Raw genomic sequence first — 144179 nt, forward strand, 5'->3', positions numbered from 1 at the left:
AGTCGCATCATTAACCACAAAGATATTTTCATTTTGATAGAGCCAGGAGCTGCAGCTCTAAATCTAGTTGGAGAGTGACACAGAATCTAATTTAAAACCAACCTCAGGCAATGGGTTGCAGATGTGCTTCCTCCCAGCCACTCCTTCAGAGCAACTTCCTGTTCTGAGAATAAATTACTTTATGCCAACAAGACAGATAGAAGAAAGCGGTTTCATTTCCCATATTGGAATTATGACTTAAAACTCATGCATGTAGGTCAGGCCTTTAACAGAAAGGGGGAAGTTCCAATGGGTAGCTAGTTATGGGATTAGGTGATGAGTTTAATTTTAGAAACATTGGATTTCAGTAGTGAGTTCAGCTAGTTTAGGGGCAAATGTAAGTTGTCTGGCTTTGAGCATGCTGAGATCAAGGTTCAGGGGTACTTCCATGAGGAGGTGTCCTATAGGCAGGACTGACATACAGGAGAGAGGTAAGGGCTGGAGTTACAGATTTGGGAGTTATCTGTGTGTTGCAGCTATGAAAGGTGATGGGGAAGCATGTGAAATGACAAGATCAGAGGGCTGATGATTGAACCTCAGATTTGGAGGATGGAAGGAGGAAGTAAAACCGGTGAAAGAAAGATAAGCATATGGGGTAAAAAAATTGTGACAATATTATCTCTTGGATACCAACAGATAGAATATTGAGAAGCAAGGCATGGCTATTTCTATTGCTAAAGAGAGATCAGGAGCATGAGGCATGCAAAAGCCATGTGATTTGGTGACAGGAGTTGTTTAAGAGGATAGTCTCAGTGGAGCAGTGTGAGCTGAAACTCAGATTGCTTTTGATTAAGGAGTGTTGCAATGGTATGGAAAGTGGGAAGGTGAGGACAGATGACTTCTAAAACTCCAGGTAGGAAACCAAGGAGAAAAAGAGTTCGTGGATTAAAGTCGTGCTGCCATAGTGCTAGTGAAGCAAAGCTTTAGGGCTATTTACTGCTCTGGCCCTGAGAGGCCTTGGATTTTGTGATACTTGGGTATTTATCAGCTTTTTAAAAATGTGCAATTTGCTATGATTTTTCATTCTAAAGAAATGCTCACTTTTGTAGCTTATTTTATATTTGTAATTTTGTTTTCTTCTTTCACCCACATTGTATAAGCTTCAAGTTGCCCAAACCTGGATTATCCTTTGCAAATTTGTATAACAGAATAATCAATAAGTAACTCTCTTCTCTCCCATCTTCTCAGACAAGTTTTGGTAGAAATGAGCTCTAATCCTTCCAGAAACATACTGTCATATTGGTCTTGACTAAGCAGATAGAGCAGTTAAATTTCCCTGTATATTAAAAGGGTAAAACAAAAACAAAAATAAGAACCTACTTAATTTTGGCTCTTTTCAGTTTAAGCCCTCTCTTCTTTCTTTTAACCTTCCATTAGCACAAGTTGGTTGATCAGATTGGGTATTACTACTCTGGAAAGTACCTTAATGGATGGAATTAGATGACTTTTGTCCTCTCGAGGTTCTATATTTCTTTTAGAGAACAGGACTTTGAAGGGCAATGAGGGCAGGACTGGAAGATTCAGCGAATATCTGTGTTTGTGGCGGAGTGTAGGGATGGCAGGTAGAGAATGGAGATAGGAATGGGATGAGTAGTTCTGAGGGAAAATGAGGAGCCAACATGGGAGCTTTTGACCATGTGAGTGGTATGGGGTGGGGATGCTTTCTGGGGTTGGCCAAGTAAACAGGTCCAGACCAACAGGACAAGAAAAGAGGTGAAACTGTACCTGGGAGGATACATAAGAGAAAGAAAGGTGTGCAAAGGTCAGGGTAATGTCAGGGATATATGTGGCTGCCCCAAATATACCTCTAGGGCACTCTGCTCACGAGAAGAGCGTGTCTGATCACTGACTCATTGTGTGGTCTGCTCTTCCTGTGCTTCAGTTTCTCCTGCTCTAAAATGAGATGCACCACCAAGAGCTATGGAGGAAAAGCTTAGAAAAATAGATTTAAAATACTGGCAGTAGATAATTTCTTCTAAAAAATTACAGAAGGTGAATAAAATTTGTGCTCATTTGTCAGTAAAATGCATTCCAAATTGAGATTTTCTCTTCTAGACAGCTGCCACTAAAAGAGAGATTTTTCCCCAAGAAAGCCCTCAGCCTCAGTTTCCCTAGTTTGTTATTGAAATGCAGAAGTTGGATTTGGCCCAAATCTTTTGCAACAAGGAAAGAAATGGTAAAAAAAAAAAATGTATAGCGCTCTCATTAAAAACAAACAGGCTACCATGTGCCTGCATTATAATGGGTGGTAAGACTACAAAGATGGAAAAGGTCGATTTACCCTAAAACAGTATGATAGAGGAAAAACAATACAGGCAGTTACAATTGTAAAAGACAGAGGCTCTAATCTAAAGAGATGTGCTGGGTCCCTGAGAGATCAGATAAAGGAGCCATGAATTCATGGGATAGGTGTCAGCGCAAGGTTCACAAAGGAGCTAACATCTGAGTTGGCTCCTGGAAGATGGGCAGTGGTAGAAGAGTTGGTGCTTGGGTAGCAACCATCTACCAAGGATGGGAGTTCATGGGAGAGAACCTCTCCACTTTGGCACTAAACCTCAAGGCAGACTATGAGAATAACAATTCCTTGAAGGCTGACACCATGCTTAGCTCATCTTCCAAAGTCACAGGGACTTTTCAAAGACCCTTGTCCCATTTGGAGCCCTAACAAACATTTGTGTTTAACTCACTCCCTGACTTAACAGGATTCAGTAGCTGTCCACTGATTATGAATTAAATCCAACCCCCTTTCTCTGGACTCTAAGGCCCTGCATGACCTGCAACCTGTCTTGAGCCTCTCTTCCCATCTCCCTTGATGCTCTCGCTTGCCATGTGACTAGCTATTTCTCAGTTCCTAGGTTTCTATGTAAATACCCGCTCCTCAAAAAGGCCTTGCTTTATCAGCTTACACAAATGGGCACCTTATACTCCACTCTATTTTCTCTATTACAGATCCTATTACTAAAATATTTCTTAAGTAAATGAAATGTTGAATGAATAAATAAATGAAGAATAATAATAAAAGCTAACATTCATTGAGTGGTTAGTCTATGTTTGGTAGTATGCTGATTTCTTACCTTATCACATTTAGTCTTTATAAGAAACTTACGAGATAAATGCTATTATTATTCCTATTTCACAAAAGAGGAAACTGAAACTGAAGAGAGGATGAGCTGACCCAGGAAACACAGCTAATGATGCAATATTCAGAGTCTGCGGTGGATTGATTTATGTCTCCTGATTTGGAAATGTTCTTCTTGGTCTGTATTTTGGTGAATGTAGACCTGATGTCAATAGGATCGGTTCTGATGTTTGCCCAATTAAGGCATGTGTGCCAGCAGAATCAGGTTGGGCTTTAAAATGGATTACTGGAGTCTGATGCAGAATGAAATATATATAGAGAGAGTGAGACAAATGGAGCAGCCAGAAGCATAATCAACAGAACCCAGAAGAGAAAGGATGCCATCATTTTGTACTGTCATGTGACAGAAAAGCCAGTAACCAAGGGTGGCAGGCGGCCCTACAACCTGACAGTCTTCAGGGAGAAAGTGCAGTCTTGCTGATGCCTTGACTTTGGATTTCCAACCTGAAAACCGTGAGCCAATAAATTCCTATTTTTAAAGCCAAATCATTGTGCGGTATGTTGCAGCAGCTAGGAAACTAAAACAGAGTCTAGACTCTGAAAGATATGTATCTAAATAATTTTAAATGCTGCCTCTTCAGTGTGTATAATGTCACAAAGTGTTAGCAAATGATCATCATGTATTTTCAGATCAACTTTGAATTCTGTGAACTTTTAAATGACCAGGAACATCAATCCAGAATCTTCTACAATCCTTATTAGTATTCATGACTTCAAATGATGTTCCTTGTTCCTTAGCAGCAGAAGAAATAAACTTAATTCTCTCCTTTCTACTCCCCAAATTTCCACTTCGCCCATCATTTTATGTGATACTAATGGGCTTGTATTCAATGGAGAGTTCCAAGACATTTCTCCTGAAACATTTCTGTGCATAGATTTCCCGGGATCTTGTTAAAATGCAGTTTCTGATTCAGTAGGTTTGGGCTGGGGGCCTGTGATTCTGCATTCATAAAAAAATCCCAGGTGAGGGTGATGATGCTGGCTGGGGGACCCCACTTTGAGTAACAAATATGCACCAAAAGGTTGACTGTAATGTAGAATATCAGTGTTTTTCCTCCTCTCCTGGACAATGGAAATAAAGCCTAATGATTGGCCATTAGATTTGACTTTGATAGATACTGAGGATGAGGATGCAAAGTCACACTAGAATTCAATCTCTGGAATATCAGGGTCATTGGCTGCCTTGTTCATCAATATATAGCCCTAGGTCTTGGCACATAAATTAGAGATCAGTAATTATTGTTAGGAGGAAGGAAAAGAGTGTGCCCTTGTTTAGAAGAGAATACAAACATTCTTCCCATTACTTCCTAGTGGAAATATTATCCTATACTTTCCTAGCGAAAAACCAGAATGGGATCTTGTTACTGTCACAAAGGGAGTGACAGGTAAGGCCTGTGGAGAAGTGTAAGAGGGAAAATGAACTTCTTGTTTAACTAATGGTCAAGTCCCTTTTGGGTTTGCCTTTTCTGGTTTAGAGCCACATATAGTAAGTTTCTTTTTTTTCCTATTTCTTTGAAATTAGTTGGATTTCTAAGCACATTTATTTATTTATCCAACACTGATAATGTTAAAACATACCTTTGAGGACTTGCGATACATTAGTGAAAACAGATTAAGACCATGCCCTCATGGAGGTTTTATTCCAACTGGTGGAGACCTATATAGTGAATAAAATATATAAGTATATTATATGTTATAAGGCGATAAAGGCTAAGAAAAAGAAAGAACAAGGTAAGGGGAGTATTAGGTTGGAGAGGTGGTAGTAATAACCTCTACTATTAGAATGGCCAGAGTTGGGCTCATGGAGAAGGTAACATTTGGGTAAAGACTATGAGCATGGGTAAAGGAGTAAACCAGGCAAATATTTGGGAGTGTTGCCAGGCAGAGGTAACAACTGATGCAAAAGTCCTAAGGCAGGAGAGTACCAGAAATGTTCCAGGGACAGCAAGGCAGGCAGTCAGTGTGAATGGAATGGAGTGAGGGATGAGAAGTATCACTGGAAATGAGGTCACAGAGAAGTAAGAGGTAGGTGAAGGGTCAACAGGTAGATCCTTGTAGGGCACTGAAAGGATTTCAGACTTTATTCTGAGTGAAATAGAGAGCCTTTACAGGATTTTGATCATAGAAATGACATGATGTGATTTATGTTTTCAGAGGTTTTCTCTGGCTTCTGTGTTGTGAATAGACTGTGGGTGGGCAAAGGCAAAAGCAGGGAAACCTGTAAAGAGCTATGGTAATAATCCAAGTGAGAGATAATGGTGACCAGGAGCAGGTGGTATGAGGAGAAATGGTGAGAAGTAGTCAGATCCAGAATATGTTTTGAAGGTAGAGATGACAGGATTTTCTAGGGGGTGAGATGTGGGTTGTGAGAGAAAAAGGAGGGGTTTACTATGCTTTCAAGACTTTTGACCTGAGCCACTGGAGGAATGGAGTAGTAATAAACTAAAGGGAAGACATTTGAAAGGCAAATTAGGAGTTTGGTTTTGGAGAGAAGATGCAGAGTTCAGTTTGGGACAAGTTAAGTTTGAGAAGTCTGTTGGATTTCCAAGTGGCAATAGGAAGTAGGCAATTGTAGATGTAATAGTTTAAAATTCAGGAGAGAGGTCTGGGTGGACATAAAACTCTGGGAGTCATGGCAAAGAGGTTGTATTTAAAGACATAAGACTGGATGAGTGAGTGTCAGTAGAGAAGATAGAGGACCAAGAATTGAACTCTGGGCTCCTCCAGCATTAATAGTTTGTGGAAAAGTGGAGGAACCAATAAAGGACACAGAAAAGGAGTGACCCCCAAGGTTGGAGGAAAACAAAGATAGTGAGGTGGTCCTAGAAACCAAAGTGAAGATAAAGTAGCAGCATAAGAAGTTTTAGAAATCACTCCCTCTACTAGAAAAATGAAAGAGCTGAAAAAAGAGACTGACATTAATTATGTAGTATCCCTGGATCCAGAAAGACATTTAGATCAACTACAGAAATGTCAGAAGAAGCAAGGGACTGCCGAGAATTCAGCCTTTGTAGGTGAAAGCACTGTCATGGTCAGGTTCATGCCTCAACTTGGCCAGGTAGTAGTGTCTGTTTGTCTGATCGGGCAAGTGCTGGCCTGTCTGTTGCTATGAGGACATTTCATAGAATTAAATCATGATCATGTCAGCTGCATCCACAGCTGATTCCATTTGTAATCAGACAAAGGGGGAGTGTCTTCTGCAATGAGTGATGCTTAATCTAATCATTGGAAGGCTTTTAAGGAGGATTCAGTAGAGATAGTTTCTCTTCCTGCTTCAGCCCGCAAGCCTGTGGAGTTTATCCAGAAAGCAGACCCTTCATCAGAGCTGTCAGCTTCTCGGCCTGCCCTATGGATTTTGGACTTTTCCATTCCTACGGTTGTCCAGCCAGCCTCTCCTGAGAGTTTGTTGAGGAACTTCGTCAGAGTTGCCAGTTTGCAGCCTGCCCTACAGACCTTGACTCCGCATTCCCATGGTTACGTAAGACACTTTTATAAATTTCATTTCTATGGATGTTTCCTGTTGATTCTGTTTCTCTAGAGAACCCTAGCTAATACAAGCTCTAAACAGTGACTAGCCCCTATTGCTCAGCTCTGCAGCAGTGGCTGAGAAAATGGCTGGAGCTGTGGTAGCACAGCTGGGATTCTGGGAGTAGCCAGCTGGGGCTAGGGCTGGCAGAAGGAACCTCCTTCTCTATAAATTGGGGTTAAGGCTCAAGGTCAGTCTAGGTGAGAAAGCTGACTTCCGTTTCTGCAGTCTGGGCAGCAGCAATTTCATCCTCCCATCAGCATTCACCTGGACATAAAAAGCTACTTTCCCCCCCCCCCCATCCTTCTATATATAGATATTTCCTTTCTGACAGCTCCCTGAAGTCATGGCATAGACTCAGGCCTTGGTTTCAGCCCTCTCCATAGAGGCTTCTGGCCTCACACAAGCATACATTAGGCCTTAAAGACCCAGTGCTCTTTTTCATTGGCTGGGTGTCTTCTCTCTCTTTCTTGTGTTGTTTAGTCTGGTGGATTCTGGTTGGCCCAGCACAGACACTAGCCTTGGTTTCTCTCAGAAGCAGAGTCTTTTGTCTTCCACCGGCATCCATAGGGACAAAAAAAGCCATTTCACTTTTTTCTGTTTTTCTTTTGGTTGGTTTTTTTTTTTTTTTTTCTTCTCTGTCTTATATTTTTGGGCTTAAAAGATCCCAGAAGGATGAGTAGGGACACTGGCCTAGGTTTCAGCCTTGAAAGCAGTAGCTTCTGGCTTCCCACTGGCTCATAACAAGAGCTCAGAAAGGTGCGCTTCATTGGTTTTTTTTTCTTGTTTATATATATTTTTCTCTTTTTTTTGCCTATTATTTAAATTTAATTTTTATTTTTATTCCATTAGTAGAGACAGTCTTATTTCTAGCTCCTGTTACTTTCTTTTTTTTTTTTTTTAACTTTTTCAATTGCATAATATACCATATACAGAGCAAAGAAATAAAAAAGCAATAGTTTTCAAAGTGCTCTTCAACAAATAGTTATAGGACAGATTCCAGAGTTCATCATGGGCTACCAATCACCCTCTCAGATTTTTCCTTCTAGCTGCTCCACAATATAAGGGGCTAAAAGGAATGAATATTTTCTTATCATCACAATTGACCCTTTTTTCCTCTCTTGTGAAAAATAACATATACAAAAAAGCAATAAATTTCAAAGCACAGTACAACGATTAGTTGAAGAATGGATTTCAGAGTTTGGCACGGGTTACAATTCCACAATTTTATGTTATGACTTCTAGCTGCTCTAAGATACTGGAGAGTGAAAGAAATACCAATTTAATGATTCAGCAATCATATTTGTTTGTTAAACCCTACCTTCTCTGTATAACTCCACCATCCCCTTTGATCTTTCTCCCACTCTCTAGGGGTATTTTGGACTATGCCTATTCTAACTTTTTCATGTTGGAAGGGTCTGTCAATAATATGGGGTAGGGATATGGAACTAACTGATATTCTAGAAAGGCTGGGTCCTCTAGGTTACAAGACTTACCTGGTCCAGGGACACATCTAGAGGTTGTAGGTTTCTGGAAAGTTACCCCTAGTGCATGGAACATTTGCCCTAGGTGTTCTTTAGGATTGGCTGGAATGGTTTTGGTTGGGGTTTGGCAAGTTATGATAGGTAGCAAGGTCTAACTGAAGCTTACGAAAGAGTGACCTCTAGAGTAGTCTCTCGACTCTATTTGAACTCTCTCAGCCACTGATACTTTATTAGTTACACTTCTTTTCCCCCTTTTGGTCAAGATGGAATTGTTGATCCATGATGTCAGGGCTTGACTTATCCCTGGGAGTCATCTCCCATGCCACCAGGGATACTTTCACCCCTGGATGTCATGTCCTATGTAGGGGGGAGGGCAATGATTTCACTTGCAGAGTTGGGCTTAGAGAGAGTGAGGCCACATCTGAACAACAAAAGAGGTCCTCCAGAAGTAACTCTTAGGCATACCTATAGGTAGGCTAAGCTCTCCACTACCTACATATGCTTCACAAGCATAAGCCTCAAGATCAAGAGTTTGGCTTATTGATTTGGGTGTCCCTACTGTTTGACACAGTGTCCGGGGATTTCCTGAGGTAAAGTTTAGTAGTTCCATATTTTTTCTCCCATCCTTCAATGGACTTTACCAACACTTTTTGATCATCTGCTTAATATATTCTAGGATATATCCAGGCATTACATTAAGCTATACAGGATTAAAGGCCCTCATTCTTATTCTGGGATCCCTGTGTTTCAGTTGTTCAAATGAGCTTTCCAGACAGGTTGAGTTAGATTATGTGCTACAGAAAATTTAGGTTCCAGCCAAAATAAACTTTTCTTCCTTTGGTCTCAAAGAGTAGGTGTAGTTCTAAAATATAGACAATATCTTCCCTACCCTTGTGTTTTGAATTACCTTATTTTGGACCTGATAGGCTTCATTCTTATCTCTAAATACCAGGTTATATATATATATAACAGCTTCTCAAAATTCAGAAATTAAAAGTACCACTCTAGACTAAATGTGTCTACTATAAGAGATTACAGACTAGACCCCTGTTCTCTTATAAGCATTTTCTAAAGGAGACCATACAATGATTTTTCTTTCATTTTTGGCTTATTTTGCTTCACCAAATGTCCCACAAGTTCATTCACATCGTTTCATGTGTCAGGACTTCATTCCTTTTTGTAGCAGCACAATATATGATCACATATATATACACCATCATTTGCCAATCTGCTTTTCAGTCAGTGCATCCTTCAGCCACCCGCATTCATTAGGCACATGTATAATGCCAAAAGTTCATAGTCCATCAATACTCTCAATTTTAGGTAATTTCATTGTTCCAAAAAGAAAAATAACCAATAAACACACTCTCATCAAATAGGAAATCCAAACCTCCCCTTAACTCTTGTCCCTCCCATTATTTATCCCTGCCGTTTCTGTGGTAGTAATGATGTTTTTCTGTTAAACATAGCTCATAGCATGTAATAGCAGTTTTCCCCCTGTACTGTGGGCTTAAACACTCTTTGTACACAAATCATACTTTTGAAGTAGTTCTTGCAAGAACTTATTTATACTTCTAGGGTTAATTAGTGGGACACATAGATCTTACAACCTCTTTCAATCTTGTTCACCTTCAGTATGGTAATATTATTTATATACCCAAATGATTTAAATTTTCTAGACTGAGAAGCAGAAATAAAAAAGAGTGGAAACAAATGGACAGAACCTGAGGAACCCGATGGGCACATTCAAACGTATCAATATATACATCATAGGAATTTCAGAAGGAGAAAAGAGAGTTAAAGGGCCCCCAAAAATACTTGAAGAAATAATTACAGAAAACATCCCAAATACGATGAAAGGTATGAATTTACAAAGCCAAGCCAAGCAGGATGACCCAAAGAGATCAACACCAAGATACACTGTGATCAAACTGTCCAAGTGCTGAATTTGATGAGGTTATTTTAATTAAGGCATGGCCAAGGATGTGTCTTAATCCTATTATTAGAGTCCTTTATAAGAGAATGAAATACAGACAGAGAGAAAGACTTATAGAAGTAAGAAGCTGAAATCAATGAAACCTGGAAGAGAAGGGAGAGACCACCAAATGCTGCCATATGCCTTGCCATGTGGTAGAGGAACCAAGGATCACTGGCAGCCAGTCTTCAGGAAGAAAGGTTTGCCTTGATGATACCTTGATTTGAACATTTTCCTGGCCTCAAAACCATGAGTGAATAAATTCCCATTGTTTAAGGCAACTCATTTTATGGTATTTGCTTTGAACAGACTAGGAAACTAAAATATAAACACTGGCCTAACTGTTATGTGAGGATATTTTGTGGATTTAAATCATTAGTAAGTTGATTGCTTCTGTGGCTGCTTACATCCACAATCAACTGAGGAATTTGCCTTCAATGATGATAGAGGTCTCATTCAATCAGTTGATGGCCTTAAAAGAAGAGATGATTTCAGCAGTCATAAGGAAGAATTTCCAACTCTATTTTAGTGAATTCTGGGGAATTCCTTGAAAACCTTCATTGGATTCCCAACTTGGGTCTGCCTTCTGGAATTCGGGCATGCCCATCCCCATAGTCATGTTAGCTAATTTCTATAATCAAATCAGTTTCCCTGGAGAACCCTGACTAATACAGCATTTAAAGAATAAAATATCTAGGAATAAATTGAACTAAGATTACAAAAAACTCATATACTGTAAATTACAAAACACTGCTGAGAAAAATTAAAGAAGACTTAAATAAGTGGCAAGACATTCCATGTTCATGAATTGGAAAAGTTAGTATAGTTAATATGTCCATACTACCAAAGGCAATATACAAACTTAATGCAATCCCTTTTAAAATTTAAGCAGAATTTTTAAAAAAGAAATGGAAAAGCTGATCCTCAAATTTATATCAAACCACAATGGGCCCCAATATAGCCAAAACAGTCTTGAGGAAGAAAAGCGTTGGAGGACTCACACTTCCCAACTTCAAATTGTGTTACAAAGAAACAGTAAACAAACAGCATGGTACTAGCATGTGGAGCTCAGTGGAGCAGAGTTGAAATTCCAGAAATAGACCCACAAATCTATGACCAATTGATTTAAAAAATATATATTATTGAGAAATATTCACACACAGCCCATCCACTGTATACAATTGGTGGTTCAACATTATCATCACATAGTTGTGTATTCATCACCATGATCATTTTTAGAACATTTGCATCACTCCAGAAAAATAAATAAAAAGAAAAAATGCATACATTCCATACCCCTTGCCCCTCTCTCTTGACCACTAGTATTTCAATCTACCTATTTTTTTCAACTGTTTATCCCCCCATTATTTATCTTTTAACCAATTGATTTTTTTTGTATGCCATGTGATGGGGATCACATTTCATTCTTTTCCCATGTGACTATTCCATTATTGCAGCACCATTTTTTTTAAAATTTGGTAAGTGCACAGGCTGGAATTTGAACCCAGGTCTCCCACATGGTAGGTGAGGATTAACCAATTGATTTTTTGATAAGTGTGCTAAGTACATGCAATTGGAAAAGGATGGTCCTTTCAACAAATGGTACTGGGAAAACTGGATATCCATTTGCAAAAGAATGAGGTTAGACCCAACACACCAGTTTGAATTTGTGGTGGATTCCAGAAAAGCCATGTCCTTTAATCCCTATTCAGTATTGCTGGCTGGGAGCATTTTGATTGTTCCCATGGAGATGTGATCCTCCCAATTGTAGGTGGTAACTTTTGATCAGATAGCTTCCATGGAGTTGTGACCCCTCCCATTAATCTTTTAAAAGAGGAAACATTTTGGAGAGAGTTCCTTTTTTGTAGAGCCATGAGAAAGCCAGCAGACACTGCCATGTTTGCCATGTGTCCTTTCAGCTGAGAGAGAAATGTTGAACGTAATCAGCCTTCTCGAACCAAGGTATCTTTCTCTGGATGCCTTAGATCAGGCATTTCCATAGACTTGCTTTAATTGGGACATTTTCTTGGCCTTAGACCTGTAAACTAGCAACTTATTAAATTCCCTGTTTTAGAAGTCATTCTGTTTCTGGTATATTGCATTCCAGTAGTTAGTAAACTAGAACACCCTACCTCACAACATATCCAAAAATCTACTTAAAATGGATTAAGGACCTAAATAGAACTAAAACTACAAAATGCTCAGAAGATAATATCAGTGCAAATCTTCATGACTTGGGATTTGGCAATAGATTCTTAGATATGACACCAAAAGCATGAGTAACAAAAGAAAAAAGTAGATAAATTTGATTTCATCAAAATTAAAAACTTTTATGCATTGAAGGAAATGATCAAGGAAGTGAAAATAAGAACTACAGAATGGGATAAAATTGTTCCAAACCATATATCAAATAAAGGTTTAATATCCAGAATATATAAAGAACTTCTACAACTCAACAACAAAAAGACAACCCAATTAAACAAAAAAATGGGCAAAGGATTTGAACAGACATTTCTCAAAAAAAGTTATACAAATGGCTGACAAACACATGAAAAGATGCTTAACCTCATTAGCCATTAGGGAAATGCATATCAAAATGACAATGAGGTACCACTTCACACCCACAGTGATGGCTATTATTAAAAGAATAGAAAAGTTTTGGAGAGATACTGAGAAATTGGAACTCTAGCACATTTTTGGAGGGACTGTAAAATGGTGTAGCCACTGTGGAAAAGAGTTTGGTGGATCCTTAAAAAATTGTTTATAGCAAAGTCCAAATTAAAACAAAACAAAACTGTAATAACAGAAAATTTTCTTAGAGGTGAAGTCTACCCTGTTTTCCTAAAAAAAAAAAAAAAAAAAGAAAGAAATCCAGATGAAGAAAGTGTACCGAGTAATAGGGAATTGTTAACTACATCAAATGCTGCTGATAGATCAAGTAACCTGAGAGCTGACAATTGCTGGGAATTGATCACTGGAGTTAGGAAAGGGGAGGTCATTGGTGACTGTGTTAAGAGCAGGTTTGGTAGAGTAATGAGGAAAAATGTCTGATTGGGATGAGTTTAAGAAAGAGTAGGAGAAAAAAGTGGAGATAACATGCAAAGAACTTCCTCTTGAGGACTTTCGTGGTGAAATATTATCAAAGGACCTAGAGCTGGTCATGTGAGAAACTTTGAAGAAGAAGTGTAGAAAGAAATCAATGCAATTGGGCAAGATGAAGAGGAAAAGGAGTAAGAACATTAATGAAATTCATTTATCAGCAAAAAATAAAAAGTGTCTGTTTTGGTTTACTAAAGCTGCCAGAATGCAAAATATAAGAATTGGGTTGGCTTTTACAAAGGGGATTTATTAGCTTATAAATTTACAGTTCTAAGGCTATGAAAATGTCCAAATTAAGGCATCAAGAAGAAGATACCTTCTCTCAGGAAAGGCTGCTGACATCTGGGGTTCCTCTGTCACATGAGAAATCACATGGTGATGTTTGCTAGTCCTTTCTCTCCAAAATGTCTCTAGGCCTCTGTGGGTCCTTGGTTGTTTCTCCAGGGGCATTTCTGTCTTAGCTTATCTTCTCTTTAAACTCTCTTCAAAATGTCTCTCTGGGTGTTTACTTTCTAAGCTCTTTCTCTCTCTGAGCTCTCTAAAAGGACCCCAGTAAAGGATTAAGAGCTACCTTGAATTTGGATGGGTCACATCTCCATGGAAACAACCTAATCAAAAAGTCCCACCCACAACAGATCTACCTCCACAAGAATAGATTAACAGAACATAGTCTTTTCTGGGGTACATAACAGATCAAACCAGCACATCCTACCCTCTTGACCCTAAAAAGACATGTTCATTCCATTTGCAAAATACATTCATTCCATTACAGTATCACAGAAACTTAAATCCTTTCAATAACAACAAATTAGTACAAAGTCTTATAAAAATCAGTTACAGGTGTGATTTACCCTAAGGCAAGATTCTCCTTTGGTTGTGGACCTGTGAAACTTAGAATATGATTTCTACTTCCAATATATGAAGGAGGGACAGTCATAGAATAAAATTTCCCCTCTCCATAAGGAGAAATTGGAAGGAAAACAGAGGTCAAATGTTCCCATACAGTTCCAGAACCCTGCAGGACAAACTCCATTAGATTTCGAAGTCTGAAAGTCATCTACAAAAAAACATTTTATCTTTGGGGCTTGAAAGAGCAGCAATCCCTACCTCTACAAGGGTTTATGCAGCAGCCCTGTTCTCTCTGAACACTGTGGTGAAGGTTACAATATTGGGGAGCATTGGAGAGACCACCATGTTCTCCATTCCATCTTCTTCAAGCATCTGGGTGGCATCCAGATTCTCTGCCATCTCTGGGGCATAGGGTCATCCCTCTCTGAACAGTGAGATCATGGCTCTTCCCAATCCCTGGGGAATGTGCTTCACCCTCTCTGAGACCTGGGGAAGCAAACTCTTCCTGAACAATGAGGTGGAAGACCCACCCTCTGCAAACTCCATGGAAAACTCACCTTTTACATATGCATGAATGGGCGCACTTTTCTGACCTGAGGTGTCTTAGCTCCCAATTTTGTCTTCCATGGTTTTGCATTTGAAGTAATTTTTCCTTCAATCTGTCTCTTTGCAATCCCTTTTACTCCAGACTGGCAGTGGTTCCATTTATCTTGCAAAAAATTTGTTGCATGCAGTACACAAGGGGGCCCAACCATTAGACAATAGGACTTTACACAAATCCTTTCTGAATAACTCCATTTCCAATCCTGGCTTGTCCTGACATGGCTGACTGATTAAATCCTCACATGGAGCTCTGTTGTTTGGAGACTCACTTTTCAGAAACTCATAATTTTCTGTGCCATCAATTTCTGGCTTCTTTGTACCCAAGAGTGCAGTTCTCAGTTTATCCCTTTCCTCTTACATTTACTATAAGCTGCAAAGAGAAGTCAGACTGCATTTTCCACATTCAATTTGGAAATCTTTTCAGCTAAGTATCTCAGCTCATTGCTTTCAAATCCTTCCTTCTATCCAGCATCAGTACTCAATTTTGCCAAATGCTCTTCCACTTTAAAACAAGGTCACCTTCCTTCCTTCCAGTTTGCAATGGTATTTTTTAAAGTTATCTTTTATTGTGAAAAATAACATATATACAAAAAAAGCAATAAACTTTAAAGTACACCACAACAATTAGTTATACAACAGATTTCAGAGTTTGATATGGGTTATAGTTCTACAATTTTTCTTCTAGTCGCTCCATGACCCTGGAGACTAAAGGAAATATCCATATAATTATTCAGCAGTCATACTAAATTGTTAAATCCTATCTTCTCTGTTATAAATCCACCTTCTTCTTCTATCTTTCTCCCAATCTTTAGGGGTATTTGGGCTATGCCCATTCAAACTTTTTCACATTAGAAAAGGCTGTCAATAATATGGGATGGGGGTGGAACTAGTTGATGTTCTGGAGAGGCTGGCCCCTCTAGGTTTCAGGACTTATCTGACCTAGGAATCCATCTGGAGGTTGTACATTTATGGAAAATAATCATAGTGCATGGAACCTTTGTGAAATCTCAGGTAGAGCCCTAGATGGTCTTTAGGATTGGCAAGAATGGTTTTGGTTGAGTTGACAAACCATGGTGTGTTGGTTTGAAAGGATTTATGTGGAGGCAGCTGTTTCTTTTAGTCCTTATTCAGTACAATAGGTTGGAAGTTTGATTGGATTATTTCCACAGAGATGTAGGTATTAGTCTTGATTGGATGGAGATGTGACTCCACCCATTTCAGATGGGTCTTGATTAGTGTACTGGAATCTTTTAAAAGAGGAAGCATTTTGGAGAAAGTTTCAGAATGATGAGAGAGCCATGAGAAACTTGAGAGCTTATGCAGCCAGAGTACTTTGAAGATGAAGAAGGAAAATGCCCTGGGGGAGCTTCATGAAACAAGAAGGCTGTAGAGAAAGCTAGCAGATGTTGCCATGTTTGCCATGTGCCTTTCCAGTTGTGAGAAAAACCCTGAAAATCATTGGCCTTCTTGAACCAAGGTATCTTTCCCTGATGCCTTAGAGTGGACATTTTTATAGCCTTGCTTTAATTTGGACATTTGCATGGGCTTAGAACTGTAAGCTAGCAACTTAATAAATTCCCCTTTTAAAAAGCCATTCCATTTCTTGTATATTGCGCTCTGGCAGCTAGCAAACTAGAACACATGGTAAATAGCAGTATCTAGCTGAATCTTGCTTAAAAGTAAAATCCAGAATAGCCTCTGAAGTCTATTTGAACTCTCTTAGCCACTGAAATGTTATTTTATTGCAATTCTTTTCCTCCTTTTGGTCAGAAAGGCATTTCCAATCCCACAGTGCCAGGGCCAGGCTCATCCTTGGGAGTCATATCTCATATTTCCAGGAGAACTTTCACCCCTGGAAGACCTATCCCATGTAGGGCAGAGGGTAATGATTTTACTTGCAGAGTTGGGTTTAGAGAGAGAGGCCACATCAGATTTGCCTTAAAAAAAACTCTCATTATTCAGGATAATGGCATATTGGCCTTCCACAGATCTATTTGGAATTGATGGTCAACTACAGATTGGTTGCTCTTTGTAATGGTGTATATGGTGGTTTGGTACTGTATATACCCCAGAAAATCATGTTCTTAAAATTAATCCATTCCTATGGATGTAAACCCATTGTAAGCAGGACATTTTGATGAGGCTACTTTAGTTAAAGTGTGACCCACCTCATTTAGGATGGGTCTTAATCTTATTACTGGAGTCCTTTATAAATGGAATGAATATATAGAGAAAGAGAAAACCATGGAAGCAAGAAGTTGGAATCAAGAAATCCAGGAGAAAAGGGAAAGACCAGCAGACACTACCATGTGCCTTGCCACTTGGAAGAGGAGCCAAAGAAAGCACAGCCTTGATGATGCCTTGATTTGGACATTTTTCAGGGGCTCAAAACAGTAAGCTAATAAATTCCCATTGTTTAGATCAACTCATGAAGTGGTACTTGTTTTGGAACAGCTTAGGAAATGAAGACCAAGTATATGAATGGAAAAGGAGTTACTTCACTCAACAACCTAGGTAGAAAGTTAGATTTATGATGGTGGTAGAGGAGTTTTAAGATTAAGTTCTGTTTGAGAGTGTGACCTTGGATAAATCACCTTACTTTTATGTTTCATTTGTAAAATTACATGAGAGGAGTTGACAATCTCTAAAAATCCTTCCTAGCAGTAACATTTGCTTCTAAATATTACTGAGGATCCATATTAGGAATACTAGGCACTGTACCACATGCTGTACCTTTGTGGTCCTCAAGGAGTTTATGGTGAAGTTGGGAAAACAGGATTGATATGTATAAAAGTTTAAATGACCATAAAAGAATTAGAAATAAAGCAAGTCACAAGTTTTCTAAGTGTCAAATAAAAGTGCTAGATCAACCCTAATATGACATATCAAAGGGGGAACCATTGTGGGATAAGGTGGTCATAGCCATTTCCTGGAAGCTGTAGATCAAGAGTTAGAACCATATCCCTTGAAAGATGGATGGGGGTTGACCTGGCAGAGATGTGAGCAAATGCAAGAAATGGTAATGTTTTTGGTGTGTGTAAAGACCAATAAATTGGTCTGCCACTATAGCTGAGCAGATATTTGAGAAATAGAGAAAATTTAAAAACAGGTTGCCAACAGATGGGGGCTACAGATCTTCTCAAGATCTTATCTTGGTCAATAGTTGTTATTTTCCTTCTCAATTCTTTCCTTTAATTTTGAGTAACTAAGAAGAAACAAAACCAAGAAAATTTTCATTTTCTTGTTCCTTCTAAGCCAGTCATTCTCACCTCCCTGCTGTGGGTGGTACTTGTGGAGAGGACACACCCAGAGATGGGCAGAGAGGGGAAAGAGTGCAATGCACTACTTGTATAGACAAGGTCAGAGTGATAAACAGTCGGCTGTTAGCCTGGACTTTGAGGTGCTTTTTGATTCTGGGCTGTGCCTTTCCAACTGTTGAATGTGCAAAGGGAAGGGAAATTTTGTAGGCCAGTCATATGTATAGATGCCCTTATTAATTAAGATATCCACTAATGTATGTGCATATGTATATATAAAATACAAATAATTTCTTTCAATTTCTGTAACATTTATACTTTGTATAAGAAGAAGGAATGCAAGAGGAGCTTGCCAGCTTATCCAGCTCACAGGTACTCAGGCAAGTCAAAAGTGAAATGATTATTGCCTGAGAGTTTGAAGGAACAATCATGTGTCTGTGGATGCTGGAGGAAATGCATAGTGGGTATGTGATGTCCAGAATAAAAAAATACATCTTTGAGGACATTTAGTTATCATTTCACCACTATTAACTGGACCCTTCCAAGTGTACTTTCAGGTATCTTCCCAGAAACCCACCTCTGTTTATCTCAAGATAGGAAGAGCCAGTTGGAAAAACCAATCCTCTTGTTTGTGACCCTTCCTTCTCTGAGATTCCCTGACCTCTCATTCTCCATAGCCAAATGTCCCTTTTCTTCCAGAACATAAGAAGAGAAAATTGCTTTCATGTGAGCTCCCTCTTGTGAAAAGGCATTTATTTCCTAGCTCTGTGCTGTGGTCTTGCTGATAAGAGGTTTTAGTTGAGGTTTCAAGCAGTTTTGCAATAACGAACAAATGTAAGTAGGTGAGCCCAGACCAGAGTTACTTCTGGGAAATAGGCATTTGGTGGGGGTGGGGGGTGGGATAAAATATAATTAATTTCAACATGTTCTTGTGACATTATCATAATAACAAGAGACTATATGAAAAGAGAAAAACAGTGAGGATTATTGGAGAAATCAACCAAATAGATAGACTGATCTCTATTTCCTAATGCTATGATTATACTCTTTCAGCAGAAAGAGAAGTTTTTGGTTGTTGTTTTCTAGTTTGATAGATTTCTCCTTCCATCTAGCCAGTTACTCACTGTATGCCCCTCATATAATCCAAAAGAAAAGAAAGAGAAAAAAAAAAGGAAATCCCACCAACACATTAAAAACTCAGTTGGATTTGAAATAATGTGTGCCATAAATAAAGGATGCTGCCTTCAGATGACCTGATTGGAAGAACTGTGTAATGCTTTAATATGGTTGATGGCTGTTTTAAATATTTTCTTTCTCAAGGAAAGTATGATTTACATAATTTTCTTTATATCTTGTGCATAGTGATTAATAGTTATATAACTGTGAATATGAATGAAATAGGTTTTCCTTAGCTGAGTGTATAGACATATTATTTAATTGTGCCAATGAACACTCTTGAGACCAAACATGAATATCCACATTATTTTCTGTGGTTGTTTTGTGTTCCTCTGGGCAGATCTGAACATGGGGCCTGAGAGGTCATTAGCCAAAATGGCCTGTAAGGCCCCTTTGAGGTAGAATAAGCAGTGATTGTCCAGATGGAATGACTTTCATGGAGGAAGGCAACCTGTACTGAATATGGAAAAGCTCAGGCCATAGGATAGAACTCTCTTTTAGGTTCAATTATATTTTTTGGCCTAGGTGAAAATCATCTTTGGTCATTTCAACAGAGCAGAGTCACTGTTTTATGGCTATTTTAATGATGTTAAGAAAAGAGTAAAGTACAATCAACTATGGGCTTCCACCCCCAAATGATGGATCAGAGTAGCTGCCCCACTTGGCAAACCATAGAAATCAGATTTGTGCTTTGGTCTTGGGGGTTCAGATGTGTCTGTAACTTATTCTAAGTACCCATATTCATATTGTAAGTAAGGTCCCCCAGATTTCTGAGATTGCATAAAACTTTCATCAACATTTTTCTGCAGAAGAGGGTGAAATCTGTTGTCTCATGGCACCTCAAAATGAACATTCCTCAAACTGAGCTCATGGTATGCCTTCCTTTCCCTACTACCTGCCCCACCTTCCCTGTTCCTAACCCCAGTAAATGGCGTTTCCATTCTCTGCATCGCTCAGACTAGCAATCTAGGGGTTATTTGTGATTACTGCTCCTCTATTCTTATATCAAACCCATTGTCAAGTCTACCTCTACATGCTTTCTATCCATTTGGATTCTCTCTCATCCTAGTCTTCTTTTGCCTGTTTTACTAAAATAGGCTCCAGATGGCTCTACCAGCTCTACTGTTGACTTCCCAGAATCTATTTGTCTAGCTGCTGTTGGAATATTTTTTTTTAAATTGCACACCTGATCATGTCACTCAATTCTTTGTTTAAAGGTCTACCATGGCTTTTCATTGATCTTAGAGTTTAGCCCCAAATTCTTTGTTTTTTAAAATATTTTTACCTACAAATTTTTACACACGTATAGTCCATATATGTTATACAATCAATGGCTCACAATATCACCACATAGTTGTGTATTCCTCAGCATGATCATTTTCAGAACATTTGAATCACTCCAGAAGAAGGAATAAAAAGAAAGAAGGAGAAACTCATATACCCCATACCCCTTGTCCCTTCCTCTCAATGACCATTAGCATTTCAATCTACCCAATTTATTTTATCCCTTATCACCCCTATTACTTATTTATTTTTATCCATTTTTTTTTTTTTTTTTGCTCATCTGTTCATATCCTGGATTAAAGGAGCATCAGACACAAGGTCATAAGGTTTTCACAACACATGGTCACATTGTAAAAGCAATATCATTATACAGTTGTCTTCAAGAATCAAGACTACTGGAACACAGCTCAACAGTTTCAGGTACTTTCCTCCAGTCACTCCAATACAACATAAACTGAAAAGGGATATATATATTTCATGCATGGAAATAGCCTCCAAGATAACCTCTCGACTCTGTTTGAAATATTTCAACCACTGAAACTTTATTTTGTCTCATTTCTCTCTTCCCCCTTTTGGTCAAGAAGCCTTTCTCAATCCCATGATGCTGGGTCCCAGCTCAACCTAGGAGTTATGTCCTATGTTGCCAGGGAGATTTACACCCATGGGAGTCATGTCATAGTGAGTTCACCTGCCCAGCTGGCTTAGAGAGAGAGGCCACATCTGAGCAACAAAAGAGGTTCTCTGGGGGTGACTCAGGCATAATTATAAGTAAGCTTAGCCTGTCCTTTTCGAGGAATAAGTTTCATAGGGGTGAACCCCAAGATCGAGGGCTCAGTATATTGATTTGGTTGTCCCCACTGCTTGCGAGAATATCAGGAATTCTCCAAATGGGGAAGCTGAATATTTCCTCCTTTTCCCCTAGTACCCCAAGGGGACTTTGCAAATACTTCTTTATTCTCTGTCCAAATTACTTGGGATATATCGGTAGCTCCAAATTCTTAACTGAGACTACAAGGCCCTACATTATCTGGCCTCTGTCTGCCTGTGTACTTCACTTCCTACCCCTCTCCCTGTGTTTGCTTTGTTCTAGCCACACTGGTTCAATTGCCCCCTCCAGCCTCAGCTGAAGCCTCCTACTCTCTGCTCCAGAAATACCTGACGGTTGTTAGGTTCTCAAATATGATGACCTTCTCCTGCCTACAGGCCTTTGTATGTGCTGTTCCATCTGGAAACAACCCCCCTACCCCTGTCAACACACCCATACATACACTCTTTGCATATACAACTCCCATCACTCTTCAGGCTTCAGCTGAAATATCACTTTCTTCAAAAGATGTTCTCAGATCCTCAGACCCTATTATACCCCCTAGTTACATGTTCCCATGAACCTCAGGATTTCTCCTTCATGGAGTTTGCACACTAGAAATTTCTTAATTATTTATAGTTATATGTTTAATGTGTGTCTTCCTCACTCGTCTGTAAGATCCCTGAGGGAAAGTGTCCCAGGGCCACTTAAGAGGCATTCAAAGAACATCTGGTTATGAATGCTAACTTACGAGATCAGAATGCTTTTGCCAACAAGTAATGGAACTCCCAGGCTTACATGTGCCTTTAATATTAGGTTTTTATTCCCTCACATATTAGCAAGTTCAAAGGGAGGACAGAAGGTTGGAGTTGATTCAGCAGCCTGATGAGTTCATTCAGGATGCAGATCGTAGCATTGCTCCACTCTGCTCTCTACAGTGCTGGCTGTTCCTGGGTCATCCCCCCTGTTATGGCCATCACATGCTTCCAGAGTCTTCTCACTGTCCAACCAGGGTGAGAAGGCAAGTAGGTGACCATGGGCAGGATACCGTACAGGAAGCCCAGGCTTAGGGTCTCTGCAACGAAAAAGGCCCCGAGGATCTGCCACAGAGCTTGCCACCTCCTATGACTGCTGATTCTATTCAGATTTCAAAGACTCACAAGATTCCATGAAACCTAGCAGTTGTATAGTACTTTTATTTAAGGTCTTGAAACTTAGTGTTGACCATCATTTTCTTGGGTCAAAAAAGGGCTTTTTTGTCCTCCTTAGGAAAGAAACAAAAGATCGTGAAAGGAAATGAGAGTGAGAGCAGAAGGACCCCTTTCTCACTTTCCAAGCATTCAAATACAAACACTTCTGAGTAATCCCTCTTTTCTAGGAGAGCTAGAAATTTGCTTACTTTTCATTTTCTGAAACAGGTATAAAAGTTTGCTAAATGTTTGCCTGCTCTAGAGACTTTTAAAATATCTTATTTTCATTTGGAAATAACATGGACATGCTTAGATTCTGACAGGTGGAACTTAACATTTATTCTCTCCTTAGATAATAGGCTTGAGTTTAAATGTACTCAATTTAAGTATTGTGATTTAATTAAGAAGAGCAGGGATTCTCTTTTTTCTACCTTCTAAAGCGCGTAGGAACCAATAGAGTCATAGTCTGTACTTTGACAAGCCATTTAGATTCATAAATATACACACACATATACACATATACAGATAAAGAAAAGAGGAAAGGAGAGAGGGAGGGTGGCAGGATCCATAGATTTCTACAATAAATCAATCCTGAGTTGAGCTTAGTGCTAAGAGATTGGCACGCACTTGGCTTGGGTTGAATTGAGGTTGAATGAAGAATCTTGGACAAGGACAGACTGTAGCAAATGAAGACCCTTGACTGGTGGCTTCTGAGAAAAAGGGATATCTGGACAGAGATTGGGAATGGAGTTCCAATGTATCTGTAGTAAAGTTCATTCTCTCTGACAGGTCTTTTCAGAAGTTTCCTTCTTATATATTGATTAGACTGCAGTGTTGTTTTTTCTTACTTTTATTTTGTTTTCCTTAAAACAATTTAGCACTTTACAGAGACTGGGGAAATTTGTTTCTTCTCCATTGGGGAAATCTGTTTCATCTCAAGTACAGTTTTTCTCTCCAAGTCGGGGGTGGAGGTCACCTAGGGCTACAGGGTGTTCCCTGCTCTACTGATTACTGATTCAGAATGCACCTGCTTCAGTTGACACGTTGAAAACAAACTAAACAACTAGAGCTTTTTCTTTTGATCTCTGCCATTATGTGGTATTTCCCCACCTCACACTTGCTGAGCATTGATTTCCGCTGCAGATATAATATGTCTGAATGTGTCACTGTTTCCTTCTACTTGTTAACTTTTACTTTTTGTTTAATCAGGTAACCCCATGGGGGCGGAATCTTATTCATTGTTCTGTGCAGTGCATAATCAGGAAACTTGAGGAGGTTTGCAGAGTCTTGGAGCATAGAATAGTTGTGTCACTTGGGGTACCTCAGCTACAGACCTGATGGGTATTTTCCATGCTGGCTTTGCAGACTGAGCTGGCTCTTTCTCATGAGGTTGGAGGATGAGGTGTGGGGGAGAAGAGATGAGAAAATTGCTTTTTTTCCTTTTCTGCTAACCTAGGTATTTGTCTTGACGATATGAAGAATACCTGAAAGGGTGATCTGGCTTTGAAATCTGTCCCTAACCTGCTCCCCATATCAAACTCATTGATTCTAGGCTGATCCAGTTGATAGGACTGGCTGGTTAGATGAAGTCTTTCTCTCTCATTACTCTTTGAATGCATTCCCTGAAGCTTCAATCTAAGCAGTGTAGCTGCATTTTCTTACAGACAAGCTCCATTCTGCTGTAAAGAGTCCTTGAGTTGTTCAGAAACATTCCACTGCATGAATATGCTAAACATTGCTCGTTCCTTCTCTTGTCAATGACAGATGGGTGGTTCCAACTGTTTAGAAACTGGTTGTTATGGAAATTCTTGTACAAGTATTTTTGTGGATATATGTATTCATTTCTCTTGGGTGAATACCTAGAAGTGGGATTGCTGAGTCAAAGGGCAGATGTATATTTAGCCTCCTAAAAAACAACAAAAACATTCTCCAAAGTGATTGTCTATGTCTGTTTTATTCACAAAAAAATACCTAATTTCTGTTTCAGGCTCTGGCACAGAAAATTTTATCATCTCTTTGTCGAATGAATTAATGCTCTTTTTAGTGTTCTGACTTTCTGTGAGGCACCTGTCAATTATTGAAGGTTAGAATTTTTATTGAGAAATAATAACTGTAAGGTAAACCCCAAATCATTGTTATGATAAAGACTTTGACAAGGACGATATGCAGCGTCAATTTTGAAATTAGGCCTCAGTCTCAGCATTCTGGTTTGTTTTGCTTCACTTTTTTTTTTTACCTGATTGATATTTAAATATCAATATGTATGTTAAATATCAATAAATATCAACAAAATATATATGTTTTAACCTGATTGGGATTTAAGCAGAAAACCATTTGTGTTCATTGGTATACAATTCGTTGAGCCCTTGTGTGGATTGTGGTTACATGTTTTCTTCCCAAAAAGGCAAAGTGCTTTGTAAGGAGTAGTTCCATCATTTAGTGCCCAATGGGAAATTGGTAGATAAAACATGCCTATGGTCTGCCTGAAGGCTAAGGGCAGGGCTGACGTTATATCAACCAGCTCTCCTAATTCTTTATCAGGAACTCACCATGAAAACTCATTATTTCCTCTCAATAGCAGTGAGTCAGGCCAAAGTCAAAATTTGGTGGGTGAAGACAATGGCGTGCCTTCTTGAGGGTGAAGTCTCAGCCTTGGATGATCTCTGGGCGGTTCCATAGGACAAGTGAATCTGGATTGAGGGGAGGGGACTGGAGAAAGGATTGGAGAGGGAGAAATGATATAGTTGGTTGCAATTACATTGATTAAAAAAATAATATGCTGGTTTTATGAGTAACTCCTTAAAAGGCAAAGTCCTTCTGCAGTTCACGATATTTGCATAACTGCTCATTAATGCTCAGGAGAACTGAATCACCGGAATATCATGGGGGTGCAATTTATATTAAGCCTGGTGGAATCTTCCTGTGGTGGGTATAGCCTGCTTGGCCCCCCGAAACATAACAACTTGTAACATCTGGGCACAGAAACCCCTTGTTTCTAGCAGGCGGTTAGGGTTGTGGTGCTCATGAAGCCGAATGATTCAGAAAGCTGCTAAAAGTTAAATGAGGGAAGTAAGGCTCCTACTAAAGACCTTTCTTTTGCCTGGGCAGGGGAGACCATGGGCAATATTTAGGTGGAGGACCTAAAATATTCTGCATAGTCATTAAGAATGATTTATTTGTTCATAATTATCACCTTCTTACATCAAAAAAGGTTTTATGTCAACTTATGATTTTTAAAACAGTATAGCCTAGGGCAGCTAAAATAATTAAAGGGAAGGGAGATAATTTTACACCAAACCTGGGATGATAACGTCAGTATAATCAGATACTACATTTAGCTCTGATCCAAACAGCCACCACCACCACCATAACAATAACCAACCAACCAAACAAATAAATAGTTTGTAAAGGAAACCATAAAATCCCTTTACAATTGGAATAGCTTTTCTTGGCATTGAATTCCAAAGAGAAATTAAGTTAGCGAATTTTCTTGCAGATGATAATGGATAAAGAAAGGGTAATATTTGCAGAGATTTTCAATGAGTAGATGCCACTCACATTCACAATGACTCAAAAGTCATAATATTAGGCTGTGCTTACCAAAGGAATTCACTTGGGGCTAAGCTATGATGTTTTGCTTATAGATGATCTAATTTGACACAGTAATAGTTTTGGAAATGCAAATAGTGGCTTGAGTTAACTTTTTTTGTGAACTTCTTTTCAAAATAATAATTGACATGCATAAAACAAAGTACATCAGATTACAAAGAAAATAAAATATATTGAAATACAGCTTTCAACATATTTGAAAAGTTGGATATTAATATATGTGCTACATTATTAACACATTACATAACAAGATCTGGCAGCTGCTCTAAAAGCTACCAGAGTTTCAAATAATGATATGTGTAAATGCTATTTTAACATATAGGCAATAACTATAATATGATGGGAAAATATCTGGGATTTTTATTAGCAGTCATAAGCACTGCTAATATTTCTGAGGTTTATTTCTTACATTTATGAAAGAGGAAAATGGTAAATATAAATTAAAATTTAGTGAGAATAAAATGTATTTTTTTTTCCTATCCAAATTCATGGACCCTTGTATTCTATCTGTGAGCTCCTTGGAACCTATGAACACTAAGTAAACAATGAATTCGGGGGATGAAAATGGTGCAAATATTGCATTTTCACCTGTTTTTATCAGGAACTTAATAAGCGTTCATCCAAGATTGATTGAATGACTTAGACATTCTTTGTGAATGAAGGGACTTCCATCAGTTTTAGATAATATATATGAATAACCAACAAAGTTGACATATTATGAAAATATTTTCCATATTTTATTTTGTTTTCTTGATGTTTATTTATTGAACAACTTTTTAACAACAACAACTGTGTTTCTGTTCATCTTTACCTTATACGTGGTAAAAAGATAAAAATGTAGTTTTTGATGTTTGAATAAGTGAATCAATTAATGAACTTATTCTTGATATTTTCATTTTCTAGCTTCAGCTGTTGGTCTTACCCTCCAGAGCCATTTCTAAACACCACAAAGGACATTACCCCTCTCTCTCTCGGCATTAGCTGTGGTGGTTCCATTTAGAGCTTTATCTTTCATCTTTCTCCACTCATGCCTCGGCATGGTTTCATATTCTCACACCCTCTTCCTTTCCTCCCTGATATCTGCTCTCATGTGGTTGGAAAAAATGCAGAGACTCATCTTGTTTTGCCGCCCTCTGGGGAGACCTATTCTAAAGCACAAAGAGAAAACTAAACATTGAAAAATAGTTGAAATTATTTTGAACAGTCAAGAAGAAAATGTAGCAAAACCCACATTAAAAGCCCAGCTGTTGGGGTATACCTTTCAATCTCCATTACCTACAGAGGCCAAGTAAAGGAAGGGGTGATGGAGATGGAGCTAAGTTTGCAGAAAAATAGAAAAGGTCAGGGTGAGAGTGAAAAAAAAAAGTAGCTTGAATGACAAATTTGAGGGAAACAATATTTTCATCACAGGGACTAAGGAGTTTAGCTCCTAATAGGTGTACACAATCTCTTGTTGTACACACTCTTTGAGACTGCATTTTGGGACATCTTTTTGGTGGATCTCACTGGAAAATATTTTGATGAACTTTTTCCTCCCTTGATTTTTTTTTTTTTTTTTTTTTTTTGTGATGAATAAATCCTGCAGTTCCACCTTAGAAAAAGGTGATATGTAGTCTTGGTTAAACAAAAGTGGGTAATAAACTATTTGAACATCACCCTGTAGGGGACATTTGGGAATCTTTCCTAGGTGAAATCTGTGAGTGGTGAGCAGAACTGTTCCAACATGGCCTTCTGCAGGTGTTTCAAGATGATGGCTGTGGTTTTTTTAGTGATCAATTTCTCACCCTCTTGGCATTTATGCTACAAGCACTGTGTTTATAAGGTCACATTGTTACAAAATTTGCTTTGACTCTGCTTTGCCTAGCAATGTCAATAACTAGAGAAATTTTCCTGTGATATCAACAGAGCTCCAGGAATGATTGTTCTAGGCATGGGAAACAATGGAAAATCCTCAGAGTAGACACAGGATCAATGTCTGGGCTAGGAATCATCGTAATATCTTTCCTCTGGAACCAAATAGAACAATCTTATTTGCTCCCATGAGCTCACATCATTCATCTAGTAACATCTTAATCCTTTAGTTTTATGATCAAGTGAGTTTATTTAAAGGAGGGTCCATGGAAAGCACAATAATGAAAGGACTGAGCAACAGGTCTTAGCTAAAGCCAGAGGGAAAAAAGCATTTCCTTCTTTGGGATATTGCACTGTGGAGACAGTGATTTGTGGTGAATAGCTGAGATTTTGGGGCCAGACAACCTTGTTTCAGATTTCAGATTTCAGATTTCATTTTCCTCCTTCATCTCCAAAGGTTGCTGGCTGGTGGACTCTGCTTCTCATAGCTATGTTGTTCTGCTCTGTCTCTGAATTTCCTTCATTCTCCAAAATGTTTCCTCTTTTATAGGACTCCAGAAACTTATCAAGACCTACCCAAATGGGAGGAGACATGTTGTCACCTAATCCAGTTTAACAACCACTTTTGATTGGGTTACATCTCCAGGGAGATGATCTAATTACAGATCCAAACATATAGTATTAAATAGGGATTATTCTGCCTTTATGAAATGAGATTTTGATTAAAACATGGCTTTTCTAGGGGACATACATCCTTTCAAACCAGCACATCTGTCCATACCATAGATAAAAGGAGCATCAGACATAAGGTTTTCACGATCACATAGCCACATTGTAAAAGCTATATAATTATACAATCATCTTCAAGAAACACAGCTCTACAGTTTCAGGTACTTCCCTCTAGCCACTCTAATACACAATAAACTAAAAAGGGGATATCTGTATAATGCATAAGAATAACCTCCAGGATAACCTCTCAACTTTGAAATCTTTCAGCCACTGACACTTTTTTTGTTTCATTTCTCTCTTCCCCACCTTTGATTGAAAAGGTTTTCTCAATCTCTTATGCTGAGTCTCAGCTTATCTCAGGATTTCTGTCCCAGGCTGCCAAGGAGGTTTACATCCCTCGGAGTCATGTCCAAATAGACGGGGGAGGGCAGTACTGTGTTGGCTTAGAGAGAGAGAGGCCACAACTGAGCAACAAAAAGAGGTTCTGAAGAGGTGACTCTTAGGCCTAATTTTAAGGAGGGTTAGCCTATCCTTTGCAGGGATAAGTTTCAAAGGGGCAAAACCCAAGGTTTTTTACACCATGAGTGTGCAGCCTATTGATTTGTTTGGTCCCACCGCTTGCGAGAGTATCAGAAATTCTCCAAATGAGGAAGTGGAAATTTCCCTCCTTTCTCCCCATTCATTAAAGGGTACTTTGCAAATACTTCTTTATACACTGTTCAAATCACCCTGGGATTTATTGGGGCATCACACTAACCTGGACAAACCAACTCAATCTCATGCCCTATTCAAGGTTCCATATATTTATGGTATTCAATTAACCTGACCATACAAGTCAAATTAGGAAATGCACTAGTCAAAATAAAAATTTTGCACCAAATAAACATTTCCTCCTTTAGTCTCACACAGAAGTTGAAGTTTTAAAATATGAATGACCATCTATTTTCAACATCCTGCAATGTTAACATTCCTTTGTTCTTCCTCATGAAAAATCATTTTTTAATTTAGTCACTATCATTGTATACTCTAGGTCTTCCTAAATTATACCATCTAAGTCTTTATTGTCTATCTTTCTTTCTGGTTTCATATATGTCCCCAGCCCTTCTCCCTGTATAATTTTCACATTCAGCTTCATTCAGCGTACTTACATTATTGTGCTACAATCAGGTAGTATTGTGCTATTTATTTCTGAATTTTAACAATCAGTCCTGTTGCACAATCTGTATCTCTTCAGCACCAATTACCCAGTCTGTACCCTATTTCTATCTCCTGATAACCTGTGCTTTTAACCAAAATTCTCCAAGTTCACTCAGTAATGTTAGTTCACATCAGTGAGAGCGTACAGTATTTGTCCTTTTGTTTCTGGCTAATTCACTCAGCATAATGTCTTCAAGAGCCATCCATGCTGCTATATGCTTCATGACTTTATTTTGTCTTACAGCTGCATAATATTCCATCCTATTTATATACCATAGCTTGTTTAGCCACTCATCTGTTGATAGACATTTGGGCTGTTTCCATCTCTTGGAAATTGTAAATGACGCTGATATAAATGTAGGTGTGCAAATGTTCATTTGTGTCCTTACCCTCATGTCCTCTGAATAGATACCTAGCAATGGGATTGCTGGATCATATGGCTATTCTATACTTAGCTTTCTGAGGAACCACCAAACTGCTTTCCACAGTAGTTGTACCATTTTACATTCCCACTAACAGTGGACAAGTGTGCTTCTTTCTCCACATCCTCTCCTGCACTTGTCATTTTCTGTTTTATTGATAATGGCCATTCTGGTGCATGTGAGGTGATATTGCATTGTGATTTTGATTTGTATTTCCCTAATAGCCAGTGGAGTTGAGCATCTTTTCATGTGGCTTTTAGCCATCTGTATTTCCTCATCTGAGAAGTGTCTGTTCATGTTTTTGCCCATTTTTTAATTGGGCTGTTTTTATTTTTCTGGATACAAAACCCTTATCTGATATGTGTTTTCCAAATATTGTCCCCCATTGGGTAGGCTGCCTGTTTACTTTCTTGACAATGTTCTTTGATGCACAAAAGTGTTTAATTCTGAGGAGTTCCTATTTATCTATTTCTTTCTTTAATACTGTGCTTTGGTTGTAAGACCTAGGAAATTGCCTCCTATTACAAGTTTTATAATATATTTTCCTACATTTTCTTCTAAAAATTTTATGGTCTTAGCTGTAATGTTTATTTTGTGTTAATTTTTGTATAAGGTGTGAGATATAGATCCTTTTTCATTCTTCTGCACGTGGATATCTAGTTCTCCAAGCACCATTTACTGAAGAAACTGCTCTGTATCAGGTGAGCTGGCTTGACTGCCTTATCAAAAGATCAACTGTCCATAGATGAGAGGGTCTATATCTGGACACTCTATTCTGGTCCATTGTTTAGAATATCTATCTTTATGCCAGTACTATGCTGTTTTGACCACTGTAGCTTCATAATATGCATTAAAGTCAGGTAGTGTGAGACTTCTGATTTCATTTTTCTTTCTCAAGATGTTTTTAGTTATTTGGGGTACCCTACCCTTCCAAATAAATTTCTGCAAAGTAAGTTGTTAGTATTTTAATTGGTATTACATTGAATCTATAAATAAATTTGAGTAGAATTGACATCTTAACTATATTTAGTCTTCCGATCCATGGACACAGTATGCCCTTCCATTTATTTAGGTCTGCTGTGATTTCTTTTAGCAATTTCTTTAGTTTTCTGAGTATAGGTCTCTTGTGTCCTTAGTTGAATTTATTCCTAAATATTTTATTCTTTTGGTTACAATTGTAAATGGAAGTTTTTTCTTGATTTTCTTCTCAGAGTGCTCATTACAGTGTATAGAAACACTACTGATTTTTGAATGCTGATCTTGTACCCTGTCACTTTCCTGTATTCATTTATTAGCTCTAGTAGCTTTGCTGTGAATTCTCCAGGGTTTTCAACATATAGTATCATACCATCTGCAAACAGATGATCTGCAAACTTGTTTCTTTCCAATTTTGATGCCTTGTATTTCTTTTTCTTGTCTAATTGCTCTGGTTAGAACATCCAACACAATGTGGAATAACATTGGTGACAGTGGACATCCTTGTCTTGTTCCTGATTTTAGGGGAAAAACTCAGCATTTCACCATTGAGGATGATATTAGCTGTGGATTTTTCATATATTCCCTTTATCATGTTGAAGAAGTTCCCTTCTATGTTTATCCTTTGAAGTGTTTGTATCAAGAAAGGATGTTGAATTTTGTCAAAGGCCTTTTCTACATCAATTGAGATGATATGTGTTTTTTCCTGCTTTGATTTGTTGATATGGTGTATTACATTAATTGATTTTCTTATGTTGAACCATCCTTGCATACTTGGAATAAATCACATTTTTTCATGGTGTATAATTCTTTTAATGTGTTGCTGGCTTCAATTTGCAAGAATTTTGTTGAGGTTTTATATTCACTCAAGAGATTGGTCTCTAATTTTCTTTTCTAGTAGTATCTTTGTCTGGCTTTGGTATGAGGGTGATGTTGGCTTCATAGAATGAGTAAGGTAGCTTTCCCTCCTCTTCAATTTTTCTGAAGAGTTTGAGTAGGATCGTACTAGTTCTTTCTTGAATGCTTGGTAGATTCACATGTGAAGTCATCTGGTCCTGGACTTTTCTTTTTTGGAAGCTTCTTGATGAGTGATTCAATCTTTTACTTGTGATTGGCTTATTGAGGTCATCTATTTATTCTCCAGTCAATGTTGGTTGTTTATGCCTTTCTAGGAAGTTGTCCCTTTCATCTATGTTGTCTAGTTTATTAGCATAAAGTTGCTCATAGTATTTCCTCTCATTACCTCCTTTTTACTGTGGTGCCAGTGGTTATATCTCCTCTTCTATTTCTGATTTTATTTGCATCCTCTCTCTTTTTCTTTTTGTCAACCTTGCTAAGGGTCCATCAATTTTACTGATTTTCTCAAAGAACCAACTTCTGGTTTTGTCGATTTTCTTGATTGTTTTCATGTTCTCAATTTCATTAATTTCTGCTCTAATCTTTGTTATTTCTTTCATTTTGCTTGTTTTGGGGCCATTTTGTTGTTCTTTCTCTAGTTCTTCCAAGTGAACAATTAATTCCTCATTTTTGCTCTTCTTTTTTGATATAGGCATTTAAGACAATAAATTTCTCTCCTAGCACTGCCTTTGCTGTATCCCATAAATTTTGATATGCTGTGTTTTCATTTTCATTTGCCTCAAGATATTTACTGATTTCTCTTGTAATTTCTTCCTTGACCCACTGGTTGTTTAAGAATGTGTTGTTTAGCTTTCATATATTTGTGAATTTTCTGGCCCTCTTCCTGTTATTGATTTCCAGCTTCATTCCTTTATGATCTGAGAAAGTGTTTTATATGATTTCAATCTTTGTAAATTTATTGAGACTTGTTTTGTGACCCAGCATATGGTCTATACTTGAAATGATCATGACCTCTTGAGAAAAAGGTGCATCCTGCTGTTGTGAGGTGTAATGTTCTATAAATGTCTGTTAAGTCTAGTTCATTTATTGTATTATTCAAATTATCTGTTTCTTTATGTAATACCTCTGTCTAGATGTTCTACCCATTGATGAGAGCAGGGAATTGAAGTCTCTGACTATTATGGCAGAGGTGTCTATTTCTCTTTTCAGTGTTTTCAAGGTTTGCCTCATGTATTTTGGAGCACTATGGCTTGGTATATTAATATTTATGATTGTTATGTCTTCTTGTTGAATTGTTCCTTTTATTAATACATAGTGTCTTTGTCTCTTTTATTTGTTTTACATTTGAAGTCTAATTTGTCAGATATTAGTATAGCTACTCCTTCTCTTTTCTGATTGTTGTTTGCATGAAATATCTTTTCCCAACCTTTCACCTTCAACCTCTGTTTTGTACTTGGGTCTAAAATGAATTACCTATAGACAGCATATAGATGGCATCTTGTTTTTTAATCCATTTTGCCAGTCTATATCTTTTGATTGAGGAGTTTAATCCATTAACATTTAGTGTTATTACAGTAAAGGCAGTACTTTCTTCTACCATTTTGTCTTTTGGATTTTATACATCACATCTATTTTTTTCCCTTACCTTTACTGATAGATAGTCTTCATTTCTACACTCTTCTCCACATCTCTCTCCTGTCTTTTCCTATCTGCCTCTGGTGCTTCCTTTAGTACTTTTGCAGAGCCAGTCTCTGGGTCAAAAATCCTCTCAGTGATTGTCTGAAAATATTTTAATTTCCCCCTCATTTTTAAAGCGCAATTTTACTGAACATAGAATTCTTGGTTGGCAGTTTTTCTCTTTTAGAATTGTGAATTCTAAGATTTTACACTGCCTTCTCACCTCCATGATTTCTGCTGAGAAATCCACACATAGTCTTATATATGTGAACCCTCATATGTGATGGATTGCTTTTCTCTTGCTGCTTTCAAGATTCTTTCTTTCTCTTAAAAATCTTACAGTCTGATTAGCAAGTGTCTTAGAGAATGTCTATTTGGATTTATTCTGTTTGGGGCATGCTGTACTTCTTGGATCTATAATTTTACGTCTTTCATAAGAGATGGGAATTTTTTGGTGATAATTTCCTCCATTAGTCTTTCTTCTCCTTTTTCCTTCTCTTCTCCTTCTGGAACACCCACAACATGCATATTCATGTACTTCATGTTGTCATTCAATTCCCTGAGACCCTGCTCATATTTTTCCACTCTTTTCCCTATATTTACTTTCGTGTGTCAGATTTCAGATGTCCAGTCTTCCAGTGCACTAATCCTTTCTTCTATTTCTTCAAACCTATCATTGTAGGTTTCCATTGTTTGTTTGTTTGTTTTTTCATTTATTCTACTGTGTCTTTCATTCCCATGAGGTCTGTGATTTGTTTTTTCAGACTTTTGATTTCTTCTTTTTGTTCACCCATTGCCTTCTTTATATCCTACCTCAAGTTGTTGATTTGATTTTTGATGAGATTTTCCATGTCTGTTCATACATCTGAATTAGTCATTTAAATTCCTGTATCTCATTTGAAATGTTGGTTTGTTCCTTTGACTGGTCCATATCTTTGATTTTTCAAGTATGACTTATTATTTTTTGCTCATGTCTAGACATTTGATTTCCTTAATTAGTTTATTCTGGAGATTGTTTTCATTCTTTTACCTAGGATTTTCTTGCTGGATGGCTTTGTTCTCTATCTGTTCTTTGACATTCTGTTCATCTTACTCTTGACCTCTAGCATAGGTTTTGCTTAATGGATCAGACTTTTTCAATTCTTGCCTTGCCTACATGGAAACTTTTTTTTTAGGAGGTCTACTTAGATGTTATAGACCCCAGTCAGATTTTCCCAGACTGAACTGGCCTCCTCTCAGGAGGAATGAGTCACCTCTATCAGCTTTCCTGAGGATGATACCTCCTTGAGGTTATCAGACTTTCCTATGAAGCCTCTGGACTCTGTGTTTTTCCTATACTGTTCAGTATATGGTGCTTGTCTGCTGCAGTTTCCCACCAGCATAAAGTGATGCGGTGCCTTTAACTTCAGCAGACTCTCCCTGCTGGGGGTATGGTTGAGGCAGAGGAGAGGCTGTAGGCTGGATTTAATTTCTTCAGTTTTCCAGTCCCTGGGGCCTGAATTCCTTGACAGAGGGATTCTATCTGAGCTGGGTTCCACCCCTCTCCTGGGGAAGGCACAGCCTCCAGAGAATTAAATCCTTTCACCTGGCCAGCCACTTTGTCTTTCAGACAAGCTTAATTCCACCCTTGCCTGGAGCAGTTGGAGCCTGAGAAGCCTTGCAGTTGTAGCTAATGAGCTGTTAAGTAGTAGAAACAAAGGAAAAAAAATCCTTTTCAGAGCAGGACCCCCGTATCCTCAGGCTCTGTGTGCCCAATCCCCCCCTTTATTAGGATCTAACCCTTTTCAAGATTTTGTGCTATCTGATGCAAAAAGCCTCCCCCCACCCCATCAACCCTGTCCCCTCTCTGCTGGAGCAAAAACTCCTAGTACCATTAGCTCTTATTTAAGGATTATCTGATCTGGGTGCCTATTTTCAGTAGTCAGAATTTGTTAATTAATTCTGCCATTGGAGTTTGTTTGAGCTATGCCCTTGCTGATAGTAAAGTCTGTTTCCTTTCCCCTCAGGGAACCAGGCTGCCATACCTACAGGGGAGGGGTGCTGGCCTCCACACCCTGGGGGACTTACAGTTCTATGTGGGGTCTCAGCTGGTCCAGCTTGTCCAGACTGGTGTATGCTGTGTGTCTGGTCACTGATGTGGCCCCAGTAGTTGTTAGTACTGTTCCTATCCTATTTGTAAGCTTCTCTGGAGGACGAAATAAATTCCACACCTAACTAAGCCACCATCTTGCTCCACCCTGTGGGTATGGCCTTTTGATTAGATGGAATTTAATTAGATGGAGAGGTCACCATTTCAAGGTGGGTCTTGATTATTTTACTGGAGTCCTTTAAAAGGGGAGACATTTTGTAGAAAATACAGTTGCTTCAGAACCGAAAGAGATGCAGACATTTGGAGATGCTTGGAGTGCCTGTAGAGAGAACAGATGCCTAGACAAAGACATTTGGAGATGAAGAGCCCTGCAGTTGTCTCCAGAGTTGTGTCCCAGAGGAGCTAAACAAAGGCCCGCAGATGCTTAGAGAGGAACCCACTGGCACCAGAATCTGGAATCAATGGACCCAGAAACAAAGACCAGCAGATGCCAGCCACATGCCTTCCCATATGGCAGAACAGAGCCTTTCTTGAGACAAGGTAGCCTTCTCTGGATGCCTTATTTGGACATTTTTATGGCCTCAGAACTGTAAACTAGTAACCTAATAAATTCTCTCTCTCTTTTTTAAAGTATTCCATTTCTGATATATTGCATTCAGCAGCATCCAGCAAACCAAAATAGTTGGCTTGTGGATCACTGAAGGTCTGAGGTAAACCTAACTTCACTTGTAGTTTGATCCAGATGCTTGTAATGTCCTTAATCCTCTAGCTCCACTTCTCTGCATTTCTCTTGAACGTGCCTTTCTTCTGCTGTGCCTTCAGGCTGCCTCCCATAAGGACAGCACAATAGCTTTAGTATTTATAGAACTTACATCTTATACCATAGTTTCTTAAATTGGGCAGAGCTTCCCTTCTGGTAGCTCCTATGGAAGAGATAAGAAACTTATTTCCAATAAATATTCAGTGAATGTCTCCTTATGTCTCAAAGGCCTGAACACAACTCTGAACAATCACTGGGTCAAAGGAGTAGGATATTATTATTGACTTAAGACTACTAGGGGGAAGTACAGCGTCAAACCCCACATCAACCACCTTGCTGAGGGTTTAGGCATGCCAGCTCCCCAAAGGAAAACATATATCTTGCTCCAGGTAAAAAGAGGAAAATGATGCAAGGAGGCAACCAACAACAGTACCCCACACTGTGGTTATAAAGGGCTTAGCAGAGCATCTGACACTAGGAAGGATGAAATAAATATAAGCAATGATTATTGTGTTGGTGTCAAAGAGATTTCGCTTTGAATCCTACTTTGGCTAATGCTATGATTGTGAGAAACTTGAATTCTCTGAGGCTCAGCCTCCTGTAATGTAAAAGGGGGTGACCATGGTAAATAATATCGAATTATCAAGCCTTACTTAAACAGAGGTGATAGAATTAGAATGAGACACAAGTTGCAATTTATGCAGTAACTTTTATTTAGAGATCTATGTGATGATTTTGTCTGTACTCATTTTAAATGTCTTATCACTTGTCTGATGACTACATGTTTCACCTCCTCAGGAATATGGAGACATTTAGTTCAGGAATTGGAAATTAAAATTGGGAGAATACGTGTGGATGCATCATAATGTGAAATCAGAGGGCACATTCTCTCCTTCCCTATCATGTTGATGCTTATTTCATATAGGGCTGTGGTTATGAGGAATAAATAAATATGCAACCAATGTTATAGTGATGTACAGTGCTAGCTCTCCTTTTCTTCTATATTTCTTTCCATTTTCTTCTACCTCTGCATAAACTTCTGGCTCGCTGGTACTACCTAGTGGCAACTATAAGTCCTATTTAATCTTAATAGGTTCATCAGTCTTTACAGGAAGTGCTTTATCCCTGAAGCTGAACACAGTTCTGCACATTGAGATCCTGCCTTATCCCAACACTGGAGTATGAGGAATGGGGCTCAATGTTGCCAGAGCTCAGAAGATACCTGACCTGATAGTGCTTGGATTTTGGTGCTACTAGAAAGCTTAATGAGCAGAGCCAGGTTCCTGGGACTAGGATTTTGTAATAAATTAGTAATTCCTACCATAACAAGCTAATATGTGCTGACCAGTTTAATAGCCTGAAAACCATAGGTTGGCGAGTCCAGGGATGAGGGGCAGAAAAGGCTTTTTTTTCAGTAAGAAGTTTATAGACTAGTGGAGGAAATACTAAATGCCAACTGTAGTTTCCTCAGAAAGAGAAAGTGACACCCTTTTCAAATTATTATTTTTTTTCAGAAAAAAGAGGGAAATCATTAGATAAACCTTTTGGAAAAATTCTACAGAAAATTGAAAATGTGGAGAAGTATCTTGTTATTTTTCATGTTTGGCATGTAACTGTGCACCTTCTAAGCTGCTCTGAATAGTAACTATTCAAAAGAGTTGCTGTATTTGTTTTACCAAAAGAAGCAATGTGTCCTCTTCCTTATCATGGTCAGTAATGATAAATTCAGGATTTCCTTGATATGTCCCCCCACATAGCATAGATCTTTATATAATGTGAAAAAAAACCCAGAATAATAGAATTTCAAACCTGAAACAGACCTTAGAAACTATGTACTCAAACCAGTTCATTTCATTTTGAAAAGAATGTTCAAACCTGATGATAAGCTTCCTTTTAATATTGAGCAGCTCAATGACATAACCATATCCATTTCATTTTTCCCTAATTTATCTATTTTTAATTTACCTACGTTAAAACTCACTCTTGTTCCAATAAAGTTCTGTGAGTTTTGACAAATGCATGGAGCCATTAATTAACACCACAATCAAGGTACGGAACAGTTACATCCCCTCAAATTCCCTTGTGCTGATCATTTATAGCCAACACCTTCACCCGCCATCATTCCTTAACAACCACTGATATGTTCTCTTTTTCTATAGTTTTTCCTTTTCCAGAATGTCGTGGAGATGGAGTCATAGCTCTGTAGCCTTTTGAATCTGGCTTCTCTTTCCTCTTTAAAACAGTTTTATTCACATTCTACAATCCAACTTATGTAAAAAAATCATTGGTTCCCTGTATAATCACACAGCCGTGCCTTCACCATCACAATCTATATGAGGGCATTTCAATTTCTTCTGCAGAGAATCCCATTCCTATCCCCTACATCCTCCCTTTATTGACATTTAGTGTTGGCATAATGCCTTTGTTACATTCAATGGAAGCATATTACAATGTTACTCTTAACTATTCACCCCAGTATGCATAGATTGCATTTTTCCCCATATGCCATCCCATTTTCAACACCTTGCAATAATAACACTCTTTTGTTCTCCTTATACAAAAACATTCTTATGTTTGTACATTTAATCACCATCATTGTCCACTCTAAGCATCGCTAAGTTATATCATCCCAGTCTTTGTCCTCTGACTTTCCTTCTGGTGTCATAATGCCTGCAGCCCTCATCCCTCAACTATACTCACACTTAGCTTCATTCACTGTGCTTACAATATTGTGCTACCATTCAATAGTACTGTGCTATCCATGTCTGGATCTTTACAATCAGTCCTATTGAAAATTCTATACTCCTTCAGCATCAAATGCCCAATCTTTACCCTCTTTCTATCACCTGATAACTTGTGTTCTTAACTTTGACCCTCAGAGTTTACTCATTAATGTTAGTTCGTATTAGTGGGACCATACAGTATTTGTCCTTTTGTTTCTGGCTAATTTCACTCAGCATAATGTTCTCAATATTCATCCATGTTTTTACACGCTTCATGACTTTATTCTTAAACTGTGTAATAGTCCATCATATGTTTATACCACAGCTTGTTGAGCTACTCATCCACTGATGGACATTTGGGCTGTTTCCATCTCCTGGTAATTGTGAATAATGCCACAATAAACATCAGTGTGCAAATGTCTGTTTGTGCCCTTGCCTTCAGTTCCTCCAAATATATTCTAGTAATGGGATTACTGGATTATGTGGTTATTCTATCTTTAGCTTCGTGAGGAACCACCAAACTGCCTTCCAGAGTAGTTGTACCATTTTGCATTCCCATCAACAGTGAATAGTATGTTTCTTTCTCCACATCCTTTCCAGCATTTGATTTTTTTTAATAATGGCCATTCTAGTACGTGTGAAATGATATCTCTTTATTTGCATTTCCTTCGTGAAGTTGAGCATCTTTTCAAATGTTTTTGAGACATTTGCATATCCTTTTATGAGAAATATCTGTCCATGTGTTCTGCCCATTTTTAAATTGGGTTGTTTGTCTTTTTTTTTTTTTTTCTGAGTTGTAAGATCATTTTATATAGTTTGGATAGTAAACCATTAACTGATATGTGGTTTCCAAATGTTATCTCCCATTGCAAAAGCTGCCCTTTTACTTTCCTGAAAAAATCCCTTTGATGCCCTAAAGTGTTTAATTCTGAGGAGATCATATTTATCTATTTCTTCTTTCTTTGCTTGTGTTTTGGGTATAAGGTCTAGGAAACCACTGTCTATCACAAGATCCTTAAGATATTTCTGGACATTTTCTTCTAAATGTTTTATGGTCTTAGCTCTAATGTTTAGGTCTTTGATCAATTTGAGCTAATTTTTGTATAAAGTGTGAGAAGGATTTTCTCATCAGTTCGGATTTGGATACCTAGTTCCCCAAGCACCATTTGTTGAGGCTGCTCTGTCCTAGCTGAGTCCACTTAATTGCCTTGGCCATAGATGTGAAGGTCTACTTCCGAACACTCAGTTTGATTCCACTGATAAGTACACCTATCTTTATACCAGGACCATGTTATTTTGACCACTGTAGCTTTGTAACATGCTTTAAAGTCAGGTAGCCTGAGACCTCCCACTTCAGTTTTCTTTCTCAAGGTATTTTTGGCTTTTCAGGGCACCCTGCCTTTACCAATAAATTTGATTATTGTTTTTTCTATTTCTACAAAGTAAGTTGCTAGGATTTTACTTGGTATTGTACTGAGTCTGTACACCAATTTGGGTAGAATTGACATCTTAACTATATTTGGTATTCTAATCCATGAGATATGTCCTTCCATTTATTTAGGTCTTCCTTGATTTCTTTTAGCAAAGATTTGTAGTTTTCTGTACAGAGGTCTTTTATGTCCTTGGTTAAACTTATTCCTAAATATTTGATTCTTTTGGTTGCTATTATAAGTGGAAGTTGTTTTTTTTTTTTCTTGATTTCCTTCTCAGATTGCTCATTGCTGGTGTATAGAAACACTGATTTTTGTGTGTTGATCTTGTATCTAGCTGCTTTGCTGTACTCATTTATTAGCACTAGTAACTTTGTTGTAGATTTTTTCAGGATTTTCTGCATATAGGATCATGTCAACTGGCAACAGTGAAAGTTTTACTTCTTCCTTTCCAATTTGGGATGCCTTTAATTTCATTTTCTTGTCTAATTGCTCTAGCTAGAACTTTGAACACAATGTTGAATGACAGTGGTGACAATGTGCATCCTTGTGTTGTTCCTGATCTTAGAGGGAAAGCTTTTTTCCCCATTGACGATGATGTCAGCTGTAGTGTTTTTCATATATTCCATTTATCATACTGAGGAAGTTCCCTTCTATTCCTATCTTTTGAAATGTTCATATAAAGAAAGGATGCTGAGTTTTGTCAAATATCTCTCCTGCACCAATCAAGATGATCATGTGGTTTTCTGCTTTAATTTATTGATGTGGTGTATTACATTAATTGATTTTCTTGTGTTGAACCACTCTTGCATACCTGGGATAAAACCCACTTGGCCATGGTGTATGATTCTTTTAATGTGCTGCTGGATTTGATTTGCAAGTATTTTGTTGAGGATTTTTGTATCTATATTCATTAAAGAGATTAGGGTTGATATTAGGGTAATGTTGGCTTCATAGAATAAGTTATGTAGCTTTCCCTCCTCTTCGATTTTCTTGAAGAGTTTGAGCAGGATTGGTACTAACTCTTCCTTAAATGTTTGATAGAACTCACATGTGAAGCCATCAGGTCCTCGACTTTTCTTTATTGGAAGTTTTTTGATGACTGATTCAATCTTTTGTGGTTGGTTTGTTGAGGTCTTCTATTTCTTCTCGAGTCAATGTTGGTTGTTCATGTTTTTCTAAGAAGTTGTTGATTTCATCTAAGTTGTCTACTTTGTTGGCATATAGTTTTCATAGTATCCTCTCGTTATCTCCTTTATTTCTTCAGGGTCAGTAATTATGTCCTCCCTCCCCTTTTTTATTTTATTTATTTGCTTCCTCTCTTTTTTTTTTCTTTGTCAGTCTGGCTAAGTATCCATTTATTTTACTTTCTCAAAGAACCAACTTCTTGTTTTGTTGATTCTCTCTATTGTTTTCATGTTCTCAATTTCATTTATTTCTTCTCTAACTTTAGTTAATTCTTTCCTTCTGTTTGTTTTGCTTTCCCTTTTTCTCCAGTTCCTTTAGGTAAGCAGTTAATTCCCAGATTTTTCCTCTTTCTTATTTTTTTTTTTTTTTTTTTTTTTTAGAGAGAGGGAGGAAGGGAAGGAAAGACAGAGAAGGAAGGAAGGGAGGAAGAAAGGGAAACATCTTTAAACATTTTCTTGTTTTATTATATTTTGTTTGTTTGTTTTTTACATGGGCTGGGGCCGGGAATCGAACCGGGGTCCTCCGGCACGGCAGGCAAGCACTCTTGCCCGCTGAGCCACCGCGGCCCGCCTCTTTCTTATTTTTACATGTAGCTGTTTAGGGCAATAAGTTTCCCTCTTAGCACTGCCTTTGCAGCATCCCATAAGGATTGATATGTTATGTTTTCATTTTCATCTCCTTGAAATATTTACTGATGTCTCTTGTAATTTTTTCCTTGACCCACTGGTTGTTTGAGTGTGTTGTTTAGCCTCGATGAATTTGTGAATTTTCTAGGCTTCTGCCTGTTACTGATTTCCAACTTCATTCCATTATGATTTGAGAAAGTGCTTTGCATAATTTTGATCTTCTTAAATTTATTGAGCCCTGCTTTGAACTTGAACATGTGGTTTATCCTGGAGAATGATCCACGAGCACTTGAGAAAAATGTGTATCCTGCTGTTGTAGGGTCCAATGTTCTGTTCATGTTTGTTAAGTCTAGTTCATTTGTTGTATTATTCAAGATCTCTGTTTCATTATTGATCCTCTGTCTAGATGTACTCTCCATTTGTGAGAGTTGTGTATTGATGTCTGCAGCTACTATTATACAAGTGTCTATTTCTCCCTTCATCGTTGTCAGTGTTTGCCTCATGTATTTTGGAACACTCTGACTTGGTGCATAGATATTTATGATTGTTATGTCTTCATGGTAAATTTTCCCTTTTATGAATATTTAGTGTTCTTCTTCATCTCTTTTAATTGTTTTACACTTGAAGTCTAACTGGTCTGATATTAGTATAGCTACCCCACTCATTTCTGGTTGTTGTTGCATGGAATATCTTTTTTCACTCTTTCACTTTCAACCTGTTTTTGTCCTTGAGTCTTAAGTGAATCTCTTGGAGACAGCATATAGATGGAGCTTGTCTTTTTAATTCATTCTTTCCATGTATGTCTTTGACTGGGAGTTTAAACCATTAATACTAATGTTATTACCATAAAGCCTGAACTTTCTTCAACTATGTTTTCTTTTGGATTTTATCTGTTGTATTTTTTATTTTTTTCTGTTTTAATCCTATTAGTTACACTTCCTGCTAATCTTCATGTCTACACTCTTAACCAAACCTCTCTCCCCTATCTTTTATCTATCTATAGTGCTCCCTTTAGTAATTCTTGTAGAGCTGGTCTCTTAGTCACAAACTTTCTTAGTGTTTATCTGTAAACATTTTAAACTTGCCCTCATTTTTTGTTTGATTTTTTCTTTCTTCTCCCCCATTTTTGAAGGGCAGTTTTGCCAGCTATAGAATTCTTGGTTGGTAGTTTTTCTCTTTCAGTATCAACTATATCATCCCACTGCCTTCTTGCCTCCATGGTTTCTGCTGAGAGATTCACACTTAGTTTTATTAAGTTTTGCTTTTATGTAATGGATCACTTTTCTCTTGCTGCTTTCAGGATTCTGATTAGTGCATGTCTTGGTGTAGGTCTATTTGGATCTATTCTGTTTGGGATTCACTGCACTTCTTGGACCTTTAGTTTTATGTCTTTCATAAGAGTTAGGAAATTTTCAGTGATTACATCCATTATTCTTTCTGCTCCGTTCCCCTTCTCTTTTCCTTCTGGGACACCCACAACATGTATGCTTCAGGTTGTCATTCAGTTCCCTGAGACCCTGCTCAAATTTTTCCATTCTTTTCCCTATCTGTTCTTTTGTGTGTAGGATTTCAGGTGCCCTGTCTTCTAGCTCACTGATGGTTTCTTCTGCCTCTTCACATCTGCTGCTGTACTCTCCATTTCGTTTTTCACTACTTCAGTTGAACCTTTTTTTCCTATTCTGTCATTTGTTTTTTTCAAGCCTTTGAGTTCTGTGCGGACACGCTGTGTCTTCTCTATATCCTTCATCTCTTTTTCCATAGTTTCCTTCAACTCATTGAATTGATTTATAAGATTTGTATAAACATAACGAGTTATTTCAATTCCTGCAGCTCAGTTGAGGTGTTTGTTTGTTCCTTTGATTGGGCCATATCTTCGTTCTTCCTGGTGTGAATCATGATTTTTCTGGTGTCAAGGCATCTGATTTTCTTGCTTAGTCTATTCTAGTGGTCATTTTAATTCTTCTGCCTAGGGTCTTCCTGCTGTTTGGATCTGTTCTCTGTCTGTTCATCTCGTCACCAGCCAATTGTCAGATTTGCTCTGCTCCCCAGTCTCCCCCAAAAACAGGCACCTGCAGTGGCCTGCCTCAGAGATGGGAGTAGGCACTGGACACCACAGCAGTGTCTCTGTAGGTCAAACTGGTCACCCAGTGGTGGTCTTGTTTGCACCATCCCGCAAGACCTGTGCTTGTTTTAGGGCACTGCTTTAACAATTGGCTCTTCCTTGTTTCTCAGCCAAAACAGGGGTGGGTCCCTTGCCGGAGAGTGTATCCATTGCAGTCACCTGAAAGAATTTTTTGGAGATTCTCTGAAAAAGCCCTTCATTTTCCTTGAACTTTCTGTTCTACCCAGCAGATGGCGATGTTTGATAACTTAAGCATCCTCAGTTTGCTTCTCTCCAGGTCTGGCTGAAATTGCAAGTATCCTGTTTCCTCTCATTGCTGGCCAAAATCTGGCTCAATATGTCTGTGTCCCCCACTTTATATGTGGCAGGTACACCTCCAGCTGTTCCAGTCTTGCCTCCCCCCAGGCCGGAACTGGGTCTCCTGCTGCCATTTCTCACAGGGGGTGGGGGAAGGACTTTGGACCCAGGGTGGAAACAGTTTCAGTCCACATATTCTCATACTCTGTCTTTCATTGACCTGAAAGGCTCTCTCCTGTCCTCTAGGTCTCCAAAACAGGAGGGTCTGCCCCACTGCTGTGAGAGAATTTATATTCTGTGCCCCCCTTGGGAGGGGTCCCTGCTGCTGTTTCTCTCCCCTTCTGCACTGTGAGACCGAGTGAGGGGGAGGGGACAGGACCGGTCAGTCAAGGGTAGAAATTTCTTACTTGATATTCTTCAACTTGGGATTTGTAGGGCTTCTCTCCAGTTCATATCCTTTTCCAGATTTCTGAACAACTCAGAGTTTTTCTTTTTTCTTTTTGGTGAATCTCCTGGGAGAGATTTTCAGCAGTTGTTTACTTGGCCATGTTGAGTCTGGCTTCTTTCACTTAGTATAATGCATTCTAGATACATCTATGTTGTTGCATGTATGAATAGTTTGTCCTTTTTGTTGTTGAGTGTTATTCCGTTGTATAGTTGTATCATTCTATTTATCCATTCGCTAGCTGAAGAATGTTTGGGTTGTTTCCAATTTTTATTGATTATGATTGAAACATTTGCATACAGGTTTTTGGATGAACCTACGTTTTTATTTTTCTTGGATAAAGATGTAGGAGTAAGATTGCTGAGTCATATTATGTGTGTGTTTAACTTCATGAGAAACCATCAAATTGTTTCCCAAAGTGACTATACTATTTTTTGTTTGTTTGTTTTCCCACCAGCAATGTATGAAAGTTCCAGCACTTGGTATTTCCAGTTTTTAAAATTTTAGGATTCCAATAAATGTGTAGTCATATTTCATTTCCTTAATGACATTATGTGGAGCATTTCTTCATGTATTTATTTGCTGTCTGTATATCTTCTTTAGACTTTCAGGTTTGTACTTTTCCTTGTTGGAAGGGTTTTAACTACAAATTTAAAGAATTTTAAGACTACTTAGTTTATCTATTTTTTAAGTGAGGTTTGGTAGTTTGCGTCTTTCAAGGATTCATACTGTTTCATGTAAGTTGCAGAATGCATGACCATGACACAATTTGTGCACTCCCTTATTATCCTTTTCATGTTTATAGTATCTGCAGTGAGGTTCCCTCTTTCATTCCCAATATTGGAAATTTGTGTCTTCTCTTTTTTTTTTCTTGGTCAGACTGGCTAGAGGTTGATTAATATTTTTGTTCTTTTAATAAAATTGGCTATATTAATTTTATCTATATTTGTCTGTATTCAATTTGATTTGATTGACTTATCCTGTCTTTATCTCCTTCCTCTTGTTTGCTTTGCAATTAATTTGCTCTTATTTTTCTAGTTTCTTAAGGTAGAAGCATATGTTATGAACATGAGACTTTTCTTCTTCTTGCTCTTTTGCTTTTTTTTTTTTTTTTTTTTGCATGGGCAGGCACCAGGATATGAACCGGGCCTCCGGCATGGCAGGCGAGAACTCTGCCTACTGAGCCACCGTGGCCCGCCCGACTTTTCTTCTTTTTGTAATAACTTTTCCTCCAAGCACTTCTTTAATTGCACCTCTCCCCCCAATTTTGGGTATGTTGTGTTTTCTTATTAATGCAGTTAAAATAGTTTCTGAATTAACTTCTTCTTGTACCAGTGGGTTATTTGGAAGGGTACTGTTTAATTTCCAGGTGTTTGGGGATTTTCAGATATACTTGTTATGGTAGTTAGATTCAGTTGTCAACTTGGCCAGGTGAAGGCACCTGTGGACTTCTGTTAGTTCTGTTGCTGTGGACTTGAGCCAATGGTACGTGAATCTCATCTGTTGCTGATTTACATCTGCAGTCAGCTAGGAGGTGGGCCTGCTGCAATGAATGATGTTTGACTTAATTGGCTGGTGCTTAAATGAGAGACCATAACGTAGCACAGCCTAAGCAGCTCGGCATACCTCATCTCAGCACTTGCAGCTCAGCCCAGGCCTTTGGAGATGCAGAAAGAAATCACCCCAGGGAAAGTTGTTGGAACCCAGAGGCCTGGAGAGAAGGCCAGCGGAGATCACCCTGTGCCTTCCCACGTAAGAAAGAATTTCAGTTGAAGGTTAGCTGCCTTTGCTCTGAAGAACTAACAAAATAAATCCCCTTTTATTAAAAGCCAGTCCATCTCTGGTGTGTTGCATTTCAGCAGCTAGCAAACTAGAACACTTGTTATCCTTAATTGATCGCTAATCTAATTCCATACGATCAAAGAACATATTTTGCGTGCTTTTTTATTGTTTTAAATTAGTTATGGTTTGTTTTATGGCCCAGAACAGGTATATGCAACTTTTTTCTATAAAGGACCAGATAATAAATATTTTTTAATTTGAGGATCATATGGTCTCTGTTGCAAATATTCAAGTTGTTGTGTCAGAAAAGCATCCATAGACAAAATAATAAATGAGGATAGTTGTGTTTCAAAAAAACTATAGAAAGAGGTGGTGGACCAGATTTATCCTCAGGTCAGAGTCTGCCAATCCCTGGTCTAGAATATGGTTTACCTTGATAAATGTTACATGTGCACTTGAAAAGAATGCGTATCCTCTTATTGTTGGGTGGAATTTTTAAGAAAATGTCAATTAGGCCAAGTTGATTGTTAGTATTGCTTAGGTTTCCTCAATTCTTGTTGATTTTATATTTGTCCTATGGGTTAATGAGAGGTGTTTCAATGTCTTCATGTATAATGTGGATTCGCTCATTTCTTCTTTCTTTCTACCAGTTTTTGCATCATGTACTTTGAAGCTCTGTTATTCGCTTCATACATATTTGGATTGTGATGTCTTCTTAGTGTACTGACCCTTTACACTAATATAATATCTCTCTTTAGCTCCTGTAATATTCATTGTTTGGAAGTCTACTCTTTACTGATAGTCAAAGTGAGCTGTTTTTTCCTTCAGTTAATGCTTTCATAGTATATCATTATTCAGTCTTTTACTTTTTTCTTTACTTTGAATCTATATTATTATATTTAAAGTGGGTTTCGTGTACAGCATATCCTTTTGTTTTTCCAATTGGACAATCTTATCTTTCAACTAATATGTTTAGATCATTTATATTCAGTTAAAACTACTGATATGGTTAGATTACCATTTAATAAAATGGTAAAACATCTTAAAAATCCATTTTGTAATTCCCCCTCTGCTTTTATCCTTCTATTAACTCCTGTATTAGTTAGGGTTCTCTAGAGAAACAGAATCAACAGGGAACACTTGCAAATATAAAATTTATGAAAGTGTCTCACGTGACCGTAGGAACGCAGAGTCCAAAATCCACAGGGCAGGCTGCGAAGCCGACGACTCCAATGGATGGCCTGGATGAACTCCACAGGAGAGGCTCACCCGCCGAAGCAGGAATGGAACCTGTCTCCTCTGAGTCCTCCTTAAAAGGCTTCCCATGATTGGATTTAGCATCACTAATTGCAGAAGACACTCCCCTTTGGCTGATTACAAATGGAATCAGCTGTGGATGTAGCTGATGTGATCATGACCTAATCCTATGAAATGTCCTCATTGCAACAGACAGGGCAGTGCTTGCCCAATCAGATGAACAGGTACCACAACTTGGCCAAGTTGACACCTGTCTCTAACCATGACAACTCCCTTCTGCTTCATTTTATATTATTTGAATATTTTTTACATTGCATTTGAATTTCTATATTGGTTTTATGTATTTGTTTTTTATAGTGGTTGTTATAAGAACTATATTATATTTACCTAACCTTGCACAGACTATTTGGATTTAATATTTTACCACTTCAAGTAAAAGTAGAAGTCTTATAACCATGTAGTTCCCTTTATACCTCTCCCCTTATGTTACAGTTGTCATACATATTACATTTGCATGCATTGGAAATGTCATCAGACAATGCTATAATTTTTATTTCTAACAGGCAATCATAGTTGAAAGGAGAAATATACACTATTATATTTACCATGATATTTGTCATTTCTGTTGCTTCTTCTTAATTCCTGAAGTTCCAAGTTTCTGTCTTGTATCATTTCCAAGATCAGCTTTGATGACAATGATTCTCTTAGCGTCCCGTTATCTTAAAATGCCTTTGTTTCACCATAATTTTTGCTGGATATGGAATTATGGTTTGACATTTTATTTCAGCACTTTAAAGATATTTTGCCCACTGTCTTTTGGCCTCTGGGTTTCTGATGAGAAATCTGCAGTCATTTGAATTATATTGTTGTGTATGCAGTGCATTTTTCTTTTGCTGCCTTCAAGATTCTTTCTTTATCTTTGATTTTTCTTTTTGATGTATTACTATGGTTGGGTTCAGTTATCAACATGGCCAGTGATGGTGTTCAGTTGTCTGGGCAGGCAAGTCCTGGCCTAGGCATTATGGGGAGGATATTTCATCACTGGTTGATAAACCAGAAGTCTGGTTGATTAAATCAAGTCGGTTGATTTGCACCTGTGGCTAATTACATCTACCATCAACTAAGAGTGTGTCTTCCACAAAGGAGAGAATCCAGTTGAATTTGATCCCATCAGTTGAAGATTTTTAAGGGAGGAGAGAGAATTTTCACTGCTTCTTCAGCCAGCCAGCCTTTTCTGTGGAGATCGTCAAGGCTCTTCATTGGAGTTGTCAGCCTCATGGTCTGCTTTATGGATTTTGACTCTTGGGTCCCTATAGTTGCATGAGACATTTTTCTAAATCTCATGTTTGAAGATCTCTCCGTTGGTTCTGTTTCTCTAGAGAACCCTGACTAATACATATACCTAGGTAAGGTTTTCTTTGAGTTTATCTTCTTTTGAGTTTGTTGAGCCTCTTGAATATAAATTTATTTCACTGAGTTTAGTACGTTTTCAGCCATTATATCTTCAAATAGTCTTCTTTAACAATTTCCTTTTTGTCTTCTGAGATTCCAATGATTCAAATGTTAAAGCTTTTGATATTTTCCTATAATCTCCTGAGGCTATTTTTTCCATTATTTTCCCTTTCTAATTTTTCAAAAAAAGAATATCTATTTGTCTGTACTCAAGTTTGTTGACTCTTGTTATGTCCCTTGAGTCCATCCAGTGAAATTTGTATTTCTGATATATTTTTACTTCTAAGATTTCCATTTGGCCTTTTTTTTTTTTTTTTTTTTTTTGTAGTTTCCATTTACCTGCGGAAAGTTTCTATTCCATTTTTTTTCAAGAGTATTTAGCTTTACTTCTACTAGCATGGTTATAATAGCTGCTTTAAAGGTTTTGACAATTCTAATAGCTGGGTCAACTCAGGGTTGGCATCTGTCAGTTGTCATTTCCTTTAATAATGGTCACATTTTAAAAATTAATTTATTTATTAATTTAAAAAATTAAGAACAAACAAAAACATTAACATATCATTCCATTCTACATATATAATCAGTAATTCTCAATATCATCACATAGTTGTATATTTATCATTTCTTAGAACATTTGCATCAAATCAGAAAAAGGAATAAAAAGACAACAGAAAAAGAAATGATAACAGAGAAAAAAAAAGATTATATATACCATACCCCTTACCCCTTGCTTTTATTTATCACTAGCATTTCAAACTAAATTTATTTTAACGTTTGTTCTCCCTATTATTTATTTTTATACCATATGTTCTACTTGTCTGTTGACATGGTAGATAAAAGGAGCATCAGACACAAGGTTTTCATAATCACAGAGTCTCATTGTGAAAGCTATATCATTATTCAGTCATCATCAAGAAACATGGCTACTGGGACACAGCTCTACATTTTCAGGCAGTTCCCTCCAGCCTCTCCACTACATCTTGAATAACAAGGTGATATCTACTTAATGCATAAGAATAACCTCCAGGATAACTTCTCAACTCTGTTTGGAATCTCTTAGCCATTGACACTTTGTGTCATTTCGCTCTTCCCCCTTTTGGTTGAGAAGCTTTTCTCAGTCCCTTGATGCTGGGTCTCAGCTCATTCTAGGGTTTTTCTCAATCCGTTGATGCTGAGTCTCAGCTCATTCTGGGATTTCTGTCCCACGTTGCCAGGAAGATCCACACCCCTGGGTGTCATGGCCCACATAGACAGGGGGAGGGTGGTGAATCTGCTTGTTGCGTTGGCTGGAGAGAGAGGCCATATCTGAGCAACAAAAGAGGCTCTCTCTTGGGGGTGACTCTTAGGCCTAAATTTTAAGTAGGCTTGACCTATCCTTTGTGGGGTTAAGTTTCATATGAACAAACCCCAAGACTGGGGGCTCAGCCTATAGCTTTGGTTGTCCACACTGCTTGTGAGAATATCAAGAATTCAATTTGGGGTAGTTGAATTTCTCCCCATTCTCACCATTCCCTGAAGGGGACTTTGCAAATACTTTTAATTGGCCACATTTTACTGGTTCTTTGTTTGTCAGGTGATTTAGTATTTTATCCAGACATTTTGAATATTATATTGAGGCGGGGGGCTTTAGATCTTGTTTGAAATGTTCTGGGGAATTTTTTTTTTTGGTCTTGTTTTTGCAGATAAGTTATCTTATTAGGTTCAGACTACACGTATCAGGTATAATTCTAAAGTCTTTACTATGCTTCTTTGGATCTGTCTTGTGCATATGCTGCTCAGGCATGAACCAGGGCTAGTGCTGGTTCATACACATACTTAAGGGTTGCTCTGCTCCCACTTTCCTCTCCAGTATTTCCACCAAACTCTCTGGCCCACGGGGACTTCCCTTCCTCATCATTTGGCTAGGAATAGAGTGTTTGTCTCAAAGTTTTAGTAACCCTATTGCCTATAATTCCATGTGACTGGGGCTGCCCTCAGTGAAAAGTTGTGAGAGAAAAGAGACAGAGAGAAAATAATAATGGTAATTCCCTCCACCCTCTTCATACCACAGGCTTTCCTTTTTGCAGTTCCTCTGACGAGAAATAATAGGTTTTCTCTCAGGGTTTTAGGTGCTGGAATCTCTGATGCCACCACAACACTACAGATCATGACTTGGCTGTCCTCTCTGCAGAACTGGAAGAGAAAAAAGCAAATAATAAAAAAAAAAGCCCCAGTGGAAATTCTCCTCCTTTCCAACTCATTCAGAGGGAGCTCATTTCTCCATTCTCTGGCCGGAAAGACAATGTTACTTGCAGAGCTTTGACGCTTTGTGCCTGCTACCCACTTCTAGGCTGGAGCTACCATTGAGTCAGACGGGGGAAACAACAGTAAAGCAGCAAAGAAAATCACCCTTGGATGGATTTTTCTTCAAGTTAGGCACTACTTCTAATCTGCTCGCTATTAACGTTTTAGAGTTCTTAGGAAGTTGATTTTTGTGTTCTGTCCAGAGTTTTTAGGTGTAATTAGGAACAGATATACTGAAAGATATTAGTGAGCTCATTTCATCCTGGCTGACACTGAAAGTCCTCTAAATCTATTCACTTCACATTTATTCCTAATTGGTCAGAGAATCTGTCACCTAGAAGTTATAAAAAAAATCTTGATGAATGAATAAACAAAGGAAGTAAAGAGAAAATGAGAAAGAGAGGGGAGAAGGGAAGGACAGAAAAATGAAAGGAAAGAAAGGAAATGAATGTATGAATAGATTTGAAATGTTAGTATTTCCTATTGATAGCTGGCAATGTCCTTAGGTGCAATTCCATATTATGGTCACTAGGTGGCAGTAATAGCCAACGCCCATTTAACTGATGTTCTGCAACATTCTATCTACTATAGGCAAGAAACTTGGTTAGGATCTGGGGGCTGCAAAGACAAATAAGGAGTAATTTCTGGCTTTCAGGAGTTCACACGTTGATGAGGACCAAAAGACTAACCATGATACAAATCAGATTATGACAATTCTACACAGGATGAATACACTAATGATGTGTGAGGAGGGAGGGATTAATTCTGACTATGGGAATTGACCAAGTAGGGTTGGAGCTGGACCTTTAAGGATGGGTACAGACTGGACATATAAAGATGGGGAGCAGAGAGGAGGAGGCATTTGAAACAGAAGGCACAAAGCGGAAAGAATATTTAGAGTACAGTGAATAACTGAGGTGTGGCTGCAGTGCAGGATAAAGGAAAAAAATAATGGGAAACAATGGTGAGATGCTAAGTTGGCATCAAATTATGGGAGTTCTTGAATAGGGTGAAGGGCCATGAAGCCCTACGGTCATACCCCCATGTGTGGGCTGAGTGGCAGCAGATGGACAGTTTTGCTATGGTGCACTGCCCTTGTGTTGGGGCAGCCTGCCCCAGAGTCCTGCAAATCAAAGGCTTCTAGAGTCCCAGAGGGAAGCTAAATAAACGCTGTAGGAGAGCTCAGCTTGTTACCATGTGGAGGTGTGGGGCCAGCATTACTAGATCCCCCAACTTTACAGGAGAGATTGCAAGTAAAAATGTACGTGAAATTGGGCAGGCCGTGGTGGCTCAGTGGCAGAGTTCTAGCCTGCCATGCCCGAGACCCAGGTTCGATTCCCAGTGCCTGCCCATGCAAAAAAAAAAAGGTACGTGAAATTACCTAAGTTTTAATTGTGGGCAACTGAGTCACCGTTTAGGAAGCACTGTGTGAGCTAATTAAAACACATTTCTGGGCTGGAGTCCTTTGGAGATGACTTTGTAATCTATATTCAGAGAACAGTCTATCAGTTCCTTTCCCGATCTCTGCCAGTGACAGAGATTCATGTCTTAGTGTCTTTTGAGGAAGTTCATCCTTTCCTATCTCCCCTTCCAAGTGTATAACTGTTTCCCTCAGAGTGTCTCACACTTTCAGTCCTGAGTCAGCCCTCGACATTCCCTCTCCCCTAAGGAGGAGCCAATGGAGTTGGTCACTCAGTGGAGTTGGCTGGGCTGCAAGCCCTCCCTTCCTGGTATCCTTACTTCTGAAATCCAGCACAGTGAGTGTTTTGATGACCCTGATGGTTTATTTTGTATATAGAAAGCGTCATCAGAGCTTACTTTAGTTTTCAAAATTAATAATTTTTTTTCAAAAATCTGCTTCTTTGAGCTTTTATGTTATATTTAAAAATTATTATTCTACTTACGTACCTAACATTACTTGTTTTTCAATAGTTAGAATTGGGGAGAATTCAGATTGCATTTCTCCTGCTGATTTCTTATTACAACAAACTGGATCACAGAAAGAGGGTGACTGATGTTCCATGCTCCTTGGTCTGCTAGAAGTTGGGAATCCAGTCCAAGGGCAGTGGGGTGCTTAGAAATGGAGGATGGAGCAGGCTCAGGACAGGGTTAGGATGCTTCTCTTCCTCTCTTTCTCACTTCTCCAGTAATCAGTGAGTCAGGTGGCATAGTAAGAGTTAGAAAAGCACAACGGCTAAAAGCATGGATTCTGAGGTCGACTCTTTGAAGCTCAACTTTAACTTTTCGCTTAACTGATGAGATGATATTGGCCACATTGCTTGGCCCCTCTGTGCCTCATTTTCCTTATCTGAAAAATGGAGCAATTGATATATTGTCTAATAGAATTATTGTGAGGATTAAATGCAATGTTTGGCCCAATATAAGAAGAAAGTAAAAAGACGGACATTTGTTTCTTGTTTCTTTAATATGAATGCTGGAAAAGCATTTATTTTTTATGACCAACTGTAGTCAAAATTGTGAAGCAGCAGCAGGAAGTCCTCAGGAATTCCAGTTTCACTCATCCCTTAGGGCTGATCCTACGTCCTCCAGAGGCACAGAGCCTTTCTATTATCATTTCCCCTTCTGTGTCAGTGTGGACTCTTGTCCAATAACTGGGTTCTCAGCCAGCAGTCTTTCTCTAACTAGTACTAGGGCTTAGGGAGGCAGAAGAGGGAGGAGGAAGGTGAGGGCTTCTCCTGGCAGTTCTAATGGCTAAGCCTCTTCTGGGAGCCTTGGATGCCTATGGGGTGTTTATGGGTTGACACCTGTAGGGGTACATGCCTTGTGACTGCCTGAGGGTGTGTAGAATTTCAGTCAGTGGAAACTTGAGTGTCTTGACTGGGTATGAATTTTCAGCAGGTGGCAGTAGAGCACCGTGAGGAGAAATAACAAGGCTTCACATATCCTACTTAGTGCCCGGAGTAGTCCAAAGACAGGCAAGGGTAGGTGGCTTGTTCGGAACAATTATTTATTTCTGAAAGCAGCTCATTACGATTGTGAAGTCCAGTTCCAATGATAATTCCAAAATAACGTCTCCATATAAAAACTAGGAAAATTAGAAGAAACCAGTCAGCTAGATGAGAAGAGATTCTGTGTAGGTGAATATCCTCACAAAACTGGGGATGGTGAACCAATCTCACGGGCTGGAGAAAACAGCAGGGGGGCGCCGTGGACAAGACTCATTTTGTTGGTTACCTGGAAGTTCAACCATGGGTAGGAAATGTAGAGTTGGCTCTGTGTGTTGGCAGAGGAGGTCATTTGCCTTTATGTTTTAACTGGAGAAGTTAAAAAGGTATTCTTTTCTAGTTTATCCCAGTCTAGCTACTAAGGTTTATCTGTGTTCAACTTTTATCTCTGAAAGGTCACTATTACAATGGAAATACGTGATTCCCCTTCAGCATTTTGAGGATAAAATGTTAAACTTGTTAACCAAGATTAAGTCTCCTGATTATGCTACTTGAAGGAGTGCAAGATCCCAAGGAGGTGATGGGGCACAGGAAAGTTTTAAGCTGAAGGTAGGAGGGAGGATAAGAGTCTATACTGCAGGATCCAGATTTAAATTTGCAGCCCTGACTGATACAGTGTGGCCAGAGCTGGCTCTACACTCACTGCTAAACCTTGGTATTATGTTTCATGAACATAAAGAATTTCATGGAGCACCATGTGACACGGCCACTCTGTGACCATGATAGAGCAAGATAAAAACAAGTCCACTTCCTAATCATGTCTGAACACAGACTAAAAGAAGAGTGTTGTTCAAAAATGACCAAACATGTTCCTATCATGGCTAATGTGAGTGATTGCTGCTTCTTCACGAATTACAGCTTTAGCCTTGCTTTATTCCTAACACCTTCTAGGTAAGAATCTATAAGATACTAAATCATAGAAGCATCCCTGCTTCTTGACAGCATCCAATCCAGATCAAAGCTCTACTTCCTTCTTCTCCAAAATCATCAACAACAAGATTTAGCACCTAGGAAGAGGATACAAATTGGGAGAAAGAAATGACAAAAGAAAGGGAATAACAATGAAGAACAAACCTCAATACTTCACAACTGTGCCTTGGAAGGCCTCTTGTTTCAATATGTTCAGCAACCAGCAACCAAGAACCGTGCCTGTACTTGCCATTGACATTTGTCTTTTGCTTTGGGTTCCTGCTTTTCAGAGGAGCCTATGGTCCTCCTGAAAGCTGTCCTTTGGGATGGAGGATGAGTTTGTTTGGCCCGCTACCTTGTCTCCTTCCTAAGCAGATCCTTTCTTCTGATGTGGTTTTGTGGTTATAAAGCAGGCAGTGTTCATATGGACATGATGTACTTTCAGTTTCATAAAGTGAGTCATGTCGACTTTCCTCTTGGGAGTAAGAGTGACCCTTGTTCAAAAGGACTATATGACTAGAAAGAAGAAATACCGGAGGCCGCTAGTGCCAGAGTGTTTATCAGTATAGACAGTCACTAGTTTCTGAGAGTGGAAAACTAGGAAGAGACATTTGTTTTTGAATCCTAGCCAGAGTTTGCCAATGTTTGATGACTTTTTTTTTTCTCACTCATTATTTGGAGGGGTGGTGATTGCTAATGGGTTCAAGGTATACAGATGGACACAAATAAGTTTGCATTTGGTCAGCTGGTACATGATGAGATTTCCAAGAGAATTCTTTGTTACTACTTTGTCTTTAGTTCTCCTGTCTGTCACTGAGCCATTGATATTGGACCTCTTATCTAAGCCTCTAAGAAATCACCCAAGGCAGTTTGAAAATTAACTTTGAATTTACAGAGAATCAGCTAACAGACAAAAGAAGGGGTTTCCTATAGCCTAACTCTCCTATGTGGTCTGATTTGGTTGATACTTTATGAAAATATGTAAACCCAGGATAGAAGATACATAGCAATCTTGTTACCAATTCTGTGCCCTTGACAAACATTGTCAAGAATCATGGCGTTTTTTTTCAGGTTGAACCAGGATGTAGCCTTAAGGTGTTTCTCATTACTGTGCTCCAGGTAGCACAGTGGGCATATGAGATGGAACCTATTTTCCATGTCTGCTCTAGAATCTCACTTTTTTTTTGTATGTTGTATGGTGGGGGTCACATTTCATTCTTTATCCATGTGCCCATCCCATTGCAGCACCATTCATTGAATTTTTTTTTTTTTTCGGAAGTGCATGGGTCAGGAATCAAACCCAGGTCTCCCACATGGCAGGTGAAAATTCTACCAGAGAACTATCCTTCTACCCCCTAGAATCTCAATTTAACATTGTTCTTGGGTATTCAAGTCATGGGATGGCCACCTTAAGAGGCTGCTTTTCTTTTTTCAACCATTAAATTCTTCTGGGTCCATGGAAGAGCAAATAGAATTGTTCTTGAATTCTACACCACTGATCCATCAATCACTATCTATTACCCTGCTAAGTCATTTAGGGGATAGTAGGAGAATGATGATAAAAGGCACATTACATAGCGAGAAATTCATGATGGTTTATATTTTATAAGTACAAGAAAATTGCTGTCACTTCATGGAGCTTGATTTTCAAGGCAATTCCACTTTTAATACTTTTTAGGTACTGGGTCTGTGATTTTGGCAGTTGCTATAAGATAGATGATAGCGTCTATTGGGGTAGAATAGATTCAATATTATTAAATTTACAACCTTTTAGAAAATTGAGCAGATGATAGTGATCTTTTGCTTTTTTTTCTGTAACACATACTAAAATCATAGTACACAAATATGGGTTAAATATTGTATCAGATGAGATTTTTGGTTGTAATGATCAGATATGAACTCTAGAGCGTATACAAAGAAAGAGGATTTATTGGAAGGATCTGGAGTAAGCAGCAGAGAGCTGGGTTAATAAAGGGACAAGCAATACTGTAATTTATTTTAAAATCCTTTTTATCACAGGGCAGTCAGCCTCTTATACCAGGCTTGTACAGAAGCTATGCATTGGTCTGACATCTTTTCAGACCAGAAGTTCTTAATCTTTTGTGATATGAACTCAGTGACAATTTGGTCAAGCCTATGAGCCTTTTCTCAGAATAATGCTTTTATATGTATATATAAAACATATAGCATCATAAAGGAACTGATTATATTGAAATACAGATATCACATATCAAAAAATCCCCAATATGTGATAGTGATTTGTTCTTCTTTACTAAAGTTTTAAATAATAATATTTATTGGTAGTTCTAAAATGAATGTAATTTCATTGGTGTTGAGCATAAATGGATCTTGGGTACTGTTGCCCAAGGGTAAGTGTTAATTCAGTAGCTTATGGTATTTGTAAAAACTGTAAAGATGAAAAATATCTGTGATTTCTATTGGTGGCAAGATCACAGGTATTGTTAATACTATTTAAGTTATCTCATTGCATACATTCATAATGGAAGGAAATGCTAAATTATAATGAACAATTACTGGAAATAAATATGTACATATTTTTCATTCAGCTTCCTGTATTCTCTTGAATTCTGTTTATAAACTCCAGATTAAGAATCCTATTTTAGACTGTGAACTCCTGGAAGTGGGAATTATTACCTTATTCAAATTTGTGCATATGTTATCTCCATTCATGCAAGTTCCATATTATTTCTCTAGGTAATTGGACACTTTGACTTTTAATAAGTGACACATTCTTTTTTTTCCCCAGAACTCATGGAAATATCGAATAAATGGGGAAAGAATTCCCAAACATTAAGCATGCAGACCACCATTCAATATTGATAATTCTTGGGTTACTTTTGTATGAAAAAAACCACTTGCCTCCTTCTGCAATCACTATACTGTCCCAGTTACACAAGTGAAACTTGTAGAGTAATCACTCCTGTGGGACCTGGGTGCTCTCCTGAATTGCATGGACAATGATCTACCTAATATTTGCCTCTAAAAGAGCACCCATTCAATAGTAGCCATAGAGCTTAACCCTCTCTGAAGAAAGGAAATTAACCCCTTTTTAGGCAATCACATTATTTTCTCACATCTCTGTCATTTTTTTCTTGCTTTCATTAAAGAGTTTCTGTCCTCCATTGGTCCATCTTCAGGCATTCTGCCTTCCAGATACCTAATGTATTCTTGCTTTGAAATCCTGTGAAATTTGAATTGATAAACTTGTACTTAGGAAGTGTTCAATAAAGTCTATCATTACTGTATCATTGAAGGATTTTAAAATAAATTACAGTATTGCTTGTCCCTTTATTAACCCAGCTCTCTGCTGCTTACTTGGATTCTTATATATGTGTCTGGTCTGTGATACTGTTTTTTTTTCTTTAAACAATAGCTCTTCACCATTTATTGGTACCTATAAAATATGTAGTCCTGAGTAAATCCTTTTGAGATGTAAGGGTTTCAGGTGGGCTTTCAGAGGCAGAAATGGGAGACAGGAAATCTTTCATTTAAAATAATTGACTTGTGTTAAAGTTATTATTGGCTGATGGAGGAAAAGGAATATGCCCATGGAATTTACTTTGTAAAATGTCTGCATGTGTGAATATACATGGACATCTGAATGTTTTTAATGATGATAACTGACAATCATTCTACCTAAATACATAGGTGCTTATTAGCTGTGTAATTAAGAACTGGAACAACATATATTCACAAAATGAATAAGTAATGTAGTAAAAGATTTGAAAAGTCCTTCAAACATGTTTATTCTTGATCGTAAAATACTTAAAAGGGGGAATGGTTTAGATGTAGTTGGGATTATGCTTGGAGTGGAAGGGAGGTGGTTGATTGAAAATAAAGGCATATATATATATATTTTTACCCCAGTATCTCCAAATTGGGGCTAGGATTTGCTATTATCTTAATAGCATCTCCATCTATGATACTTTTATTCCAAGCCTTATTTCACAATTTAGTGAACCCATATAATAGGAAAAAAGATAACAGCTGGAAATTACTTATCAGACTGAGCATTTCTTTACTGCTTATCTCATTCCTGCCATCTTCTTCCCATTATGATATATGGAAAGTAAAGAAATACAATGTCAAATGTCCAAATATGTCATAGGGAGAAACTCCTTAAAATATCTGGTTAATAAAAACAGTAACAGAAACAATACAAAAACAAAAGACTTCATGATGACTTAAGCTTTGAAAAGCTATTGGATATTCATACACACTTTTTGTCTCATTGATCAAAACATCTCCCCGAAAGAATGGCTAACTTGCTTCTAACTCATAAAATTAAGACAGAAAATTCATTGTGTCCCACAACCCTCCATTTAGTCAATAAAAATTTCTTTCTTTCTTTTTTTTTTTATTGTCTGTGGGGCAAGAACTATTGCTACAGAACCTTTAGGGAATTAAACTGTTGAGATTTGAAGCACATACCCATTTGGAATTATAAAAATCCAGAGGTATATCGGGAATTATTATCTGTCCTGAAGAGATAAGGAAACTGAGGCACCCAAAACTTAAATGACTTGGCTAAAGGCACACAGATATGTACTGTCAACAACAGACCTAGAATCTCAATTTCTGAACTTATATCCAATTGTCTTTCAAAAGGACAGGCACAAGTCCACGGTCACAGTAAAGTACTTTTTGAAGATCACGCCTTCATGGTCCCCAGTTCAAGACAGTTTTACAGTTCTGCTAAAACTAGCTGCTTGTTCACTATGTAGTCATTTTTCCCTGGAAAGAGTACCGGCCAGCGGTACTCACTTGGACAGCTAAGCCTAAAATTGCTCTCCTCAGTCTTCCTGGAGCACTTGGCATAGAGGACTTTTTCCTGAATTGGAATTAACTCTATTTTCAGACTAACCGCCTCTTCCTTCAAGGCATTTCTACATATTTTCAGTAAGAACTTACTGACCAGATGTTATAGATAAGGCCTTGTATTTCTGGTGGCTTGGAAAACTGGGATGTGCATCTTAGACCATTCTTAAAGGCTTTTATTCTAGCAGACAGCCTGGTCTTTCTGAGGAGGAAGACAGAGGATCCCCAGACATGGTGACCAGAGGCATTTCTAAGGCATGCATTCTTTCTGAGATATGGCCTTACAGGAAGAAAACTTGACTTACTGTTTGTTCTATTTCATGTGAAAAGTGTATTTTGGCTTATTCTAATGATTCTCAGTCCAGCACAAGATGAGCTGAGTCACTTTCCTCTAGAAATAATTGTTTGAATATAAAATAAAGGATTTCCTTTTTCTTCCTTTTTTTTCCCTTTCCCCCTTCCTTTCTCACTCTTCTTCTGTCTCATTGTTTTGTTTTTCTGTATGCTTTTGGGACAATACTTATTGAGTGTAGGCTCAATCAAGGACAGAGCTATCACACAAATAAAACATGGCTTGTGCCTCAAGAAGACCGAGTTTACATTGTTGTAAACGACAGTATAATGAGTGTGCCTCGATGTAACAGAGATATCCATAAAATTCACTGGTGGCACAAAGTTTCAGTGCCTCACTGTTGTTAGTAACGAGAGGAAGCTTCATACTGTAGGTAAAACCTAAATAACATCTGGGAGAATGAGTATAAATCTACACGGAGATCACTCATATTTGCAAATTAAAAATTTTCAATATGCTCAGAAATCACATATACTAAACTCGTTTTCCGATTACCTTAATTAGACTTGGAGAGAAAGAAAACTTCGGTTGAGAACTAGAAAACCGTCGAGAAACCTGACCCCAACTCTAAAATGTTGCTTCTGAAAACACTGGCCTGAAACTCCAAGGTGCCAATGGTTCCACCAGCTCACTGCCTGCTTCTAGTGACCTGAGAGTTCTGGTGGGAAGGCTGCAAAACTCGTGTCTGGCACAGTCTCTCCACAAAATATCTCTTTCCTAGCTCTCAGGGGCCCCCAACAACTCAAAACTGAAAAACTTAGTTAAACCACAGCAGTGCCTGCACAGCCCCCCTACCTCTCCAGTCATACTTGTTAATTACCCCGACTCCCACTCAGAGCTCCCATCCCACTCCTGCCCTTTTTTGCTGGGTAATGCCAGGAAAGTCACCTCTGACAAGGACCAGCCTGTATGGGAGGCTCAAAACCCTATGGCTCTTTCAGAATCTTTAATAGAATGTCAAAACGTCTCTGTGGGGTTGTCCCCCATAAATATTATGCCAATGTGCCATGCACCCTCCCCCACTCCTCACATATCTATGACAGCTTTCTTCTGAAGTTCACTTGTAAAGGCTTTTGAATAAGTGTACAACTAAACAGAATGATTAATAAGCTAATCTTTTTTTTTGAGATATCTGACTTTTGGGGGAAAGAGCCAAATGACAAAGTACATCTTCCAGGGGTCAGTCCAGATTCAGTTCAATCTCCTAAATCTTCTATTTCTACATTTCTGTTCCAAGCATGTGATTGTGGATGATCAGACTGATGACCTGAAAAAAATTGTTTGCTAATAGCTTTGTTCTTCTGAAAGCCAGATATATTAGAGCTACCCAAATTGAAACCAACAGGCAGAAACTAGGAACAACAAAACAACTTAGAAATTCTTTTCTCTCTCTCTGTGTTTTGCTCAATTGACTTCCTATTATAAAACATCATGCATTCTCATATGTTTTCTTTATTTAAAAAGTAAGTTTAAGAAGAACTCTTTACAGATTCAAAATGAAAATTTGTTCGATAGACAAAAATTTACAGGAATCATATTTAGTTCATTGCTTAATAGTCACTTGATAGCTGTTATTTCTTTGTGCCTGATTACTTCACACCTGCATATTTAGAAATGAACACAAAGAAAAGAGACAAAAAATAAATGTTCTGTCTCAGTTACAAATTCTGTGTGCATCAAACCAGAGGCGTTAAACAGGGTTGGACATCTAAATCATTTGTGGAACTTTATAAAAATTACACACACCCCTGTCCATTTTTATTCACTGGATCTGGGGTGATGTCTGGATATATTTATTTTGAAGATGATTTCTAAGTGACTTGAATGCTTTTCCCTATTGAGAACTACCGGTGTAGATGGTTCTTAGTCCTTACAGTCTCTATTTTGCCTTGTTCCAGTCCCACTGGCTGCTTAATACTCATTGAATAACTTTTGTTTCCTTGTTCTTGATTACTTCACCCCTCCTTACCTCAATTACGAACATAGAGAATTCAGATGCCTGCAGTTCTTAGGTATCCAGTAGAAGCCAGTCAGCTACCTAAAAATAGCATTGAGTTTTCTAGAAGGAAGAAGAGACCTGAGATAGGCGAAAAGAGAAAAGCCTTGGGTAAGAGGGGGTAGACTGGGGACCTCATGAGCAGGCAGGAGCTGTGTTATGGGTATTTCTATAAGGCTGAGAAAGGCCAGTTGCTTTCCAGCTACCCCATGTTCTCAGGGACAAATCAGAGCGTAGAGTCCTTGATATTTTGCTCAGCAGGCCTCTTGGTTATGGAGGATGGTCCTACTGGGATCTGCTAGAACGGGTTAGAACTAATGAAGGGATTGATGATTCCCAATTCAAACGGTCTCACAAAGCTGTATCTCCTGTTGGAATGTTGAGTTAGAATGTCTTCATCCTTACTACTCACTATATACAGCTGAGAGCATCACTGTGCATCAGGGCATAGATGTCTGTTATTAGAAACTGCAAAGAAGTGAGAAGGATGACCCAGAGTTGGTGAGAAGGAGAGGTCTTGGATCCAAATATTTCACTCCTATACCAGTTCTCTTTTCAACTTCTATCTTCAACTTCTAACTTGAATGTGCTATAGACCATATATTTGAAATCTGGTATCATCTCAGTTTTTTTGCTTTCCAGCCTTGAAGGAATTTCCCCAATGTCCCATACCACTCTGGGTTTACTCCTCAAGTTGGCTGAGGCTTTCCAGGAGTTCTTTGGCTTCCTCTTCTCTCTTCCTTGTTTTTATAAACATGGTGACTCAATGAACATCCCTAGCCTTTTATGAAACCACATGAAGTCATAACAAGAAAATGATAAGACTTCAGCATGGGCATGAAAGCTACTTTCTTCCTGTGTTTCTTGAGGTAGGGAGCCGTGGAGATGGTCCCAAATTTTCTGCATTTCTAATTGGAGGTATCTGCTGACTATTCATTTTTTTTCATTTTTCTCTTAGTTTTGGCACTGCAAAGATAAGCAGTTCCTGAATCTTCATAAGAGATTGATGGATAAGGAGGAAAGGAGATGAGTGCTTTCAGGAGAGAGTTTCTCTTTTCACCAAGAAAATGAATTGTCTCCAGAGAGGAACACCCTTTTATTCTCCTAATTCTGAAGCAGGATGTGAGTTCTTTCTTTAAAAAATTTGAACTGTTGAATTTAAATCTCTGCCAAATAAAGGTTGAAAGAAGTTGATTTGGGTAGATTTACTGTATATGGAAAAGAAGATATAATCATTGAGAGCTATGCTTTTCAAATGATAACTCTAAGAACAGTTTCAAAGGTAAAATACAGCCTCAAAGGAATATTAAAAAATGTTAAAACTTAGCAAAATTTTCCATCAAATATATATGTTTATAGGTTTGATTTTCACATGATTAGTTGTTGAGCTTAGTAGGCTGATATATTTTGGAAATATCTTTTTTTAATGTGAATTGGGTTACACAAATAAGCAGTTTTCTTGATCTCCCAGGACTGCCCAGTTACAATGTTATGAAAGAGGAAGACAGGAAAATTTCATTTTAGTAAGAAAAGTTAAGTTCTTTTAAGAGTGAGAACTTCAAAAGAATTGTCACAGGAACTGGGAGGGCTACCATCTGAAATATCAAATTGTTTTGAGATCACGTTTGGTCCCTTTGAAGAAGTAGCTCGGTAATGGTTGAATGTATAAATCCTCGCACAGTCCCGTGCTCATGACTTTTCATCCTGAAACATCTACCCTGCACTCTATGTCCTCAGACCATTCTTTTAATATCCTTTTCTTTTCGCATAAAGATCTCCACTGTTTACCTCTTTGTCTGAACCCCTCATCTTTGATGCTTGATATACAGTCCTGAATCAGGAGTTTGGCCTTTCTCATCAGACAGGAAGCCTCAGCTGTCAGCTCCATCGCTTATGAGGTGGGTGACTTTGGAAAAGTTTTTTATGTCTCACGGACTATTTCCTTCTGTGCCCACCTCACAGGTTTGTTGAGAATATTGAATAAAATGCATAAAGAATTTGGCACTGTCCCTACCACTTGTGCTTGGTAAGCACAATGTTGTTTTTTTTCCCCCATCCTCTTTTCATTTCCTATATGTTCTCCCTACCTTTAAAATCATGGACTTTCTCCTGACCTCCACATTTCCTTGTTTGAGGCTGAACCTTTCTCCAAATAGCTTTGCAAGCAGAAACTCCCTTCCTTCTTTCCATTGTCTTCCTCTAAGTGTCCTGTAGCCAGCCCCTTTGTGGTCTGTTCTGGTTTCATGGGGTAGCCCCTACACAGACACAATTAATCAAGGTTATTTCTTTGACCTTCAGTGTTCCTTTATCCTTTGCTATTTCTAACTTGTTCCTACCCTTTTTGGAGTCACCAAATTCAGTTGTATTCATAAGGACTTAGTGATCAACTGCTATATTCCTAGGAGTGTGGCATACTTGAGGGGTTCAGAGTAAGTACAAGGCATGACTCTTCCCATCAAATTGATCAGCTACCTGGGCAGTAGTACATAAAGCAGACCCCAACATTGGACAACATGTGTCTAAAAGCTAGGTGTGGTCAGAATGGGATTGACTGGGATGTCATTAAAAGAGAGACCACTGCACAAGTTTGGCTTCAGGCTCTGACCAAGAGAGCACCCTCTGGCTAATGGAATTCAGAGAAATGAACACAGGTTCATGGTGAGGGGCAATAAAGAGAGGGAAGGATTCAGTGTGTGACTAAGGGACAGGAGGCTGGTGATTGTTGGAAGATTACTAAAAGAGGCTGTTCTAGGATCAGACCTGATCATGAGGTGTAAGCTCCCAGAAAAGGAAAATCTCCTCTTTTCCTTCTGTCCGCTTTCTTCCTGCCAACTTACTGTCCACTTCGTGGCCATGGATATTATACATCTTACAAGAATTGTGATTTACAGGACTTTTAACTGTATAATTATTACATTTTGTTAGGTTTTGCCATTATTGTTAAACTTTCTTTTTATAATTTGTTGCAAAAAAGATTTAAGAATGCTAACAAAGCTTACAAAGCTGAGAAAAAGTAAATGTAGAAAAATGAGACGATGGGAAAATGAGAGTGGGAGCATTAGGCAGAGCCAGGAAGAAAGTTAGAACTCAAAATTCATGCTATAGAATTTATTACACTTGTTGGAAACAAGCGTGGACTAGGAACCAATGAGAAGAATGAGCCCGACTGTTAATAAATTCCTAGAATTGATAAAGTTGCAGTCAAACTATGGCCTAGAAAAAACAACCAATTCTGACACTAAAGCCTTGGAAGTTTTCTCCCCAGGGTCTTCCTAAAGAGGTCATTGTTTGAAAAACTTCATATAGAACCTCCATAAAGAGGATGTTTTTTAAATTCAGAATTTAAAAATCAAACATTGTCTTTATAAAAAAAGTCATTGCAAACAGTAAGGAGGAGAGGGTTTACTAATAAGAAATCATCACACCCTATTTCCTTAACACATCAAAATTACACAGTTTCTTTTCTACTGGAATGTTCCCGAGAGCCCGCCAAGATTTCTTTGTGGGTGGCAGGGGAGGAAGGGCTTGCCATATTCAAATTGGGAAGATGAGACATCCTGATGTTCAACCACAAATATCATCCCCATTCCTCTTCCACCTTCTGATTGGTCTTGCAGGCCACAGCAAGATTCTTCTTGCTTAAGTTTACTTTGATCATGTCAGTATTTTCTTTTACAAAAAAAAATGAAATCTTAAACTTCTTATTTTGACATTCATGATCTTCACGAACCTGTTCTCAATTTGCCTTTCCCAACCCATTCACCCTAGGCAGTCTCCTCTAACACACCTGCACAACACATCACCACCTAGGCATGTTGTGTACTTTCTATGTCCACATCTTGGCTATTCTATCTTCTCTATCTTGAATATTACAATTCCCATCCTTTGAGATCTTACTCGTTTCTCAGTGTTCATCTCAAATATCCATTCATCTCCAAAGCCTTTTACTGTCTCAACCAACATATCTTTCTTTCTCTTCTGAATTCCTGTAACAGTTTCTTTGTACTACATTTTGTCATTATATTGCAGAAAGGTCTTCTCTCTCCTATTTGAGGGCAAGATCCTGGAGGGCACAAGCCATGCCTGTAAAGTTATGTATAAAGTTCTTAGCACAACACCTTCCAAAATTCTAAAAGGGGCACCATTCATTTGTCCATTCATACATTACTATTAGTCACATCTTGTATTAACTGTAGGAAACACAATAGAGAACAAAACAGACATGACCTCTGCCCCATGGAGCTTATATTCCATTAGGTTTATGGATAAATGAATAATCAAGTAATTACAGGTTGTTATTAGTGCTTCAACAGAGAGTAGCATTTGACTTATTTCAGATGGTGTGCTCAGAGAGGGCCTACTGAGAATTCACTGAAGCTGAGACACATTAAGTAAGAAGACGCTAACCCTGGGAAGAGGAAGAAACAGGCTCTAAGTTCCAGGGGAAGAGATGCGTTTAATACTCCAGGTTAATGTATTTAGAGTGTGGAGAGCAGCAAGAGACGAAGCCACAGAAGGAGGTGAGGGTCAGGAAAAGGGTTTGGGTTTTATTGGGAAGTCCCCAAAGAATTTTGAGCAGGGAAATGTCATGATATAATTTAAAAAATCTCTCTGACTGTTGTGTGGAGGATGGAATTATAGAGGTCCAGTGTGATAGCATGGAGGCAAGTTAGGAGGCCATTGTTTCATCCAAGTTGGAAATGGTGGGTCATACATGAGGGTGTAATGGTGGAGAAAGAGAGACGTGGATGTGGCTCTATTTCGGAAGTAGAACAGGAAGAGGATAGGCTGTGGGGGAAAGAGAGAAGTCAAGAATTGCCTCAGATTTTCCTCCATTAACAATGTTTTATCTTTGTTGTTGTTGTTGTTGTTTAGAACAAAAACTGGGGAGTGCAACGGTGGCTCAGTGGTAGAATTCTCACCTGCCATGCTAGAGACCCCGGTTCAATTCCTGGAGCCTGCCCTTGTAAAAAGACAAAAACAAAAAACAAACAACCACAACAATTCCTACCATCCATGGGTGAAGCGTAAATCCATTTCACTTAGAAAAATCAGCCACCCTGATGGGTCTTTTTGGTGGGTGGTCTGGATGAGAGGAGGGGGTGGAAACAAAAAGAGGTCAATAATTCTCAGAATTAAATGGCAAACTGAACGCACATGGGTAGCCTGAGAGACGGGCCCAGGAAATGAAATGTGGGGAGACATATATGAAAAGGGCATTTAACAGCAGGTTTGAGGAAATCCTTAATGATTGGAACATTTCCTGTGGTGTAGGTGGCCAAGATTTGAGGACAGCAATGACTAACCTTTCTCTAAGTTTCTCTCTTCACTTTGCCATACTTCTTCTCTATGATTTTTAAACTTTCATTAAAACTCTGTTACAAACAACAGCTTTAAGCTAGTGGCACTTTAGGGAATAAACAGATGAAGGTTGGTATTCAGTGAGAAACAAGGGAGTGTTGGAAGAGAAGGGCAGGGGCACAGATTGAGAGCCACAGGAGGAAGCTAGCTAGGCATGGAGAATCAGGCTGCAGAATGGACTGACAAGGGGAGAAAACAGTCGCTCCCCTTCCATGTTTTATGGGTGACCTCCTTAGTTTGGAGCTTGGATACTTGAACCATTTTATTTGGGTGGTTAAAAAGAGTTTGCTCTAGAAGGCTGGAGTATATACTATCGTCCAAGCAGCAGAATCTGATTGTGTGTGTTTGTGTGTGTGTGTGTGTGTGTGATCATTTAAGAGCCTTCTCATGCATTTCTGGCATATCTCAGCTCTAGATAACTATAGCTGAAAATATTTCCTGAACTTTCTTTATTAAGTTTCTAATGACAGAAACAAAATCTTATGAGAAATTTCTTGGTGTGAGTCATAGTTCTTTCATCATTTAAAACACATCAGCATTCCTGGCAAGGTATGGCAATACCAGTTGGGCAGGGAATCTCCAAAATTTCATGGTCTTAGATATCCTGTAAATAAGAGTTGGAAAAGTTGTTGAAGGTCCTTTAAATTTAGATTTTTCAATGATAGCAAATTCTACATTTGATAATTCTGTATTAAAAGGTCACTAGAAACCAAGAGTTTAGAAAATCACATTGAAACTAAAAAAACAAAGTTTAATCAATTTCCATTAAACTAAAATCCCTCCTTGTATATGTATTTTTTCCTTTGGGGAGGTTATAGGGTAGTGAGAGGTTGTGAGGAACAAGGTGGTTACTGTTTTTGTGAAACTCTTTGGTTTTGACTTTGACCTTTATCTTATAGTAGAAGGTAGGGTGTTCTGTATTAAATAGAAGAAATCTGTGGTGAGAGAGTAGAGAAAATGTAATTGGGGAAGCTGAGATATGTTCTAATAGAAACCCCTCTTTGGCTGGGGAGAATCACTTAGCAGCAATGTGCAAGCTCTAAGCAAGGCAAGAGAGTGAATTCTAAAGATCAACTCAAGGTCCTTTTAAAGATTTTAGAAATGTTTGGACTGGCCAGCCTTAATCAATAACACTCTTTATCTTAGCTACATAGATACTTGTAGCTAAGTAACTATGTAACTCCTCTTGCTTCCCATCCCACCAGTTAAGAAAACACTGGTATCCCCCTTTAGAACAGGCAGGCAGAATTCCTCAAGTCTACCTACAGCCATATCTTCTCAAACATGCCTATTTAAGAAGGTAGGAGGAATAAAAGAAAAGACACGAGAGTTTTTAAGATTAAACTGACTTTCTCTATTCCTTACACTTATCATATGCATACATTATAAAAGTGGGGTTCTCATTTTGGTTCTGCTGCTGACCTTGGGAAATTTCTGAAGAACCTAGGTGTTTTTTGTTGTCATAAAGTACCTACTGGCATGTGAGGGCTAAATTACTTTGAAATTTTTCTGTACCATTAACTTAACGTATCATTGTTGCTTTCAACCGTTATAGTTTATTGTTCTGTGTTATGTACCTGCATGTTGATATGGTGTGAATTAATTTGGCTCATTTTTTGGTTTTAATGAAGATTCTTATTTTGTGTTATGGATTTGTTACCCTCTAGGAAAAGTTACCTCAAAAGCACAGTTGCCTTGGAACAGCAAATTCTTCATGAAAGCAATGATTCTGGCAACTTGTCTGAAGGGAAAGCCAAATAATCAAGTGAAAATCGGTTTCATTTTTTTTTCATTTTCTTCAAGCTCAATTTGTCTCCATCACACAAGAATCCACAGTATGGCTTCATAAGGTGCTGTCCCTAATCCCAGCTGGGGAATTCCTTGGTTCTTTCCAGCAATTATGGTTTACCAAGAACTTTTCTTACTCTGTGCTATAATCTCAAGTATCTGTAACATCGTGATTGCTCAAGAAGTTGCCTGATCACTGGCTTGTCTTCCTACCAAATTTAGGCAAGAAAACAACACTGATGCAATGAAGGCTCCTTGAGGACAAAGCTAGTGTCTTCTAAAATCTTTTCATCCCCAGAGCTTAGCACTGTGCTGGTACAGTGTAAAGAAAGACTATCTAGGATGTCTGGGAATTTAATTTGCATGCCTGTCTCAAGAAATCTACTTTATTAGGGCAACCAGGAATGCCATTTCCATTAGGATTTCCTGGGCTAACTGGAGAGAGACATCCAGGAATGAACATTTCCAAATAAAGAGATTAGATAAAGGGAACCACAACTTTCTGGAAGTAGGGATAGAGATGTCCTGATGGATGGCCAGTGAGTGTCATGGAAATAGAGCATTGTGGCAGCTGGGACACTTGTCCACAATCAGGAGGCTCACCATTGTGCTGAACCCAAGATGACGTGTTTCTCTAATGCCTTATGGTCTTTCGGAATGGATCCCTGTTCTTTTTTGGTAAAGAATACTGTGAATGAAAATTCCAGGTCTCCGTTGAGTATGTACTCAGAGCTGTCTTCAGTCTGGGGGCAGAGAATTGATAATGGCAGGAGTAGGGAAGTGGAAGTCATAATGGTGTGTCCCGCAGCTGCTAGAAACTGTCCTCTTTGCCCTGGTGGAAGCAGGGGCACACTGCTGAGTTGGTTGTGCTAGTGGTGAGCAGAGCAACAATTTAAAAGAAAGATGGAGCCCGTATCAAGAAAGATCAGTATCCATTCAGTGGACACCAGGGAAAAGATGAGACACAGGGGCAAGGGCCTTGAAGCCCAGGTGAACAAAATTCAGGAACCAAGGTGTTCAAAGACATTGCAATTGCTATCCAGCATAAGCCAGGGAATCCGCAGTTACAACGAGATGATCACAATAATCATAAAACTTGGGTCAAATAGTTGATTTGATGAACAGGTGGAGACAGCAGACAGCTTTCTTAGCAAGTCCCTGGTTCCACCCTTTAAATCTGGGCAAGGAATGTGATAGTTCCTGAGAGAAAAGCATGCTCTTGAACATAGATGCCATTTTCCTATGAGGGAAACACATTTGAGTGAGTGTGTTCTCTTTATGAAAAGTCTCTTCAGATTAGATCAGGTGCACAGTTGGGGTTTGTGTGGGGGCAACCCACAGGTGAAAAGCACCTCACTTGGGTTTGTGTCTGAGTGGGATGAACAAATGGGGGAGGTTTCTAGTAGCCCAATGGGCTTATAAACATCAGTTTCAGTCCTGTGTGAATGGTTGGCTGACTGCCCACCTGCTGTTCTCTCACAAAGCTCCAGATTCAACCTTGGAAAGGATTCTCACAAGTAGTTCCTGTTTATGTAAGAAGTTTGATCAAACACCCACATGTGCCTGGTGCTTTAATTATGCACTGGAAGGGCATCCTCTCTCACACACCCCCACCCGTGACTCAGTACGCAAAGCAGAAATGTGGAATTTCTAAAATGGAATCATCCCATATGAAACAGTCCATCTCTCAATGGGTGCTGATTGGCCAACTGACCTAAGGCTTGCCTTGCTGCGGTGTCAAAGGTCATTGACTTAAAAATAAAGATAAAATAATAAAAATGAATTACTTACTTTTCCATGTTAGATTCTTTCAATTCTGAAACTCTCTTTCCTTTCCTCTATGAATCGCATAGTAAGATTTTTTTCCCATTAACCAGCATGAATTGCTCAACAAATTTGTAATTCATATGTGAGACATCTTTTAATCATTTGCTTGAACTTCTGCATGTTTTAACAGCAGGAAGAGTGGAATTTCCTTCCTTCTTTTTTTTTTTTTTTTTTGATGAAGCTCTCTCAATTAAGTGGGGCTCAGCCCTTTTCCAATGTTGCAGAACGAGATGGCTGGTCACTCCCCTGCTCACCACCACTCAGAGTTGCTGCTGAAGATCAACCTGTATATCTCACTGTCAGTGCTCATCCACTGTACAAGTCATGCCCTGGGTAGTCCAGATGCCTCCGATTTCTGCAGTGGTTCTTTGTTTACACTTGGTCCCTATGGATATGGCTCTAGCAGAAAGCTTTTTTGGTTCACATGCACAGACACATCCTGGGGCAAGCTGACCAGTACTGAAACGACTGGTTGAGGTCCAATTACTATTATTTACCTCAAAGACCAGAACCACATTCTCCATTCTTCTCTGGTAACCATTACAACCCAAGTGACAAGGTAGTCTTTTCAAACCTCTCAAAATTCAGTATGTCCTTTATACCCTTCTCCAATAACAAGTGTGCCTTATTGTGGAGAATAAAATGTAACTGTTCATGCAACACATAGAAAAACTTCATTTTCCAGCCCTCTTTGCATCTATGGTGGGATCTATAAGAAGATTGGCACAGAGAATGTAACACACTGTCATACCTTTTCTAGGTCTTGTCATCAAACAAACCTTTCCTGGGGGATCTTCCATGCACTCTGTCCTCTGACAGCATGACTGAAAATTGGACTGCAAGGTGGCCAAGCCACAAGCTGGGCCCTAAGCCACAACTTAGAGGAGAACCAGCCAGCAGAGTGGCCAACCACCAGCATGAGTATATGAGAAATGCATTTTTATTGTGGAAGCAACTGAGATTTAGGGGTCTGTTTGTTACTGTAGCAGAGCATACCCTTCTCCAGCTAATATAGTCACTTAACTAAAAGAGATTCCTCATGGCAACTTGCCTTCCCTGGATGATGTCATTCAATTTACCTTTGTACAACCAAGAGGAACCTTTTACATGTAACCAACTTTGAATAAAAAGGTTTGCTTCAGGTGGACTTGCTTACTGACTCTTAGATGTAAAAGAGAGTGGTACATCTAGTATTGCCCTGTTATCAGTCAGCTGGGCTAAGTTATGCCTTGACAACTAATGAGCCCCAAGTCCCAGTGGCTTACTCTTGCTCATGTTACATGCCTGCTATGGTTAGCAGGGCTCTGTTCCATGTCCTCTTCACTGGGCCCCAGAATGATGGCACAGTCTCTATCCAGGGCTTTGTTGGGGTCATGGAGAAACAGAGTGAACCACGTGCTGGCTCTCAAATCTTGCATTAAGTGAAGGACATCACATCCTGTATTTAAGGTGCCAATGCAAGTAACATGGCTAAGCCTGTTGTCATAGAAGGGGATTTATATAATTTTTCTTCAGGAAAGGACACCACAGAAAAGAATACTGGAATATTTGAGGGAATAATAATGCAATCTATCACTGCCCTCAAGGGACACTCATTAATTTCTGCTTGATAGACCCCCTGTTATTTAAAAGGTATAGGATAGGGTAGGGTGGAGACTTACTTAATTTAAATTCCTTGATTATGTATTCATCTCTAGCAATGAGTACAGGAAATTAGAAGAAAACATGTTAATGGAAAGACAAGAGTGGTAACTAAGCTGAAAATCCGTGCTCCTCAAATAGCCCTGGGCAAAAGGCTACTCAGCCACCCTCTGCTCCCATTTCTACTCAGTTTCTCTTTTTGTTAGCTTTGTAACATAGTGACTTTCTTGGGCTGCAGTCATCTTCTATTGCTGCCAAAGCAAATTGCCACAAATCTATGAGATGAAAACAGCACCCCTCTGTTGGTCAGGGTTTGGGGTGCAGTAGAGCTCAGGTGGCTCAAGGTATCAGCAAAGCTGCATCCCTTTCTGGAGTCTCTGAGGATGAACTTGCTTGTAGGCTCATTCAGATCGTTGGCTAGATTCAGTTCCATCTGGTTATAGGACTGAGGTACCTGTTTCTTTGCTGACTGTCAGTCAGGGGTTCTTCTTAGTTTTTAGAGACCAATCCCATTCCCTGGCTCATGGCCCCTTTCTCCCATCTTCAAAGTGGGCTGAGTCCTTATCATTCTTTGAATCTCTCTGACCTTCCCTTCTACCTCATCTCTCCTCTGCTTGCCTTTCCTGTTGCATCTCTCTGATTGTCTCATCTGCTTTTGCTTCCACTTTTAAAGGCTCTTGTGATTACATTGGACCCACCCAAGTGATCCAGGAAAATCAACCTAGTTTAAGGTTAGTTGACTGGGAACCTCAATTTCATCTGCCATATCCCTTCACAGCAGTACCTAGCATTTGACTGAATAACCAGGAGATGGGAAACTTGGGGGTGGGAGTGGGGGTGGCGGTACATCTTTAGCGTCCTACCTACCATATAGGTTAAATTGCATCTATGCACCAGATAACTTCTTATCTGGGCACAATGATTTCTCTGACCAAATCTTGAAGTTGGGGACAGAATTTTATTTTCTACTATTTCCCCTAAACTTAACACAATACACTGTGCCCAGCAAATACTCTATGAGTGCTTACTGCTTTTGCTGCCATCGTTGCTGTTATGGCTGGATCTGCTGTTGAGCGAAATAAGCTCAAGTCTACTTAAGCTTCAAAGAAATTCTGGGGGCCAGTGATATGTCAGCTTTAGGAAAGGCTTTTGAAATAGGCCATTTCACCTCGCTCATAGAAACATCAGGCTCAAGAGGGCTCACAACTTTTTCCCATCCATCAGCCTCATTTCATCCTGCATTTTCACCAGCTTTGCTGAAAAGAGGGTTGAAGATGTTTGCATATTAAATATTAGAAAACCTGAAAGTATGATAAGTTCTGAAATTAATAACAAAAATTTAGGTGGATTCTAGTGAGGAGTCTCTTTTCCTACCCACCCCATATTCCCGTCTAACCCCATATGGAAAGGAAATACCACCAACTCTTCCGTCTGTTTTGGGAAGTACCTGAGAGGGAGTTTCTGCTTGTGTGTGTGTGTTTTTTTCCATCTTTTACATGCTCTTCTCCCAAGTAGGAGTAGCTAATCTGATGGGTAAGAGTCTGGGACCCTTTTGGCGGTGTCCAGTGTACTAGAGGGTAGGGCTTGCTTCCAAATTAGGAAGCAGCCTTCACGCTTTCTCACTTGCACTGAAATTGGTAGGGACAGGGAAGCACAGTGTGTGCCCTCCTCTTTCTTCTTCAACATGAGAATTTCAGGCAGATTGGGCTGGAATCTGCCCTTGCTCTACTGAGTTTTCTAAGCTTTTTTGGCCTCTTTTTTCTACTGGTGGCAAGTTGGTGGAGTAGCTAGCTTGCTGAGAATTCACATAGTCTTCTTGGCAGGTCTGTCTCTCTCAAGCTCTAGACTTCTGTGGGGAGAAAACATGAAGGCCCCATTTTGGCTTCAGGTCCAAACTGAGTGTTTTAGCAGGAAACTGTGCTTCAGGAGTGATTGGGTCTTCATTAATAAATATATATTCCCATTTTGCTCATTGTGGATTTACTCAATGTTATTACCCAGAGAAGAGTGGACACAGTGATTAGGCCCACCCTGCTCTCCAGAATTATGACTATTCTTCTAAATTAGGGTATAAAAGAGGACCTTTTAAGAATGACATTAAATTCAGAATCCATGGTGAAAAAATGGACTGATTTTGGCTACCGTAATAACCAGAGATTTAATACCTTTAATATTCAAACTATTCCAAAAACCATACAAAAAAGGAAAAAACCTCAAATAGAAAAAATGGGCAAAGGATGCGTAATGGTAATTCACTAAAGAAGAAATAAGTGAAGAAAAATGGTCCCCTTCTTTTTACTGTCCTCTATGTAATTCCTAGACAATCTCATTTAGTCTCATGGCTTTAGGTACCTTCTGTCAGCTCATGATTTCCCAATCCTTTTTTTTTTTTTTTGCAGGGACAGGCAACAGAAATCAAATCCAGGTCTCCAGCATGGCAGGCGAGAACTCTGCCTGCTGAGCCACAGTGGCCCACCCAGCCACCTTGGCCAGCCCATGATTCCCCATTTTTTATCTTTATTTCTGGCCTTTCCCTTGAGCTTCAGGTTCCTAAATCCAGCTGCTCATTGATATCTCCTTTGCAATGGCAAAAAAGGTATTTTAAACTTATCATGTCTAAAATAGAACTATAGATGCTCCTCTCCCCAGGTTATTCCTTATTTTTGGAAATGGAGCTACCAGAAATTCATCTGGTTCTTTAAAACACAAGCTGAGATATATCTCTAATTTCTCCCTTCTCCTCACCCCCCACATATAATCGATTAGCACATTCTACCTCCCATTTTTCTTGCATCTGTCTTCTTTTCTCTTTTTCCTTTGTAAACACTCTAGTCCTTAGTCTAAACTACCTAATACATTTCTCTTTTATCATGGTTACTCCCTCCAACCCATCCTTACCATAATTATCATAGCAATATTTGGAAATTATAAAACCAATAATTTTCTTCCCTGCTTAAAAGATTTTAGTGGTTTCTGTTTCCTATGGGGCAATGGTTTTCAACCAGGGATTTCACAGTGCTGGAGACATTTTTGCTAGTCACAATGGGAGTTGAGGGAAAGGGTGTGCTAGTGGCATTTAGTGGGTAGAGGCTAGGGATGCCTCCAAGCATCTTACAATGCACAGAATAGCCCCCACCACAACAAAGAATTATCTAGTTCAAAATGTTAATAGTGCTGAGGTTGAGAAACTGATATAAAGTTCACACTCCCTGTCCTGGACTATAAAGCCTCTTGTGATCAAGCCTTGCTCACCTTTCTGACCTAATCTCTTGTCACCTTTCTCTTTTTACCCTGTTCTACTAACAAAGGCTTTCTTTCTTACTTAGAACTTTTCAGGCTGGTTTCTGTCTCTGGGCATTTATTTTTTCTATCACATATCCCTGTTCTATTTATTTCATAGTGCTTTCATCACCCCCAATTTTCTTTTTTTTTTTTTTGGTTCATTTACTTGTATATCATTTATGTTCTTCCAACCGAGATGTAAGTCTCATGGTGGAAAAGGATTATCTGTCTTATTTAATGATGTATCCAAAGCCCTTATGATGGCATTTAGTATATAGTTGATAGTCAATAAGTATTTGTTGAATAAACAAATAAATAAACTTGGATAGCAACAAAATCTATAGGATTTGGTGACTGATAACATGTAAAGAACAGGCAGGAGAAAGTCTTGGATGATTTCCAAGTTTCTGGTTTAAATGACTGAATGGATAGTGGTACCTGTCAATATGACGGGAAATGTAGGAAAAGGATCAGGGTTTAGGGGGAAAGATTTGGACATATTGGGAAAGACATACTTGGGAGACATGGAAAAATTAGGAAGACCTTATCGTATGTGGGTCTGGAATATAAGACAGTGAAGAGATCATGGCGAGACCCACTCTAAATGACCATGCAGAGGAAGAGGCCCAGTTCAGAATCAAGGAGTACACTAGTGTTAAATGTTGGGTAGAGGAGGCAGAGTTTGACTGAGGAGTGGTAGGAGGAAAGGGAGAGCAAGGAGTAAGGTACAAAAGAAGCAAAGAAAGGAAACATATGAAAAGAATGCTCACCATTGTCAAAGGATGAGGGGAAGTTTTCCCCAAAGATTCTTTCTAGGGATAAGCCTCTGATGAAATACTCTTTGGAAAAACTTATGTTTTCCAAAATTTAACTCTTTGGAATATTCTTCGGGAATACTCTTGTCAGCTAAGTTTGAGGAATGATGAACTCTCCATACTTTTCTTGCAGAATCACAAATAACATTAGCATAGGAATGTCTCTGAGAAGTCTTGTTGTAAAGAAACCCATATACTTTAATACAGAATTTCAAAAGCTTATTTGACTATGAATCTTTCCTTTTTCCTCCAACATTACTGTTATTAGTAATAGCACACAGAACTGGGCTCCTGAAGAACATTCTTCGGGAAGCAATGCTCTAGCATAATCACATTCCTTTGGATCTAGTGATTAGAGAGTTTTATTGCCGAAGTGGTATCTTGAAGATTGAAAAGATTCTTTTGCATCAAATGATTAGATATTGTATTGTATTGTATTCTATCGTATGAAAAAGATTCCTTTGTCTCCAATGATTAAAGAGTTTTATTGACTTTGCCTTCAATGGTATCTGAAGAATGGTGGGGACTGAAGGGTGAATAGGAAGGGACAGAATTAAAAGAGGAAATAAAACTACTCCTTCTATAGCCTTAACTTCAAAGAGGGCACTAGTTGTGTGGATAGTTGTGTAAGGTCAAATCAAGTATTTTGGGGATGTGAAGGACATGACTAGGCTTATGGACAACAGAGAGGGTGAGGAATAGAAGAGAAGTTGAATCAGTGGAAGGAGGTCCAAAAAGAAGTAGGAGAAACTGAGATCAGGAGAAGGTTACTCTCTGTCTTAAGACCAGGAAAATTGATGGGGGGTAAGTACAGGCAGAGATGCAGTACAGATGTGCTCAACTCAGTTGATCTCATTTCAGCTTGCTCTAAACGGGTTACCCCAAAGTGTGTTGACTCTTAGGAGTTCTATGTATAAATCCTTTATTAAAGTGCAAGACATGGAATTATAGCCCAGTGAATAGGAGCTGTCATTATTATCATTATAATAGATTCAACTCCCAAACTAGTAGAGCTATCTTATCAAGGAAACAAAGTTTTATATTTCTCAGTTATCAAGATAATCTTTTAGTTCCTGCTCTTTCTCTGCAATTTCTTCCATAAAATCTTTCCCCTTATTAATTACTTGGTCCTATTCATGTTTCTTACCTTCTTAGTTTTTTCACCATATCCAGTACTTAAACTTTGACTCTTTCCCTCTGCAGTATTTCTTTCATTTTTCATAATTTCCAGCTCTCTAAAATATCATTCTTTTATCCATCACTCCTTCAACCATCAGATATCAGCAAGAAACCTTAGAGTCATCATTTCTTTATTTGCTCAACAAATATTTGTTTGTTGAGCATTTACTGCATGACAAATATTTTCCTAGGCACTGCAGATACAGATGTGGGAAGTAAAAAAGTAATTGCCTTTTTGAAACTTAAGTTCTAGTGAGGGATATAGACAATTAACAAGATGAAGTAATTAATAAACTTGCAAATATTGTTTACCTATGGTAAGTTACCAGATAGCAGAAAAGTGACTCACAAGGAATGCTGTGGCTTGAGCCATGTATACTGATACAAATGATTGAGGAGAAAACATTCCAGGTGCAAAGACTATAGGCAATATACATCTTAAATGCCAGGTTAAGGAAGATCATCAGGTCATATAATTGAGCAAAACAGAATGAAGAGCAGATCCATTATGGTTCACATAGGAGAGGACGGGACTGTGATGCATATGGCGATGTGTGGATGATAGTGAGTGATTTCAAAATCTGTATCCATTTTTGTTAATTCTGTTACTATTGTCTGAAAGTAGCCAAACTTAGGAGTTATTGCTAATAACCCTCTAGGAATCTGAGCTTATGCTTTGTTGGGGTATTAGCAACAGTAGAAAGTAGCCATGAAATGTACATTATGATTTGGATCTTCTTTCTATGTTATTAAACAGGTAGACAGGTATGTGCAGATAAGTAAAAAAATATGGATATAAATAAATAAATAAATAAATAAATAATAGGACAAAAGGTAAAATAAATTGGGTAAATGGAAACACTAGTGGCCAATGAGAGGGAAGGGTAAGGAGTATGGTATACGTGAGTTTTTTCTTTTTTCTTGTTATTTCTTTTTCTGGAGTGATGAAAATGTTCCAAAAAATGATCATGGTGATGAATACACAACTATGGGAGCCATTGATTGTGTACTACATATAGAAAGTAAGAATGTGAAGATTTCTCTATAAAAAAAATAAAAAGACCAAAAAAAAAAAAAAAACAAACCACAGGCAGATGGTTGTCATAATATGGTGCAGCTCAATTCCTGGTGGATATTAGAACTTCACTCCATTTCAGGAGAACAGTTTTATAGGGAACACGACTGATTCAATTATGGAGATGTTGAGTTTGTGGAATCTTTGGAAACTTTGCTAGGAGTTGGCCAGATGGCCGTTAAACACATCTTTCTAGAGATTAAGACAGAGATCTGGACTGGAAATAACTATTTGATATCATCCCACCCACTAAGAATGGACAAGATTGCCTAGAAAGTGTGTGCTATATGCTTTAGTATTTAGCACTAAGTGCCAGGTAGTGGAGGCACAGAAAGTGAAAGGGCAGACTGGGAGAAAATTGAGGGAGTCATTGAATTGGAAGATCTGGTTAAGATAAAAAGCAAGTACAGGGACAATAGCCGAGTGAAAGAAATGGAAGTGCAAGAGATTGTGATTAGAATGCGGGATGACTAAATTTAATCTATTATATGTGGAACACATCTGGGTGACAGTTGTGGTTGTATCCAGGGAGTGAATGAAGATGAAGAGAGGCCCAGTGAAGAGATTCCTAGGGAAGGGACAAAAAAGAGGGGCAAATTAGAGCAGTGACAGTGATGAAGGCTTAAGAGAGATTAAATCATGAAGGAGCTTACATTTCAGGAGACAAGTGAGGATGCCAGAAATGTGAGGCATGGTGGGATGAAGTGTTGTGAAGACAACCAATCTCAGCTGCTCCCTGGAGAGATGGCTATGGGATAGGGCTTCTTGAGCCCCTCTAGTGTCAGTCATAGAAGGGAACATTGCATGTTTCAGGGAATATTAATCATGGGAGGATGTAGTGACTCAATTCTCCATGGGTCTCCATTGCATGGCCATGTGTCAGAGAAGCGGTGTGTAGCCTTGTACTAGGGCTACTAGGGTTATTAACCAATTTAACCCAGCTCCAGGGAATCCATATCGGTTGTTAGCCATGTGTGGGTCACCCAATACGGTTTTCTGAAAGTGCAGAATGGAGGTAGAGATGGGGACAGTAATGCAGCTAGTTTAATCATGAGTGCCCCACAGAGGGTACAGGGACAAGGAGTGGAGGATGGAGAATGGGGCCTATATGGGGCATTATGTGATGAGCTGAAGGATTGCACAGAAAGTGAATGAAAATAAGGACCAACTGCAGAGCCACAGGAGGGACCAGAAGTCACTGCCCAAATTTCTAAACTGAGGAGATAAAGTGAAGTGATGAGCAGGTATGTCCTAGATATAAGAGAGAATGGTCAGCTAGGAATGGGTTGAAAAACAAGGTTGAGTTATCAGGGTGGATGAAAAGGGGAGTTTAGAGTTTGTTATTTCTAATAGTATGCCTTCTTCTTTGCCACAGCAATAGGTTTATATATGTAAACGCAACTGCAGTGGAGAAGTAATTCCTGGGAACTTCTAACCCCAGCAGGATGATCGTGAAAAATCTCTTAAAGTCTTGGCAGTCTTTCTCCTCAACTGTAGAAATTAAGGAATTGGGTTAGGAGACTGCTGAGGTTCGTGGTAACTCTATAATTCTATAGCATTTATTCTTTGCTACAATATTCCCAAATGTTCCCCCAACTCCCCACATCTTTTTCAGGGCTCCAAATCACTTTTCAAAGACTACTGCTTTCAGATAAAGTCAGCTCTGCATATTTGTTTTCTTTCTAAGATTTTGGGTTTAAGTAACTGTGGACATTTGAGGAGGGACACTTATATCCTGTTGAGTTCACTGAATGTCCTAACTTTTCTCCAAAATGGAAGATAACCACATTGTTTATATTTTATTGTTTACTTTAGTTACCAGGCAATCAATATGGAAACGATTGGAATGGTTTTTGTGGCTCATCACATTGTCAGAGAGAGGAATGCAAGGGCTAGTTTGGGGAATAGAGGAGGATGAAAACAAGGCAAAGAGCGAAGAAGAAGAAGCAAGTTGGTGGTGGTGGAGAGAAGCAATGAAGGGAGAAGGTCATGGTAGTGCTGAGAAAGAACAGAGAGGCTTTTCCGCTTGTGAAGGGCAACAGATGGCAGAATTCAGCTGATGGTGACAAAAGGTGCCTGGATCCAGGAACAACAGATCATATGGCACACTGTTCCTTTCAAAAGGTGAGTTTTAGCACCATTCTCATTTATCTGATGTGGATGTTCCATACCCAGCAGATGTATTTCATGAGTGTTCTTGGTGGGAGCAGGCCTTCTCAAAGTGAAGTTGAGAAGTTAGGATGGAAGGATTTGGATGAGTTCTTTAAAGTTGTGTTCTTGTTTTCCTTTCGAAATATGAAAAATTGACTTGGACTAAACAATGATTTTCTTCTCACTTTTTTAATTATAAATTTAAAATGTATCATAGCAGTTTTTTACATTGACGTATAAGTATGGAAACAATATCCTATAAGAAGGAGGAATAAAGCCTTAAGCAAACATAAAACTATATAATGCAATGACTTAATGGCCATTTTACAATAGTGTATTTCTGTACTATACACAAATAGTACTTTATAGTAACTCACTTTTGTGTACACACACTTACACACATAGTACTTTATAGTAACTCTTCACATAAAGAGATTATGGATTTGTCTCCTTCCTTTCCCTTTACCCCATTCACTTCCTCCTAACAAGCTGAATTGGAGTATGAGGGCAGTCAGGACAGCTAGGCTTACCCTAATTTTCCATCCTTGAAGGACATTTATATTTAAAAGAAGAAAATTCAAATCCCACCTTCACCCATGTAGCAACAAATAGTTTTCCCTGTTACTTTTATGGATATCAGGGATGCTGTATAACCTCAGAGTTCTCTTATGAATCTAATATTCTTAGATTCTTTGATTCTCTTTGTAATTTTTAATTGGAAATTATTTTGAAAGTAAAATGACTAAGAAATGACTATAATCTTCAGGGTTTGAGAAACCAAAGCTGGAGGTTGTCAAAACAGCCTTGAAAAGAAGCAGACACCCTGAAGAGAACATAGCATCCATGCTTAGATCCAGTTGGTGTTTTCAGAATCTATCTCCTCCCCAATTTTGTTATTTTCAATCTGTTCAACCACATCTAGTAAATTGTTAGTATTCAGTAATGCCATCCTTAAAAATATCCAGGAAAAAAAATTTCTTCATCTGGAAATGATTTAAGAAATGGATTTAAGAACTTAGGGACAATTATACAGGAAATGATTCTCAGCCAAGGTTGGCTTCTTGACAACTATCAAAGAAAGCTTCAGAGGACTTAAATCAACTGCCATGTGTACCCATCAGAGCATGAGAAGAATTAATTTCCAATGAATTCAGTACAGTTTTGTAAGCATATGGTGGACTACATTCCCTGCTGTATAAATGCTTTTCCATTTAATAACTGGTTCCAGTTACTTCATGATTGGTACATTGGATTAGAAATGAAAAGATCTGAAATTTAGAAAAATAAGATAGATAAATGTAGTAAAATATCTGGAACTAACACCAACAAAGTTTTTTAAACAATTGTTTATTATCTTTAATTCAATTGCAAATAACCATTATTGTTCTCAAACTTACACACACACACACACACACACACACACATACACATACACACACAACACCCTTCCTTTATTTTACTCCCACTTCTACTCTTTCTCCTTTCTCTTGTGCTTATATTTTGAACTCTTCAATGGTGACTACAGCAATAGTTAATCTACTTATATTTTCTGGTCACAATAAGATTCTTGCCCCATGGTTGGGAACCATTTCTAGTGCAGAATTCAAGTTCAATCACAATACAGGAGAAAGTCCCAGTTTTGCTTACTACTGAGTCTGTGACCTTGGGTGAACCATTTAACTTCTCTGAGCTTCAGTTTTATCATCTGTTAGATCAGGAAGATAATACTTCATGAAGTTTCTTATGAGGATTGTATAAGATGCTTTTGAAATATACCTTACTCAGGAGATTTGCTACTCAGTTCTTAAGTAATCAGACTTAGAAACTGAAACAGAGACATTCTGTCACTTATCTGGGGTTCTCTAGAGAGCTCCCACTAGCCTTTTTTACTACAGTTTCTTGGATTACAGCACATGGCAAAGTTCTTTTATGTATAAACACTACTTTGTGGGTGTAATCAATTGTTATCATCTGTTTGCTTTCTTAGTTAGCATTTTCTAATTAATTCTGGAAGGAAAGAGTTTTGTGTCATCCTGGATGCATTTTACTTTTATGTTGGTGCTTTTTGTCAAGTACCTTTCCCCTTAAGAATAGGTGGCAGATAGCAGAAGGGGCTTCACTAAGGATCCCTAAAGGTCATTTAGCATAAAACTTAAGTACATTCTTTGTTCCACGGTCCTGAAAAACCTAACAAGGCAATGCTTCCAAACATTATAAATTATCTACAACAAAGGAAAACTAAATATATCACCCCATATCATCAATTTCTGGTCAGAAACCCAGATGGTACTCATATTTGTCAGGCATAAACTCTACAATGAGCTAATAGGTATCCAAAAAACTATCCATCACCTTTTTTTTTCCCCTCAAAGCCAAACTTCTTAAAGATGATTTTTGTTAAGTCCATTGTCCATTCTATTCTGATGCCAGCTTACTTTCAAATGGTTTAACTTGGGTTGACTGTAAATGGCTCTTACTGGATCTTAGCTTGTCTCACTATTTAAAAACAGAGTCTGAGAATGGGCAGATCTCTGCTCATGAATCCAAAATGATCCTGACTGTGTCCATCATCACGTAAGACATTTAGGCTTTGAGGGAAGAAATGGGCTTGTTCCATCCTGGGCAAAGTTTTCTTTATGCCAATGAGCTCATTCTAGAATACTGCCCTGACAATATGAGCACCACCAGATGCCTGATCTTGTTCTTATTCCTCACTCTGAGATTAACCTGTCCCTCAAACAATTGAGTGTGACCTGAAGGGGTGTGTGTGGGGAAGCAGAGTAGATGCCTCTGGGGTACACTTTAGCAAATGGGTGTGTGTGTATGTGCGAGAGATAAATACACTAGTCTCCTTGTCCTGCCATTTAAGGGTTTATTAATTTAAGAAAAGAGATGGGATGTGATGGCTAATGTTTACTACTTTCAAATCCATTTGGACCTCAAGGATATAAAGTACATCCCAACAGAGTAAAACATTGTGAAATCTGAAGTTCTCTGCATGGTATTTCCCTCTTCAGTTTATTCATTCGCTTTTATACAATTGAACGTCTGATTTGAAGAATCTGGAGTCAGATTCCCTCTTCTCACAGTGAGTCCCAAAGAGAAGCGTTGGTCCATCATAACATAACATAACAGATTTAATAGCTTGTACTCCAGGGTAGCAAAGCAAGTTCTGAGTTCTGTCAAGTGCTCCAAGGAAGGATGCTGTCATTGCTGCTTGGTGCAGTCTATTTCTTTTAAACTTGTGTAGGAGATTCCTGATTGTGGGTCCCCATAAAATGGCAAAGATTTTGAAATATTTAATGGAAAGTATAATAGAATTATGAAAGAGTTCCTTCCTTCAAGGAGCTTATAAACTAGTTGGGGGTGTGGGACCAATGCTGCAGCCATCCAATTAATAAAAGCAAATATAAGTATCTCACTCAGATACCTGTTAGGTACTTTCTATAGGTGTTTTGGAGTAATCAACCAATCCAATAATTGGATTATTATAATGTAGTATTATATTATTTATAATACTATTAAATTATATAAATTGAATTGTTACAATGTAGTATTACAATAATACTACATTATAATTCAATTAATTCTAGGTGCTAGAATTGTTCATATTATAGAGCAGTGTCACTTGGAATTATTTTATCGAGTCATATGATAAAGTGGAAAGGTGACTATCTCAAATAATTCCCCTTCTTCATGCTTCTTCTCCTTCCACATACCAGCAGGGAAAAAACCCTCCTATCTCTAGAACTCTTACAAAAAGTCAGCAAAGAATCCACTGACTCCACTAAGATTAGAGATCCAACCCTCCTCAAATGGTGCATTTTAAAACCACACATGCCAAGCTTGTTTCTCTATATAGGTCAGCATGTGGTTTCCCACACAGTGTTACTCAGGGGAGAGAAACAGGACTGTTTTCTCATGAAGAAGGGAGCCCACTGAAGAAAAGACTGGGTAGAGGGGATGGGCTGAGAAACACAGGAGAACCCGAAGCTCATCTTATTCATCTGGAAATTCTCCCAGGCCACAGTCCCTCCCAGGCCATAACTCTCATTCTGAGTGAGCTGCCACTGTTTTTCTTCTCTGGCTCAGGCCAGAGGAAGGACAGTGTGGTGTGGTAGGAGTGAGGATATGGCTGTCAACCTGTGTGGGCAGAATGCCTATTTCCTTGTGTTTCGTATGTTAACATGGTGAAGGATTGCTGATAAGCTATTGCAGACAGGGTGAGAGTAGGAGTGTAGGGAGAAAAGGAGAATGTGATTGGGGCTGGGGAGGGAAGAGAAAGTCCAGGAAGAAGGAAGTCTAGATTGAGAGGTTTAGAGTTAACTTGTGGGTAAGGATGTCCCCGGGAAGGAGGGGAATACCAGGAGTTTCTGAGGTTCTATAGGACGTCCTTTCCCTTCATGCATTAATAGGAAGTACTAAAGGGTCATAGAGAGAACATTGGTCATCACACATCCCCTGGCTTTGTCACGCTTTTAACTTCATGGCCTTGGGCTGGTCACTAGATCTCTCTGTGATTCAGAGTCCTTAAGCAAAGTGAGGGGTACAGCAGAAGACCTTCAAAATTCCAGTCTGAAACAGGCCACTAAATACATGCGTGTCAGAGTAAAATGGAGTGGAAAGGAGAAGGCTCAAGAGAATGCATGGAGCCCCAGGAGTAGTATGTGCATGTGTGCGAGAGAGAAGTGTGGTCATTTTTGCCCATTATACTTTTTCTTTTAAACATACTAGTTTTAATTATATATAATTTACCATAAAATTCATCATTTAAAAGTGTACAATTCAGTGGTGTTTAGAATATTTGCAAAAATAGAATATTTGCAAAAAGCTGTGAAACCATCACCACTATCTAATTCCAGAACATTTTCATCACCCCAAAAAGAAACCCTATATCCATTAGCAGCCATTCCTCATTCACTCCTCCCCCTAGCCATGGCAACCACAAATCTACTTTCCACCCCTATGGATTTGCCTTTTCTGGACATTTCATATAAATGGAGGAATGTAATATGTGGTCTTTTGTGGCTGGCTTTAATTTAGCAATATTTTTCAAGGTTCAACCATGTTGTAGCATGCATCAGTGCTTCATTTCTTTTTAATGGCCAAACAATATTCCATTGTATAGAAATTTTAGTTTCTATTTCTAAAATTTTAGAATTTTAGAATTTTAGAAATAAAATAAATAAATAAAATTTCTAATTTTAGTAATTTGAATCTTCTCTCTTGTTCTCTTAATCAATCTAGTTGAAGCTTTGTCAAATTCTTTGTCACATTTTTTTTCATCAAGTGGATGGACATTTTACTTTTATGAATAAATGGCTACATGAGGGATGGTGCTGTGAACTTTCTAATGAATAATGGTGTTATGAACATTCTTGTACAAGTTTTTGCATGGATAACTGTTTCCATTTTTCCTGGGCATATACCTAGAAATGGAATTGTTCAGCCACATGGTAACTCTATGTTTACACTTTTGAGAAACTGCCAGTTTTATAATCTCACCAGCAATGAATGAAAGTTCCAATTTTTTTCCACATCCTTGTCAGAATATGTGTCATTTTCCATCTTTTTAAATTTTAGTCATCCTAATGGAAGTGAAATGGTATCTCATTGTGGAATTGGTTTGCATTTCCCTAATCATTAATGATGTTTAAGCCTTCTTTCATATGCTTATTGACCAGTTGTATATCTTTTTTGGAAAAATATTTGTCCGAATTCTTTTGATTGGGTTATTTATTTATTTTATTGTTGATCTGTAAGATTTTTGTGGGACTTCTTTGTTCTGGGTATAAGTCCCTTATCAGATTAATGAATTGCAAATATTTTCTCCCATTTTATAGGTTTTCTTATTTTTTTCTGATGTCCTTTGATGCACAAATGTTTTAAATTTTGATGAGGTCCAATTATCTATTGTATTAAATCTTCCTTAAATATTTTATAGGATTCACCACTGAAGCCATCTGGATCTGGGCTTTGGGTGTATGTATGTGACACTTTAAAGTTACAATTCAATCTGTTTTTTTATAGTCCATTCATATTTTCAATTTCTCCTTGAGTCAGTTTTGGTAGTTTGTGTATTTTTTAAGAATTTGTTCATTTTATTTAAGCTATCTAAGTTACTGGTATGTGGCTGTTCATAGTATTCTCTTATTTTCCTTTTATATCTATAAGTTAAATGGTGATGCCATTTCTTTCATTGCTAATTTTATTGATTTGAATCTTCTCTCTTATTCTTTTAGTCAATCTAGTTGAAGCTTTGTCAAATTCTGTTGATCTTTTTAAACAACCAATTTTTAGTTTAGTTGATTTTCTCTAATGATTGTCTATTATTTATTTCATTTGTTCCCGATCTAATCTTTATCATTTCATTCTTTCTACTTGCTTTGAGTTTAGTTTGCTCTTTTCCTAGTTTCTTAAAGTGGAAGGTTTAGATTGCTGATTTGTAGTCTACCTTCTTTTTAAAATACAGGCATTCATAGTGATAAATTTCCCTCTGGGTACTGCTTTAACTGCATCTTGTAAGTTTTGCCATGCTTTGTGTCCATTTTCATTCATCTCCATTGGTTAATTAAGACTGTGTTAATTTTCATATATTGTGTTTTCCTCACATTTCCTTCTGTTATTGATTTCTAATTTTATCCCCTTATGATCATAGAACATATTCTGTATGATTTAACATTTTAACTTTATTAAGACTTGTTTTATCACCTGGTCGGCCCTGGAGAATATTTCAAGTGTATTTGAGAAAATATGTATTTTGCTGTTTTTGACTGGATTGTTCTAAGAGGTCTGTTAGCTTTAGTTGTGTTCAAGTTTATAGTGGTGTTCAAGTCTTCTATTTCCTTGCTGTTATAATGTCTGGTTGTTCTACCCACTATTGAAAGAAGGAAATTGGAGTCTCTGGCTATTATTGTTGAATTCCCTATTTCTCCTTTAAAGTCTGTCAATTTTTGTATCATGTATTTTTGGGGTAAGTTGCAAGGTACATCTATGTTTACCATTATTATATTTTCTTGTTGGATTTACCCTTTCATCAAAAAATTCTTTTGTCTATGGTAACAACTTTTGCCTTAAAACATATTTTGCTTTCTGATTTTAGTATGACACTCCAGCCCCTTTTTATTAAGATTTGCATGGTATTTCTTTTTCCATTTTTTTACTTTCAGCCTATTTGTGTCTTTGAATCTAAAATATGTCTCATCTATAACATGTTGGTTAATGTTTTTTAAAATCCATTCTGCCATCTGTGACCTTTAATTGGAGTACTTAATCTTTTTATCTTTAATATAATTACTGACAGAATAGGATTTACATCTAACATTTTACTGTTTGTTTTCTATATATCTTTTTTGTTTTTTCCAAAAAAGTCCTTGTTTTTGATGTAAAGTCAGCTGTTGATCTAATTGAAGATCTTTATGTGTGATGAGTTATTTCTTTTCCTGTTGCTTTCAAGATTCTCCTTTGTCTTTGTTTTTTGACAGTTTGCCTCTAATACATCTAAGTGGGTATCTATGATTTTAACTGATGTGGAATTTCTTGACCTTTTTAATGTGTTGTTTAATGTTTTTCATCAAATTTGAGAATTTTTTTATACATTATTTCTTCATATAACAGCTTTAATTAGATATAATTCACATAGCATTTGATTCATCCATTTAAAGTATTCAATTCATGATTTTTAGTTTATTTGTAGACATGTGCAATCATTATCACAGTCAATTTTAGAACACTTTCTTCAGCTCAAAAGAAATTCCCTACTCTTTGGCAATCATTCTCTATCCCACCATCCCTCTCATCCCTAGGAAATCACTAATGTGCTTTCTGTCTCTATAGATTTGCCTATAGGATATTTCGTATGCATGCAATTCATTAAAATCACATATATGGTCTTTTGTTGACTGACTTTTTCAAAGTTTATCTATGATGTAGCAGATAATATATAGATATTAGCAAATAATATTTTTATGCTCAAATAATATTCGATTATATGGATTTACCACATTTTATTTATCAATTCATTAGGTCATGGGCATTTGAGTTGTTTCTACCTTTTGGCTCTTATGAATAATGTTGTTATAACATGCATGTAGAAGTTTATGTAGAGATGTGTTTTCATTTCTGTTGGCCATATACCTAAATGTGGAATTGCTAGGTTGTATATTTAACTCTGAGGAACTTTCAGCCCGTTTTCCAAAGTGGCTCCAGCATTTTACATTCCCTTTGCTGTGTATGCATTTTCATATTTCTTCATATCCTCATCAACACTTGTCATACTCTGGCTTCTTGATTTCAGCAATTCTAATGGGTTTGAAGTGGCATCTCATGATGGTTTTGATTGATCTTTTCCTGTTGATTTTGAGCATCATGTGCTTTCTGGACATTTATATATCTTTGGAGAAATGTCTCTATAATCCATTGCCCATTTTAAAAATTGGGTTATTTGTCTATTATAGAGTTGTAAGTATTCTTTGTATATTCTAGGCACAATTCTCATAGTAGGCATATGATTTGTAAACATTTTCTCCCATTCTGTGGATTGTCTTTTCACTTTCTTGTAGTGTCTTTTGAAGCACAGAAGTTTTTGATTTTGGCGAAGTCCAATTTATCTATCTGGTATTTAGTTGTTGTGTTTTGGTACTATGTCTATGAAATTGTTACCTAATTCAAGATCACAGTGGTTTACCCCTATGTTTTTTCTAAGCGTTTTATCATTTTAATTCTCATATTTATGTCTCGGACCCATTTTGAGTTAAGTTTTGTATATGACATCAGGTAAGGCTCCCATTTCATTCTTTTTCATGTTGTTGTCCAGTTGTCCCATAACATTTGTTGAAAAGACTATTCTTTACATATTAGATGGTCTTGGAACCCTTGTTGAAAATCAGTTGGCTTTCAATTCTAGACTTTTGACCTACATGTGTATTTTTTTTCACACTGTTTAGATTGCTGTTGTTTTGCATAAGTTTCAAGTAAGGAAGTTTGAGTCCTCTAATTCTGTCCTTCTTCACTAAATTATCTTGGATATTCTAGGCTCTTTGTAATTCCATGTGAATTTTAGGATCATTATATCAATTTATACAAAGAAGCCAATGGGGATTATGATAAGGACTGTGTTGAATCTGTAGATCAGTTTAGGGAGTATTGCCATTTTTAAAATAATAAACCTCCAACCCATGGGCATAGTGTATCATTCCATATTTTTAGTTCTTTAATTTCTTGCAACAATGTTTTGTGGTTTCAGAGCATTAGTTTTTCCAAACTATTATTTTTTCAAATATTCTTTACTTCTTTTTCTCTCTTTTCCTCTGAGACTCCTTCTATGCATATGTTGCTATGCTTGATGATGTCCCATAGGACTCTTACAGTCTGTTCATTTTCTTCAACTTTTTTCTCTCTAATCCTCAAGATGGATGATCTCCACTGACCTATATCAAGTTTGCTGACTTTTTCTTCTGCCTGATCTAATCTGCTGTTCAGCCTCCCTGGTGGGTTTTTTCATTTCCTTATTGTACTTTTTAACTCCTATATTTTCATTTGGTATCCTTTTTAATAATTTATATCTCTATTGATATTTTATATTTGGTAAGAAATCATTATCACATTTTCCTTGAATTCTTCAGATACTGTTTCCTTTAGTTCTTTATAAACACATTTGTAATAGCTGACTTACAGTTTTTGTCAACTAAATTCAACATCTGGGTTTCCTTAGGGACATTTTCTAATTACTTCATTTTGTGCCATACTTGGTCCGTACTTTCCTGCTTCTTTGCGTGCCTTTTAATTTTTTGGTTAATACTTGGCATTTAAAATGAAACAATGTGGCAACTTCGGAAATCAGATCTCTCCTCTAGGTTTTTTACTGTTACTGTTTGGTTGGTTTGTTGCTGTTTGCTTGTCTTTCCTGGATTAATTCTGTGAAGTCTGTACTTTTTGTTAGGTGCAGCCCCTGAAGTCTAAACTTGGTTAGCTTAGCAGTCGACTGATGATTGGTTAGAAAGTTCTTAAATGCCTTGAATCAGTAAGTCTCCTACCCTATGCCAGGGAACTCTGTGGTATGAGGCATGTCCTCCACAACTTCACAATTTACCACTCTGCTTTTGCTCTCGCTGCTTGTTCAGAGGTTATAGTTCAGCTAGAGGAGAAAGATTAGGGCTCCTTTGAATCCTGTTCCAGGGCCTGTGCTCAGCCCGCATGTGTGCACCTCCTTTAAGGTTCACAGGAGTGTTTTAGGATTTTCAAAATTCCAATGGACATCTTATTGCAAAGAGTTTTCCATTAAGTTTTTTTTTTTTTTTTTTTTTTTTGTGGGAACATCATTCTTTTTTTTTTTTTTTAACTTTTTTATTAATTAAAAAAATTAACAAACAAAACATTTAGAAATCATTCCATTCTACATATATAATCAGTAATTCTTAATATCATCACATAGTTGCATATTCATCATTTCTTAGTGCATTTGCATTGATTTAGAAAAAGAAATAAAAAGACAACAGAAAAAGAAATAAAATGATAATAGAGAAAAAAAACTATACGTATCATACCCCTTACCCCTCGCTTTCATTTACCACTATTTCAAACTGAATTTATTTTAACATTTGTTCCCCCATTATTTATTTTTATTCCATATGTTCTACTCTTCTGTTGATAAAGTTGCTAAAAGGAGCATCAGACATATGGTTTTCACATTCACAGAGTCTCATTGTGAAAGCTATATCATTGTTCAATCATCATCCAGAAACATGGCTACTGGAACACAGCACTACATTTTCAGGCAATCCCCTCCAGCCTCTCCACTACATCCTGAACAACAAGGTGATATCTACTTAATGCATAAGAATAACCTCCAGGATAACCTCTTGACTCTGTTTGGAATCTCTCAGCCATTGACACCTTGCCTCATTTTACTCTTCCCCCTTTTGGTCGAGAAGGTTCTCTCAGTCTCTTGATGTTAATTCTCAGCTCATTCTAGGGTTTTCCTCAGTCCTTTGATGCTGAGTCTCAGCTCATTCCAGGATCTTTGTCCCACGTTGCCAGGAAGGTCCACACCCCTGGGAGTCATGTCCCATGCAGAGAGGGGGAGGGTGGTGAGACTGCTCATCATATTGGCTAGAGAGAGAGGCCACATCTGAGCAACAAAAGAGGCCCTCTTGGGGATGACTCTTGGGCCTAAGTTTTAAGTAGACTTGACCTATCCTTTGTGGGATTAAGTTTCATGTGAACAAACCCCAAGACTGGGGGCTCAGCCTATAGCCTTGGTTGTCCACACTGCTTGTGAGAATATCAAGAATTCAACTTGGGGAAGTTGAATTTCTCCCCGCTGTCACCATTCCCTGAAGGAGGCTTGCAAATACTTTTCCAGCCCTCCTCCCTCTATCATTCTCACATGCAGCTTCATTCGGTGTTTTAACATAATTACATTACAGTTAGGTAGTATTGTGCTGTCCATTTCTGAGTTTTTGTATCCAGTCCTGTTGCATAGTCCATATCCCTTCAGCTCCAATTACCCACTATCTTACCCTATTTCTATCTCCTGATGGTCTCTGTTACCAATGACATATTCCAAGTTTATTCACTAATGTCGGTTCATATCAGTGAGACCATACAGTATTTGTCCTTTAGTTTTTGGCTAGTCTCATTCAGCACAATGTTCTCCAGGTCCATCCATGTTGTTACACACTTCATAAGTTTATTCTGTCTTAAAGCTGCATAATATTCCATCGTATGTATATACCACAGTTTGTTTAGCCACTCCTCTGTTGATGGACATCTTGGCTGTTTCCATCTCTTTGCAATTGTAAATAATGCTGCTATAAACATTGGTGTGCAAATGTCCGTTTGTGTCCCTGCCCTTAAGTCCTCTGAGTAGATACCTAGCAATGGTATTGCTGGGTCATATGGCAACTCCACATTCAGCTTTCTGAGGAACCGCCAAACTGCCCTCCACAGTGGCTGCACCACTTGACATTCCCACCAACAGTGGACAAGCGTGCCTCTTTCTCCACATCCTCTCCAACACTTGTCATTTTCTGTTTTGTTGATAATGGCCATTCTGGTGGGTGTGAGATGATATCTCATTGTGGTTTTGATTTGCATTTCTCTAATGGCCAGGGACATTGAGCATCTCTTCATGTGCCTTTTGGCCATTTGTACTTCCTCTTCTGAGAAGTGTCTGTTCAAGTTTTTTTCCAATTTTGTAATTGGATTGGCTGTCTTTTTGTTGTTGAGTTGTCCATTAAGTTTTTTGATCAATATTTGTTTGCTCCCACTGGCTTACTCTATACCTCAGGCTGCTGTGACATTAAACAATTGCCATTGATTGTTTTTGCCCTGAGATTAATCATTACCTCATTGGATGAGTTTTTTTTTTCCCATGAAAAGCAAAAATTTATTCAAGAAAGTCACAGCCCAAATATGAAACAAATTAAAACGTGACATGAATTTGAACTAGTGATGGAATATTCATCTTGACATTTAGAACATTGTCACAGCTTTAATTCTCAGGATGACATTGATTTATAATTACATGAGTCTTATCACAGAGTTTTGACTATGCATTTAGTCATTTAAGCTTTAAACATTTATTGTTTTTCAATTTTAGCACTAATTGATAGACAAAGTATAGGATTTTATATTCATATTATATTTAACTATGTTTTATATGAATTGTAACTATAATTATAAAACATACTTTAATCACAAATCATGACAATATAAAATAACTCCATCTAGTAACAGTTTGGTGAATGAGTTTTGAGTTAGGTCAAATAGCAACAAGTCTTGCAGATAGGAGTTTTCCAGGGGGCTGCCATAAAAGTAAAATAAAGACAATTCTCTCAGGATGGGGTTTTGTGCCCTTCAATGGCTGCTAGACTACAAGTCTATCTCAGGGCTAGGAGAGGGCGATAGGAATAGAGCCAGTTAAAATGCCACACGACTTGCTGTTCTTACCAAGGTTCAGCTATTTTTCTTGAATAAATGCTCCTTGGATTGTTGCAAATCTTTGGTTAATTTCCAGAGTTCCAAAAATGTTGATTTTTACCAATTTTTAACAGTATTCTTATTGCTTTTATGAAGAGATAATTTTTGGAGGCCCTTACGATGCCATTTTGGATTAACCTCTTCCAATCTTTTAAAAAAAATTTCTTTCTTGATTAGAGAAGAAAAATTGGAAAATATAGAAAATTATAAAGAAGTGGAAAGTCACCTATAATTTCAACATTTTAAGCATCTTTCCTCCAAGACTTCATTCTGTGTATTTCCATAGCCTTTATTATTGTTTCCCCTCCCCACCCACTGAAGTAATAGTTGACAGTGAGGAGTAGAAAAAGAAGTTTTAGGAGAGGAGAAATTTGTGTTTTAGGATCGGAGAGACTGTAGACTTGAGGGTAAAAATCAGCCTAACAGGATAATTAAAGAGAGAAATTAAAACTACTCATTATTCTACCATCTGAAGATAAATATTGGTGATATATTGGGGCATTTCCTTTTTTGTTCCTATGAATATATCCATATAACAGACACCCTATAGGCACACACACATATAGTATGTGACTGTATGTAAACATTTTTATTACAGTAACCTATATACAAGTCCACATTTCCAATTTTAACCATTTTCAAGTGTACAATTCAGTAGTATTTATTACATTCACAATATTGTGCTACCATCACTAACAAACATTACCTAAACTTTTTCGTCATCTCAAGCAGACACTGTGCACTCATTAAGTAATAACTTCCTGTTCTCATACCCCAGCCCCAGCCTCTGGTAACCTGTAATGTACTTTCTGCCTCCATGAATTTGTTTATTCTAGGTTTTTCATATAAATGGAGATTGTACAATATTTGTACTTTTGTGTTTGCCTTATTTCACTCAACATGATATTTGCAAAGTTCATCTATGCTGTAGCATGTATCAGAAATTCATTCCTTTTTACAGCTAAATAGTCTTCTATTGTATGTATATACCACATTTTGTTAAGCTGTTCCTCTGTTGTGGACACTTGTGTTGTTTCCACCTTTTGGCTATTGTGTGTGATGATACTATGAACATTGGTGCACAAGTATCTGTTCCAGTTCCTGCTTCCAGTTCTTTCAGGTTTTTACCTAAAAGTGGGATTTCTAGGTCCTTTGGTAATTCTAGGCTCACTTTTTTGAGGAACTGTCAAATTGTTTTCCACAATGATTGTTAAAGTGAGCATATTTATAAACAAAATTGCTATCATATGGTAGATTTGTGCGTTTTCCTTTACCATCATGTAATAAACATTTTTTCATGTCTTTACATGTTAGAAAATGCAATATTCCATCATGTATAAGCATTCTACTTTATTTCATATTGGCCATTTATGTTATTTGAAACTTTTCAATTTTATAGAAAGTGTTGCATCGAGTTTTGTGTGTTTGTATCTTTGTCTGCACCACTGATTTATTAGAATAAATTCCTAAATGTTTCATTTTATACTTTTAGTATTAAAAAGTATAATGCATGTTTGCAACTTTATTTAGGGGTGGATAATGAGTTGGAGAACAGGGTTTTACAAACATGCTTTCCCTCTTATTATGTAACTTTTTAATAGAACTGTATATTGCATACAGAAAAGTCTACAAATCGTGGGCTGGATGAATTTTCAGAAAGTAAACACACGTGTATAACCATCACTCAGATCAATGACTATGATACTGTAAAGTACTGTGCCAGATGCAGTGGGTAAAGCAAGGTGCACGGAAGAGACCTTAATTTTACATGCAAATAGATAAAGTATTAGTTATATGACTCTCATGGGGAGCTAGAAATAATGAGTCTAAGACCATGCAATGCTGGTTAAGGAATTTTCATGTGGAAATTGTACAAGGGGAGCAAGTTAGTAGGAAGCCCAAGTGCCAGTGGTGAGTGGGAAAAAATGGTGGTAATAAAAAGCAAGATTTGCGACAATATTAAAACCTGAGAGGTGACAAGAAAGACTTATTGGTTTGGCTTTATTGCTATCATCTTAAAAATTGAGGATCTTTTTTAATGGCTAAGCTGACAAGTTCGTATTCTCTGAGTACCTATTATGTGACCAGAAGAGCTGCAGACCCTGCGCAGATACCGAGCCTGTGACAGAATAAGGGGTGAGAGTAATCCGGGATTGAGTTCCAGTTTTTTCACTTTCTAATCAGGTGACTTGAGGAAAGACACTTAAATTATTCGTAACTTAAGTTCCTCATTTGTAAAATGGGAACAGCAACGTGTCTTTCACAGGAGTGCTGTCAGTGTAAAATGATTTAACTAACGTTAAAGCGTGCAACACAGTTTCCGGCAGATAGCAAACCCCTAAAAAATATCAGTTCCTGTTTTCCTCCCACAGTATAGAGACTCTTTTCTCGAGAATTTTATAGTTCAAGTAGGGTGAGAGAAGAGGGAATGCAACAATTAGAGATCGTGCATTGTTAAGTATGCAATGATATTTCATTCAGATAATAAAAGCAACAATAGTGTAGAGAAGGGAAATAGAGCTTTTCTTTCATCTGATGTACCTCCCTGTGCTGGTTTGAAAGGAAGTATGCCCCCTAAGAAAAGCCATGTTTTGATATAAATCCCATTTCGTAAAGGTAGAATAGTCCTTATTCAATATTGTATATTTGAAACTGTAATGAGATCATCTCCCTGGTTGATGTGATTTAGTTAAGAATGGTTGTTAAACTAGATTAGGGGATGACATGTCTCCACCCATTTGAGTGGCTCTTGATTAGTTTCTGAAGTCCTATAAAAGAGGAAACATTTTGGAGAGAGAGATTTGGAGAGAGCAGAGAATGCTGCAGCACTACAAAGCAGAGTCCACAAGCCAGTGACTTTTGGAGATGAAGAAGGAAAACGCCTCTCAGGGAGCTTCATGAAGCCGGAAGCCAGGAGAGAAAGCTAGCAGATGAGGCCGTATTCACCACGTGCCCTTCCAGCCGAGAGAGAAGCCCTGACTGTGTTTGCCATGTGCCCTCTCACTTGAGAGAGAAACCCTGAACTTCATCGGCCTTCTTGAACCAAGGTATCTTTCCATGGATGCCTTTGACTGGACATTTCTATAGACTTGTTTTAATTGGGGCATTTTCTTGGCCTTAGAACTGTAAACTAGCAACTCATTAAATTCCCCTTGTTAAAAGCCATTCCATTTCTGGTATAGCATTCCGGCAGCTAGCAAACTAGAACACTCCCTTTCTCCTGATACGATGAGAATTACAAAGGGGTACACAGGTAGTTCAGTGGTAGAATTCTCACCTTGCTATGAGGGAGACCCGTGTTCAATTCCCAACCAGCGCACTCCAACAAAAAAAGACAAAAAACATTCAACAAACAGTACTGCAAAAATGGAATATTCTCATGGAAAAGGATAAAATGGGACCCCCACCGCACAGCATTAAAAAAAGTATATAAAAAAAGATGTTAATCACATGCCAGCCATCCACATGTACCCAAACGAATTTGTCACGGGTGTCAATATCAGTGAGGTTACATAAAATTATGTACATTAGGTAAGTGTTCAGCTTTGGTCCCATTTAAGAGAAAATATTAGGTTCTCCTAAATGTGGGAATAAAAACATGGACATTATTTTGCTCTAGATACCTTGGTAACCTGCTCAGTATCTTCCCTGGATTCCTAAGAGATGTTTTTACACTTTTGATTTCTAATTTCACTGTGATTGAACTGTATAGCTTCCTCCAGATCCAATTTCTGAGTGTCCGTGTTCTACTTTTCAATGCCTTTGTTGAGTGCCTATTAAAAAGAAGTAATCCTCTTTTGTTTATTTGTTTATTTGTTTTGATCACTGTCTTGTTCCTACATTCTAGGTTTCCAAAGCTCTACTTATTGGTCACTGGGATCAAAAAGTACTTTAATTATTCCTATGTAAGGTATATATATATATATAAAATAAAATATATTAGCTTACTACTAATATATATATATATTAGTAGTAAGCTAATATATTTTACAATATTATGTATTTATTAATTTTTAAATTATTTATAAATTCATGTTTATAAATATATTTACTTACAACTAATATACATTAAATATTTATATATAAGTATACACAATATATATACACATATAGTTAATGTTATGTAGTTAATCATTAAAAGCATAGTTTATTATAATCATTAAATATCAGAATAAGAAGTCATATCCAAGTTGCTATAACATGGGTACAATTTACCAGGGAGAAACTGTAAGTAAGGGGAGGAAGGCAAACAGAAAGTTGACAGGTCTATAATTTTACCAACCATGTTTCTCTTAATCTAGTAAGGTTTATATGGATCCCTTTACTATGATGCGTAAAGTTTGCAGATGCAGGCAAGAAGCTGGGTGCTTGGAATGAGGAAGTCTCGTTATAAGTCAATGTTGGTCTATAAAAATGCTGGAAGACTGAGAAGGATCTGGGATGAAATCCAAGGATATGATTAATGAGCATTTAAGAACTGTAGCATTTTCCTTCTAAATAAGAATGTCAAAGCCAAGTTTATTAGAATTCAAGAGGGGCAGAAGGGCAAGAGTAACCTAGAGAGGAGAGCAAGGGAAGTGCTTCTTAGAAGGGGAAAAGGTTGAAAAAATAATAATAATAAAAAGGGGAGGTGGAATGAAGAAAGAAAAAATATGGGTAATACCATGAGGAAATTAAATACAAAGGTCAAGTTGAGTGAGTAAGAATAAGTTAGTGAAATAAAGATGGTGTGAATAAACAGGGGAATGGGGAATGTACAGGGCAGGAACAAAAGATGGAGCCTTGAAAGAAATGAAAATAAGGGAGAAGGGGGTAGTGGTGCTGAGTTTTGAAGGGATAATTGAGAAACTAATAAGGGTCAAATGGAAGAAATTTGTAAAGATTGGGAGGAAAGGGTGACCTGATATCATAGTAACAAGAAAAGATGAGAAGATGCCTTTGGCTCCTGGCCTGGCTGTGTTAAATAAAGCTACAAGTACAGACTTGTTAGGTTATTAAGTGAGGTAAAGAATTACAAGGGAGAGTATCTAGCATCTGTTCCTATTACAGCTCTTCCAGGAGTTTTGCTTTGTTGCAAGATCCCACTCTTCCCTCCTCGCTCTGTAATGGAGCAGTATTCTAACTCTTGTGTGCAGGAAGGTGCTTGTGGGAAAGAATATCTTATAAGAATAACATATGCGATCTATAGATTCCTGATTCTTAGCACTGGAGGAGTTCATCTAAAAAGTGGAAAAAAACAAAACAAGATAAAAAACTCACAAACCCCTCCTGAAGTGCATTCATGGATCCCAACTCATCTCACCTACTTATAGAAATGTAAGAAACTTGACCAAATCTTCAAGCATTTTCTTACTCATCATATATCTAGAGGAAGTCTACTGTATATTTTCATTCAATAACTACTAATTATTTAACAGATATTTAATTTACTATGTGCCAGCTATGTCCTTTAGCCACTGGGAATATATTGAGTGAACAATACAGGAATTGAATTCATCTTTTCCTTGTGCACTCACACAGTTTAGGGGCAAGCAGTGTATCGTGGTGGTGCTGATGGTAGTGAAGATGGAAGAACTATCTTGGAAATAGCTTTATTTGTCCCATATTACAATGAGACCTGAGTTAAAAGATCCCTAACCTTGTGTTATTCCTAATAATAGCTACAACTTTGCTGTCCCTAGAGCCTTGTATTTGGTTGAGGTGCCTACACCGAGTGAGCAGGTGATCAGAGCTATGTAGTTCCTTGGTGCAGCAGCAAGAGGGAAAACAATGAAGAGGCACCATCTATGGGGATGATGTTAGAAGAGACCTAAAGCGCTCATCTATTTTCAGATGTAAAACAAATTATGTTCCCCAATTTAGAGATATTCTTAATTTTAATCCATATTCCTGTGGGTATGAACTCATTATAAATAGGGTCTCTTAAAGATGCTATTTTTTAGTTAAGGCCCAACTGAATGAGGTCAGGTCTTCATTGGCATTCCTGGAGACCTTATCAAGAGAAAGAAGTTGGAAGCCTCAGTTCAGAGAAGGTGACAATGAGTGGAAGTCAGAAATCAGTCAATAGAACCCAGCAGAGAAAGGAGAGGACATTGCTATGTGGTGGGAGGTAATGCTGCAAGACAAGGAAACACGAGGATTGTCAGCAAACCAGCACCAGAATTTTACAGACTTCAGGGAGATAGTATCTCCTTGCTGATACTTTGATTTTGGATGACTAGCCTTAAAACCATGAATTAATAAATTCCCATTGCTTAAGCCAACCCATTGTGTAGTATTTGTCATAGCAGCTTGGAAAAGGAAGACAGCACCTGAAGATGCCTTATCTTCTACTGGTACTCAGGAAAGGCAGGCTGACTTGAGCTATTTGTCCAATTTCCTCTTTAATTATATAACAATAGAGAATTGTTATGTAGGCACATTTCCTTGTTTATCCCCTTTCATTTCCAACGTTTACATTATTGTCCAAGCTGATTGTGGCCTCTTGATGTTAATTTAAATGAAATAATATATATTTTAAAAAACAGCACAGAACCTGGCACATAGGGATTCTCAGTTATGTGCCTGTGTATAAAAATAGGAAAGGGTCTTCATAGAGTGACTTTTCGTGACATCTGTTTTCCCTGCTGGCCTCTTCCCCCTAAACCCCAGCTAAGAAGGGACCCAACTGTAAGAGACATTTATTTGTTGCTGGCTCACTGTTTTGGTGGGGCAGATGTCATGCTGAGGTCTTTGGGACAGTAGCCCATGCATATTTTGACACTATTACTCATCTTGCTCACAGAGAATGTCACTCAGTGTCACTTCCCCCATTTTCCTGTATTAGAGCTGCTCCAGTATGCATGTTCACCCATGCAGCAAGTGGCAGACATCGCAGCCTTGGGCAAAGTAGGGGAGGAGGCTTTTCACCTTCTCTCCATCTTTCTTCTCAGCATTCCTGCCTTGAGAATCTTTCAGTCTGCCTTGTCTATTGAGAAGTCAGAGGGTCGTGTTTTGCCTGCTTGCTGTGTGGTGGGAAACCCCTTGCTATTTTAGATAATTTGAGAGAATCGCTAGGTCGTAGGGCTCCAAAAGATGAACTCTTTAACAGAAATTCAAACTGGTTTCAGTTTCTGCCCGTTACCCTATGAAGCCAAGGCACAGGGTAAAATTTCTCAGTTTTTTTTTTTTTAATTAATTAAAAAAATTAACCAACATAACATTTAGAAATCATTCCATTCTACATATACAATCAGTAATTCTTAATATCATCACATAGATGCATATTCATCATTTCTTAGTACATTTGCATCGATTTAGAAAAAGAAATAGAAAGACAACAGAAGAAGAAATAAAACGATAACAGAGAGAAATAAATAAAAAAATAAATAAAAAAAGAAAAAAGAAAAAAAAAAACTATACCTCAGATGCAGCTTCATTCAGTGTTTTAACCTAATTACATTACAATTAGGTAGTATTGTGCTGTCCATTTCTGAGTTTTTGTATCCAGTCTTGTTGCACAGTCTGTATCCCATCAGCTCCAATTACCCATTATCTTACCCTATTTCTATCTCCTGATGGTCTCTGTTACCAATGACATATTCCAAGTTTATTCTCTAATATCGGTTCACATCAGTGGGACCATACAGTATTTGTCCTTTAGTTTTTGGCTAGACTCACTCAGCATAATGTTCTCTAGGTCCATCCATGTTATTACATGCTTCATAAGTTTATTCTGTCTTAGAGCTGCATAATATTCCATCGTATGTATATACCACAGTTTATTTAGCCACTCATCTGTTGATGGACATTTTGGCTGTTTCCATCTCTTTGCAATTGTAAATAATGCTGCTATAAACATTGGTGTGAAATGTCTGTTTGTGTCTTTGCCCTTAAGTCCTTTGAGTAGATACCTAGCAATGGTATTGCTGGGTCGTATGGCAATTCTATATTCAGCTTTTTGAGGAACCGCCAAACTGCCTTCCACAGTGGTTGTACCATTTGACATTCCCACCAACAGTGGATAAGTGTGCCTCTTTCTCCGCATCCTCTCCAGCACTTGTCATTTTCTGTTTTGTTGATAATGGCCATTCTGGTGGGTGTGAGATGATATCTCATTGTGATTTTGATTTGCATTTCTCTAATGGCCAGGAACATTGAGCATCTCTTCATGTGCCTTTTGGCCATTTGTATTTCCTCTTCTGAGAGGTGTCTGTTCAAGTCTTTTTCCCATTTTTTAATTGGGTTGACTGTCTTTTTGTTGTTGAGTTGAACAATCTCTTTATAAATTCTGGATACTAGACCTTTATCTGATATATCGTTTCCAAATATTGTCTCCCATTGTGTAGGCTGTCTTTCTACTTTCTTGATGAAGTTCTTTGATGCACAAAAGTGTTTAATTTTGAGGAGCTCCCATTTCTTTCTTCAGTGCTCTTGCTTTAGGTGTAAGGTCCATAAAACCGCCTCCAATTGTAAGATTCATAAGATATCTCCCTACAGTTTCCTCTAACTGTTTTATGGTCTTAGACCTAATGTTTAGATCTTTGATCCATTTTGAGTTAACTTTTGTGTAGGGTGTGAGATACGGGTCCTCTTTCATTCTTTTGCATATGGATATCCAGTTCTCTAGGCACCATTTATTGAAGAGACTGTTCTGTCCCAGGTGAGTTGGCTTGACTGCCTTATCAAAGATCAAATGTCCATTGATGAGAGGGTCTATATCTGAGCACTCTATTCGATTCCATTGGTCAATATATCTATCTTTATGCCAGTACCATGCTGTTTTGACCACTGTGGCTTCATAATATGCCTTAAAGTCAGGCAGCGTGAGACCTCCAGCTTCGTTTTTTTTCCTCAAGATACTTTTAGCAATTCGGGGCACCCTGCCCTTCTAGATAAATTTGCTTATTGGTTTTTCTATTTCTGAAAAATAAGTTGTTGGAATTTTGATTGGTATTGCATTGAATCTGTAAATCAATTTAGGTAGGATTGACATCTTAACTATATTTAGTCTTCCAATCCATGAACACGGTATGCCCTTCCATCTGTTTAGGTCTTCTGTGAAATTTCTCAGTTTTGTTTTCTTGTGTTCCAAGGTCTTCACATTTTCCACCCAGCATTTTAATGCACAAGGAAGCTTTTTTTTTTTCCAAACGCGGACTTGAACTTAAATTTAAAATAAAGATTTTCATTTCACTGGGAGGGATCTTGGAAAATCCATCCATTTTCTCCCTGTGTTCAGTGGCAGCCTCAGTTTCCCCAAATCACTTTCCCCCCAGTAGGTTAGCTTAGGTGACACAAGGTTTCCAGGTCTACTGTGTACTAGGGACACTGAATTAAACAAGCTAACACAGCTTTCTCTGCCAGTCAACATGCATGCATCATTGATTGCCTCCCCTATGCCAGGTATCTCTCACACCTATGGGAACACTGACTTCTTACTGTGTAGCCTTTCTTGGACCTGGGGTGCTGAAAACTTTAGGCAAGGCTGTCTAGGCTGAAGAAGATCTAATATATAATTCTAAGAAATTCCTAGTGAAGGAGATTTTACAATGTCTTTCCATATTCTATCCATGAAAGCCTCTTGTCTACATTGTATATTACTCGGGTTAGACCTACTCAGCGATGTAGCTTGATCAAATGCCCTGACCCTGCACTCGTGCCTGTATTCTTCTTCTGTGTGGTCCAGGTTTTACCTCAGTTTCATCCGTGTCTAAGAACAAATCTAAGAGGCAGAGAAGAATGGAGACTAAGAGTGCAGTGTCAGAAAGCTTTGGCCACCTCCATTACTGACAATTATGTGCCCTTTGAGTGAGAAACTTGTACCTCTAAGCCTCAGTTTGACTGTGTAGGGTTACTCGCTAGGATTAGATCTGATAAAATATTTAAAAATTTAGCATTATGTCTTTCACATAGTAAATGTTCAATAAATGGTAGTTTCTATTATTAAAGAGTGACATTCATAGCAATAACTCAAATTTCATAGCCCATTGCTCACTTACCTGCTCTCCCAGGACCTTAATTTTTCCCAAATCTTCCTCCTCCTCCTCCTCATTGACACCACCATACTAATTTTCTGAGCAATTAGTCATTTACTAAGGGCAGTAAGGGCATTTGTTTGCATTGTGTCATGTAATCCTTCAATCCTTTTCTTCTCAATGAGGCCTGTTTTAATCATATTTTTTAAAATCGCAAACTACACCCACCAAACTCTCAATCCTCCTTACCCTGCTTTTTTAAATAGCACTTATCACTTTCTAATATATTGCATATTTACTATGTTATTAAGATGATTATTTTTTGTCTCTATCTCCCTTTATAATATAAGCCCCATTAAGGCAGGGAACATTTTGAAATCTTTTTTTTTTTTTTTTAACGATGTCAATATGGTACCTGACACATAATAGATGCTCAATAAGTATTTGTTCAACAAACATGTATGAATGGCATTTATTGAATAGAAAATGTGTGAGCATAGCGGCCCTTATTTTACAGATAAGAAAAACAAATTCTAGTAAGTTATATAAATTGTCTACAATGATAACAAGTAGGTTTTGGAATTTGGGTTTGAATTCCTCTGATTTGAGAGTCCAATCTTGATGATTTTTCTCCACTACTCTTGCCAACTAAGTCAGCTGGGGGGTTTTCAAGGAATGTTTTCTATCTACTTACAGAAATATTCCATTCTTGTCAGGCACCACAAGTGGTGTGCTGGGGCCTTAGACCAAAGAGCTGGGTAGTATGTGACCTTGGAGAAGGCCTCTGTTCCTCTCTGTTACCTGCTGTTAGAAGAGTACCAGAGAGGTGTTGCTTGTGCCTCAGTTTCCCAGAGTGTTCACTGAGTTTTCAGTGTTGCTCAGAGCATGAGCACATGGCTAGACCAGGCATGAGCTGCCACCATACTGCCCTCCTATCTTTGCTTTCCTGCGACAGCTACCGTTTATAGTTTACCCACTGTGTGTGAACCCTTTAAGCAATACATTGTGTAGTTTTTGAAAATCTGCATGCCAAGCATCCATCTAGCTGTGTACATAAAGGGCAAAATCGTCTCTATCATGTGTCTGTTTCAAGGAGATAGTGAACACTCTCTGGGTCATAGTCTTTAGCTATGCTGAGAATTTATAAAAGTTTTTTTGGGAAAGTTCAATGGGCAAGATTATGAGCAAGAAGCATAGGAGTTACTGCAGTCGGAACATCTGGCCGGGCTGTCCTGTGGGGCAGGCACTGCATTGCTGATAGAAATATGGCCAAATGGAGTGGCTGTTTTTATTGTCTGCTTCTTGTTGCACCACCACTACTTGTAACCTTCAGGAGCGGGGAACCTCAAAAGGTTTCCTTGGTATGAGAAGCGTGTCCTCAGCTGGTTTAAGATGATAGGTATGGAAGAGAATGTAGGAACCTCAATCAGTACAAGGTCAAGACAGGCCAAGGACAGATAAGACTTCGGACCTAGCACATTAGCATATTCTGTACTCAAGTTAAAACAAATGCTTCATTTGGGGAGAGGATCTTAGTGAGAGAGGCCTCCTCCTATCAGATTCTTGCACCACACTGTTTTCATTTAGAATGATTCGCTAGATTCCAACTTCCTACCTAGAGATTAAGTGTCTTTCTGCCAGTGCTCGGGGAGCAGAGTAGGGGTAGAGGACAAGAGATTGTTGCATTCAGCATTCACTCTACTATGTATAGTCCCTCACTCCCCATGTTTTGGGTCAGGTACTTATGCCCTCAACTGGCCCCTGCTGTTCTCTAGATCCAGAAACTCTCTAGGCAACCCTATGCAGACTTCTGTCAGGACGGAAGGGGCAATGTGGAAAAGAGGAGGAAATCTAGGAATTCTAACTGATTCTTAAAAAGACCCAGTCTGTCCTATTTCACACAGTCCTCTCACCGCAGTCCCAGAAGTTCCAGGTACCTCCAGTTCCTAAGACTTAATTTTTCTCAGCTGGTTAGTTTTTCTCAGCTTGTCATTGTCAATATGGGAATATCGCTGTCTCAGAGTTGCTAGATTAGTTATCACTTGTCTGTCTGTTTCTAGCTCCTAATGTGTGTTGCTCTGGTCTCTTCTCACCTTCTCCCCATCTTTAGGCATTCCTATCTTTTAAAAGCTTGATATACTGTACTTTTGGTTTCAGAAAGGAGTGAGGCTAGATGCATATGTTAAATCTGCCACCTTAACCTGGAACCACAGAAAATGCAATGCCTTTCTTTTGTCTGGAGCTGATCTGATCTTCAAGTGGACCAACAAACCTACTGGCTACTAAGGGAAAAGTTAATAGTAACCATCCTGATTTTAAATTAGTTTAATCTGATGATTTAATCAGATCCTTTAGGTAATTTTCAGTCTTTTTAGGGGAAAAAAAAAATCTGCTGTCTCCCAGACTGATTCTTCTTGTTCTTGTGTTTATCCCAGAGTGGGTATCCAGTCATCTGGGGAAATCCGAGGAGAAGACTTGAGGTCTCTGGGTACTATGTTCTCTGGAATCCAGGTGATAGCCTTTGTTTATGTGGCTATTATCACCTTGCTGGAACCTTACCATGAACTTGGTGGCTGGTATCTTGTTGCATTTCCGTTCTGGCTTACTCGGAATCTAGTTGTGCCTCTTTGACTGACCTAATTTACACCTGGCTCCCTCTGGCTTCAGGACTTGAGGTCTCTGCTTTGTCCTCCAGCTAATCCACTGGCCCATGAAGTCCACTTCAGCCTCTGCAAGAGGGTCACTGGACATTACCACTGTGGGATTAATAGCTGGCAGAGTGGGTCTCAACTCAGCCTTAATACCCCAAGGGCTGTTTTGGAGAGCTAAACTACTACTTTGAGCCTCGAAATTGAAGTGGCCCAATGCTAGGTTGGAATAAGGGCAGTCTGGGATTATTACTCTGTACAGTGCTAAGTGGGGAGTAGGACAATTGGCAACCCCTCCTGCCCTCACTGTTACAGTAACAATCTTCTTCCTCTCTGAGCCTAGCCTGTAATGGTGGCAATTGCAGCACGCATGCTCAACAGTCTTGCTCTCTGCCTTGTCTCTCTCTTGTATTAAAAAAATGAGGGGAGGTAGCTTTTTCTCTTACTTCTAGAAGCATACCTTCCTTTTTATCTCTGAGCAGCAAGCCATGTAGGGGGCTGGCCTTTCATGTCCACAAACAGGAGAACTCTGAGTGTGGGTCCTTGATGTGAGGGAATATAGGAGTTTGGGAAAACCCTTTTTCAGGACAACAAAATATTGTCTTCTGAAGAAGTCTAGCTTTCATGTCAAAAGTTGAATATTAGCTTCTTCTTTTTTTTTTTTTTTTATCTTTGCACTCTTTTTTTAAAACTCCTGGTGTTTCTCCAGAAAATGGATTGCTTGGGCTGACTAGCATTAAGGTCACCTATTTAAAAAGGCCAAAGAGAAAAGCAGATATAATCTTCCAAGATATTAATACTGCATTTGTAATGTACTGATTACATTGATGTAGGTTGGTGCAGTCTAAGCATCAAGTACCTGGAAAATATTCTGCTCTATGGGATTCTGGTTACTGAAGCTGATACAATTCCAGGGTTTGGGGCAGAGGCTAACTATTGGAATATTAGCTGTGTGGCTCAAGTTCATTTACTTAACTTCTCTGAGCCTTGCTCCCTTCATTTGTAAGATGGGGTCATTCACACCTAGGTCACTGGGTGTATTAGTTAGGGTTCTCTAGAGAAACAGAATCAACAGGAAATATCTGTAAATATAAAATTTATAAAAGTGCCTGACATAACTGTGGGAATGTAGAGTCCAAAATCCACAGGGCAGGCTGTGAAGCTGATGACTCCGATGGAGGGTCTGGATGAACTCTGCAGGAGAGGCTCACCGGCCAAAGCAGGAAGAGAGCCTGTCTCTTCTGAATACTCCCTAAAAAGCTTCCAGTGATTAGATTAAGCATCACTCATTGCAGAAGACACTTCTCTTGGCTGATTACAAATGGAATCAGCTGTGGATGTAGCCTATGTGATCATGATTTAATTCTATGAAATGTTCTCATAGCAACAGACAGGCCAGCACTAGCCTAACCAGACAAACAGGTATCACCACCTGACAAGTTGACACATGAACCTAAGCATGACAGTCCACCCCTTGTCAACTTGGCAGCTATACATATCACCATAAACCATACCTAATTTCTAAATAGAAAGCAATAGAAGATACATTTTTTTTCCTCACCTAACAATACTCAACTGTCCTGCATACAACCACAAATACCTTTTCTCCTGAGAATAGGGTTCAAGTCCTTGGGTAATATTCATTCTTAAACTTGATATCTTACAACTTAAATACTATAACATGAAGAAAACATCATTACAGTCCTCATTTCTGTAACTGATCACGTAGTTGTAGTTCATATTTATCACTACCTTGTTCCACTACCCATTCCATGTTCCCTTTACCCTCAGCAAACACTTCAGCTGGCCATGGTTCTTTGCCTGGTGGGGTGACCCAAACCTTCATTCCTGAAGTTTCAGAGCCATTGGCATTTCTGCCTGGATTGGGTTGTTGCAGTTTTCATTGATTTTAATCACAGGGCATGTACTAAAGGTAGTACTTAAAAGACACTCCTGTATTCCAGGAAAACTCTTCTTTACCTCCACTGTGAGGTTGCAGTCCTATTTTCCCCGATAGTCAGGGTTAATCACACCAGCCAGTAAAGTAAACCCCTTCTTGGCTTGTTGATCCAGGGGCATGCATACTCCAAAGTGACCAGGTGGCAGTCTTGGATTCCAGTCCAATGGAATCATTGCTGTTTCTCCAGGTGGAAGGACTCCCCCTTTTGGAATTAAAACCTGTAGACCAGCAGAGCTCAAGGCCACAGGGACAGGAAGCAAAAATTTTCCTAGTGGATCACTAGGGGTAGTAGTGAGGGATGGCACTCCCATTTTCACCCCTTGGTTCCTGGACCTATGGATCCTGGCTATGGGAGAAAGAGCACCATACAGCGGATGCTGATTCAGAGCATACACAGCTTTCTGGAGAACATTACCCCAACCCTTCAAGGTATTGCCACCTAGTTGGCACCATAATTGAGTTTTCAAAAGGCCATTCCACTGTTCTGTCAATCTAGCTGCCTCTGGATGATGGGGAACACAGTAAGAACAGAGAATTCCATGACCATATGACCATTCCTGCACTTCATTTGTCATGAAGTGTGTTCCTTGACCAGAAACAATGCTGTGTGGAATACCATGAAGATGGATAAAGCATTCTATAAGTCCATGGATGACAGTTTTGGCAGAAGCATTGCATGCAAGGAAAGCAAACCCATATCCAAAGTATGTGTCTATTCCAGTTAGAACAAATTGCTGCCCCTTCCATGAAGGAAGTGGTCTAATGTAATCAACCTGCCACCATGTAGCCAGCTGGTCATCTCGGGGAATGATGCCATATTGGGAGCTGAGTGTGGGTCTCTGCTGCTGGCAGACTGGGCACTCAGCAGTGGCTGTAGTCAGGTCATCCTTGGTGAGTGAGTGGAAGTTCATGTTGCTGAGCCCATGCATAACCTCCATCCCTACCACCATGACTGCTTTTTTCATGAACCCACTGGGCAATGACAGGAGTTGCAGGGGAAAGAGGCTTACTGGTATCCACAAAATGGGTCACCTTATCCACTTGGTTATTAAAACCTTCCTTGATGAAGTTACTCTCTAGTGCACATTCACATGGGACACAAATATTTCCATATTTTAAGCCCACTCAGAAAGGTCTATCCACATACGTCTTTCCCAGACCTCTTTGTCACCAATTTTCCAATTATGTTCTTTCCAGGTCCCTTAACATCCAGCCAAACCATTAGCAACAGCTCATGAGTCAGTATACAAATGCACCTCTGGCCAGTTCTCCTTCCAAGCAAAATGAACAACCAGGTGCACTGCTCGAAGTTCTGCCCACTGGGAGGATTTCCCCTCACCACAGTCCTTCAAGGACACCCCAGAAAGGGGTTGTAATGCTGTAGCTGTCCACTTTCGGGTGGTATCTGCATATCGTGCTGAACCATCTGTAACCCAGGCCCGAATTTCTCTTCTACAGTCAATTCACTGTAAGGAACTCCCAAAGAGGCCATAGGTCTGGTCTGGGAAAGAGAAGGTAATGTGGCAGGAGTGGTGACCATGGGCATTTGGGCCACTTCCTCATGTAACTTATTTGTGTGCTCAGGACCTGCTCTGGCCCTATCTCGTATATACCATTTCCATTCCAACTTTATGGCTTGGTGGGTCATACAACACCCAGCTCATGATAGGCAACTCAGGTCTCATGGTAACTTGGTGGTCCATGGTTACGTGTTCAGTCTCTACTAAGGCCCAGTAGCAGGCCAAAAGCTGTTTCTCAAAAGGAGAGTAGTTATCTGCAGTAGATGGTAAAGCTTTGCTCCAAAATCCTAAAGGTCTGCATTTTGTTTCTCCTATAGGGACCTGCCAAAGTCTCCAGACAGCATCTCTATCTGCCACTGACACTTCCAGCACTGTTGGATCTGCTGGGTCATATGGTCCAAGTGGCAGAGCAGCCTGGACCTGTCACAGAGCCTCCTCTTGTTCAGGTCCCCCCTCAAAATTAGCAGCTTTTCTGGTCACTCGATAAATGGGCCAGAGTAGCACACCCAAATGAGGAATATGTTGTTGCCAAAATCCAAAGAGACCAACCAGGTGTTGTGCCTCTTCTTTTGTTATAGGTGGGGCCAGATGGAACAACTTATCCTTCACCTTAGAAGGAATATCTTGACATGTCCCATACCACTGGACACCTTGAAATTTCACTGAGGTGGAAGGGCCCTGTATTTTTGTTGGATTTATCTCCTATCCTCTGACATGCAAATGCCTTACCAGTAAGTCTAGAGTAGTTGCTACTTCTTACTCACTAAGCCCAATAAACATGATATCATCAATATAATGGGCTAGTGTGATGTCTTGTGGGAGGGAGAAATGATCAAGTTCCCTGCGGACAAGATTATGCCATAGGACTGGAGAGTTGATATACCCCAGATGTAGGATGTGGAAGTATATTGCTGACCTTACCAGATGAAAGAAAACTGTTTCTGAGGTCCTTACAAATAGCTATTGAGAAAAAAGCATTTGTCAGATCAATAGATGCAAACCAGGTACCATGGGATGTGTTGATTTGCTCAAGCAATGATACCACATGTGGAATAGCAGCTGTAATTGAAGTTACCACCTGGTTGAGCTTACAGTAACCCATTGTCATCCTCCAAGACCCATCTGTTTTCCGCACAGGCCACATAAGAGAGTTGAATGAGAATGTGATGGGAATCACCACCCCTGCATCATTCAAGTCCTTAAAAGTGGCAGTAATCTCTGTAATCCCTCCAGGAATCCAGTATTGCTTCTGATGTACTATTTTTGGTAGGTAGGGGCAGTTCTTAGTGGCTTCCACTTAGCCTTTCCCACCATAATAGCCCTCACTCAACAAGTTAGAGTGCCAATGTGGGAATTCTGCTGGTTGATCAGTATGTCTATTCCAATTATGCATTCTAAAACTGGGGAAATAACTACAGAATGGGTCCAGGCACCCACTGGACACACTGTGAGATGGACCTGAGCTAAAACTCCATTGATCATCTGGCCTCCATAAGCCCCCACTCTGTCTGGTGGACCAGAGTGACATTTTGGGTCCCCTGGAATTAATGTCACTTCTGAACCATGTCTAATAATCCCCCAAATAGCTGATTGTTTCCTTTTCCCCAATGCACAGTTAAACCTGGCAAAAGGCCATTGGTCTCCTTGGGAAAGGCTTGGAGGAAGACTAACATATAAATTTGGGGCAATCTAACAGGGTCCTCCCCCAAGGGGACCTGGTCTCCCCCTCGCTCAAGGGGCTCTGGGTCTGTAAACTGTCTCAAGTCTGGAAATTGATTAAGGGGCCATGACTCTTTGTTTTTATAATTCAAGTTAGACTTCTGTTCACTTGACCTAGAACTCTTTTGTTTATACAGCTCCAACAAGAATTTAGTAGACTGCCCATCTATTGCACTTCGACGTACCCCATGATTTACTAGCCAATGCTGTGAGTCTCTATGAGTCAAATTATTTTGACTCCTGCTTTGAGTCTGCTATCTATTATGATAGCCACATCTTTGGGGATTAAGTGGTAACACCTGGCTTCTGCTAACTCGGGATCCAGTCATCCCCCATTGTGTCTAAGTGACAGCAGTTCCTACAGTAATATCTGATCTACAGAGATGTGCAACTACAGGCTCTTCAGGGATGATGGCTCTAGTCTCACAAACTTATTTCTCACAGTTCTGGTAAAGGGTGCATCCTCTGGACATTCCTGGTGTAAGAGGAGGTTTTGCATGATAAATCCACTCTAACATGCCAATCTCTCTAAGCCTCTGGATCCCCCCATCTACATTATACTAGGATAGTTCTGGCATTTCAGCCTCAGGTAATGTCAGTCACCTTTTGATCCAACCATCCAAAGAAACTGTTAATACCTTTTCTAATCCCCCAAGCTATAACACTGAAGGCAGAATCTCTGCTTAGTGGGCCCATATCAATAAATTCAGCCTGATCCAGCTTTATATTCCTCCCACCATTATCCCACACCTTTAAAGTCCATTGCCACACATATTCCCCTGATTTCTGTCTATATAAACTGGAAAACTCACACAGTTATTTTGGAGTATAATGTACCTCCTCATGGGTGATACTTGGTACCTCACCTTTTGGGGCCTGTTGGGATTTTAATCTAGTTATAGCTCTGGAAAAAATGAGGGGTGGTGGGGGTGGGTCATGAAAGGAATTAGAAGTATCTTCCAAGCCATTTGCTTCAGGGCCTTCATTTGCAGTTTCATCTGGTGAAACAGGATTAATCACTCTAGGACTAATCCCTTCAGGTGGAGGTTGGGTGGCCAACTCCTCAGGGCAGGCAGGAGGTGGGGTGGCTATGTCCTCAGGGCAGACTATTACAGGGTTATCTAGAGATGACTCAGCATGACCTAGGGTTTCAACCTCTCCACCAACATCATTATCAATCCATATGTCGCCATCCCATTTTTCAGGGTCCCATTCCTTTCAAATCAATGCCTTGACTTTAATGGCAGACAACATGCAAGATTGAGATTTCAGCTTATGTTGTAAAGTTGCTACTCCAACAATAAGATTCTAAGTCTGATTTTCAGAGATCTGAAGTCTACAGCTACAGGAAATAAGATTTTCCTTCAGGATACTCAGAAACGTTTACAACAGTCAGATAGCATGTAAGCTTCTCATTTGAAGCTTAAGCCCATCTGTTTCACTCATTAATGTATGCAGTGTATCTAAACAATGAGCCAACATCTCTTTACCTCCTATTTCCACAAAACTCCATAAAGGTGTCAAAAACATTGTCCTCTAGAGCCTGGCTTCATACAGGCAAAGTGCTAGAAGAATTGAATGGTGATATTTTGACTATCTCTTTTGCCAGCTCACTGCATGGATTGGCAGTATCATTCTGATTACAAGAATCAGAGTCCTTAGTGCCTTTGAGTCCAGTCAGAGTAGAAAACCAATTGTAAGAACCCATTTTTAAGATTCTGTTTCTTAAGACCCCACTTCTGGTACCAAGCTGTATTAGTTAGGGTTCTCTAGAGAAACAGAATCAATAGGAAATATCCGTAAATGTAAAATTTATAAAAATGCCTCACATAACTGTGAGAATGTAGAGTCCAAAATCCAAAGGGCAGGCTGTGAAGCTGACGACTCTGATGAAGGGTCTGGACGAACTCCACAAGAGAGGCAGAGAGCCTGTCTCTTCTGAATCTTTCTTAAAAGGATTCCAGTGATCAGATTAAGCATCACTCATTGTAGAAGACACTCCCCTTGGCTGATGACAAATGGAATCAGCTATGGATGCAGCTGATGTGATCATGATTTAATTCTATGAAATGTCCTCATAGCAACAGACAGACCAGCACTTGCCGAACCAGACAAACAAGTATCACCACCTGGCCAAATTGACACAATTCTAACTATGACACTGGGCTATTAAGAAAGCGAAGTGAGAGGTCAGTAAAGCACTTACTGCAGCTTTAGTAATTATTACTATAACCATTCCTGATACTACTACTGTTCATGTGGCACTAAAATGGGGTCCATTGATTTGATCTGAAAAATTGTACAGCTTGATGTCTTCTAGTTTTGCTGATTTATGGTGTTCCCACTCCAGATAATCTAATTTAGTGGACACATCTTTGAATTAGTCAATACACAGGATTGTTAGAAGTAATTAAGGGCAGCTATTTTAGTTTGCCATGGCAGTTATAACACATGTCACACTCTGGTTGGCTTAAAGAACATGAGTTGATTGTCTCACAGTTTTGGAGGCTTGAAGTCCATATCACCCTTTGGTGGTGGCTTACTGACAGATCAGCCTCTGCCTGGTTACATGGCATTTCCATGTCCACATTGTGCTTAGAGGGACTCTTATCATACTGGGTTAAGGTCTACCCTGATTTAATTTGGCCTCACATTTGCAGGATCTTCCATTTCATTTACAAATGAATTCACACCCACAGCGCTGGGAGTAGTGAGGGCTGGTGCGGGGTTAGGACCTGACAGGTCTTGTGGGAGTGTTAATATAGATAAGTGAATGGCCTCACCGAGGAAACCATCTTGGACAGTTTGCCCAAACCTTGTTAATTTTGCTGTTGTAAATTTTTGACATTTGTTTAAAGTCCCAGAATAAGACTGTTTTGCTTAAAATGGGCTTAAAATAGAGTGAAAGAATTTCTCTAAGTATGAGGAGAATTTTTTTAAACTTCTCACCTAATTCAGTGGAATAAATGAAATGACTAGTTGGGCATCTTCAACTCAAAGCATTTAGCAGGAATTGAAAGTGGTTTAACAAATATTACCATTGGGTTATGGGATTATGTTTTTTTATGCTTGTTTTTCTCTGAAATCTCCAATCTCCAAATTTTGCTCAGTGACACCTGAGACTGTTGTAATCAGAAAAAAAATGACAGTTCAAAGTAAAATTATAAAAAATATTATAGGACTGACTTTTTTTAAATTTTAAGATAAAAATACTTTCTAACACTTTTTAAAAGATGAGAAATTTCTAATACTCACTTTAGGTTTAATCCTTTGTAGGCATGTTTCTTGTTTCACTGTACCATTTGAACTCACAGACAGTTTCAAAAAAGTATTTGGAAATGGTTCAATTTAAATAATACATGCCTGGTAGCCACATGGCAGCATGATTGTTACTGAAGATCAGTTTAGGAACAATAAACTGCGTATTGTTACATTTCATCAATGTGTTGGATTTCAACAGAGAGCCCAGTCATGACGCTGCCCTCCGGTTAGCAGGGAAACTTAAAGATTGTGCATGTGCTTTCTGCCTCTTATATCTAAGCTATTCATAAGCAAATTAAAATAAAAAAAGATATTTTTTTAAAAATAAGGCATGCTACCTCTGCTCTCCTCATCTGTGAAATGAGTCTCAGAAAAGGGTTCTATAGCCAGAAGAAACCTTAGAAACCCAGAGGGCTATAGAACCCTTTTCTGAGATTCAACCCGGCAGCCAAGCTGTTCGGAAGCCGAGTAAAGTGCTATTCTCAGGACCGGCCACACGGTGGTGCAATGACTCCTCACAGAAACGGTACTCCGCTTCTCTGAAGGCGAATTAATCATGCCCAAGAATTGAATTAATTTCGAGGATTCCAGGAGACCTCTGGCAAAAGGACGAGAGGTGCCAGGTCGATATGCTTTCTGGTTCCCAGCAAGAGCAGAGATTTCTTAATTTTTCTTTACACGAAAAATGTGCTTAAGATGATTTAAAGTGACTCTGCTAAAGGGATGCTAATATATGTGACTTTATTTCTCTTTTGGGCTTATGACTAAGAGAAATAGTTGAGTATTGACTGTTTATATTTGTAGACTGTTTTGTTCTCTTCAAAGCAATGGATTCAACATTTTAAAAAGCAATGGATTAAAGAGTCCCTTTAGCCTCTTTTTCCTTTTCCTTAGTCGTACATGCCTTCTAGTTGTGCCCTATTTCTTCTCTTACCCTCAGCTCAGTTGTACTTCCTGATTGTAATTCATTCACTCTTTAACTCACCACAGTTTGAAGCCCACACCTGTGCCTAAAGGTCTGCATTGACTTCGTATCGCCAAACCCAAGTATTGTTTTCTCAAACCTTATCTCACACCCCATCTTTAAAACTCTCTGAGGCTAACTTCTTTGACTCCGACTTCTTTGACCATTCCTATCTGGTGTTTTGGGCTTTGCTGTTCTCTGTAACTGTTAAGTACTTAGTACCGCAGGGTCCTATGTTGCTCTTTTCTTTATATTAACTGCTTGGAAAACCTCAACACTATTATTGTTCTATCTATCAATAAGAAGCTGTCACATTTTTATCTCTATTCTTGACCTCGTCTAAGACCTTTGGTCTCAAATATCCCATAGGAATCTCAAAGTCAATATATCCCAAACTGTCCCCATCATCATTCTCTATTCACCCCCTCCAGTCCGCGCCACCAGTGCCACAACAAGGAACTATGACTCCTTTGTTCCTTGCTTAAGTACTGACAGCACCATCCAGTTGTCCAAACCAGAGACTTAAGAGCTATGTTAGACTTCTCAGTTCTCAGGGCCTCCCATGTTTAAGCAATCAGTGAGTTCTGATAGCTTTAGCTCTTGAATATCTTTCAGATCTAGGTCTTCAGCTCCATCCCTGATACCTTTGTTCTCCTGCAACTCCTCATCCTTTCTTGCCTGGAGCATTGCTGTGTGCCTCCTTTCTCCTGTTTTGCTCCCCTTAAAGATGGTCTTTACAATGTAGAGAGAAGCATTTCTGTAAAATTTAGTCCCCTTAAACACTTTTAGTGGCCACTAATCATTACAGATTAAAGTGCAAGGTTTTTAGTAGAATTTATAATACCCTAATATGCCTGGCTTACTCCCTCCTATTGCTTCCCATCTCATGTCTAACCAATTCCTGGTTCACAACATCACAATTAATAAGTTGTTTATATTTCTTCATCTCTTACCAGTTTATGTGTCTGGCTTTATTTATTTATGTTCTCTTTATCTCAAATTCCTTTCTCATCTTTCTTTGTCTTGACAGCTTTTACTCACTTCAAACACTCTCATTGTGTGGTGTCTCTTCTGGGAAGCCTTCTCTGAACCCTCACTGGACTAAATGTTCCCTTTTCTTACTTCCACAGTACTATGTCTACCTCCATCTTAGAACTTTCCTTATTAAATGAAAAATACATATTTATTTGGCACCCCTAAGAGGCATCAGCTCCTTGGGAGTAGAGATCACATCTATTCATTTTTCTTGCCCTCAATCTCTAGCACTGGACTTAGTGTACAATAAGTGTTTGGTAAATTTTTGGTTGAACATGATTTAATTTATGTTTTTGACTCTTAGCATCTTTGAGGGTGATCTGTGAAGTCTGTTTCAGTTCTAAGAAAACTAACCTCTGGTTTAGTTGGGCCAATTTCCTGGAAGAGAAAGGACTTGAACAGTGAGGTAAAGAATTGGTAATCAAAGTTTGAAATAATAGAAGTGAGGGGCTTACTCAGAACCAAATGAGCAAAGATGAGAAGGCTTGTGTAGGGGACAGTGAAGAAATAATCCTAAACAAACACGGGTCTCTAATGCTGTATAGTGGGAGATGAGTAGAATTCTCTTATTTAAAACCTCTGATGAGGGGCTGGCTAATTTGGGGCTTATTTCCATGGGCAATAGGAAGCATTTGTGATTCTTAAATAAATGACTTTTCAGAGCTATCTTTAGGAGGAGTAATCTAGTAGAGAAAATAAGAAGAATTGAAGCAGGGACCAGATTGGAACCAGTGAGGCTGTAGGAGGTTGTGGCAGTTATAGGTGCCAGATGATGAGAGCTTAGAAGAGAATGGTAGATAAGAGTTAATTTTTGAGCCATTAGAGGAAAAATTAATAGATTGTGGAGACTGATTGCATTTGATGACAGCAGAAAGGAAAAATTTCTGAAGTTTTGAGTCTAAAAAGCCAAAAGTTGGGGATATAATGAACAAAAAAGGGAAATTGGAAAGAAGAGGTATTTTGTAAGATAGCAGATGACTTTGGTTTGAAATATTTGAATTTGGGAGGTGTGCTTAAGAAGTGCTGTATGCATTCAAATGGATGGATGAATCAGTACAACCTTAATGAACGGGCCCTACAGCCAAATGAGACCATAGAGAAAGGGACAGTGATATAAATTTAGAAATTATCAGTTGAAAGTTGTGAAAACTATTGAAATGTGTGTACATCTGGAGGAATAGATATGAGGAGAGACAGGCAGAGGTCCAGGTGTGAGTCCTGGGAGATTTCCTTCTGGTTTTGAGGCAAACAGAAGAACCTTTGGAAGCCAATGAGTTTGTCGGGGCAGTTAGGAAAAGACTTGTCACTCTGAGTCTAAGCAGATTATAACCCATTTACTTGTAAGCAGACCAAAGTTGATAGAACAAATGAAAAGGCAAATTTCCAAAATTAAAGATATTTAAAAAATATACAGCATATAAATGGCCAGTATATATGAAATCTTTTTCAAATCAATAAGAGAAAAATGAATAATCCAGTGGAAAAATGGGTGGAGAGCATAAAGAGGCAATTTCTAAAATCAGAAATAGATACAAAAAGTAAAATAAACATGTGAAAAGATGTTCAACTGCATTGGACAAAAAGATGAATTAAAATAATATGATAGAATTTTTTTGCTTAGTAAATTGGAAATTTTTTTATTGCAGGGAATACCCAGAATTGACAGTGGTATGCATGCAAACATTTTGGATGATAATTTGGTGATATTTTTCCAAAGAACATTAAGGTCTCCTCATTTGCAGTTATGTTTTCCCCTCTTTCAAAACTCTCTGCTGTTTTATTATTACCAAGTTTCATTTTGCTCTGGTAGAATATCTTGTGTCTCTTCAATTTTCATGAATATATCTTCTGCATTTCATCGGAGACATTGCACATGAATCATAATTCTTCAAACTCTCAGACCTTTGGAAATGTAAACTGTGATTCATAAATATATAAAAATATAGAACTTGCTTAACTTTACATGTTGTGGAAATTCTAACTAATTTTTTTCAAAGATGAAATAGTTAAGTGCGTCAAAGATTGTACAATTCGTATAAACAGTGAAAGAATCCAGTAGTTGCCATGGTGAACATTTATAAATATATCAGCACTAGATGCTAGCATTTTCATTTGTCATGTGACCATATGCACACCCATCCTTTCTGACCCTTGGGAAGTAATCCTGAGCGTCACCTAGATAATGATACATGATTATAATAAAGGAAGATAGATAGATAGACAGACAGATAGATGACTGATAGATATAGAAAGATAGATGGCAAATATTTGGAAACAGTGGGGGCCTTTTAAAATAAATTGTGTAATAAAATAAAATACTTTAATTTCCTAACAAGCATAGAGAGAGGAATGTCACTACAGTTATCAGTTATTGCCTATTTGACCATTCTTTGTTTCTTTGATATTACCAAGATTCAGGATGGATAGAGGAGAAGCATACTTATTAGTCATTGGGCATACTTGAACTGGTTTGTTCAGATTCAGTTTAAGTTTGTCTTAAAGTTTCACACTGCTTCTCATTCTGTACTGAACTGATTTTCTCTTCCGAGGGCAATGAAATAAACAGCTTCATCATTTAGTACTGGAGGGGAGTGGGAACATGGAGTTTTTTACAAATCTCATTTTAATGTGAGCCACTCTAAGTGATGGCAATGTGTTGTATCTCACCGGCAGTTTGGAGCATAGGAAAATGCAAATCACTGTTCCTGTGTCACAAGGGTATAAATCTCTGGACAATCCTGGTCACTTGCAGCTGATAACTATAGGTTATAGAAATACTTGACAAAGTGTTCCAGCTCCATTCTGCCTCTCTCATAGGAATGTAGATAAAGATCTCCATACCAAAGTTTATAAATGCTTAAATATGTAAATGACAAGGTATTTCTGTTGTGTTTTTCATGTGGATAATGCTGATATTTGTCCAGAGATCCAGGGTTGTGAATCTTTGAGTTCTGCATGGCCAGAGCCAACCAGAAGTTCCCAAAAGAAATATATCCTTAGAAGTCCACATAAGGCAAAGCATGTTCCCTATTTCTATAGCCCTCTTGGCCCAAACCCCAATAGAGTTATTTGCTGAGTTAATTAGACTCCTCTTTGCCCAGGATTCCACCAAAGTGAACTGAGTCCTCTGCCCCTCCACTGGCCCCATCAGCCTTGGTTTTATACCTGCCCATCTTCATGGCCAAGGGAAGCAAGTCCAAGAAGGTGCAAGCTAAAGAATGTCTTTTTAAGATGTAGCATTTCTGTGATCTAACCTGCACAATCTAGGGGAGCATCGTCAGCCACATAAGGCAAGGAGAGTCACTGAAAACTGCCCTTACTAGGGCTTGGGTCCTCTTGGTTATATCAAAACCTTGAGTTTCTGGCACCCTAGGCTTATTAATGCTTTGGAACTTAATCCAAAGAGGATGGGTGAGGAAAATAAGCAGTAAGAGGCAAATAAGTAAGAGTTGTTGAGAGGCAAGGCAGAGGCGGTACAGAAGCATAGTCCAGAGAATGGGATCTGGACCCAGATTGCCTGGATTAAAATTCTGCTTCTGCCTCATCATATCTTAGTCAAGTTACTTAACTTCTTTGTGCCTCAGTTTTCTCATCTATATAATGGGGATAATGGATAATAATACTTAACTCATGAATATTAAATTAGTTAATAGAGGAAAAGTATAGTTTGGGATGTATGCATGTTTGAAAAATGTTTATCATTATCTGGAGGTACCATTTGGCCATTCTACCAGAACTTCCCACACTGGGGTTTCTAGGGAGTGGTCACCAAGATCTGAAAAACTTTTTTTATTGATGTATTCATGGTGGACTTAGGTAGACTGTTTGTCCCAACCACTCTCACAAACAACTGATTTTGAAAATAGGCAGCCAACAAATTGAATTATGATGGGCGGTACAATTGCCTAGTCATTGAGAATGTTTTGGTATGATTGACTAGTCTATGAATCCTCTCCTTGTAGGAGAAACAACATGAGCTGGGTGTTAAATTATAATCAGAAAGCTGATTGGAAAGCGTATAATAGATTATGAAGAAATTATGTGGGGACGCAATGGTTGGAGTGACATACTTCCTATGTAGTGTAGAAGCTAAGGGAAGAACATTGATTTTTGGCCTCTCTTTCCTAGGCTCTAGACAAGCTCCATCAACACATTCCACTTTCAGATAGAAGATGTTAATAGTAAATGTTTCAGATTTACAGGTTGCAATCATATTCTAGTCTTGTTTTCCTGAGTCTACATGCTATTTTCCTTGATTCAATTCGCCAGTTCCCAAATTTCAGTCACAAAATCACAATTGTGAAGAGTGGTGCTTCTTAAGTGTTAATGTACAAAGGAACCTGGACATCTTCTTGAAGTATAGATTCTGACTTGGTAGGTCTGGGATAGAGCCTAACATTTGCATATCTAAAAGCTCCAGGTAAAGTCAATGCTGCTGGTCCATGGATGCACTGTGGATGCACTGTATATTACTTGAATAGACCTTAATGCTATCTATTGCCTGTCATTTTTTTTTCTGGTTTTGCTCTTGGAAAAAAAAATATTCTCTCTAAGTTCCAGGAATAACCTAGGAAGTGGGCAGGGGAGTATTTGCTATTATGTACTAATAGCAAATGACTTCCCTCACACTTCATATGGTTCTTAGAATTTCTGTGGGTGCTTTGGAAACTGTGCATGGTTACACTAACACAGTAGCCTGCTCTGTATCATTAACTAAATCCTGCTGGCTCCTGGCTATGCAGATTGTGCATGTGAGAAGAAACTGGATAGCAAAGCGATGCCTGTAATTTAGGACATCTGCCCTTGTCTTTTTTTTTTTTTTTTTGGCATGGGCAGGCACCAGGAATTGAATCCGGGTCTCTGGGACCCTTGTCTTTTGATGTGGGCTTTCATTTGAAGTCATTGCTGTTTTCTGCTATCAATGTCTAGCACACAGAATGCCGCTCCCAAACAGCAGTTGCATGGAACTCGTTCTGTCCTTGTTTCCATCTTTTTGGAGGGTCATTCCCCATCTCTTTGAATGAAATACCGAAATGTATTTTCTGTACACCACAATCTGTGTTTTAAGTTAAACCATTTCAAACATATCCTTCATATTGGGTGAAAATCTGTTTTTCTCTTTTTACCTAATAGGGCAATAAACAGAATTTGCTTCATGTAGATAGATTCGTCTTAGATATTGTTGTTTAATCATCATCATTATTATCATAACTACCATTTTTTATGTTTTTTTGTACCATGAACTTTTACATACTTTACATACATTTTTTCCTTAATTTTTAAATCTGAAAAGTCAGTTTTTTTTTTTATATTGGTCAGTACAGGCTTAACTAAGCTGTGATAACAAATATCCCTTAAAATTTCAGTGATTTTGCAAAACAAATGTTTATCATCCAATCATGCAAAGTTCAATTCTGGTCAGAAAGGATTCTTCATCTTATGCATCCATCATCTCAACAGATGACTACCCAGCTTTCCAGAGCAGGAGGAGAGAGAGCTAGAGGTCTCCATGGGATGTTTTAAGGGCCAGATTTACTTGTTCATAGCCCAGTTGCCATGGCCTCAAGCTCATTGCAAGAAAGGCTGAGACACATAGTGTTTCTGTCGTCCAGGCAGAGGGAAATAAGATAGAATTTGGTGAACAGATATCACTCTCTATAGCAGGGTATTATTACCTCCAGTGTATAATAGAGTAAACTGAGGTTCAAGATGCTGGTGATTTATCCAAAGTACTCACCTTGCAAATAGCAGAGCCAGGGCTTGCATCCAGGCATTCCAAAACTATCTTCTTTCCCTAAATCATATAATCTCTGGATTGACTTTAATAATCCTGGTCATATCAGACACTGGGATTATCATTAGTGTTGAAGGCATACTAGTAGATAGTTGACCTGGGAGTGTAGGAACCAGCTGGGTCTTAGTCTGCCACACGAGCATTGACTATAAAGGAAAGTGCTTGACATTTTGGTTATATTACCAAATTTTGAAGATCAACAGCCAGGGGGTTAAATTGGTTTAGTAAATAGCAGCCAGGGACTTGAGTTTTTCTCTGAAAAGAAGAGAAAAATCTTCCTTTAGCAGGTACTACCTAATGAAGTAGATGGTGGGGTCAGTCTGACCCACCATCCTCAAAGTCACTGCATCACATTCTTGACTGTGCTCTCTTGATAGCTAGGGAGTCACCTTCAGCATTGCTGCTGATGAGATCAGGAGGCTACAGTCCAACAGAGCAGTGTAGAAAGTCCCCAGTTTCACCACAATGAGTTCTTGGAAACTGTGACATAAAGCAGACCATTATGAAGTGGATCATATTTTGCCAAATAAGCAATGCTATACTTTGGGTGATGGTTGTGCCACTGATCAAGAATTTAATATCAGTTAAGTCAAGCATATGACTAGATGATTTTTGAAAACACAGATGCAAAACTATAATGTTTTATAATAATTTAAAAATAGTAATGTCACATTCTAGATTTTATAAAACTGAGCCCAAATATAGAGTTCACATTGAATTTGAATGGCATTTTATTTCAATAGAGTACAAATTGTGTCTGTAGCACATAAATTATATCTCTATTGTTTCATGAATTTGATCCAAAACAAAATTTGCTAACTATAATGAATAATTTCCTTTGCAACTTTAGAATTTAAAACTTTATAAGGATTATCCAGATGATTCAATTCTCTTTAAACAACCTGTCTAAGGCAGTCTGAGAGGATATATCAACTTTTGTCCTCTGTGTTGTTTTCTCAATATTAAGTATGTATTTTCAGAATCATCCTGTGGATTCATTGAGCAGAACTAAAGGTGTATCAGGAAAGGTGGACTTGCCTGCAAAAAGAAAATGATAAAAATCAGCTCTGGACTTAAAGGCAGTTCAATAAAGATTGATAAATTCCTTCCTTAGGCATAGTAGCAATACATCTGAGTCACATCTTATTTCAATTAATGAATCCCATCTCCCAAATAAATCCCAATTAATGTACCACTGATTTAAATATCCGTACATTAAAACTCCATTTGACAATGACTTAGCAATTCTACTTCTAAGTATAGACCTGATCAAAATGAAAACATATCCACACAAAAGCATGTACACAAATGTTCACAGAACAAACTGGAAAAATCTCAAATGTCCATCAGCTGATGAATGGATAAATAAAATGTGGTATGTCCATACAACAGAATATTATTCGACAGTAAAAAGAAATGAAGTGCTGTTACATGGTAGAACATGGATGAACCTTGAAAACAATATGCTAACATTTTGTATGACTTCATGTATATGAAATATCCAGAACAGGCAACTCTATACAGACAGAAAGTAGATTAGTGTTTGCATAGGGACGGGGGAGATGGAGAGTTTGGGAGTGACAGCTAAAAGGTGAATAATTTCTTTTTGGATTTTTGAAGATGTTCTAAAATTGATTGGGGTGGTAGTTGACAATTATGTAAATATATTAAGGCTTTGAATTATACACTTTAAATGAGTGAATTATATGGTATGTGAATTTTATCTCTTTAATAAATCTGTTTAAAAAACCCCAAACTCCATCTGTCAGTGAGCTCACCACCCCAAGAAGCAGTTCAAAAATTCCTTTTCACACTATATGTTCTGATTTGAGCCTCCAAAAAATGGCCCTTTGAACAACGTTCCTGGCACTGAGATGTGGTGAAGGCAAAACAAATTAATGACTTAGTTCCAGCCCATATAGAATTTATAATACAGTTGAGGAGGTAAGACTTACATCAAGAAACACTTAAAAAACAGTCTTCTACTTACCATCAGCCTTATGCCTTTTTTTTTTTTTTTGGCTGTTATTAAGTCAGATTTTTCTTTTTATGCTCAAGGTGATGTATTTTTTAAATGTATTCATTGCACAAATATACTGTGTCTTCTACATTCCAGATACTATGCTTATAAAGAAAGACTTCTGTTTCATTTTCTATCCCTCTTCAAAATTTCATGGTCCAGGGGAATAAAAGTTAAGAAATGCTGAAACCATCACTCCCAGAAGCATTGCAGTTGCAGGAAAGGGCTCTGTGATAGTCTCGGGAAAACCTGACTGTATGTGTATGACTATTCATAGGCTCTATCATTTTGGGCAGAGTCATCTTTGAACCATAGTTAGCTCTTCTGCAAAATGAGGAAGTTGTATTCTTTCAGGTTCCTTCCAATACTCTCTCCTTGTCATGTTGCATAGGTTATTTTAGAAAGCATGCCCTTTTTCGGTTGCTTATAAGGAAAGAAAATGAATGCATTTTGAAAGAGAAACTTACTTCGTAATTTTTATATAAATAATGCACATTTGCCATGGTGACTTGAAATCCTATGGTTTTATGGTGAACAGTTATTACCTCATTTCTTACTTATATATGTCATCCGCATGTATAATTAAAAGGCACTGCTTGAATAACAACTTCTCTCTGCTCCCAGAAGGCATTAGAGTCTTATCTTTTGTCTATTGTATATTTACAGTTTTAGAAAGAATGAAATTAATAATGAAACTTGAATAATCACCTGTAATGTTACTGGTTTCCATATACTCCATTATTGAAGATTCATTTATTTATCTCTTACCATCTGTTAGCATTTGATCAAAAAACCAAAAGATACAAAAATGAGTCATGGCTTTGTGAATCTTACCTTTTCTTTGTGCCCTTTACCTTTATAGCCTTGAGTGAGAAAGAAGGTGTGTCATACCCAAACCCACTGATAACCAGTAACAGAGGAAATAAAGGGAGCACTTCAAAGTCCAAGGCAAGAATGTGTGTTTGTTGTGGTGACTAGCTTGGAAAATGAAAGTTTATGTTGTTTTTCTGCGATAATTATTTTGACTTTCCAATGTTATACTCTAGTAGAGGAGAAGCAGGCAACAGCCCACCATTGCATATAGGACACATTCCCTGAGAAAATGAGACATCTGCATATTCCTCAGGCTCTTGTCCCATTGGACAAAGAAACCTCATAATGAATGGAATGTACTTACTATAAAGGGGAAATCAGAGAAATTTTCCTCCTATAAAGTGGCTACATTCCAACCTAGCACAGCCAATAAGGCTTCTGTGCTGGGAACAGGACTAAGTAGCTATTTTAGGTGGGGGAGCTGTCCCACAGCGATTAGGGATGGTAACATAAAAGCAGTTTTTAAACTTTCAATCATAGACACCCAAACCTGGGAAGAGGTCATCAAGTCTAATTTTATGCATGAAGACCTGGAGGTTCAGGAAGGTTAAATGATTTCTCCAGGGTCCCACAGCCGTTAATGAAGATATGCTTAGCACCTTGATCTCCTGGAGGTGAATCTGATATTGCTTCCAGAGAATCTAGAAAAGACCAGATCATAGTATCTCACACATATAGTATATATTTTTAAAATTTTCAGATAACTGTCACATATAGAACAAGGGATAGGGTTTTGTCTTCCTCGTTTCTCTTCCGTAATATTGAGCACCGTGTTTTGTACATAATTGTTACTCAACATTTATTCACTGTTTTACTCTGTAAATCATGGTTAGGAAAGATATTAACTCTCTCTAGTTGATGAATGTAAGAAATTAAGGGAGACCCTTGTCTGGGTCTACCTCTCTCTGTGCCCCAGTAGCCTTAGGTTAGGGTGGAGATGGTAGTACAACTTGTCCCATGGGGTTGCTGTGGATGGTTAAAGGTGGCTACAGATTCTTTGCCACTCTTCTTGTCACGACCTAGTATTTGTTTCTCCTCCCCTTGAATCTGAGCTGGGCCATGACTACTTTGTCCACTAGGGGAAAATGAAAGTGATGGCATGTCAGCTCTGGCTCTGCCCTTTATGATTCCTGGGAGTTTCTTTCTTGGTCTCTTGGAGCTCTGAGCTGCCAAATAAGAAGCTCAACTAATCTCCGGAGACACATGAGGTAGGCTCAGAGACTACATGGAGAGGGCGAGGGAGAGAGGCTTAGTGGAGCACAGTCTTCCAGTCATTGCTACCAAGTGCCTGGCACATGAGTGAGGCACATCTCAGACTCTGCAGGCCAGTCAGACCACCAGCTGAATACACCCAAGGTATGCCATGCAAAACCAACCATGGTCCAGCTGAGTCTCCCTTGAACTCCTAACTTACAGAATTGTGAGATATAATAAATTCCTCTTTGTTTTAGGCTACTAAGTTTGGGGATACTTAATTATACTGCAATAGATAACTGGAACAGCTGCTAGGAGAATAAATGAGTTTAGACATAAAAAGCACTTAGAACAGGGTCTGATTAATAAATGTTAGCATTTCCTCCCCTCCTCCTGCTGCTGCCCCCAAATCTCTCTCTTTCTCCCCTTCCTCATACTACTACTTCTTCCTTTTCCCTCTTCTTTTCTTCCTCTCCCTCCCTCTAATATTAAGCTACTAAAATAAATGAATGACCGAGCAAATCTTAAAGCCCAATGTCTCTGACATTAATTTTACTTTTTTGTCCAGTGACATTATGCAACACAGTCTGGAAGACATCAGAGAGAATGCTGCTTTTTTTCTGACTTTTCATGTCCATCTCAATCATGAGAAAACTGAGCCTTGAGCACATGAGACTTCGATTTGGCATATAATGTATGAATTTCTACTCATTCATTCACTCAAGAAATATTTATTGAGCAGCAACTATGTGTCAGGAACTGATGCTGGGAAATAGGAGTGAATCCAGGACCCTATCCTCATGATGCTTACAGTTTACTGCTTCAGTTTATTTGTTAATAAATAGACAAATAAAAATATTTCAGAGAAAACTGCTGCAGAGAAGACAAATATGATATTTGCAAGAATGAATAACAGAGGGCTGCATTTCAAATAGGGAGGTCAGGGAAAGACAATCTGAGATGTGACAGTCTGAGGCCTGAAGGATGATGCAACAGATCCTGTCCTGCACAGAGTCTGGGGGACGTTATTTCAGGCAGAATGGAGCAAAGGGGAAGTGCCTGATCAGGAAAAAATCTGCAATGGGGAGGAAGACGAAGCACCTGGGGCTCGTGGAAGCGGCTGTGGGGAAATGGGCAGAGGCCAGACCCTGCAGGGCTTTGTTGACCGTCTTGGTGGGAAGTTTAGATTTTACTCTAGGCGAGGTGGGAGATGACGAAGGGGTTGCAAAAGGGAGTGGCATGGCTAGTTTATATTTTAGAAAGATCACTCAGGTTGCTAAGGGGAGATAGGGTATAGGAGGACAAAACCGAAGCCGGAAGAACACTTAGAAATCCAAGCAGAAATTTCAGAATTCCAAGCAGGAGATAATGGCGGCTTTGTCCACAGTGGAAGGCTTGACTACGGAGAGAAGTAGAGGGCTGGGAGTGTTGGAAGCAGCGTGCACAGTGACTGAGATGTAGGCTCTGGAACCGTAGCTCCTGGGTTCATAATCCTAGGTCTGCCACTTGCAAGCTGTGGGAACTTTGGTAACCTACTTCCTTATCCCTCAGTTTCTGTATTGGTAAAATTAGACCAGTGATGCTGACCTTTCGGGGTACTGTGAGCATTAAATAAGCTAATCCTTATAAAGAAGTTTAAAAAGTCCGCTCACTAAGTAGTCTGTATGATTGGATTTCAGAGGGGGTACCTATAGGCTTTGCTGATGAATTGGATTTGTGGGATGAAGGAAAAGGAGGGGGCAAAGGTTATGTCTTCCTTGAAATGGACTCCAGAATTCTCAAGCAGAAAAAAATCTTCCTTCACTGTGTATCATCCAAATACTCTTACTTGGTTTGGCTTTGTTTTTGTATAGCACCATCTCATATCACACATAACCTTACATTATGGTTTATTATAGATATGTATATACGCCTGTCTATATCTGATGATTTTTTGTAAGCTTCTTGAGTATTGGGACTGTATCTGATTCACAGGGTCTGAAGTAGAGATTCTCAGTTGGGACAGGAGAGGGGAGGGCCCAAGGGAATCATGTAGGGAGTTATGAGTCTCTTCCCAATTAACCCCTCTCTGCCCAAAGATTTCAAAACCATTGGCAAAGTGAGTCACAATTGCTTACGGAAATGCATTTTATCCCTGAGATGATTTGGGACAGGAGAAGAGTTCCAACCCCAGATCTTAAAAGGTAATAGTGTACATTGGTTGAATTGAGAATGTTTATATGCCCCATGGTATTTCAAAACTATAGATAGCTATATAGATAATTTTAGAAATGAATTATTCTAATAATGAATAGAACAGAAATGAATGTTTTCTTGCACATTCGAATGGGAAATTGCTTATTAAGTCCTTATTGGCTTTTGTGTGAAATTTTATAGGACATTTTTCTTACAAAGTTAATTAACGCTGATAATAAGTATCAGGGTTCCTTTGTTGTCTTCTGTAAAACATTAACCCTCTGCATGCTTCTGGCAAACAAAATTCTTTTATCAAATAAGTGTAGGTGTCAGTGAAGATGCCTCTCTTCGAAATGAAAAGAATACAAAATCCCACAGGAAGCAACTTTTTCACTTTGTTTTTCTCAGCTTTCCTCAGACTAATCTGCCCCCAAGACCTTTATTGCACAAAACACCTACTGACGTTTCCCAGAACCATCTTCTGCAGAATAACCTCGGAAAACACAGGTCCAGAACACCCCTGCAAGTAGGCCTCATGACTCTCCCTGGGAGATGATTACATTCTCACAGGACAAGGGAGATCCTGGACTCTGGCTGATACTGGAATTCTATTTTCTTTTTACCTTTTCCATCATTTCCGTGCTGTCTGACTTTTAGATCTGGTGATATTTCCACAGGTAATTCTGTAGCCCCCTTTCTGTTCCTGGGCTCCCTATCAAAAAATTAATCTATAAAACAGACTGGAGGACATTTACCATTTCTATGAACCAAGCTGTAATGGATTCATATATAAGAAGAGGATATTTTTGGCAGTAGACACTCACTCTCTGATTTACTGATTTTGAAAATGTTTTGGAACATTGAGCTTGGAAATTGGACATTGTCACAGGAAAATTTGTCCTTTGTTTGGAGGATGGCTCATGGAAAGTGATGGTGAAGGCAGGTGAAGGCAGGATACTGCTTAAGAATCCCAGGGAATGTCGAGGAAGTTGTGGAAATAGCTGGTCCTCTGAATTCTTTGAGGTTTTGAAACTTATAAACAGCAGTACTTCTGCTTGTCTGTTCGCCTTTCATCATTATGTTTTCTTGAAGTATATTGGTGAAAGAAAGATGAGTGAGTTATAGGGTATGATGAGTCTTATAGCTCATGTTAAATCCTGCCAGATGGCTCTCTAAAATCTTTGAACCGATTCACTATTCTACATTTATTTATGTCATATAAATTTACTTTTAAATAATTCAACAAATAGGCAAGAGTTCCCCATAATCATTTCGCAATTGTATTTCTTTAATCAGTACTGATCCTGAACCTGTCCCACGTGTTTTGTCACTAATGTTTACTAATCTGTAAACTGCTTATGTAATTTTAATTCTTGTTTAACTTAACTCTCTTTATCGAAAGTTATTTAATGAACTCAGGAAACAGAAATGAAAGCTAAGTGCAAACTGCTGAGTTTCTCTTTACTTGTGACTGAAAGATCCTAATCTAGTTCATTGAACCTGACCAAATAGCCTTGCTCCCCCCCTTCCTCCCCATCCACCGTTCCCACCCTCCCAACCCCCGCCCTAGAATGTAAGCTGCCTGAGGGCAAGGACCATGTCAGGATATATATGTCCTATATATATGTCCAGGATATAGTTGGTATTTAGTAAATAGTCATGGAAATAAGAAGGAAGGGAAGATGACGGGAGGGGAGGAAGGAAGGAAGGGAGGAATGAAGAGGAGGCCTTGGACCTCTTAGAAAGCTAAGTGGTCAAAATTGAGTTTTGCCTAGGATTCCTTAGATTGTTCCCTAATAATATTATTCATATATATATTTTCTAGGCCTGTGGCGATTTTTTCCTCTCTTCTACTTTTTAAAAAATATTTTGATTGATAAAACAGCATACAGACATTCTTAACATACAAACAGTCCATACATGGTTTGTATGTTAAGTGCAATCAATGACTCACAATATCGCCACATAGTTGTGTATTCATCACCATGATCATTTTTTTTGAACATTTGCAGCACTCCAGCAAAAGAAATAAAAAAGAAAAAAGAGAAAACTCATATATGCTATACCCCGTACCCCTCCGTCTCAATGATCACTAGTATTTCCATCTACTCAATTTATTTTTACTTTGTTCCCGCTATTATTTGTTTATTTTTATCCATATTTTTTACTCATCAGTCCATACCTAGATAAAAGGAGTATCAGACACAAGGTTTTCACAATCCATGTGTTAATTTTTATTAAGAATAACTTTGGTTCTAAGAATCCCACCCTCAATTCCATAATACTTTCCGGTAAGAACAATTATAGAAGAGCAAATACAAAAAATACTAAATTATGAAAACAAATCCATCAAGAATCCTTTTATGTATGTTATATACACTCTATATAGTCAGGATTTTTCAGAGTAAAAGAATCAAGTCAACTGTTTGCCCTTAGAAAGCCAGACTAGGAGACTATAAAACACTGAACTCATTTTAAAGAAAAGCCTAGAGTGAAAAATGGAGCCAGTTTTGTCAAAAACAGTGTCTCAAAGCACAAAACTGCTCAGCCTTTCCAGAGTTCTGGGGTAGGAATGTACATTCAGGGATGAGGGGACCGACCATCTTTTTTGAACTTGAGCTTCTTGACCAGACCAAGCTGCAGAGCTTCTCTGCTTGTGCTCCCACTGCTCTCTCATAAAACCTCATCTCACGCTATTTACGAGTCTTCTTTTGGCTAGACCTTGTACTTCTCATGAAAAATAATTCTGCAGATTTGTGAAGGAGATTGGGAGGGAAATACTTTTGTTATGTTTTTCCCCAGCAAAGACTGACTTCTAGGCAAGTTCTAGGAACAGAACTGGTCCTTCTAAAGGAGACTGGAGTCCTTGAGAATGTTACCAAGTGGCAGACTGCGTCAAGGGTGCAGAACTAAAGGATTAATGGCCAGTTAGATAAAAGGATAGGAACCAGTCCTGAATCTTCATTTTACAAGCCACATTGTTAGTCCAAACATGCACCCAAAAAGAATTCCAGTTAATGTGTAGTCAGAAATCTACTTTCTTTTTTTGTTTTTGGAGGGCATGGGCCAGGAAACGAACCCAGGTAGCATTATCTTTCAACTTATTCAGAACTCAACAACAGAAAAATGTGTTGTACTTCTTACTTTCATGTTCCTTGATCAAATCATATCAGCTCCCTGTTCCCATGTTTCAAGCAGTAAATGCTGGAGGTTCCGTAAGGTTCCATCTAGTCTTAAAATGATGCTGTGTTCTGAAAGATATACTCCATTTCATTCAAACTAGGCCAGGGATAAAACTATATATCCAATCTTGTCTCCTTTTATTTCCCAATGCAAGGGTACCCCTTATTGATTCCCCCCCCCCCCCCCGCTCCACACTTTGCACCCACACGTGCGTGCTCACGCACATCCACTCACCCGCCTACTAACTGCTGCCTTAGAGTCTTTGTTCAGGGTGTTTCCTCTGCCTAAAATACCCTCTCCTTCCTTCTGCACTCATCTCAATCCTCCCCACACTTCAAAGCTCTGCTTAAGTCATGTGTGGAGCCCTAGAATCATACAGCTGCTGCCTTTGTAGTTTTCCTTTTATGAGACCCTTGGACATTCTAGTGAGCCCCTCACACCCTCGTGCTCTGTGCCCCGGGGGACTGTGTCCTTACCTTCTTCAGACAAAACTCGCCCAAACCCTGGACACATCCCTTGCTGTCTCCCGGGGCAATCCCCTTGGGCCTGGGGCTGACGTGGTTTGAACTCCCACACAGCACCGCTCTTTTGCCCTACTTCTGGATTTTACTGTAACTGGCTTAGCAGCCCGAGGTGCTGAAGGTGCAGAAATGCCCTGCGGGTTTGCGTTTGATGGTGTTTGAATTGTTTCCAAAACTGTTCAGCATTTCCTGCCTTTGTTAATAGACTCTTTAAGTTTTTTTATTACTTTCTTTCTTCTTCTTCTTTTTTTTTTTTTTTGGTCAATGTCTGTCCTTCCTGAGTTCCAGTCCTTTATTCCTTATTATTCCTTTTGATTATTCATGCTCTTCTTTTCCAGTGTTTCCAACAGCAAGCTACAGATATCCCCATCCCTCCTCTGTGTGTCCTTTATCCCATATTATCCATCCCCCAATCACCCAACTCTCTGGGATCCAGTTATTGGCATTGCCCCTTACTTCTATTTTTTTAAGTAACAAGTGTCTTAAGAAAAATAATTCCAAGCTTTCTAGTGCCATTTTCTTTATATCAGATTGCTCTCAGTTCAAATCTGATTCCAACCCTAGTTGTTTGGCTTTGGTGAATTACTTTAACTATTTTGAGCCTCAGCTTTATCTTCTCTTTAATAGGGATGGTAAAGCATAACTTCCGTACATTGTGAGGTTAAATGAGAAAATTTATCAATAATGATTGATGATAAAATAACTAATATTCCTCTCCCATTTCTATTTCCTAGCTTTTCATGTGGACACTTTTCCATTTCTAGATTGACCATTGGTTTTCTACTTGTTTATTTATTCAATGAATGTTTGACTGCTTACCATGTGCCAGGCTTTGAAGGAGCACTGGAGATACAGTAATAGAGCGTGTTAGACAATGTTTCCGTCCTCCAGAGTTCATAGTCTAGTAGAGAGTTTAGACAAGTAAGTTGTCATCTTTCTCTCACGTATGAAAAGTTTATTGAGCATAAGTTTCCATGTGTCATGGGCTTCATGGTAGGGCACCAATGAGTAACCCTTTTTGTTAGTGAGCGAGCACGTAATGGAGGGCTTCACTGAAGAGGTGGGTGTTGAAGGGATTGGCTGTTATGCTGGGAGTGGTGGTGGACAAGTGTCCCAGAAGGAATGACATGCCTGGAGACATGACAATAAGAAATTAATTGGCTCCCCAGGGCAGATGGAAAGCTGCAGGGGATTTAACTCTGCCGGTGTATAAGCAGCAAGGGGAGAAATGGCAAGGAAGGTGGTGGGATCATCATGAGAAGCCTTGGATGCCACGGTTGGTGTTTGAATTGGTTTTGAAAGTGCAAGGAGGCAGTGAAGTACATATGGAAGTATGTACGAGAAATCTAACTATGCTGCCTCTTTAAAGAAGAGGTGGAGAGGGAAGTGACAGAAAGAAGGGAACTAATAACTGGGATGCTGGCTCCCTTTAACAAATGAGGAAATTGAAGTGTAGAGAGATTAAGTAACATGGTCAAGGATGTAAGGAAAGTAAGATCAGGCTTGGAATCCAGGTAGCCTAATGCTAAAGCCTATATACTAGCAAATTTTGATGAGATGAAAATGAAAGTAGAGATAACGTAAACCTGCGGAAGCATCAGAATCCCTTGAGCACTTAAGGCACAGTTTGCTGAGCTCCACTTATGGTCTGGTTTAGTAGGTCTGGAGTGGGGCCTGGGAAATTTACTTTTCTAACAAGATCAAAGTGATGCTGCTGCTGGTCCAGGATCCACTTTGAGAACCACTGAGTTGAGGAGATGGTGAAATGAGTATTGGAGTGGTCAAAAGAGGAGAGTGCTGTAGGTACTAGAGATATGTCCTGATGCAAATGTTGTTAATGAACAGGCAGCAGGTGCATCAGAGCCAGAGTCTCAATTTTTGCAGCCTTGCAAACTATCTTAGGGCACAGCAGTACCAAAGGCAATCAAAGGATGACTTCATCTGTTTTCTTCACCAGGTAATAATAGCAAACAGTGAGGAGACCATTCCAGGCAAGAGAGGAGTTATGAGCAGGGCATGGGTGTGGGAATGTGCATGGAAAATTAAGGACTCACAGACTGGAAGTTTCCTGTTAGGAAGAGGTGGAAGGCTGAGAACGTTTTGAGGCAGGATTCTAAAGGGTCTTGGATGTTTGACTTTTGAGTTTTAGATTATTATGCAGATATCTGAAAGCTTAACGGAATTGGTTTTCTCATAGCACTCATTCAGGGGTGAGATAATTTAGGAATTGAAGAAAGGAGATTAGTCAGAGGGAGAGCCAATCCGCTACCCTCCTTGCTTGAACAGATGACTCTAAGGGTTTTTCCTGGACACTTGCTCCCTCACAGCTTCCAACTGGCTCCTTTTTTCTTCTTCATTATTTCTAATCTTAAAACATTGTGTTCTCATTTTCTTCCCCCTTTTGTCTCACATGTATGGTTAAGTGATATTTTTGTTAGTCTTCAATTTTAGTTAATTTTGGAAGACCTCTGTTTTCATCTTTTAAATCTTTTACCTCATTAATGAAATATTTTAAAATCTTAATCTTTTATATATTTTCTTTTTGCATTTTAAGCTTCTTATCTTGTTTAGTTTGGGCCTTTTATTTTATTTCAAAGATATATATTTTTGGTTTTGAATCAATTGTATTAATGGGGTCTTTTGTGAGAACTTTTATTTTTGGGGGGTGACTATCTTTTAAGCCTAAGTCTTAGCTTGTAGCTATTTTTGGTTGCATTTATTTTGTTTGCAGGCTCAGGCATTTGTTTTTATAATTTCAAACTTTAATGATTTTTCTCATTTTAAGTTGTAACCATTTTTATCAGACTTTAAATTTTTTTTATTTAAAAAATTTTTTTTATTACTCTCACTTTAATCCTTGTTCATTCCTTCATTCATTGTTTCTTATTCAATTGTTTCTTCATTCATTGTTTCTTATTCAATAAGCCTTATTAAGTGGAGGATGCCCTGGAATATTGTTCCTAGTTGACATCTTATATTGTTCATTCCTTTTACAAGTAACTACAAGCCTCAAAAATCCAAGACTTTGGTTATGTATAGTAATATGTGCTTTGGAGAAAAATGAAGTAGGATAACAGCAAAAATCATAGTGGGGGGGCCTGTCTATAAAGGCAACATTTGAATAGAATCCTGACTGCAGTGATAGAACCAGCCATGCAGGTATCTGGTCTAAGAGCCTTCAAGGACAGTATATACAGAGGCAGGAGCATGCCTGGAATTGTCAACGAACAGCAAGGAGACAGTGGTTGAAGGGAGAAAAGCAGATGAAGTCCAAGAGGAGCCAGTGGGGTAGAGAAAAATTCATGGAGGACCATGTAACCATTGTAAGACTTTGTATTTTACTTGTGTGAGACTGAGGAATCATTAAAGACTTCTAAGTCAGAGAAGGGACAGGCTCTGATCTATGTTTTGGCAGGATAACTTTGGCTGAGTTTTTAGAAATAGCAGGAAGAGAGTAAGGGAAGAAGAAGGAGGCGACTGGAATAATCTGTGTGAGAGATGAGGGCACAGCTGGACCAGGGTCGTAGTTGTGGAGGTAATGAGAAGTGATAGGGTTCTTGATACATGTGAATGTTTGAGCTTACTGAAGTCTATGATGCATTGAATGTAGGTGGGGGGGGAGAGGGAGCGCAGTGAGAGAGAATGAGAGCACAGACTAGGAAGCCTGTAAGATTTTTGATCTAAGGAACCAGAAAGATTAAATTGCCATATTCTGGGGTAGGGAAGACTGTAAAAAAGAACAGGTAGGGCACACATGGGGACAAGAGCAATTCAGATTTGGTCAAATTAGTTTGAGATACCTCATAGACCTCCAAATTGAGATGCCTAGTAAGTGGTATGATAGATGAGTCTGGAGTTTAGCAGTCTAGTTCCATTGAAGATATAAAGTTGAGTTTATGAGTTATAAGGCATTGAGTTGGTATTTAAAGCCATGAGAGTGGATGAGATCACTTCAGGCAATATTTTTCCAACTTTGGACCACAAGCCTCAGTGTAAGAAATTCATGTCACCTCACAGTGTGGTAAACACACACACACGTTCAAAACCTTCAGGAAAAAAGCCCACTCTTACCACATATGCTACACTTTGACATTTTCTATTATAGTTAATTTTATTTCACTAAAAATACTGGTTCTGTCCCTCTAAATTGACTTTACAACTCACTAACGGGTTGTAAGTTACATTTTGAAAAGTCTTAATGTAGGAAATGAATATCAATAGAGAAGAAGAAGTATTTGGAGACTGAGTCTTGGTGCCCAACTAAAGTTTCAAAATTAGGAAATAAGAAGGAGCAAGGACAGCACAAGGGAGAAGGTGTGGTCAGGTAATTAAGAGGAAACCCAGTTTTCCTGGATGCCACCTGGTCTGTATTCTAGTGCTCAGTGACCTGTCCTCTCTCATCTCACCTCTCCTGGCTGCTTTTCTCTTTCTCCACCACTTCATCCCAGGTATGGGCATGGAGGTACCTCCTTCCCTGCCCAAAGGTTACTGAGTTTCCTTGACCTTTATTATATGTTTGAAAATACCTGATTGGATTACAATATAATATAGAAACAACATACAATTCAATATTAGGTATTTTCTTAAAGTTCCTTAGCAACCCTAGCATAGCAAATTTCTCACTGGCCCATTTTCTCATTCAGGCTTCAATTACCTCAGTGCCCCATTTCCCTCAGCTCTGTCCATCCCCTCTTTTCTTAGGCCTTATTTTTGTCCTTTTTTTCCCCAGGGTCCCACCAGGAGAGAATATCAAAATTCTGCTCATTTATTAAACTGGAAATTTAGCTCTCCCTTTGATCTATCTTTTATGTAATTATGGTTTATTAAATTATTTTTTCCAAACAAAAAAGAAGTTCTCTTTGCTCAAACAGTTCTGCACTCCTGTTAAGGAAATCAGCCTGACTACTTAACAGCTTTCTCAACTCCCAGCTTCATTTGGCTTTTACTATGTACTGTGTAGTGTTTTTCCAGTCATTGGGCCCCATAATGAGGCTATAAAAAACGGTTCTAGCAGTCATGACCGTTTGATAGATTGCCACACTTAGTGATAATAATGCTTATTCTATGGTACTTAGTAATTTTAATTTCTAAATTACTAATTAGAAAGTTTTATTTTAGTATCAGAATGACTGTGAAAGGAAGTGTACCTATGATCAAATATTGAAAAGTACACTTTAAAAGTTCAAACCCATTTAAAACCTTTTAGATTCAATGGAATAGTGATAAAACTGCATTTATAGCAGGAAATCTGATACGATGTCAGTATTCAGTTAAGGAAATACATGTTCGATATCAGGCATATAGATCCCAGTACTACAATAAAGGAATTTCCTATGAAAGATGATCCTGCTATCAGACAGCTAGAGCCAAAGGAATCAGTAATTGCATATTACATCATGAAATAAACTCAGGTTAGTTTTTAGTCAGTATGTTAAAGCTAATTTCAACATTGTTTGAATCTAAGGTTTCATTGGCATTAAAAAAAATGAAGTGATTTTGGACTATACTCTTGTTTTAGAACAAGGGTTGGTCTGGCCAGCTGCCTATTTTTGTAAATAAATATTTATTTACAAAATATATAAAATAAAAAACATACCCATTTTTTAGTACTTTTATGGCTGTTTTCATGCCATCCCAGCAGAGATGAGTGGTTGTGACAGAGACTAAAATATTTACTACCTGGCCTTTTATGGAAAAACCTTGCTGACCCCTGATTTGCTGTAGGAGGTCAAAAGCTATTGTTAAAATTTTTTCTGTCTCAACATCATGATGTTTTCACCCAGTTACAAATATGAAGAATGAATTCTTATCTTATTAAGACATTCTGATGAAAGAGATACCATGACTTTCAGTCTTGAACTGGATATTCTTTCCGGTGTGATAAATGAGCAATGATATAATAGGCTTTATTTTCTTTTTCTATAAACTAACATACTTGATGAATTATTTTGACAATCCACAGAGACACAAAATGTGCAGATGCTAATTATCCTTTTTGGTAAATTATTAGTAAACAGCAGAGTAACTGCTAGCCATAGTGGAATGCACCAATTTAACATACAGATTTTGATAGTCTTCTTGACATGTAAATTATAATAACTATATTCATATTTCATGGTATAAGAGAAGATATCAAAATAGTTGTGCAATGATTTGCAAAAGAATAGAGAAATAATTGTGTTGCATTCCAGCACAAGTTTCTGGGGTAAATGCCAGTACTTAGAATATTATTAGACAGTGTATTATCATTTTAAAGAGATTTAGAAACTCTTAAGAGATTCTTAAGATATCTTATATTTTCTTATATAAGATATTCAATATTTTCTTAAAAAATTATATTGTCACTGATTTCTATGATGCCCTATCAAAGGTGGGGAAAATGTGTATTAGAACTAATAAAATATTTACTTAGTACCATATTAGTTTTCGGGGGGGTTGAAGGAAAATTTCTGTACGACCTCACCTTATTTTTCTTCCACCTGCAAACTTACTTATAAAGTCCTTTCTCTTTTTTCAAAAGGTGTATCTCTCTCCAAGGTTAGCTGCCACACGTGATACATGACATGTCACATTGCTTCTGCTGATATATTCCTAATTACTCCCCATCTTTGCCTTCTGTATCTTTGACCTATCCATCTTCACCAGACTTTTCATCTTGGTCTACCAGCCTCTCAGTTCTCCCTGCCCACCCCCCCACCCCCCAAAATCTGTCCATAAACTTACTTGCCTTTCAGTATATGAAATCTTCATGCTTTTTCCTTTACCAACTGGTGATTTCCACTAGTTTTTTTCCATTTACTGAAGCCATATCAATCTGATACCTACCCCTACCACTCTGCTGGAATTGTTCTTCTCTCAGTGTATATTAGTATATTCCATTAGTTGCCAAATCCAGGGTTCTAGTCTCAGTTCTCATATTGTTGACACTGTTTTAAAATTCTGTCTCTCTTTGACTTCTATGACTCCATTGTCCCCCAAGTTCTTGATCCCCTTGTTTCTTTTTGTTGTTTTTTTGGAGCTGCCTCTGGCCGTGTCTTGAATTTTGATGTACCCACGATTTTCCTTCCATTTATTTTTCACCTTTTCTCCTTCCTCTTCATGTTTTTCAAACTTTTGAGAGATCCCAACATTCAGACCCTTAAGCTTTTCATTTATTCCAATTCTCCTGTCTCTTCTATTTAGCTTACAACCCAGGATGTTTCACTTCAGTTGCTCTCTTGCTGGAAACATCATCCTCTTTTCCCTTTCCTGTTGCCTCACTTCCTTAAAATTCCTCAACATTAGATCTAATCAATACTCTGTCTTTTTTTTTTTTTCTCACTGTTTTTTCTGGGCTGTTGCACTCTGCTTGAGAAAATCACAACTGTTCAATACTCAAAGCCAGCTTAGCATTGCTTAGCAATTCTTTTCTGTGGATTTGATCCCCTTCTTCTTGTATTGTCCTAAGAAGTTTACTTTGTCTTTTCCTCTTAACTGTCACTCTTTACTTTTACAGCAGATGACCTTGCCTACTGGAAATTGACAATTTGATATTTGATATTTATTCAACTTCCATTATCCCTTTAATGTGAAACTTCTATCAGTATACATCTTCAACCCCATTTTTCTGACTTTGAGTAGGAAGGAATCTGTCTAAGGAATTGCCTAAGAAAAATTTTGCTATCTGTACTCCAAATCCCCTCTCTTCTGTCTCCTCCAGGATTGAGAAGTTTTCTTCGTTAGTCATTTCCTCCCCACCTTGTATTTTTAACCTCTGTTCTCTTCAAAGCCTATAAACACTCAAATCTCTCCAATATTTGAACAACAGCAATATTGCAATGCACTGACAACCACAGCCCACTCTCATTGCTTTAAAAAGAGTTCCTCCTAAACATTGCTGTGAGGGCTACTTCTGGAGGGCAACTGGACATATGTAAATATTCTTAAAATATTTATTCTTTTAATCCCCAAAGTTTCTCTCATTAGAAATGTCACTTAAGGAAAGAAAAATCAGAGATTTTTACAATTTAATAATATTGTAATCTTTTTTCCAAAGCCTAAACTTCAATGTGTAATTTGTCTAATAAATGATGGTAAACCATGTTTAAAGAGATCCTTGGTTAGCTATAGAAAGTAAAGTCAGGTGGAAATACTTCATCCAAATTTTCACTAAATCACTGATGTGTGTATTAGTTTGTTAAAGCTGCCAGAATGTGATATACCAGAAATAGAATAGCTTTTACAAAGGGAACTTATGAAGCTGCAGGTTTTTAGTTCTAAGGTCATTAAAATGTCCAAACTAAGGCATCCAAGGAAACCTTGACTCAGGAAAGGCTGATGGGTTCAGAACACCTCTGTCAGCTGGGAAGACATCTGGCTGGCATCTGCTGGGCCTTTGGCTTCTGGTTTTAAACCCCTTCCCCATGGGTGTTTCCTATCTGCACCTCCAAACCTCTGGGTCTCATGTTGGCTCCTTCAGCTCTATGGGCTCTGTCAACTCTGTCGCCTCTGAAGCTTATTCCAAAATGGTTCCCTCTTAAAGGGCTCTGGTAAGCAACCCCCATACCCCTTGAATGGGTGGAGATGCATATCTGTGAAAACGACCTAATCAAAAGGTCCCACCCACAACTGTGGGTCACATTTCCATGGAAACAACTTAATAAAAAAGATCCCACCCAACAGTATTGAATTAGGCTTAAAGAACATGACTTTTCTGCAGTACACAACAGTTTCTAACCAGCACATTGTGTTAGGTATTCTTTTATTATTTGGGATAGAAAATTTAAGGATTTTCTCACATAACTGAAATCATCAAAACTGGTGCTGGCTTCAGCTGAGGCCTGATATAGTGGCTCAAAATATGTCACTTCAGACCTTGTTTCTTTCAGTTTTGCTTGTTTTGCCTTCCCTGGTATCAGCTTTATTCTTAGACCTTATAGGGGTTCTCCACGTAGGACAACAATCGTGGTGCAAACCTCACAACTTTGCACTTCAATAGCCAGGGATAAAGGAGAACCTCTTCTGGTAGCTACTTCCTAAGTTCTGAATCAATTCCCAGGCCAAGGAAATAATATGCAGATTTGCTTAAGCCGATTAGAGCCCACCTCTGGAGCTGAACTTAGGTCAACCCTATCCAAACAACATGACCAAGAATGAGGAGGGCTAAATTCTCCAAAGAAAAATGATACTGTTAGTGGGAGGTGGGGTATGGATAAACAAATGGTTTCTGTTCCCATCTACATGGGTCAATCAAATTGAACACAGGTTCCTGAATAAAGAGATGAGGCCTATGTATTGGATATAGTGAAAACAGTAGTAGTACCAAAAACCTTACCATTTTAAATACCTTTTCCTTGACTCTAGAGCAGGAGAGGTCCTGATCTTGGTTGTTAACTATTGGAATGAATACAGCTGACATTAGATGTGACATTAATGATCCTTTTTCCAAGCACCATGCTTGAACTGCTTAATCTTCACCCAAAATTCAGGTTTCTAACAGTAGCAAGAGGTCGTCTAGATGAGAATGCAGTGCCAGAACAAGAGGGTTGCCCCTCAGTGGTCCAAACTTATGTCCAGAGCTTGGCCCACTTAGTAACTCCCCCCAGCCCCAACTTCCCATCCCCATCATCAAAGGCAGGCCATATCTTCCCTGACATTATCACATTATAAGCAGGAAGTACTTTTTTTTGCCTTGTTTTTATCTTGATTTATTTACTACTTGAAACCTAGTGTCTAATGATTATTCATTTAATTTCTTTATCTCATTTAGTAGTATAGGCAATAAAACTCTAGCAGCTTAATAGGTAAAGTTACTATTATTGTTGTCTGGTTGTAGGACCAGCAGTTCATCAATGAGCTTAAGACTTATTCTCTTGCTTCATCTCCCAGGCCAAGAAAATCATAAAACAAACTTATAACAATTACCCATATACCACAAAATGAAATCTCTGACACTCTTAAAAATGATGTTGTAGAATAATTAAAACTAAAAATACATTTTTTATGATATCTTAAATT

At 38.4% G+C, this 144179-nt stretch overlaps 1 long non-coding RNA gene across 1 annotated transcript; it reads left to right on the plus strand.

Moving 5' to 3' along the window:
* The first annotated feature begins 5438 nt into the window (after positions 1-5438).
* LOC143678850 (uncharacterized) lies at positions 5439-65136 on the plus strand. The gene is made up of 3 exons (XR_013173450.1): positions 5439-5503; positions 64219-64382; positions 65034-65136. It is a non-coding gene; the product is annotated as an uncharacterized LOC143678850 (long non-coding RNA).
* Positions 65137-144179: the final 79043 nt, after the last annotated feature.

This window comes from Tamandua tetradactyla, chromosome 4, assembly GCF_023851605.1.
Source record: "Tamandua tetradactyla isolate mTamTet1 chromosome 4, mTamTet1.pri, whole genome shotgun sequence".
Taxonomy (NCBI): Eukaryota; Metazoa; Chordata; class Mammalia; order Pilosa; family Myrmecophagidae; genus Tamandua; species Tamandua tetradactyla.